Raw genomic sequence first — 128,996 nt, 5'->3', positions numbered from 1 at the left:
GTGCTAGGATTACAGGCGTGAGCCACCTCGCCCGGCCATCAGTTTACTCTTATGTCAACCATAGAAATGAGTTTCCATTGAAAATAGTTTCAAAAATATTAAATTTTCATAATAAAATTTAATTTAAAATGTAGAATCCATATAGAGAAAAAGTATATACACACACATAGGAGATATATATATAACATACACACACACACACACACACACACACTTTTCTGGATGGGAGGTTGGGGAAATAATAAAAAATAAAGTTTTTTTGCCAATCCATAAAATTCTCCCCACAGATAGAGAAAAGAACAAAACCGTTTTATTATTGAATAAACATTAAACCAGACTGTGAGGAACATCACAGGCAATCCACTAATGAGATTGCAAAGATAGAAAGAAATAGCACATTTTTATATAGCCAGGCAGGTACAACTCATAGCATTTTCTCAAGATAAAAGATAACTTGTCCTCAAGTAATTGTGCTACACATAATTCATCCTAAATTGACCTGGTAATTGGGATAAACATCTATGTTAGTTAATTTCCTTTAACCAAATGAAAAGTAAAGCTTCTTGTATCTCTATGACAAGCAGATAGTTACACATGTAGCCAGGAACCTGGGAGTTTACCACAAAGACAGAGAGAATGGGGTGCAATCTTCCTTGATGTTCACCTTTCAAAGACATAGCTCAAGGCCATTAGGAAAGACTTTCCTGGGTTATAAAACTATCAATAAGCTTACTTACTGTTTAGAAAGATTTGCTAACTCTCAAAGGGTCAGAGGAAGGATTTACACTTGCAAGTATTCTCAAAGAAATGCTCTAAGAAAAGAGAAAGAGAAAAGATCTTTTTCCCTTTTTGTAAGAGGGAAAATACAGTCTTTTATTTTTATATTTACTCTTACATAAAACTCTATAAAATTTAACACAATTTCAAGGAAAATCTCAATAAAAATTTTTGATGTAGAGTTTGGTTTTGTTTTACTTGACAAAACAATTTTTACCCTCCTCAGGAAATAACTTTGGAAAATAGCCAGGAACATTTTTGAAACTGTGAGTTATAAAAGTAATTTAAAAGCTTGGTGATTGCCGGGCACGGTGGCTCACGCCTGTAATCCTAGCACTCTGGGAGGCCCAGGCGGGCAGATTGCTTGAGCTCAGGAGTTCGAGACCAGCCTGAGCAAGAGCGAGACCCCTGTCTCTACTAAAAATAGAAAGAAATTATATGGGCAGCTAAAATATATATATAGAAAAAAATTAGCTGGGCATGGTGGCACATGCCTGTAGTCCCAGCTACTCGGGAGGATGGCTTGAGCCCAGGAGTTTGAGGTTGCTGTGAGCTAGGCTGACGCCATGGCACTCACTCTAGCCTGGGCAACAGAGTGAGACTCTGTCTCAAAAAAAAAAAAAAAAAGCTTGGTGCTTGTTTCAAAAAAGTACAGAAACAAATCCAAATATGTGATACATGAGAATTTAGTGTATGTTAAAATTGTCATTTCAAACAATGGAGATAGTGTGGATATTGCATTTTTTTTTTTCTTTCTAATTTGGTCTTGGGTTCTCCCTCCTGAGGGTGGTTATGAATTCTAGCCCTGCCCTGACAGGGCTCCAGGGACTTTGTCATGGATGTTGACAGTGTGCCCTTCGCGGGATACTCTTTATTCTGGTGGACACCTTACTGCCTAAGTGTCTGAAATGTGACCAGGTGTACATCTCACGGAAGACCTTTTTATATGGCAAATACCCTGTGGCTCTTGTCTGACTTAGGTCCAGTTTTTACCTACCCAGATAGCCACTCTCTAGAAGAGCCATGACTGGAAAGAGAGTTAGGTTCAGGTGTGTCAGTCAGGTGAGACACAAAGGAGGCAGCACAACAAAATGCATGAAATAACAGAAGCAGTTTTTATTACTTACAGATCCCAGAGAGAAGAAGGTAGCACACCTCAACGGCCAACGGGAAGGAGAGAGCCATTTGGGACATGCACACTGAATCAGCAGGTGGGGAACAAGAGAGAGAGGGCACAAGAGACCTGGGGCCAAAGCCTTTATTGGGGTCTAGGTCATTACTCAAGCAGGTTTCCACAGGGGGACCTAATTTGTGGGCTTAAAATAAACAGGCCTGGGTTTCAGGGTTTCACACTGTGACTGAGAGGTGGTCACTATGGCATATCTGCACAGTCCATGCCAAGTGTAGAGGTCGGGGGGGAGTCAAATAAGTTGTATCCAGTTGTCCCATAGGAAGGTGGTCACCAGGAGGTGGTTGCATAAGGTAGGTGTCTGAATTGATCATTTTGAGGAACTGGGAGAGGCAGAGAACTAGAAACTGTGTCAATGGGACTATATGGATTCTGAGGCAACATAAAATTATACAGTGAAGTATATCAGTTTACAATAGTGAAGTGTAATATGTAGTAAATGGTGTTGATAAAATAATATTAGATTGTTATCTCACACGTGAAAACAAATACATATATTCAATATTTAAAAATTTCAAAAAGTAAACCATTACTTACTTATAGTATAAATAAAATATTTTAAAGAACACATAGTTTGAGATAACATGAAATAAAAAGAAGAAACCACAAAGGATATAAACATTTTCTATGAAATATTTAAAAGTCCAATTTCAAAAGAACACAAAGTTAAAAATTTATTTAACACTTATGAGACACAGTATTCACACTCTTGATAAATGGCTCTTACAAATCAATTAAAACATCCAACATGCAATGAAAATAAAATATCAATAGCCTATTCTTTTCATCCAGTCAAGGATGCCATGGATTGCCAGATACCCCATTATTTTTACTACTGCAAATGAAAATATTTGGTCAAACTGTGACATGCCATTGACTTTAAGATGTTTTACAAGATGCAATTTCAGAGGTATTAAAATAAAATATGAAAAATGCATGTGTCAGAAATATTGAAATGCAGTTACAAAGAAGAAAGCACAATTAACCTCTAAATATATAAAAATATGTACTGTCACTAAAAATCAAAGAAATGCTAAAACAAACATGAAGTGTGATTTTATTTCAAATTTTTATTCCCTTCCAAATGTACTGCCTTAGCTGAAACACCAAATAGAATGTTGCCCAAATTCATTTTCTTCACACAATTTAGCCTAGTAATTTCTATATGAGTGATCCTGGGAAATGACAGTAGGATAAATTTGTAGACTAATGCTATTCATATGGCCATTTTATTGTCCGGGATTTTTTTGGAGTCAGGTCAGAGCATTTGAGGATGACTGCATTTCTCCAGTTTCTAGATTCGCCTGAACTATATTTTCTGCCTGTCCAGAGGGACTGGTTGAAATTTACTGAAAGTCCAGCCTTAGTTTCTAGGCGTCCATAAGTTCCAGAAGAAGTGGCAATTTGGGGTCATTTTAAAAGTCCTCACATAAAGTGAATTTTTTCTTTGGGCTCCTCCACAGAACAGGAATAAAACTATTCTTTTGAAATAAGGAGGAGGGCCAGCAAGAAGCATATGACCCTGACCTGAGGGCTGTCACCAGAGATTTAGGAAAGAAATCACAGAAGGAAAGTGATCCTAGAGCTGTTATATCTGAATCAATTCTTTCTTTAACTTTTAAAATGTTTTTTACTGAAGCATTAAAAAAATACTAAAGTGCACATAGCGTAAGCGTATCATTGTATATTTGACACATGAATTACAAAAAGAGGTGAACACAACCATATAAATACTGAGAATTCAAACAGAACATTACTAATGTCGGAAGTTCTGAAGTCCCCCTTAAGGATCTTTTCTCTATTATTACTTTTCTTCTCAAAAGTAGACACATCCTGACTTCTAACACTAAAAACTAATTTTGTAATTTATTACTGTAATTTCTTTTACCCATTTATTTTGTAATAATCTTTAACTTATAAAAAAAGTTGCAAAATAGGATAAAGAACTCTTATATATCCTTCACCAAGATTCTTCAGTCATTAATTTTGCTATATTTGCTTCACAATTTGTGTGTATAGTATGTATTTACTTTTCTTTTCCTTCCTTCCTTCTTTCCTTCCCTTTCTTTCTTTTCTTTCTTTTTCTTTCTTTCTGTCTTCTTTCTTTCGACAGACAACAGAGTTTCTTCTGTTGTGGTGTGATCATGGCTCACAGCGACCCCAAACTCCTGGGCTCAAGCAATTCTCCTGCCTCAGCCTCCCAAGTAGGTGAGACTACAGGCACATGCCATCATGGCTAATTTTTTCTATTTTTGGTAGAGACAGGGGTCTCGCTCTTGTTCAGGCTGGTCTCGAACTCCTGAGCTCAAGCAATCCTCAAGCTCAAATTAATGACTTAAGAATCTTGGTGAAGGATATATGAGAGTTCTAATTACAGTAATAAATTACAAATTAGTTGTAGTCCCAGAGTGCTAGGATTATAGTTGTGAGTCACTGTGTCCAGCTGGTATTTATTTTCCTTAATCATTTGAGAGTCAGTTGTAGGAATAATTCCCCTTTACTTCTAAATTCTTAACTGTCTATTTCTTATAAGCAAGGATGAAATTCTTACATAAGCATAATAAAGTGCTCAAAATCAGAAAAATTTAACAGAGACGTAATACTATTATATAATCGACAGTCCATGTTCAAATTTCACTAGTTGTCTCAACTAAGACTTTAAAAGACAATTTTTTCTGATCCAAGATCTAATTCACAGACTCTCTGTTTCTGGCCAAGGTAGAGTAACAGGGACTAGATTTACCCTCTTGCTTGAAACAACCAAAGAAACCAGATAAAATATATGAAACAGTGGTTAGGCTACTTTCCACTGCCTAACATACATGCAGTTGAAGTACACAAGGGAAAGCAGGGGAGATAGAAAAATTATTTGAAAGATTAATAGCCAGAAATTTTATGAAAGCCATAGTTGAGAAAACCAAGAAGCTCAATGAACTACAAACATAAGAAATATTTTCTAAAAACCTGTGCTTAAATGTCATAATCAAATTTCTCAATACCAGTAATAAAGAGAAAATCTTAAAAGACGCCAGAGTAAAAAGGCACATTATGTAGAGAGAAACAAAAGTAAAGATGACTCTGTTTCTCTTCAGAAAAAATGCAAGCAAGATAGTGCAGAAACATGTTTAAATACTCAAAAATTATCAACCTAGAATATATTACAGAGCAAAAATACCTTTCAAAAGTATCTTTTTTTGGGCATACAAAACTGAAACTAATTACTAGGAGATACAAATTCTAAAAAATGTTAAAGGAAGTCGTTCAGTAGAAGAAAAATGGTACCAGATGAAAACATGGATCTACGTAAAGAAATGAAGAACATCAGAATGATAAATACATAAGTAAGTATAGAAGTATTTTTCTTATTATTTAAATCTCTTTAAAAGGTAATTGCTTAAAAATAGTAACAATGTATTATGGGGTTTATGACATATGTAAAAAATAAAATGTATGATATTAGCATAAAGGTCAGCAGGGGAGAAATAAAACCAGACCACTGGCAGGGTCTTATATTATATTATATTTAAATGTTATAATATCATTTGAAGGTAGCCTGTGATAAGTTAAAGATGTACATTACGAATGCTAAAGCACTCAGAATAACAAAACAAAGAATTATAGCTAATAAGCCAACAAAGGAGATAAGCAAAAATCTTAAAAAATACTCTATTCCAATTAAATTAGAAAAAGATTTTTAAAAGGGAACCAAAAACAGATGAGACAAATAGAATAGGAATAGCAAGATGATAGATTTAATCTTAATTATATCAATTATCACATTAAATGTAAGTTGACTAAAGGCCCTGATATAAAAGTATAGATTATAAGATTGAATTTAAAAAATAAGAATCAACTATATGTTGCTGATAAATATAAAGACAAAAATAGGTTAAAAGTAGAAGAATGAAAAAATATACCATGCTTAAACTAGTTGAAAGAAAGCAAAAATAGTTATGTTAATATTAGACAAAGTGGATTTCAGTGGAAAAAAATACAATAAAGTAAAAAGAATATTATATCATAATAGATAAAGGGGTCATTTTATCAAGAGGGCATACAATCCTAAATGTTTATGCACCCAATGAGAGAGCTGAAAAAATACATAGGAGAAGTTATGCATAATTACAGTTTGAGATCTCATACCCCTGTCTTATTTTTAGACATACAAAATGTTATATTTGGTAGAATAAATAGAAAATCAGCAAGGATATATTAATAAAAGACTTAAAAACATTAAACAACCTAATATCTATAAAACACTCTATGCTTCAACAGCAAAATATATGGAATATTTACAAAAAGAGGCTATTTTGTGGGCCACAAAAGAGGTCTCATAAATTTAAAAGAATTCAAGTCATTCAAAATACATTCTCTGACCATAGTGGAGTTAAATTATAAATTAATACCTGAATATATCCAGAAAATAATCAAATATTTGGAAACTAAATAACATGCTTCTAAATAGCCCATGAGTCACAGTGGAAATCAAAAGAGAAAATTAGAAGGTGATTTGAACTGGATGAAAGTAAAAACACATGAAATTTCTGAGACACCGCTAAAACTGCACTTGGCACTAAACAAGTTTTTTTTTTTTTTGAGACAGAGTGTCGCTTTGTTGCCCTGGCTAGAGTGAGTGCCGTGGCGTCAGCCTAGCTCACAGCAACCTCAAACTCCTGGGCTTAAGCGATCCTCCTGCCTCAGCCTCCCGAGTAGCTGGGACTACAGGCATGCGCCACCATGCCCGGCTAATTTTTTCTGCATATATATTTTTAGCTGTCCATATAATTTCTTTCTATTTTTTTAGTAGAGACGGGGTCTCGCTCTTGCTCAGGCTGGTCTCGAACTCCTGACCTCGACCTATCCACCCGCCTCGGCCTCCCAGAGTGCTAGGATTACAGGCGTGAGCCACCGCGCCCGGCCACTAAACACGTTTTTTTTAAAAAAGGATAAGTCTCTAAGGAAAGACCTCAGATTTGACCTTCAGAAACTAAAAACCTAAGAGCAAATGTAACTAAAAGTAAGCAGAGGAAAGGAAATAATAGACATCAGAGTGGAAATCAATGTAATAGAAAAAAAAGAGAAAATCAATGGACTCAAAAGCTTGTTCTTTGAGAAGATAAATGAAATTGATAAACCTCTAGCCAGAGTGGTTAAGAAAAGAGAGGGAACAAATGACCCATATCAGGAATGAGAGAGGTTACATCACTAAAGATTCAATAGACATTAAAATGAAAATAAGAGAATATTGTGAACAACAATTTGACAATAAATTTGACAATGTAGATGAAATAAATAGATTCCTTGAAAACACATATTACCTAGTATCATTTATGAAAAAAATTATCCAAACAACCCTATATTTATTAAAGAAATCGAATATATTTTAAATCTTCCCACAAAGAAAACTTCAGTTCCAGATGGCTTAACTAGTAGAATAATAATATTGATTGTAGGCAAAATCTTTCAGAAAATCAAAGAGGACAGAAGACTTCCCAATTTATTTCATGAGACCAACATTAGTGCGGCATGAAAGCAGACAAAGACACTGTAAGAAGATAAAACTATGGGCCAATATTCCTGAAAACATACATGCAAAATTTCAAAACTAAATTTTAAGCAAATTGAATCCAACAATAGTTTTAAAAGAATAATATGTCATAGCCAAGTGGGTTTCTACAAGGAATGAAAGGTGGTTTTGACATTTAAAAATCAGTTTGTTGTAATTCATTATATTAACAAACCAAAAAAAGAAAAACTATATAATCATCTCCATAGATTCAGGAAAAGAATTTGACAAAATTCAACAACCATGGTAAAAAATCTGAGCAAACAGGAATATAAGATAATTTTTCAGTTCACAAATAACATTGTTGAAAATCTCACAGCTAACATTATGCTTAATGGTGAAACACTGAATGCTTTCCCCCAAGATTGGGAACACGGCAAGGATTCCACTCACACCACTTCTATTCTACATTGTTTCAGAGGGTCTACTAGTAGAAAAAGAAATAAAGTAGTTGACTTCTGGAATGACAAGATGAGGATTTCCATGGACCTTCTCTCTAGTGTAACAAGCTTAATTAGTGAAAATGTTAAAAAAAACCACACAGCCATTTAAAGTTTCTGGAAGTTGTTTTAAGGGTATACAGAAAATGAAGAAAAGGTTACTCAAGAAAATCTACTAAATCTCAATAAGCATAGCAAGAGTCTTTGACATTGGAACCATGAACTGTTTCCTCCCGTCCACTCAGCTCAGCATATTGGGAGCTCCAGTTATGGGCAGGTGCAGCAAAGAACACAGAGCTCCCACTCTGCTCACCTTCCTATGTCTCTCTGGAAAGAACAAGCCACTAGAATTTCTCACCACTCTTCCAGAGGATATATTCCAGGTAAATGCACTGAGGGTTCAGAAGCTCCTTTAACTACCTAGCCCCTACTCATAGAGCACAGGCTCTATTCCAGCCATAGCAGACTGAAAATATGAGGACTCTGATTGCTCTTGCCACAGTATACCTGTAGGGTGAAGGTTTCATGCCAGGTGAGGCAAGCCAAGAATACCAAAGATCATTGTCCTCATCCAGTGGCTTGCCTGCAAAGCAGTGGTGTTACTCAGAGAATTGGACCACTGTTCCTGCCCCAAGCTCCAGAGCAGTGGCACAGAGGTTTTTGCACAGACGGAGAAACAGGCCCTAAGAACAGAAAGCTTTGACGCTGTCTCTGTGAGAACTGACTGTATTTGGGACAGAGTGTAGGAAAGTTAAAGCTTAGGAAACTGTTGAAAACAATGGAGATTTTGGGATGTTGGCAATTAAGGAGGTGAATAGCTCCATGAAAGCAACAAGCTAAACCACAAACCAACTAGAAGTTTACCAGACAAAACCAGGCAAAAGATAGCTATGAAGAATGCTCCTGGAATCAAACTGAATCTGAAAGCCTGACCTCAAAGACTACACCTGCAAAGGGGCCTGAATTTAATTGGAGCAACTTATGCTGTAGGGCATTGTGAAAAACAATAGCTCTATCAGCTGGAAATTAGTAATGACTAGCCAACTGAGGCAGAGAGCTTAATAAAGAGATCAGGGAAAGAGACAGTCTAAAAGAACCTTGCTAGAAACATTGCTATTCTAAGGTAACTGTACATTTGCCCAGGACTGAACTTTCTAAGGAACAGCATCAGAGGCTGTATGCTGCAAGGGAAATGGACTTCATTATAATAGCCCATACAAGTCACTAAACACAACAATATACCCTGGGTGGCGGGCTCAAACTGGATATTTTTCCAGCTGTTGATAGCTACACTTTATGCAGTATATTATGAAAAATATCCAGTTTTCAACAAAAAAATTATGAAATGCAAAGAAACAGGAAAGCATAACCATGTGCTAGCAAAAGTGCAGGCAACAGAAACTGCCTTTGAGAACCCAGGTATCAGATTTAGCTAAGACTTAAAAGCAGCTGTAATAAGTATGTTCAAAAAACTAAAGGAAACTATAACGAAGGTCAAGCTGATTACCACTTGCTGCTGGACAGCCAATAAGTCAAGAGGCAAAGTGATGGGGTAAGGGAAGTGACTTTTTATTCGGAGAGCCAGAAAACTGGGAAGACGGAGGACTAATGTCCTAAAGAACCACCATAAGTGAGTATGAACTTTAGGCATCTTTTTCTTTTAAGACAAGGGGAAACACAGGAAGTTTGGGTTGCAAGAGGTAACCAAGGACTGTAGACATCTGGGAGTCAGCAAGGGTCTGAGGAGATTGTAAAACTTCTCTGTTCTTGGTCTGTTAACTTTGAAGGATGAAAGTCAGAATGTTTCTACAAATCTTCAGTATAGCATTGTTACTCATATGTATGTTTTCCTCATTTTCCCAGGAGTTGGTTTTTAAAAAGAGGTTGTTGTCACCTTTCTTCTAGCCTACTGCCAAGCTAAGTAGAAGTTTTTAACCTAAAGGATATTACCACAGGGCATCAGAAACAAAATGGAGCTAGTTACGTTAAGCCTCCCTTCTACTGTTACAGCGTTTAAGGAAATAAAGGTATAAAGACAATAATATCTCCTCAAATGGAGAATATTAATAAAGAGAGAGAAAATATTATTAAAAAGAACTAAATAGAAATTCTGGAGTCCAAAATACAGTTACTAGAGTGAAAAATTCAATAAAGGGGCTTACCAGTAGATTGATCTGACAAAAGAACCAGGGAACTTCAAGATAGCTTGATATATTAATAGATTAGGCAGTCCTAGCAACAGAAAGAAAAAAAAAGAATAAAAAATGAACAGAGCCATAGTGAAATGTGGGAAACTACATCAACATATCTTTAACAGAAGAAGAGAGGGAAAAAGAAATAATGGCTGAAAACTTCCTAAATTGGAGGGAAAACATTAACCTGTACATCTAAGATACTCAATAAATCCCAGGTAGGCTAAACATAAGAGATACACCTAAACACATGAGAATTAAAATGTCAAAAGATAAAGATAAAATCTTAACAGTGGCAAGAAGAAAATGAGTTGTCACATCGAACGGAATCATCATAAATTTAATGAAGACTTCTTATCAGAGACAACAGGGACCAGAAGGCTGGGGATATGACCTCCAAACTGTTTAAATGGAAAAAAAAAAAAAATACCAGGCAATTATTTAAAAAATGAACGTACAATAAAGAAATTCCAAGATAAACAAAAAACTGAGAGAATTTGTTGCTAGCAAACCCATCTTATAAGAAATAATGAAGGAAGTTCTTTAGGCTGAAATCAAGAGATACCAGACAGTAATTTGAACTCAATGAAGAAACCAAGGGCACTGGTATAAATAAATATATAAGTATAAAACTATACTGTTATACGAATGCATATTTATTTTCCTAAAAATCAGTTGTATGAAACAATCTGTATATAATTGTATTTTTTCTTATAACATATAGAAAAGTTATGTATTTAAATGCACACTTTTATTAACAGCACAAAAGAGGAGGTGAAAGCAAAGTTATATCAGACTCAGGAAATCACACCAGATGATGACTCAAATCCACAGGAGCAAAGGAGAATGAGAAATGGTAAATAAGAAAGTTAATATAACAAACACTATAAATGTATACCTGCTCCCCTTCTCTCAGCTTCTTTAGAAGACAAAAAATTATATATAAAGTACTACCAATAGCAATGTATTGTTGGGTTTATAACTTATATATGTGTAACATGTATAAAATAATAGCACAACAAAGGGAAGAGAAAATAGAGATTCATGAGAGTGATGTTTCTGTGTCTCCCTGGAATTTAGTAAAAGTCTAAAGTAGATTCTGATAAGATGTATATGATAAAACCTACAGCAAGCATAAAGAAATTAACTTTAAAAACCTGAAAAAATCATTAAAAAATTTAAATTGCTGAATTAGAAAATATTTACTTAATGTAAAAGAAAGCAGTAAAGGGGGAATAGAGGAAGAAAAAAGATATGAGACATATAGAAAACAACATGTAAAATGGCAGTTGTAAATCCAATTATATCAATAAGAATTAATGTGAATGGATTCCCCAATTTAATCAAAAGTCAGAGATTGTCAGGCTGAACTAAAAAAAAGTATATGCTATCTATATAAAGTTTGTATTACAGCACTTGAAGAGTCCTAAGCAGACAGAAGGGGTAGGACCCTCCTCCACATCTGCCAGACCACTTTCCGAGAAGTCCCATAAAGCTAGCCTAACAGAGAAAAAACAAACACAACTGCCTCCTATTATCATTTTGCAACAATAACTACTCTATCCTTTATCTCAATAAAAGCCCAAGCCACTCATCCTCATGGCCAGTATTCCTTCTTTCTTTTGTGCCATGACATCTCCTCTCTTGGAAAGTAAAATAAACTTTTGCTTTAAAACCTATTCTAATCTTTTTTTTAAATTCTTTTTCAGCATATTGTGGGGGTACAAAAGTTTAGGTTACATATATTGTCCTTGCCCTCCCTCCCCGCCGAGTCAGAGCTTCAAACATGTCCATCCCCTAGATGGTGCACATCACACTCATTATGTATGTATACACCCATCCCCTCCCCCCCCACATCTGCCCGACACCCGATTAATGTTATTCCTAAATGTGCTCTTAGGTGATGATCAGTGAAACCAATTTGATGGTGAGTACATGTGGTGCTTATTTTTCCATTCTTGGGATACTTCACTTAGTAGAATGGGTTCCAGCTCTATCCAGGAAAATACAAGAGATGCTATATCACCATTGTTTCTTATAGCTGAGTAGTACTCCATGGTATACATATACCAAATTTTATTTTATTTATTTATTTATTTTTATTTATTTATTTTTTTTTTTGAGACAGAGTCTCACTTTGTTGCCCAGGCTAGAGTGAGTGCCGTGGCGTCAGCCTAGCTCACAGCAACCTCAAACTCCTGGGCTCAAGCGATCCTCATGCCTCAGCCTCCCGAGTAGCTGGGACTACAGGCATGCGCCACCATGCCCGGCTAATTTTTCTATATATATATTTTTAGTTGTCCATATAATTTCTTTCTATTTTTAGTAGAGACGGGGTCTCGCTCTTGCTCAGGCTGGTCTCGGACTCCTGACCTTGAGCGATCCACCCACCTCGGCCTCCCAGAGTGCTAGGATTACAGGCGTGAGCCACCGCGCCCGGCCACCAAATTTTATTAATCCACGCATGTATTGATGGGCACTTGGGTTGTTTCCACATCTTTGCAATTGTGAATTGTGCTGCTATAAACATTTGAGTGCAGATGTCTTTTTTATAGAATGTCTTTTGTTCTTTTGGGTAGATGCCCAATAATGGGATTGCTGGATCAAATGTTAGGTCTACTTGTATCTGTTTAAGGTATCTCTATATTGCTTTCCACAGAGGTCGCACTAGTTTGCAGTCCCACCAGCAGTGTATGAGTGTTAAAACCTATCCTAATCTTTGAGTCAAGAATTATCTCTCAGCCCGTATTATGAGCTCCTACCCTAACCAACATCTATATGGCACTTCACCCCAAAACAGTAGAATATAGATTCTTATCACATGCACACAGAACATTTTCTGAGGTAGACCATATGATAATACATAAAACAAATCTCTTAAATTTAAAAGGATTTAAATTGTACAAAATATATTCTCCAACCACGTGGAATGTTTTAGAAATCAATAACAAAAGAGAGATTTCAGAAGTTAAACAGCATATTCCTAAATTGCCAATGGGTTATAGAAAAAAATACAAGGAAAATTAGAAACTTTGATATGAATGAAAATAAAAGCACAATGAATCAAAACAATGAGATTTAGCTAAGGCAGTGTTTTGATGGAAATTTATAACTTAACACCAATATTAAAAAGAAGAAAGAATCTAATCATCTCAATAGATGCAGAAAAAGCATTTGATAAAATCCAGCACCTCATCATGTTAAAAACCCTCAACAAACTAGGCGTAGAAGGAACATACCTCAAAATAATAAAAGCCATATAGGATAAACCCACAACCAACATCATACTGAATGGGGACAAGTTGAAAACATTACCTCTTATAACTGGAACAAGAAAAGGATGCCCACACTGTCAGCACTTCTTCAGCATAGTACTGTAAGTCCTAGCCAGAGCAATCAAGCAAGAGAAAGAAAGAGAGGGCATCCAAATCAGGAAAGAGGGGAACAACTATCCCTGTTTGTCAATTATATGATCTTATATCTAGAAAACCCTGAAGACTCCACCAAAAGAACTGTAGAATTGATAAATGAATTCAGTAAAGTCTCAGGTTACACAAATCAGTGGTATTTCTATATACTAATAACAGTTGAGGTGAGAGTCAAATCAAGAACTTAATACCTTTAAAATAGCTGCACAGAAAATAAAATACCTAGACATATACTTAACCAAGGAGGTGAAAGATCTCTATGTAAGGAGGACTACAAAACACTGATGAAAGAAGTCACAGAAGACACGAACAAATGGAAAAACATCCTGTGCTCAGGTATTGGAAAAACCAACATTGTTAAAATGTCCATACTGCCCAAAGTGATTTACAGATTCAACACAATTCCCATCAAAATACCAATGTCATTTTTCACAGATTAGATAAAACAATCCTAAACTTCATGGAACCAAAAAAGAGCCTGAATAGCCAAAGTCATCTTAAGTGTGAAAAGAACAGATCTGTAGGCATCACATTACCTGACTTCAAATTATACTACAAGGCTATAGTAAGCAAAACAGCACAGTACTGGTATCAAGGTAGACATATAGATCAATGAATGGAACAGAATGGAGAACACAGAAATAAATCCATATAGCTACAACCACTGATTTTTGACAAAGAAGACAAAAAACATATACTACAGAAAGGACACCCTTATTCAATAAATGGTGCTGGGAAAACTGAATAGCCACATGCAGAAGAATGAAACTGGATTCCTATTTTGCACTATATACGAAAATTGACTCAAGATGGATTACAGACTTAAATATAAGACCCGAAACCATAAAAATCCTAGAAGAAAAGATAGGAAAAACTCTTCTGGACATTCGCCTAGGCAAAGAATTTATGAATAAGACTCCAAAAGCAAATACAGAAACAACAAATATAAATAAATGGGACTTGGCCGGGCGTGGTGGCTCACACCTGTAATCCTAGCACTCTGGGAGGCTGAGGCGGGTGGGTCGCTCAAGGTCAGGAGTTCGAGACCAGCCTGAGCAACAGCGAGACCCCGTCTCTACTAAAAACAGAAAGAAATTATCTGGCCAACTAAAATATATATAGAAAAAATAGCCGGGCATGGTGGCGCATGCCTGTAGTCCCAGCTACTCGGGAGGCTGAGGCGGTAGGATCGCTTAAGCCCAGGAGTTTGAGGTTGCTGTGAGCTAAGCTGATGCCACGGCACTCACTCTAGCCCAGGCAACAAAGCGAGACTCTGTCTCAAAAAATAAATAAATAAATAAATAAATGGGACTTAATTAAACTAGAACATTTCTGCACAGCAAAGGAAATAATCAACATAATAGACAACCTACAGAATGGAAGAAAATATTACAAGCTATACCTCCAACAAAGGACTAATATCCAGAATCTACAAAGAACTCAATCAACAAGAAAAAATAGTAACCCCATTAAAAAGTAGATAAAAGATATGAACAGATTTTTTCCAAAAGAAGTTAGACAAATGAATCATAAACACATGAAAAAATGCTTAACATCACTAATCATCAGTGAAATGCAAATTAAAACCACAATAAGGCCGGGTGTGGTGGCTCACGCCTGTAATACTAGCACTCTGGGAGGCCGAGGCAGGTGGATCCTCAAGGTCAGGAGTTTGAGCCCAGCCTAAGCAAGAGCAAGACCACGTCTCTACTAAAAATAGAAAGAAATTATCTGGACAACTTAAAATATATATACAAAAAATTAGCCGGGCATGGTGGCACATGCCTGTAGCCCCAGCTACTTGGGAGGCTGAGGCAGAAGGATTTCTTGAGCCCGGGAGTTTGAGGTTGCTGTGAGCTAGGCTAATGCCACAGCACTCTAGCCCAGGCAACAGAGTGAGATTCTGTCTCAAAAAAAAAAAAAAAAAAAAAAAAAAAAACCCACCACAATGAGATACCACCTTACCCTTGTCAGACTGGCCATTATTAAAAAGTCAAAAAACAATGGATGTTGATGTGAATGTGGTAAAAAGGGAAGGGTTATTTACCCTTGGTGGAAATGTAGACCTACCACTTGATAGGTCTATCCTATTACTGGGTGTCAATCCTATTACTGGGTGTCTCCCAAAGGAAAAGAAGTCATTTTATAAAAAAGACACTTGAATCCAAATGTTTATCACAGCACAATTCACAATTGCAAAGATGTGGAATCAACTTAAGTGCCCGTCAACTGATGAGTGGGTAAAGAAAAAAAATACATATCTATATCATGGAATACTAGTCAGCCATAAAAAGGAATGAATAATGTCTTTTGTAGCAACTCAGAGGAACTGGAGACCATCACCCTAAGGAAGTATCTAAGGAATGGAACAACAAATACCACATGTTCTCACTTATAAGTTGGAGCTAAATGAGGGATATATGTAGTCATAAAGTGGTGTAATGGCCATTAAAAACTAAGGGGAGAACATGAGAAGGATAGAAATCTATTTATTGGGGTATACTGTGCACTATTTTGGTGATGAGTACACTGAAAGCCCTGACTTCAGCATTATATAACCATCCATGTAACAAAAATCACCTAAAGCTATTGAAATAAAAAAAGACAGAATCTAGAAGATATTTTTTAAAAAGTCTTACAACTCAGTAATAAAAAGATAAATAACCCAATTAAAAAATAGACAAATGATTTGATTAGACATTTCTCTGGAGAAGATATACAAGTGGCCAAAAGCACATGAAAAGATGTTTGACATCAGTAGTCATTAAGGACGTGAAATCAAACCTTGAGATAACCACTTTTAACCTAATAGGATGGCTAGCATCAGAAGGTCAGATAACAAGTGTTGATAAGGAACTGGAGAAATCAGAACTCTCATACACTGCTGGTGGGAATGTATTAATAAAAAGGTGTGGTCACTTTGGAAGACAGTTTGGCAATTCCCCAAATAATTAAACATAGAATTTCCATATAACTCAGAGATTCTACTTCTAGAGAAATGAAAACGTACATCCACACCAAAAACTTGTACATGAATGTTTATAGCAGCCCTTATAATAGTGGTCAAAGACAGAAACAACCTAAATATCCATCAACAAATGAGCAGATTAACAAAAATGTGGTATATTCATACAATGGAATATTATTCAGTTATAAAAAGAAATGAAGTACTGATACATGCTATTAATATAATATCAATGGAACTTACAAGCATTATGCTCAATGAAAATAAAAGCTGGTCACAGAAAGATACATACTATATTATTTCATCGCATATGAAAGTTCAGAATAGGGAAATCTGTGGAGACAGAAAGTACATGTATTGGTCATGATTCTCCAGAGAACTAGAACTAACAGAATGTATAGGTTCATATAACCATCACACATATTTAAAAAATACATTCAAGGCCAGATGCAGTGACTCATGCCTGTAATCCCAGAACTTTGGGAGGCCACGGTGTGATGATCACTTGAGGCCACAAGTTCAAGACCAGCTTGGACAACATAGTGAGACTCCATTTGTACAAAAAAATAAGAAGAAAATTAGCCGGATGTGGTGGTGTGCACCTGTAGCCCCAGCTACTCAGGAGAATGAAGCAGGAGGATTACTTGAGCACAGAAGTTGGAGGCTGCAGTGAGCTATGACCATGCCACTGCACTCCAGCCTGGGTGACAGAGCAAGACCCTGTCGATGAATACATAAATAGCACATCTAGACTGGTGTTTATAAAAACAACTGTGCACCATAGCCTAGTCATGTTGACACATAACATTAACCATTACAATCTACTTTTTATCAATTTGGCACTCATACATATTTCCTTATGTGTGGTCATAACTCCATCTAACATGATACAACTATCTTGTGTAAAACAAAAATGCACTAATTCTTCCTCAGAAGAGAATATAAAGCCCTTGAGTGATGTTGACTGCACTTGATATCCAGTAACTTAAATATTATGATATTAAGGTTTTATATATATATATATATGTATATATATATATATATATATAATATGATAATAGGACAAAAGAGGAAAGAAAACAAAGAATTATATATATCTACACACATGCATACATATACATGTGCATATAAGCAATATATATATACAATTTGATACACAAAATAATGAAGAAATACTCTTAACAATTAGAGTCCTTATAACAATTACAGTCCCTAACTATCCAGCCAAACCATGGGCCACACCCCATGTATGGGTGTACAAATGCACTTCTGGCCGTTTTTCCTTTCAAGCAAAGTGAAAAACTAGGCACACTGCTGCAAGTTCTGCCTGCTGGGAGGATTTCCCTTCACCTTTGCCCATCAAAGATGTCCCAGAGAGGGGCTGCAGAGTGGCAGTTCTCCACTTTTGGGTGGTACCTACATATCACACAGAACCATCTGTCAACCAGGCCTGAGTTTGCTTTCTTTTCCTCTGTCAATCAATCACAGAGAACTCTCCATGAGGCCATAGGTGTAGGCTGGGAGAGAGAAGGTAATATAGCAGGCACGGGGACCATTGTCATTTGGGTCACATCCTCATGTAAGTTATTTGTATGTGCAGGGCCCACTCCAGCCCAATCTCATATCAACCACTTTCATCTGATGATGGAGTATGGCTGTGCATACTTGCTTGACCTTACAGCTTGGTGACTCAGATAATACTTAGTTTACAATGGGTAGCTTGGGTCACACGGTAACTTGTTGGCCCTTGCATTCATAGAAACTAATGCCTAAGCATTTAGTTTCTACTAGGCCCAGAAGCTGGCCAAACTGCTTCTCAAAAGGAGAGTAGTTACCTGTGGATGATGGCACGGCCTTGCTCTGAGATCCTAAAGGCCTGCACTGTGAATCACCTATAGGGGCCTGCCAAAGGCTCCAAACAGCATCCCTGTCTAACACTGACACTTTAAGCACCATTGGATTAATTGGCTCATGTGACCCAAGTGGCAGAACAGCTTGCACAGCAGCCTGGGCCTGTTGCAGAGCCGTCTCTTGTTCTGGGTCTCACTCAAAAGTAGCAGCTCTTTGGGTCACTCAGCAAATGGGCCAGAGTAGCACACCCAATTGAGGGATATGTTGCTCCCAAATCCCAAAAAGCCTGCAAGGTATTGTGCCTCTCTTTGGGTGGTAAAAGGGGCCAGATGCAACAAATTATTCTTTACCTTCAAAAGGGTATCTCAACATGCCCACACCACTGGACTCCTAGAAATTTCACTGAGTTTGAAGGCCCCTGAATTTTTGTCAGATTTATTTCCTAACCCCCAACACAAAAATGACACACCAGTATAACTAGAGTAGTTGCTACTTCTTGCTTACTCGATCCAATCAGCAGAATGTCATCAATGTAATAAATCAGAGTGATGTCTTGTGGAAGGGAAGGGTGATTGAGATCCTTATGAACTAACTTATGATAGTGCTGGAGGATTGATTTATCCCTGAAGTAGAGTAGTGAAGGTGAATTGCTGAAAGTAAGCTGCTTCTGCTGGACTGTACTAACAGATATGGAGAAAAATGTATTTGCCAGATCAATTGCCGCACAGCAGGCTCAAGCAATAAAACCACATCTGGTACAGCAAGTGTAATTGGAGTCACTATCTGGTGATTCAAAGTCTACTGATTTAAATATTAATTATATCTCTAAAAATACCTTCATAGCAACATCTAGACTGGTGTTTGATCAAACATCTGGGCATTATAGCCTAGCCAAGTTGACATATAATATTAATTATCACACCAGACAAATCTATAATGAACTTGTGATGGCTACAGGTGGGTAGATGTGACTGATTAGAATTCCAAAGATCACCAGTTAGAGTGTAAGTATGCACTCACCTGCCAACTCATTCCCATAGGGCCTTTTCCAACTGCTTAGGCAGTATACCAAAAGCCAAAAGTGGGAACACAATTCCCACTGAGGAGTGCTCCCCCAAGTAAGGTAGAAGATTGTGGGAGGTGAGCTAAGAAAAATCTACTCCAGAAACTCCTGGAATTTAGATATCAAAGGTGGGAGTGTGGCAAAATAACTGAAGGAAATCTCTGAGTATTCTGAGCCTTCATAGTCTATAAAGCAGCCACTCTCAAAAGGCTGGTGCAAATCAGCAGAAAGTTGTCCTAATGCACAGAAAGCCAGGAAGACTCAGTGACCCAAACATCTGACAATCGGGTTGTAAAACAGAGAGAGCTCTTCTGTCATTTTGATAGCTGGAGTTGTGACTGAAAACAAAAATAGATCTTTGGAATATTGCAGTGCTCTGATCCCAAACCCTACGTAAGGGAAATTCTGATCACTACTCTCAAAATATTTCAAACCAAAGTTGTTATGGACTAAATGTTTGTGTCTCCCCCAAATTCATATGTTGAAACACCCGCAATGTGATGGTATTTGGACATGAGGCCTTTAGGAATTAATAAGGGTTAGACTGGGTCATGAAGGTGGGGCCCTTATCATGGGACTAGAGGCCATGTAAGAAGAGGACACAGAGTTATCTCTTTCTTTCTTGCCACATGCACACACCAAGGAAAGGACATGTGAAGACACAACAAGGAGGTGGCTGTCTTCAAGCCAGGAAGAGAGAAACCAGAAACTAAATCGACCAGCACCTTGATCTTGGGACTTCCCACTCTCCAGAACTGTAAGAAATAAATTTCTGTTGTTTAAGCTACCCAGTTTATAGTATTTTGTTATGACAGTCTGAGCTGACTAAAAGAAATGGTGAACTAAGTCAAACTTAAGTTGCAACAGATCCCAGACCCAGTTTAAGGGTAGATCAGATTTACTCAGCCTCTCACTCTGTCAGTCAGATGCAAGGAGTGTGAACTTTTCTGAAGGGAAATACTGTTTGCTTACATCTCCATTCTTTTTTTAAATCAGATTTTCAGAATACAGTTGACCCTTAAAAATGCAAGGGTTGGGGACACCAAGCCCCTGTGCAGTTGTCTATCTGCATATATCTTCCGATTCCCTGAAAATTTAACTATTAATACAATAGCCTACTGTTGACAAGAAGCCTTACAGGTACCATAAACAGTCAATTAACACATATTTTATATGTTACATGCATTATATACTGTTTTATTATGACAAAGTAAGCTAGAGAAAAGCAAATGTTAAAAAAATCATGAGAAAGAGAAAATATATTTACTATTCTTTAAGTGGAAGTAGATCATCACAAAGGTCTTCATCCTCATTGTCTTCACATTGAGTAGGTTGAGGAGGAGGAAGAAGAGAGGTTGGTCTTGATGTCTCAGAGTGGCAGAGGTGGAAGAGAATTCACATACAAGTGAACCCATGCATTTCAAACCTGTGTTGTTTGAGAGGCAACTTTATAATAAAAAAATGACTGCATGTAGAAAACAATAAAATGTAACCCATGATAAGAGGAAGTAGTTAATACAAGTAAACCCAGAGATGGCCCAGAGGGTAAAATTATCAGATAGAAACCTTAAAATAATGATGAAAAAAAAAACTCAAAGAAAATTTCAAGTGTTTACCCAAGATAGTTGTGCCCTCCTATAGCTGGGCATGAGAGTTCCAATTGTTGTACATCTCTGCCAATATTTGATGTTGTCGGTCTTTTTGTTATTAGCCATTCTTTTGAATGTGAAGTAGTATCTTACTGTGGTTTTAATTTAAGCTCTTTGTCATGTACTTACGCATATATGTATTTATTCTAAATTTGTATATTTTCAGCAAAATGTCTCAGTATTTCACCCATTGTTTACTAGGTTGTCTTTTAACTATTGATTTGAAGGCATTCTTTATATATTTTGTGTATTTTCTTTTTCAGATATTAAGTAATGTAATGTGAATTTTTAAAAAATATGTGGCTTGCAACATTTTAAAAATTTATTTAAGAAAAGTTGCAAGCACACCACAAAATGCCTGTGTTCTTGACTCAGATTCACCAAGTGGCAACAAGCCAAGGAACATCTCTTTTATCACACCCTTATATATATATATGAACACATGGAGTCTTTAACTGTTTGAGAGCAAGCTGTAGACATGATAACCTAAACATTTTAGTGTACATTGCCTCAAAACAAAAGCATACTCCTACATAAGCACCATATTGCCCCCCAAATCAAGAAGTTGATATTAATTCACTACTATTTAATCCAGACACTATTCAAATCTCACCAACTATCACAAAAATGTCATTTTTTCTGTCTGTTGTAAGTTCTGTCCAGGAACACTTTTTCAATCACTTTTCAGGTCTCCTTAACATCCTTCAACCCAGAATGATAACTAAGCCCTTCTTTGTCCCCTTTGTCCAGTGGAAATATAATACAAGCTGCATAGATAATTCCAAATATTCTAGTAGTCACAGTAAAGACAAAATAAAAAGGAAAAAAGATAACAATGATAAATTTAACTTTGTCACAATATTACCATTTTAATATGTAATCAATATCAAAATTATTTAATATTAACGAGATATTTTGTATTCTTTTTTTCCATACTAAGGCTTTGCAATCTGGTGTGTTTATACTTAAAGTACATCTCTGTTTACAGTCGTCACATTTCAAGTATTCAGTAGTCACGAATGGCTACTGCCCATATTGGGCAGTGGAGTCTGAGACAATTTTAAACAACAGTTCAGGCCTATCGTTCTGTAGCCTGATTCTAAATCTGGATCTGGATGTATTTCCTCATGACGAGTGTCCAGTTATGCATTCCTGGCAGAAATATCACTAAAGTGATGCATTGCCCTGCTGAACTCATTGAGTCAGGATGTTGACATGTCCCACCATTGGTGACATTAACGCTAATAAACTGATCATGTTATTGCTCAAGGTCAGGAGTTCGAGACCAGCCTGAGCGAGACCCCGTCTCTACTAAAAATAGAAAGACATTATATGGACAACTAAAAATCTATATAGAAAAAATTAGCCGGGCATAGTGGCGCATGCCTGTAGTCCCAGCTACTCGGGAGGCTGAGGCAGTAGGATCGCTTAAGCCGAGGAGTCTGAGGTTGCTGTGAGCTAAGCTGACGCCACGGCACTCACTCTAGCCTGGGCAACAAAGTGAGACTCTGTCTCAACAAAAAAAAAAAAAAAAAAATAAACTGATCATGTTAGTGCCTGGCAGGCTTAGTTAGTGCTATGGTTTGAACGTTTTTGTCCCTTCCAAAACTCATGTAGAAACTTAATCCCCAATGCAACAGTGTTGGGAGGTGGGGCCTGATGGGAGGTTTTTAGATCACAGGGGCTCTGCCCTCATGAATGGATTAATGCCATTATAAATAAAAGGATGAGTTGGGGCCCCATTTGCCTCTTTGCCCTTCAGTCTTCCACCATGTGAGAACATAGTGTTGGTCTCCTCCAGAGGATGCAGTAAAAAAGCCCTCTCACCCAGATGCTGGTGCTTTAATCTTGAACTTCTCAGCCTCCAGAACTGTGGGAAAATAAATTTTTGTTCTTTATAAATTACCTAGTCTCAAGTATTCTGTAACAACAGCACAAACTAAGAAAGTTAGTGTGGAAAAAAAAATTAACCCTGATCTTGGCTTCAAATCATCTAGAAAAATTAATTCCCAGACTACATCAACACCTATTCCTCATCAAATCCCCTGCCTGATTCCATCACTATTGATGATGGCCAAATGTTGATTTTTTATTTCCAATATTCTTTATATATTCTTGCATTGCTTGTGATCTTTGCAAGAAAGCATCTAGTTTCTCATCATTAAGTATTATGGAGTAGTAGATTTTTTTTTTTTACAGATGTTGTTTATCAAGTTGTGGAAGTTCCCCTCGATTTCTAGTTTGCTGAGAGTTCTTGTCATGAATGGATGTTGGATTTTGTCAAATGCTTTTTCTTTGTCTATTGATATGATTGTGATTTTTCTTCCTTAGCCTATTGATGTGATGGATAACATAAGCTGATTTTCAAATTTTGAACCATCCTTGAATATTTGAAATAAATCCCACTTGGTCCTGGTATATAATTGTTTTTATATATTAGTAGATTCAATTTGTTAATATTATGTTGAGGATTTTTGCATCAGAGAGATACTGGTTTGTAGCTTTTTTCTTGTAATGTCTGTTTGCTTTTGGTATTAGGTTTCATGGAATGAGTTAGAGAGTCCTTTGCTTCTATCTTATAGAAGACAATATTGAAAATTGGCATCATTTCTTCCTTAAATGTTTGATAGAATTTGCCAGTGAATCTATGTGGCCTAGTGCTGTTTTTTATGGAAGGTTATTAATTATTGATTCAATTTTTTAATGCATATATAGTCCTATTCAAATTATTTCTTTCTCCTTTTGTGAGTTTCGGTGGATGTCTCTCAAGGAATTGGTCAATTACATTTAAGTTATCAAATTTGTGGGTATAAAGTTGTCTGTCCATAATATTACTTAATATCCTTATAATGTCCATGAGACCATTAGAGATGATTCTTCCTTAATTTATGATATTAATACTTTATTTATTTATTTATTTATTTATTTTTTTGAGACAGAGTCTCACTTTGTTGCCCAGGCTAGAGTGAGTGCCGTGGCGTCAGCTTAGCTCACAGCAACCTCAGACTCCTCGGCTTAAGCGATCCTACTGCCTCAGCCTCCCGAGTAGCTGGGACTACAGGCATGCGCCACTATGCCCGGCTAATTTTTCTATATATATTTTTAGTTGTCCATATAATTTCTTTCTATTTTTAGTAGAGACGGGGTCTCGCTGTTGCTCAGGCTGGTCTCGAACTCCTGATCTCGAGTGATCCACCCACCTCGGCCTCCCAGAGTGCTAGGATTACAGGCGTGAGCCACCGCGCCCGGCCAGATATTAATACTTTATATCTTCTCTTTTTTCTGAATTAGCCTGGGTAGGAGCTTATTGATTTTTTTTTTTTGATCTTTTCAAAGAATTAGCTTTTGGTTTTGTTTATTTTTTCTATTGATTTCCTATTTTCAATTTCATCAATTTCTGTTTTAATTTTTATTTCTTTTCTTTTGCTTACTTTAGATTTAATTTGCTCTTTTTCCAGTTTCTTAAGATAGAAGTTTAGATGATTGATTTTAGATCTTTCTTTTTTTCTACCATATGCATTCAATGCTATAAATTTCCCTCTGAGCACTGTTTTTGCTGAATCCCACAAATTTTGATAAGGTGTATTTTCATTTTAATTTTATTCAAATTTTTTAATTTCTTTTGAAATTTCTTCTTTGATCTATGCTATAGACTAAATGCTTATGTTCCTCCCAAATTTATGTGGTGAAACCTAATCCCCAGTGTGATGGTATTTGGGAAATAATTAGGTCTTGAGAGCTCCCTTGTGAATGGAATTAGCACCCTTCTAAAATAGAGCCCAGAGAGCTCCCTGCCCCTTCTACCATGTGAGGACACAGCAAGAAAATGGTTCAACTCTGTGAACCAGGAAGCAAGCCCTCACTAGACACCAAATCTGCTGGTGCCTTGATCTTCTGGTGCCTTGATCTGAACTTCCCAGCTTCCAGAACCATGAGAAATAAATTTATGTTGTTTATAAGCCACCCTGTCTGTGGTATTCTGTTGTAACAGCCAGAATGGACTAAAACAAGCCATGTGTTATTTATAAGTGTGTTGTTTAATCTCCAAGTGTTTAGAGATTTTTCAGCTATCTTTCTCTTATTGATTTCTAGTTTAATTACATTGTGGTCTGAGAGCATACACTGTATGATTTCTATTCTTTCAAATTTGTTAAGGTGTGTTTTATGGCCCAAACTATAGTCTACTTTGGTGAATTTTCCACGTGAGCTTGAGAAGAATTAGTAATCTGGTGGCTGGATGAAGTAGTCTATAGATATCAATTATAACCAGTTGATTGATGGTGCTGTTGAACTCAACCATTTCCTTACTTAGTTTTGCCTGGTGGATCTGTCCATTTCTGATAGAGGGGTGTTGAAGTCTCCAACTATCATAGTGGATTCACCTATTTCTCCTTGCATACACGTTAAGGATTATTATGTCATCTTGGAGAATTGACCTCTTTATCATTATGCAATGCTTCTCTTTATCCCTGATAACTTTCCTTGCTCTGACATTTGCTGTCTTTACTTAAGATAGCTACTCCTGCTTTCTTTTAATTAGTGTTATATGCTATATCTTTCCCCAACCCTTTACTTTGTGCACTCCTGGCCTCAAGCAATCCTCCTGTCTCAGCCTCTCAAAATGTTACGATTACAGGTATGAGTCACCGCACCTGGTTGCCCTTTACTTTTAATCTATATGGGTTTCTGGTAGCCAGCATATAGTTGGGTCTTGTTTTTTGATCCACTTTGACAATCTCTGTATTTTAATTGGTCTATTTAGACCACGGATGTTTAAAGTGATTACTGATAAAGATAGATTATTACTGTTTTCTATTTGTTGACCTTATTCTTTATTCCTATTTTTGCCTTCCACCATTTTTATTCCTTTTTTGTTTTTAATTGAGCATTTTGTAGAATCCATTTTTGTCCCCTTTCTTAGCATATCAATTATAATTCCTTTTTAAAAATGTTTTTAGTGGTTGCCCTAGAGTTTGCAATATACATTACAACTAATTCAAGTTCACCTTCAAATAACACTACCCACTTTATGTGTAGTGCAAGTACCTTATAATAACAAAATATTCCTAATTCCTCTCTCCCTTCTCTTTTATCATTACTGCCATTCATTTCACTTATTCATAAGCTATAATTATTCAATGCAATGTTGCTATTATTTTGAATAAACTTATCTATTAGGTAAATTATAAATAATAAAAATAAAAGCTTTTATTTTATCTTCACTTATTCCTTCCCTAACGCCCTCCTTTCTTTACATGGATCTGAGTTTCTGACCTATATCATTGTTTTTTCCCTCTGGAGAACTTCTTTTAATATTTCTTGTTAGGTAGATTTACTGGCAATAAATTTCCTCATTTTTGATTACTGATATAAGTAATTTTACTTACAGGACTTAAAGGACATTGGTCCTTTCTAGTTATAGGGTTTTTCAGATTTTCTCATTTTTCATGACTAAGTCTTGGTAAGTGTTGTGTTTCTAGGAATTTTCCCATTTCATCTAGTTTATCCAATTTGTTGGTGTGCAATTGTTCCTACTACTATATTATAATCCTTTTTATTTATATAAAATTGGCATTAATGTCCCCTCTTTAATTTTTGATTTTAGTTATTGGAGTCTCTTCTATTTTTTATTTAGTTAATCTAGCTACAATTTTGTTGATCTTTTCTAAGAACCAATTCTTAGCTGATTTTCTCTATTGTTTTGCTATTCTCTATTTTATTTACTTATGCTCTAATCTTTATTATTTCTCTCTTCTCCTAGTTTTGGGTTTAGTTTGTTCTTTTTCTGGTTTCTTAAGGAGTGAAGTTAGGTTGTTAATTTGAGATCTTTCTTCTTTTTTAATGCAAGTGTTTATACTTTATATTACCATTTCACTCCTACCTTAGTGACACCCACTTCTACCAGTCTTTGCAGATTGCTGTGGAACACGTGCACTAATTACTGAAGTATGTCCTGAGCCTGGAGGTTAGTCCAGGAAGGAGGCTTAGGTCTACTAAGGTCTTTTGTGGGCATGTGCCATGCCTGGGCCTTTATGTATATGTTGGGGTTTTTTTATTATTATTTTTATTTTTTCTTCTTTTACAAATTTTTTTCACTCATATATATGGCTACTTTTAAATGTCCCAATTTCTCAAAGAGTTTTCCTCCAGCTTATTCTTGGGGCCTTAGATGTTCTATTGCATTTCTTTACCTATAATCTCTTGCCCCAAGCATCCACAGATCTGCAATCCTCCCGCAGCATTACTGTGTTACAGCTCCTGCCACTGTTTACCCTGGCCTTTTAAAGTCTGATATCTGAGCTCTGCTGCCTTTTCTTGTATGAGCTCTGAGTCAGGCAAAACAGAAAACAGTCTCTTGGGCAGCCTACAGACAGCTTCGAAGATTGCAAATAAGTTTTGTTCTGCTCTGCCTGTGATGGTTAATTTTATATGTCAACTTCATTGGGCTGTGGGATGCCCTGATAGCTGTTTAAATATTATTTCTGGGTATGTCTCTGAGGGCTCTTCTGGAAGAGATTACCATTTGAATTGGTGGATAACTAAAACAAATGGCCCTACCCAATGTGGGTGGGCATTATCCAACTGTTGAGGGCCTGAATAGAATTAAAAGGTAGAGGGAGGTTGAATTCACTCTCTGCCTTACTGCTTGATTTTCTGCTGCCTTTCGCACTCATGGTTCTCAAGCCTTCAGACCCAGACTGGATCTCCACCATGGACTCTCCAGCTCTCAGGCCTTCAAACTACAGCACTGGCTTTTCTGGGTCTCCAGCTTGCAGACTACAGATTGTAGAACTTCTTAGCCTTCGTAGTCAAGTAATACAATACCTGATTATTTAGCTCTCTCTGTCTAATCTATTGGTTCTGTTTCTGTGCAGGACCCTGACTAATACACTACCTAATAGAACCAACAACAGGGCTTATTGTTCCCCATTACACTGTTCTAGGGAGGGGGTGGGACAAGGGTGAGCAAAAATGCCACAGAATTTCCTACCATTTTGAATGTGGGTTTTTTGTTTTTTTTGTTTGTTTTTTTTTTTTTTTTTTTGAGATAGGGTTTTGCTGTCTAGTGCAGTGGTGTGATCATAGCTCACTGCAGCCTTGAACTCCTCAGCTCAAGCGATCCACCTGCCTTAGCCTTCCAAGTAGCTGGCACTACAGGTATGTGCCACCATACTTGGCTAATTTTTTAATGTTTTGTAGAGATGGGATCTCGCCATGTTGTCCAGGCTGGTCTCGAACTCCTGGCCTCAAGCAATCCTCCTGCTTTGATCTCCCAAAGTGCTAGGATGAACTACTGTGCTCAGCCAAAATGTGTTTTTTGTTTTTTACTGGACATTCACTTGGTTGCTGTAGATCTTTGACTGATTTTCAGAGCTCCTATAAAGTTATTTTGGCCAGTGTCTAGTTGTTTACTGACTGTTTCTGTGGGGGAAAAAGAGCGTGGAGCTTCCTAATCTGCTACTTGCTGACATCACTCTTCACCTTCATTTTTTTTTTTTTTTTTTTTTTGAGACAGAGTCTTGCTCTGTTGCCCGGGCTAGAGTGAGTGCCATGGCGTCAGCCTAGCTTACAGCAACCTCAAACTCCTGGGCTTAAGCAATCCTACTGCCTCAGCCTCCCGAGTAGCTGGGACTACAGGCATGCGCCACCATGCCCAGGTAATTTTTTCTATATATATTTTTAGTTGGCCAGATAATTTCTTTCTATTTTTAGTAGAGACGGGGTCTCGCTCTTGCTCAGGCTGGTCTCGAACTCCTGACCTCGAGTGATCCACCCACCTCGCCCTCCCAGAGTGCTAGGATTACAGGCGTGAGCCACTGCGTCCGGCCCACCTTCATTTTTGAAGTAGTTTTTTGGATATATGATTATTGGCTGAGGTTTTTGTCTTTTAGTACTTAGAATATCTCATCCCATTGCTTTCTGATCTCAATTTTTTCTGATGAAAAATTGGTACATCATCTCATTGTGATTTCTTATGCATTATAAATCTATTTTATGTCGCTGCTTTCAGGATTTTCTCCTTGTCTTTCATACTCTTTGACTAAGATATATCTCTGTGTGGCACTATATGTTTATCCTACTTGGAGTCCATCAGCTTTCTTGGGTGTAGACATTAGTGTTTTTCATCAAACGTGAAAATTTCAGCTATTATCTCTTTGAATACATTTTCTGCTCCTTTCTCTTCTCTCCTTTTGGTACTTGTGTTATGCATATATTAATGTGCTTACTGGTGTCCCACAAATCCCTGAGACGCTGCATTTTTCTTTATTCTTTTTTTTCTGTTCCAGAGATTGTGAAATTTCAATTATTATACTTTATTTCAATTATTACAGTTTATTTTTATTTCAATTGTTATACTTTATTTCAATTATTATACTTTTGAATACCATAATTTCTATATGGTTCTTTTAAAATTTTTCTTTATTTATATTTTCTACCTGTAAGTCGTTATTATCATACCTTCCTTTAGTTCTTTAACCTTGGTTTCCTTTAATTTGAACACATTTATAATACCTGCTTTTAAGTATTTGCTGCATCCAATATCTGGGCCCCCTCAAAGGCAGTTTCTATTACCTCCTTTTGTTGTGTGTGTGTATGGGTCAACTTTCCTATTTATTTCCAGGTCTTGTAAATTTTTTTGTTGAAAACTGGATCTTTTAGATAATGTGTTGTATAAATCGGGATTCTTTCCCTCCCAGCCATTGGTCTTACTGTTGTTTCTGTTGTTTGTCTTTTCATTTGTTTAGTGACAGGTGAAATTTATTTCTCATGCAGTATGCAGCTTCTGATGTCCTCAGATGCTTTTTTCTTATTTTTTGTTTGTTTTGTTTTTGTCTTTGTTTTTAACCTGGCATCCTAGGAGTCAGTGCTAGGTCAGCATAGCTTAGTGGTCAGCACCTAATTGGTCATTCTTTGAGCTGTAAGTTCTATAGGTTTTGTTGAATGGATACTGTCATATATAAAAATAATGACCTACTATATTTACCCTTATTTTTTTACTCATTCTAATGGTCTCTTCTTTCTGAAGTTCTGTGGCTTGTAGTCAATTCGTTTTATTTTAGATAACTTCTTTTAATCATTAGTTAAGGGTAGGTTTGCTAGCTATAAAAATCTCAGTTTCTCTTCATCTGATAATGTCTTTTTCCCCTTTTATTCATGGAGGATAGTTTCATCACATAGAGAATACTCGGTTGACAATCCTTTATTTAGCACTTTGTGTGATTTCTTCCTGGCCTTTACATTTAAGATAAATCTGCTGCCATTTGAATTAGTGTTCCCCTATAAGTAATGTGTCATTCTGCCCTGGCTGCTTTCAAGATTTTTTTCTCTGTCTTTAGTTTTTAGATGGAGGTCCTTGTTATATTTTTAGGACTCCTGTAAGCTAGTTGTTAAATATGGCCATTTTTAAAAATTAAATTACACAAACATACAATTCAATAAATTTCATGAAGAACTTATGTGACAAATATTCAATATTCATCACTTCTAGTTAATTTCCTTCATTGTACTCATATCTGTACTCTTGAGGCTATTTATATATCTACTTTATTTGTATGGTGGTAGAAATACTATATAATGGTACATCTGTTTTACATCTCTTTTCAGTTTTTTTTCAGTGACATCATGTTGGTAGTTTGAAATTGGCCATAGTAGGAATATTTATGCCATGGACATTAGCAGATACAAGCCATGGCTTCTTGGGTTGGGGAAAATAGCCTATCATTAAATATTTATTCACACACTGCTGGTGCTACCTGTACATGGTCACTCCTCTTCTTCACAGGAACCAGTGGGACATTGTCCCATTTACCCAACCAGTTGCAGAGCTATTTTAGGCAGGAGCTTCATGGGAGGCCAAATCTCTCATGACCCGTTTCTCTTTCCTTGTTTCCCAAATGTATCTTCACAGTTCTCTATGCTTTTTTGAGAAGATCAGAAAGTGAATAAATACCAGGTGAGTTGTTTTTTATTTTCCACTTTGTTTTATATTGGATTTTATGAGATATATAAGGTAAAACCACTATAATGTAAATGTAGAAATAGATAAATGTCAACTTTGGGGGATACACAGAGTGGCAGGTTAGTAGCAGGGCAAAGGTAGTATGTCAATGATCTCAAAGTCCTTAATGGTAAAGTCATCAATGCTGAGCTGTATGTTTGTCTCTGATAGCAACAGCAGACATTATCTATTATAGGAAGAGCACAAAAACTAAGAACAAACCAAATTGATTGTCAGCCCACCCTCGGTCTTCATCAACTTGCTACCAATTCCAGCTGGATTCTTCTTATGTCAGGTTGAGTCCTACTCAGGTAGGCAAGAACATATCATGTCCTCACCCCCTGCAGGCACTCCCTCCTCCTAGATTTGGGGTGGCGGGTGTACTTGTCTGCTCTGTGACCTTAGCTCTCCAATAGATTTTGAAGTTAGCCCAACTCATTTTGACTGCAGAAATGTGAGTAATTCTTCTTGATCTCTCTATCCTGGGGCAGAAGTTGAAGTCAACCCATTTGTTTCTAATGCCTCAATGCCTTTGTTTATGCTGTATTGCCCCATAATCATAAAGAACATGCATCTATCGTGTATAAGGCCTTAAAGCTTTTCCTCCATAATTAAGCACAACCTATTGACACAAACTAGTTAATTTTCCTTTTCTTTCTTGACTCCAGGATACTTTTACATGTTAACATACCACAGTAAATCTTATTTTAGGAGCTTTTGAATGTATTGTGTTTGTGTAACATTTATACTTCTGGAGAACAGGAATAGTGTTTTGTTCTTCATAATATTCACAACAGTCAGGGTATTTTAAGGAATAGAACAATAATAAATTAAAACAAAAGCAAGGTGTTCTTTTTTTATTTTTCTTTCTTCCATGAAATCTAATACAAAATAATGTATATAGTGGGCATGTTATATAACACATAAACTCTCAACCATGAACCTATGAATTAGTTTCTGTACCTCTTTTCTGTGCCACCCAATTTTGACCACTTCATGCGGAGCAGAGCTGTGCTTTTCCGGGGCCCCTTGTCATTTGGGGATGTGGCCGTGGGCTTCTCCCAGCAGGAGTGGCAGCAGCTGAGCCCTGTTAAGAGGACCCTGTACAGAGATGTGATGTTAGAGAACTACCACAACCTTGTCACAGTGGGTGAGCAAAGTTTTCCATATCAAGCTGTGAAAAGCATGCATTTTATTTCTTATATGACAAAAAGCATGCCTCTTTTGTGGTTAATGTTGTTGAGGCTTTTGATTTAGGAATGTCTGTCTATTTTCTGTTGCTTATAACAGAATACCTGAAATTGGGTAATTTATAAAGAAAAGGAATTTATTTCTTACAGGTATGGAGGCTGTGGTGTTCAAGGTTGAGGGACCACATCTGGTGAGAGCCTTCTTGCTGCTAGAGACTCTGCAGAGTCCTGTGGCAGCACAGGACATCACATGGTGAGGGGCTGAGCTTGCTGGCTCAGGTCTGTCTTCCTCTTCTTATAAAGCCACAAGTTCTCCCCCCATGATAACCATTAACCCATTAATCCATGAATGAATTCATTCATGAGGGCAGAGCCATCATGACTTCGTCACCTCATAAAGACCTCATCTCTCGATACGGACACATTGGGTACTAAATTTCAACATAAGTTTTGGAGGTGACAAATGTTCATACCATAGCAAGGAGCCTGAGATTGTTAATCTCTTTTGAGCATCAGGAAGAATGTTTGTATCCTCATATCCCATGAAAGGTTTAAATGAGCCTCATGTTGGTGTAGCTCCAGAGCTTCCACCTTTTTCCTTCTTTCTTGCTGTAGCCTGTGCAACCTGGCCCAAGTCTTATGACATCTTTTCTTGCACAGGGTATTTCATTACCAAGACAGAGGTCATCTTCAAGTTGGAACAAGGAGTGGAGCCATGGATATTGGAAGAAGAATTCCCACACCAGAACTACCCAGGTGAGTTAGCGAGTACCAAGCCAAAGGAAGCCAGGGGAAGTTCTATTCTACATGGGCAGTTTAGGGGTTGGACACTTAAAATGTTTTTTAAGAATCTCTTCTTAGTGGTACTTAGTTTGGGAGTACAGAAAAAATACATATATAATAAAATTGGAAGAAGAAAAGGTAATAGACAAGAAGAAATGTAAGCTTGCATTCTGATTGTTAAAAGCTAGGGGTTTAAGTTTAATCATTTATGTGGACAAGCATAAAGCTTCAACAGCACAAAGATAAAAACCAATAAAGGTAATAAAATACATTGAAATTTGGTTTGTAAGGGAAGAAGAGAGGAAACACTGATTTCACCATTGTACGTAGTAGAGTATTTCTTAATACTACTTAAATAAATAGACAATGAATGGAATCACAAGTTCACACTTTTATGATTGGTTACTATAACAAAATTATAGCCTTCCTAATTTTAGAAGCCTAAAAACAATGAAAAAATCTTTAGTGTGCCTAAGGCTTATTTGCAAAGTAGTGAAGTATATCATACTAAAAGGAAACCCTCAATAAAAGCTACAAAGTAAAAATAGGACATTCCCTAGTGACAGTCTGATAAAACCAGGAATTGATAACCAAACTGTTAACCACACAAGGCAAACCAATTCTTTTATTTAATTTTTGCATTCTTGATTACAAATTTCTAATATTTCTCATATTATCACTTTCCACTGACATCAGTAAGAACTGTACTCTCGCATACTTTTTTTTCCTTCCAATCCCTAATTGGAATTGGTGAGGGCTTTTGTTGTTGTCGTTATTGTTGTTGTTGTCAGTGGTGGTGGTGATGGTAGTGCTTTGGTTTTGCCTAGGACATCTGTTTTGTCAGTAGCCTGATGAGATAAATCTTTGTTCCCCCTATTATTTATTTCATGACATTTAGATTTCTTACCTTTCACTGACTGCCATAGTGTGGCCTGATTTGGCTGCTCCAGTTTTATTTTTCTGTTGCCCATGCTTACGCAGAACACCATTTGAAACCCCAGGCGCCACTTAGGCATGCAGTATTCTCTCCTGTTACACTAGTTTTCATTGTGTGCTTTGCCTAATGAGACACTAAAGCAATGAATGAAAAGTGCTCAAAACAGTGCTTTGTATATAATAAGAGATTATTTTTATTATTACATTGCACATCTTTAAAGTGCAGGTTAAGTTTGTCCTCTTTTAAGAAACAGCCTTTGAATGTTTGAGCCAACATAATTTCTTCCTTCTCTTAACCCCAGCAGGTAGAGGATCTTTCACAAGACACTAAGCCAGGCCTGGTGATCTGTTACCTAGCAATATCTAGCTTTCCCCCCACCTATTTATGATCTAATGAAGAAAAGGGCCACTGTATTACTCTTTCTTATTTTGGTATGTAATCAGAAAGAGACATTTGATAAACACATATTGATTGGAATCAGATAGAGAAAAGGCTTCATATTCTGAAAGCATCTGAGGAAATGCCTTCTGAATACATGTTCCGGTTACAGCCCTGTCATTTTGTTTCACAGGTGCAACATGGCATAGGGTCCACGCCTTTGTATTTAGAAAAGCTCTCCAAGGAATGCTGATACACATAGCTTTTTAAGGTCTATTGATCTAAAATCACTCAAGTTTAAAGGAAGTCAGAGAGATGACAACATCTTCCATTGATTATAGTTAGATCAGGGGTTGGTGAACTATGGCTAGCCACATGTTTTTGTGAATAAAATATTTTTGTGACACAACCATGCTCATTTTTTTACATATGGTCCATGGTGGTTTTCATGCCATAATAGTGGAGTTCAATATAGTGATAGACTGTATGGCCTGCAAAGCTTAAAATACATACTGTTTTGCCCTTCAAGGAAAAGTTTGCTGACCCCTGGGTTAAAGAATGAGAATAAAGTTGCATGAAGCATTTTAAATTCAGCATTAAATTAAGAAATATTCCATATTGTCATGTTGCATAAAATCTAAGAAGCCATAAGTTGTAACTTGACCATTACTTTATGAACTAATAAGAAAATAATTCTGCCTATTACGCTGTGACTTGCCATCGATTATAAGTTGTATCCTGATTTTAGAATATTAAAACTATGTGTGTTACAGTAGATGAAGTACAGTATGCTACAAAGCCATGCTATCTAAGATTGTGTTAAAATAGTTGGTCCAGATAGGAACTACTTTTATATTTAGAATAAATATAACTTTTGAAAGTAGGAAGATTTGAAAAGATACTCTTGAAGGTTTGGAATAATAGCATCATCATGCCATTTTTCTAGATTTTAAACTGAGTGAAGACTGGAATTCATGTTGTTAAGAAAGAACAATTGAATAGGACAAAGAGCTGACCATACTGGGACAGAATATACTGCTTGTGGAGTTGTTGATTGGTAGCTTGAAAATCTGATGTGCATTTAGTTAGGGTAAAGTTTTGTTTGCTAGAATGATCACTTCTTTTTTGTGCAGTGTTTGGCTCAGGTCAGTGATAGGTTTTTTTTTTAGCTTGGGAAAGACTTTGTTATACTGGGTAACAAATGTGGACAAGATTTTTTTAATGGTATATAAAGACAAGTGTTATTCATTTTCTGGGATTTCTGGGTTGAAGATATGATCTTTAAGTTCTAATAGTAAATATAAACATGAAATTGTGGAAACATGAAATGTAAAGCAAAATTAAATATTAGTATTGTGGCACGGGCAAGAGACTGTTTTAAGGAAAAATGAGTGACTATATTAATAAATGTGATCATCACAGCAGATTCACCCGCTGAACAACTATGAGAGTCATATTAGGGTATCATAGCCCAAACAGAGCAATAAATCAGATTGAGTGCCTCAGGATCTCTTATTCTGTTGTTTTGTACTTTCTTCTGGATGTTGGCATTCCTGTGAATTAAAGCTAGAAGGGGAATGAGAGTGCAAGCTAATGACTTCCCTTTAAACATAAGGCAATTGGTGAATTTGGAAATTCACTTTGTCATTAATGTATAGAACAGAAATAAGGGAAATTCAACTGGAAGCATGAAAGCTAGTAAAGATGTTACTAAAACAATATAGGTTTGAGGATATTAGACCTACATTATAGTCCATCTCCTCAATTTCTGATACTTTCCCCTTGAACACCTTTGTCTACTGGTTTTCTTTGTCATTCCAATGACTGTTTATTAGCTTAATTTGCAACCATCCATTCCCTATGTGAATATATGCCACTCCTATAAAATCTTCCATCCTCCATGCACTGTTCCTTGAGTTTATATCTTCATGCCTATCCATTTTGAAAATTATATTTGTAAAATGATGAATAATTACGTCTGCTCATTAACAGTTTTTTTTCTCTTTTTCCACATTTGTTTTCCCAAACAAACTAGATAGGAGGAAAAGGAACTTTGATCCTGGGAGACTACTGAAACCAAAAAGCTAAATATATAATAGGACTCTTTTATCTTAGTCCAATTCCATTAGAAATGTGTTAAAATTCTTATAGTGTGTTTAATTTTTTTTTTAACTTCTGAAAGACTGCATGACTTGACAAAAAGAATCCAGGAAAACTAAGACAAATATTTGCAGCAAGTTTTAAACAACAACAAAATACTGACTTCAGAGAAAGCTGATGCTTTAGGAAAATCATTGAATATGGGCATAGACCTTGTTTCTTCAAGAGAAATGCCCTATAAACATAACTTATATGGAATGAGTTTGAAAAATATTTCAATATCAATTGGTAGTCACAGAAAATCTTCAAGAAAGAACCCTGATGTGTTAAATGTATATGAGAAATTACTTGGTATTAAGCAAGAAAAATCTCATACTCAAGATAATTCTAATGAGAATAATCAAAATGAGAAAGTCTTTGGCCATAATAATGATATTATTCAGCACATAAATAGTCAAACTTTAGAGCAAACTTTTGAATATAATAAAGGTGGAAAAGCCTTTGAAAAAAGGATCATAATAATTTCACATAATGAAATGTACACAGAAGAGAAACTCTGCAAATATAATAGATGTGGGAAAACTTTTTGTGTGAAGTCATCTCCCTTGAAATGTCATGGAGTCATGGGAATGAAACAATATGAAAACAATCAAATTGAGAATAATTTCAGGCTGGGTGCAGTGGCTCATGCCTGTAATCCTAGCATTCTGGGAGGCCGAGGCAGGTGGATCGTTTGAGCTCAGGAGTTCAAGACCAGCCTGAGCAAGAGCGAGACCCCATCTCTACTAAAAATAGAAAGAAAATTAGCTGGACAACTAAAAATATATATAGAAAAAATTAGCCAGGCATGGTGGCACATGCCTGTAGTCCCAGCTACTCAGGAAGCTGAGGCAGTAGGATCGCTTGAGCCCAGGAGTTTGAGGTTTCTGTGAGCTAAGCTGATGCCACAGCACTCACTCTAGTCCAGGCAACAGAGCGAGACTCTGTCTCAAAAAAAAAAAAAAAAAAAGAGAATAATTTCAGCAGGATGTCATACTTTATTCAATTTCAGAAAAATAAAAGTAAAGAGAGTCTGTTTCAATGTAATGAATATGGGAAATAGTTCAACTACAAGTCAAACCTCATAGTGCATCAGAGAACACACACGGGAGAAACCTTATGAATATAATACATGTGGAAAAGCCTTCTGCCACAAGTCAGCCCTAACTGTTCATCAAAGAACAAATACAGGGGTGAAACCCTTTATATGTAATGAATGTGTAAAATCTTTCTAATGGAAGTCAACCAACGTGGTCCATCAGAAAATTCACACAGGAGAGAAACCCTGTGAATGTAATTTATGTGGGAAAGCCTTCAGTCACAAATCGGCCCTCACAGAACATCAGAGAACACATACAGGAGAGAAACCTTACAAACGTAGTGAATGTGGGAAGTCCTTTTACCGGAAGTCATCCCTCACTCAACATGAGAGAACCCATACAGGGGAAAAACCCTATGAATGTAATGAATGTGGGAAAAACCTTTTGCCAGAAGTCAGTTCTCACTCAGCATCAGAGAACTCACACAGGGGAGAGGACTTTTCAATGTAATGAATGTGGTAAAGCTTTCTGACCGAAGTCAGCCATTGATACACACCAAAGAGATCACACGGGGGAGAAACCTTTTCAGTGTAATGAATGTGGGAAATTTTTTCACATGAAGTCAATCCTTACAAAACATCAGAAAATTCACACAGGGGAAAAACCCTATGGATGTAATGAATGTGGGAGGAATTTCCATCAGAAATCTATCCTCACTAATCACCTGAGAACTCATACGGGAGAAACCATATAAGTGTAGTGAATGTGGGAAAACTTTCTGCCAGAAATCAACCCTTACTAATCATCGGGGAACTCATATAGGACAGAAACCCTACGTAGAAGAAACTGGCTATATTTCCCCCAATGCCCCTTCTTTTATTTTGTGTGGGTACAACAGTTAAGATTTGGCAGCCTTCCTTTCCCCCACATGGGGTTATATAACCAAGCTCTGGCTCATAGAATGGGGACACAGTGATAGACATCACTCCCAAGGTTGTTAAAGACCTCATTTGGCATCTTCCCCACTTCCCACTTTTCTGTGAAAGGGGTATAGAGATCCTCCCAAGCAGAACTTGGGAACTAAGCATTACTGATCGCAGCTCACATGTTGGAAGAAACAAGGGTCTTGAATGACTTCCTGAGCAGAGTACTCCCTTTTCTACCATCTCCTTTAGTCTTTTCATGAACAGGAAATAAACTTGTATTACATTGAGCCAGCACATGTTGAGGTGTGTGTGTTGCCCTGGCACATCCTCTTATGTCATATACCCTAGGAATCTAATGCAGGTGTGAGGAAGCATGATATGTCAGAGAATCCAACAGGCAGAAAGCCCTGTCAGCATCTTGCATTTTAATAAGCCTTTGCCAACATGTCAAACTTTTTGCAAATCAGAGATTCACAAGGGGAAAACCCAAAATGTAAAATGAATGTAGGAAATTTTTCATAAAGAAACAACTTATTGAACACCAGATAAGAGTAGAATAAAACCGTATAATCTTGAAAAATATTTCAAATTTTATATTCAGAGACTATTTTATGGGAGAAAATTGTCAGCTTAGGAAATGTGGAGAGAGTACCTCCTTATAGTCACGCTCACCATGGAATATGTAGCATTATAAAAGGTGCAAGTGCATCGACTCATCAGAGTAGGAGGAATAAATGATTATGTGCATAGCCTTTGAGCTATGTAGGCTTGTTTATGACAGTATGCTCTTTAACAGATATTTTGCGTATGATTGATTTTTATTTTGGACCCCAGAAAAATTATACTGGGCACATTTATCTAAATAACTTTTGTGACATATACAGATGGTCTGCTACTTATGATGGTTCCACACAATTCTTTGACTTCATGATAGGTTTATTTGGACATAATCCTATCATAAGTCAAGGAGCATCCATACTAAAACTTCCTACACTAAATTCCACTGTTGTCTCTTCATATATTTATGTCAAAATCTGTACTTTAAAAGAAACATTTGAACGTACAAACTGCCACATGTCATGTGTTCTCTACTCTTTCCTAATATATATCAATGTATATGTACATTGTTACCAAACTATCCTTTCAGTAAATAAGCCAACCAATGTTTAATAAAAATAAAATTTACTTGAATATGCAAATATTGGACACACAATTGTTTATAACACATATCTGAGTTAATTTTCAGAAGTGGCCTTGAACATTAGTACTTATTACACTGTACAGATTAAAAGCATGTTTTTTGAATAAATTAATCCTACTTTGTATTTGTGATGTGTTTAAATGATGTGCATACATAGATTTGAGCATAAAGCCCAGATATGTAAACCAAGAACATTCTGCATTTGTGTTTAGTGTCATAGAATGCCATAATTCTCTTGCTAAGAATATGCAGCAAAGCATAGTTTTCTCAGATGAGCTGTTCTATGTCTGCTGCTTACTATTTGGGTGACCTATGTAGTGATTACAATGATCTCACCTGCAAAATGGAGATAATATTGCCTACCTCATATATATTGAACACTTTGACATGGAGTTTTCTGTTGTCAGAACTAAAAGGTATTTAAGTTTAGAATTTAAACATTAGAGATAAAATTGTCATTCCATTGTATGAAAAAAGTTTCTGCTTCTTGAGCTGATAGGAGATTCTTTTTAGAACTTTGCATTTTCTCAAATTTTCCTTCTCTTTAAAACATATGAAACAAATGTGTTTAAGCTAAATAGAATACTCTCTTGACCCCTCTCTTTTGTTATTTAATTAAATATAAAATGAAGTAAAGAGCCAACTTTGTTTTCTTCCAAATGAATAGCTAGTTGATCTTTTGCTATTTGATTCACTTACTATTATTTCAGATTTGAAATCCCTTTTTTATGTATTATATATAAAATTATCCTTTGGAGTGGCTGTTGCATTTGTAGGCTCTACTTTCCTATCCACATTATTCTACTGCTGGTGCATGACCCAGATGGGCCAATCATAGGACCTTGCCCTCCTAGTCCCACATTGAAGATTTGACCTAAGTTGAGCCACTGAGTGCATCTCCTAGGATTTTCATAATTAGAGGTGTTTATTTTGCAGTTACTTGATGACTGTAGAACAGCTCTATCAGAAAAATGCATTTGCAGTAAGAGGAAAATAATAATATGTATGGAAATGTAGAAAAGTGAACAGAAGCTCGATGATGAACAGGCTCAAGCAGTGTTTCAACTCCTGATTCTAAACAGTGCAAAGACCCACACTGTATTTCTCCTGTGGTTTCATCACGAAGCCAATAAATGTGAATATCTTTCAGGTACCACTGTAGGTGAGCAATAGTGAACCCCTTTTGTGGATTCGTTAACACCATCATCTCTTCTGTGTTTTGTTTCACTCAATTATTTTTTTACACTGTGCTAAACATGATATTTTAATTACTGTGACCTTAAATATTTTATAATATATTACACAGTGTATTAGAATTCTTAGTTAGAATCTATTGGACAGCCACCCCTTCTTGCAGCAATGGAATTTTTAGGATTCTCATTCAATTTTCATTTAATTTAGTTTCAAGTTCCCACCAGGGTAGAACCAGCATTTCAGCTGCTGGAGCCATTCCAGCGAGGAGACCGGGAGACAAAGCCCAGGGGCTCCAGGCTCAGGGTACAATCCTCTCTCCCACCATTCACTTCTCATACCACATTGTCTACTGAAGACAGCTCTCTGGGCTATGGTAATAAATGCCATCTTTCCCTGATCGGGGTCTTCTTCCTCCTTCTTATCAAGTCTCCATATTTTATTCAGCAAACAGAAGTCTCATTTGGACTCCTGGGAGGAGTCAGACTTTCTGTCCACTCTAAAAACATCTTCTTCAGTATGTTGTGGGAAGTTGTATTAGTTTGCTAGGGCTGCCATTACAAAGTACCACACAGACTGGGTGGGTAAACAACAGAAATTTATTGTGTACAGTCTGGAGGCTGGAGGTCCAAGATCAAGGAGCAGGGCTGGTTTCTCCTGAGGCCTCTCAGTTTGTAGATGCTGTCTTCTCCTTGTGTCTGTCACATGGTTTTCTCTCTGTATGTCCTAATTTTATGGAAACACTAGTCATATTGGATTAGGATCTTATTTTAACTTAATTATATCTTTAAAGGCCCTATCTCCATCACATTCTGACAGAGGACTTCAACATATAAATTTTAAGGGGACACAACTCAGCTGATGGCAGAGGGAGAGGGATCTGTTTGTAGAGGGCTACTACACCGTTGTGTGTGGAAAACTTTTGCTTGATGATTTGGTATTTGCCAAATCCCACCTGCTTGCCTTACTCGCTGGCTGACTGAATGAATAATATTCTAACCAAATGCCTGCCCGGCTCTGACCAACTAACCTTTAAAAACTAGACTACTTAACAGACTTCACTGAATATCTGCATAAAAACATGACTAAATCGCTACCATTAATCCTCTCTCTGGCTTCTGGACCAGAATGGCAGGCAGCTGGCTGTATGTAGCTGCTTCAGATGGAGGGGAATGTGGCTGCGGTGACTCTACTTTATCAAGCCCAGGCTGCTCTGTAGTGCGTATGCTCCAGGCCCTCTACCTCCTTTGAAGAACAGTCACAGATTCCACAAGCAGGTACCCAGGAAACTGACATCTTTGTCTCTAGGACAGTTGCTAAGCTGGTGCCCACTAATGAGATTCACGAGCTTCATGAACTTCACTGAATGTCTAAGCAGAATATGTCAATAGTGTTAGGGTAGGAACTCACAGCATGGGATGAGAAAGAATTGTTTTTTTTTTTTTTTTTTTTTGGAGAGAATCTCGCTCTGTTGCCCAGGCTAGAGTGAGTGCCGTGGCGTCAGCCTAGCTCACATCAACCTCAAACTCCTGAGCTCAAGAGATCCTACTGCCTCAGCCTCCCCAGTAGCTGGGACTACAGGCATGTGCCACCATGCCTGGTCAATTTTATATATATTATATATATATTTAGTTGCCCAGCTAATTTCTTTGTATTTTTTTAGTAGAGATGGGGGTCTTGCTCTTGCTCAGGCTGGTCTCAAACTCCTGAGCTCAAATGATCCACCTGCCTCAGCCTCCCAGAGCACTAGGATTACAGGCATGAGCCACCGTGCCCGGCCGAGAAAGAATTGTTGACACAAAGATTAGGACAGGTTTAGAGAAAAAAAATTATTTTACTTTCCAAGAAGAAAGGGCATGACACAAAAGAAAGAAGTGCCAGTGTTGAGGATAACAGGTTTGAGGTTTTTATTTATTTATTTATTTTTTTTTTTTTGAGACAGAGTCTCACTCTGTTGCCCAGGCTAGAGTGAGTGTCATGGCGTTAGCCTAGCTCACAGCAACCTCAAACTCCTGAGCTCAAGCGATCCTACTGCCTCAGCCTCCCGAGTAGCTGGGACTACAGGCATGCACCACCATGCCCGGCTAATTTTTTCTATATATATTTTTAGCTGTCCATATAATTTCTTTCTATTTTTAGTAGAGATGGGGTCTCACTCTTGCTCAGGCTGGTCTCCAACTCCTGAGCTCAAACGATCCACCCACCTCGGCCTCCCAGAGTGCTAGGATTACAGGCGTGAGCCACCGCGCCCAGCCAGGTTTTTATTGAGATAAAGGATAGAATGATTATTATTGCAAACTAATTATAGGAGAAAGCTGTTTTTTTTTTTTTTTTTCCTCTGCCAGGCTGGCTTTATCAGTCTCTTTGGAATGTAGTCTGGTGGGAACTGGGGGAGGGTTATGCTCCTTCTATCTGCTCAGTTCTTTTCAAGTGCTGTAAAAACAAACTCTTAAAGACTACAAGTTAAGGCACAGGTGGTTAACCAAAGGGGCAGTTGTGTGCTGTGATCTTTGTCTCTTTTTCCTATTGGATAGTTTATTTTTCTGTTAGTTTATTAGCAATGCCATACTTTCAAATAGTTAAGAAGTTTCATGTTTCTGAAGAGACATTCACAGCATACATCAGATTCTCATTCTTTGTCCCTGTCTCCACAAAAAAGAGCCACTTATCAGAGGAGATTTGAATTCTAACCTATCCACAAACCTCATTCTTTAATTTGGAAAGTGACAAGATAGATTTGCCCTCCAAGCTGCATTCGGAGTCTGTGCTCCATGTACCCTAAGGGTGTCATCAGTGCCCATAGCTGTGTGGCAGGCTTCCAGAGAGAGGTCCCAGGGGACCTGCCTTCTTGCCTGGAGGGCTCCCTCAGTACAGGACAGCAGAGCCTTTTCTCCCAGCTCAGGGCAGGGGCACTGGACTGAGAAATAAGTCTCAAGGGTTCTGGAGAGAGAGCAAGAGATCACAGAAAGATAACTTACATTTGGCAAGTTTCAGTCCCATACCCATCCCAGAACTTCTTGGGGAGCTTGGAAGTGCTGAGTGAGCTGAGAGCTGGAAAGAAGAGAATGGTGAAGGAGAGAGAGAAGTATATTAGAAAAAGAAGAGGTTCCCTTGAATTCTTTTGGCTAGTTCTTTCCCAGACCTTGGGCAGTTTCTTCACATATGTGCTTATCATCTCTGGAGCTTCCTCCCTGTCCAGCTTCCTCCTCTCCAGTACTTGGTCTCCCCTAATCCCAGCTCCCTTTCCTTTACTCAGGGGCAGTGCCAGGTTCTGCCTGGGGCTCCCCTCCCTATTCCATGGCCTAGAAAGTCTCAGGCAGTGAGCTGGGGCAACTGTGGGCTCACCTCACTTGATTCTCATCTCTCCTGGAACACTGTCCTTCAACATCCTGATGTCCATGGTCTGGTGAGCCATCATTTCCTGTATTTTGTCTGCTATTAGTTCTTCCAGAGAGGAGGATAAATTTAGTTTTTATTATTCCATCTTGGCTAAAAGCAGAAGTCCCATTGCTATTCATACATGCCAGAAAACAATAGAAGTAAAGGCATGTAGCCTGATCATTGAATTTTGCTTGATTGTACTACCATCCACCTTGACCCTGTTGCTCCTGCCCCTGGCACTTTCAGGAGCTGGTCTTTGTGGCCTTTCTGGGGCCACCACAGTCCCTCATGCTCTCTAGTCCCTCTTCCAAGCCTGCAAGTCCTCTGAGGCTCCACCGCCGTGATCATGGGAATGAAGTTGATGGCAGCATCCAGTGTGCCTCTTTCACCTGGGGGTGGGGGAATAGGTCAGTAAGGTGTGACCAGAATCCTGGTCAGAGGGGCTGGTCCTGCTGGAAGTGCAGATCGCCTTGCCAGGGATATGAGGCCTGCAGTTTCCTCACTTAAGGGAGTTGGGAGGCGATGGCTGTTACCCACTTTTCAGACCCCGGACCTGTCATTAATAACTTTGTTCTTACTTTCCACTTGTCATAGTTATCCCTCGCCCTGCAGGAAGGGTTCTAATCACAAGCACATTCTGCAACTCCATAGCTAAGTCATCCTCTTCCTCCTACAGGGAGTCCAAGACCTCCAAGCAGGGGAGAGGAGGGAGCTTCCAAGTGCATACTCAGGTTGCTCTAGCTCAAGACACTGATACAGATATGGTTGGCACCTGAGTGGGCCTAGGACACATTCCATGAGACAGAAAAGATGGTTCATGAATCAGGGATCCCAAGTGGAGTCACAGGTGGGAGTATAGCCAGGGTTCATGGGATTTAAATTCTAGGTCTCTTCATGGCTGCTTGGATCAGCCTTTATATCCCAAAAGTTGTCCCTGTGAAGCAATGAATAGGGCCTCAATTAGGGCCTGGGGTGCCAGTCCCGGTTTACCAATGAGTGCTCTGTGATCTCACTTTGCCTTTCTGGACTCAGATTTCTCTTATGTACAACAATGTGAGTTAATATTTGCGATGTTAATTTTTTGTGTTAGCTTGCTCACAGAGTGCCCAGATATTTGGTCAGACATTCTGAATGATAAATGTTTGAGGTGAGGGGTATAGTAATTACGCTGATTTGATGATCACACATTTTATACACATATCAAAATATCAGTATGTATCCCATAAATATGTGTAATTATTACGTGTCAACTAAAAATAAAAGGGAAAAAGTATATTAAAAAAAGAAATGAGAGGGAAAAAAATGAGCCTCCAAAGAGGGCAAATGTCCACTCATATTGTGCATTAAAGTCACAATAAAAGTGAACAGGTGTGATGGCTAATTTTATGTGCAAACTTGACTGGGCCAGAAGTGTGCAGGATATTATCCCTGGGTATGTCTGTGAGGGTCTTTCTAGATAAGGTTAGCCTTTGAATCAGTGAACTCATAAAGTAGAACGTGGATGGATGGATGTCATTCAATCCATTGAGGGCCTGGATAGAACACAGGGCAGAGGAAGGAGTTATCCACCCACGTTTTCTGCCTCACTGTTGAGTTGGGACATCTCATCTCATCTTCTCCTGCCCTCATACTGGAATTTACACCATTGGCTCCCCTGGTTCTCAGGCCTTTGGACTCACACAGAATTATACCACTGGCTTTCCTCCATCTCCAGCTTACAGATGGTAGACTTTGGGACTTTTCAGCCTCCATACTCATATGAACCAATTCCTCATAATAAATCAGCCTCTCTCTTTCTCTCTCTCCCCCTCCCTCCCTCCTTCCCTGCTATTGGTTCTACTTCTCTGAAGAACTCTGAATAATACAGTAGGAATAAACATTTTCACAAGCCCATACCATAAGTGTATATTATCCTTCTTTTTAGTCTTTTCAAATCTTAAATTTTAAAATATTTTATTTATTTATAATTCCCACAACTGTAAACAACGTGTATGTCCCTAGACTGGGGAATGGATAAGCAATCTGTGGTAAGCCCATACCATGGATTAGAACTCACCAATAAAAACAAACAGGGGTATTGATACACAAAACAACATGGAAGAATTTCAATTGCATTGTGTTAAATAAAAGATATCAGATTCAAAGACTATACACCGCATGACTCAATTTATATGACATTCTACAAAAAGCAAACCTATAGGCAAGAAGAATAGTGGTTGCAAGAGGTTAAGAGTGGTGAGAGAATTTGACTTTAAAAGGGCAGCATGAAAGAATTTTTTTTTTTGCAGTGATGAAACAGTTCTGCATTTTGACTACGGTGGTGGTGGTTACACAAATCTATGCATTCGTCAAAGTTCATAAAGCTGTGCACTAAAGTTATGTTTTTCTGTACATAAGTTTATGTATCAATAAATGCTATTTTACATGTTTTTACTTAAATATTTGCATTTCTTTCAAGTTCCATAGTGGATTTTTAAAACTTTACTGGAATGAAGCTGCTTATTTTTTCTATCATAAAATGTATCAGATATTAAATTTATGGCTTGTCTTTGGCGTGACATCTCAATTTTTAAAATTTATATTAGCTTTAGTTGTTTAAACGTTTTAAATCTTGAATTCATGTGACGTTTTATCATGTGTGATCTACATAGATAACCATCTCTATATTTCAGATTGTTTGGAACATGCTATTGGGAATACTCCATGCTTTCCCTCATTGTTTTGAAACGCTACATTTTTTATTCATTAAAAAAACACTCTTAATTATTACTCTTACTTTCAAGAAACAGGTGTCAAACTAATTTGAAAAACAGAGCAAGATTTAAAAAACGGGCCTGGCGCGGTGGCTCACGCCTGTAATCCTAGCACTCTGGGAGGCCGAGGTGGGCGGATAGTTTGAGCTCAGGAGTTGGAGACCAGCCTGAGCAAGAGCGAGACCCCATCTCTACTAAAAATAGAAAGAAATTATATGGACAGCTAAAAATATATATAGAAAAAATTAGCCGGGCATGGTGGTGCATGCCTGTAGTCCCAGCTACTCGGGAGGCTGAGGCAGTAGGATCGCTTGAGCTCAGGAGTTTGAGGTTGCTGTGAGCTAGGCTGACGCCATGGCACTCACTCTAGCCTGGGCAACAGAGTTAGACTCTGTCTCAACAAAAAAAAAAAAAAAAAAAAAAAGATTTAAAAAACGTATGTTGGCTATTAATTTAGGTTTTTATTTATTCCATATGAAGAATGCTTTTTTAAAAAAGTGCACAATACACTAAAAACAAAAGAAAAAAATACATGCAAAAATTTATTGAGATTTTCTTTGGAATTTTGTCAAAGAACAGTCTTCCTGTTAGAAAGGAAGACTGTATCTCCATTTATTCAAGTAATTTTAATGTCACAGAGGAAAGAATATATAATATTTACTTCTTCTGCATTGTGTCTAATTTCTGATCGATCTACAGTTTACGTTTATTGCTTTAGTGATTTTGATGAACTAGCTTTCTCCCCTCTCCTTTTTTTTCCTGAGAGAATCGCTGATGGTGTCAAATAATAAGTCTTTTACTGTAACGATGGGATCTATATCCCAGTATTTAAAAAGATAAATTGACACGCAGCTCTCCTTCCCTTGATGCATCTCCGTCTAAACTGCACCCTGGCGGCACACAGGACTCCCCTATAGCCATCAGGTTTGCCGGGTGCAGATCTGCGCCGCCCGCGCACTACCCGGGCCCCCAACGCGGCCCACGTGCCCTCAGGGCCACAGCCGCCAGTCCGGAAAGGCCGGCAGCGCAGATTCATGGGAAAGGTAGTTCTGCGGCGCCCGGGTTCTGCGCATGCCTCGCTCGTCCGCTACCTCTGCGCTTCCGCTTTTTCTAATGTTTTCCACAGGCCTGGCGTGGGAGGCGGTCCCGGGTCGCCGTGTCTACGCTCTCTTCTAGGGCCAGTGCAACAACATGGGGGAGCAGCGGGTGAGTCCCCGGAGGGCTGGGGGACGACCGATGAGACCCTGGGCAGCTTGTGGGGCGGGCGGTACCCGGCGGTGGGGAGGAGGCTCGCGGACCCGCGTCGGGTCCGCGGATGGTGAAAGGGCGGCGTCCCCGTCAGGACATGAGGCGGGTTCCGCACAAGGCCAGCCGGGGCGCTGAGCGGGGCGCGGTCGGTGCAGCCCTGTTTGTGGGGCCCTGGAAGGAAGGCATGTGCCAGCCCCGCGGGAGGGGCGGTGCTGCGGGGAGCGCTTGTGCAGGTGCGTGGCGGGTTCCTGTGGGGCGTGGCCTGGGGATTGGAGCTCCCCAGACCTGGCCTTCCTGGACACTGGGGATTGGGGCTCCCCAGACCTGGCCTTCCTGGACAGACAGGGGTCTGTTCTGTGGTTCTCCATTCATCCTTTCTAGGTTCTGAACTGTCTCCCGTCATGGCCATCACTGCATCCTGATATATGCTGTTATTCTGTCCTGACTTGCACTAGCATTCGGGAAGGATCTTAAGAGTTAATAATATCTAATTTTTGTCTTGTTTGATGAAGAAGAGTTCCCCCCCCGCCCCCCCCCCGAAAGATAGTAACTTGTTCAGGATCATGGTTTGTTAGTGGGGAAGACAAAGTCTTATCTCCTGACTCCCAAGCCAGTACTGGCTACTTTTCCACAGAAGTCAAAACAAGTTTGTTATGAAACATCCTTTTGAGAAATAGCAACAAAGTTAGGTAAAGAAATTAAAACAGATTTTTTTTTTTCCTTGAAGCACTGCTTATTACGGCTTTCTGTGGAATCCCTAACCAGAGGTAGGAAGATTGATAGCTTAGCTACTGCACTTTTAGTGAAGAGTTAGTGTTTCTTTATTCTTAACTGTTTTAACCAATACTGTTATTTTAAATTTTTTGTGAATACCAAGGGAGATTTAAGCTGTTGAAATCCTTGGGAAGCAAATATTTACATTCACGCTTTGAAAAATTTTGTGCTCAAGAGCTCTATGATTATATTAGAGTTATGTTAGGGGGTTGTTCACCATTCTTCCTGCCCATTCTGAGGAGTCAGAAGGCCATTGCCATTCTCCCCCAGGGAGTATTTTATCCAGTGGGTGTGTATAGCTTTTTAGGGCAGAATAATTCAGGCGATAGCAGACAGCCCAGATCTTTCATGACCCCATTCCTCTTTTTTGTAACCTAGCTGTCTATATCTTCACAGTTGTCTACAACATCTTCCCAAGAAGGACACAGAATGAACAAGGTAAGATGTATGTTTATTTATTCCCCACTTTATGTCACAGTGGACTTTGTTAGATTTGTAAGTGTCAATGTATTAAGAGGTGGAGTAAGTAATAGGTAAAAGTTGAACTTCCCAGAAAATATAAAATAACAAATAATAGCAGGGACAAGTTGGCATTTTGATACATACTGATCATACGATCTCAGACTCACTAAGTTGAGCTGCAAATATGTCTCTGATCTTTCCGAGAACCATGGCACAAAGGAAGACACTGTTCTTTGGGACAGACTGATTCCTTTGAAGACACAAAGACTTCCTGGGAGATATCTTTAGTGGTCATGAAATAGGGACACATAGTGTATAACCTTCCGTATATAGCTGTGAAATGAATGCAGCCTATTGCCTCAGTCTGTTCCTCACTAGGAGTTGAAGAGTTTGGGACATGGTTCAAGTAGTAAATTTTCTGATGGTTTTCTATGTGTTTGGAGGAATAAATGGCCTGCATACCTGTAACAAAAACTCACCATAACTATTTTATCTTATCCAGGCTGTGTGCAGCCTGCAATTTAAATTCTATGGTAAACGTTTCTGAGCTTCTCAGTCTCATCTCATTCTCACAGCATACAGTCTTGGTTCTTCCCTTGGAAGAACTTCTTGAAATCTATCTGGGTAAAGGTTACTGTCAATGGAAAAGAAGCCAAACTGTGTAAAGTAATTTTAAAGAGATTTATTCTGAACCAAATTTGAGGACCATGACCTGGAGCCACACTCAGGAAGCCTTGAGCAAGTGGACACTCAGTGGTTGGGTTACAGTTTGGTTTTATCCATTTCAGGGACTCAGGGATTCCAGATAAAGTTATAAATCAGTACATGGGAGGCATACATTGGTTTGGCCTGGAGGTGGGGGTGCTTACAGGTTATAGGTGGATTTAAAGACTCTTTGACTTGTAATTGGTTAAAGACATGAAGCTTTGTCTAAAGGCTTGGAATGTTTTAAGATAAGGAGGTCTGTTAATCAGAGACAAGCTAGCAGACACATTTGTTGTATAAATTGAGGACCTGCAGGTTTGTCTTGCTTAGCCCTAGGCCCGTCAATGAGTTACAAAGGATGTCTCCAAGAAGGGAGGGAGCATGATGAGGCATGTCTGACCTCCCTCCTCCTGGCAGCCAGTTTAGTTTTAGGGTATCTGCTTGGCCAGGAGGGGGTCCATTTAGTCAGCTGGTTGGCGGGGGAGCCTTAAGATTTTATTTTAGTTCACATTACCAATGACTAAATTGTAGTTGCATCCCTTGAATAACTGCTGCATTATCCTACTGACTTTTCTCTCCTTGAAAAGTCTTTGTCATTTTCTGATACCACTCTTCTCATGGCTCTTTCTGGGTGTCTTCCTCATTGTGTCCCATAGTTCAGTGCCAAGGTTTCATCTTTGGTCTACTAGTCTTCTCATTTTACCTGTATATGTACATTGAAAAAAAATGCATAGAAAGTTGAAAATATTGTTTATTGTTTTTGGTGCTTTTAAAAATGTGTAAATTTTCTTAATGTGTGTAATACACAATTTTTTCCCTAGTTCACCAATAATTTCAGATCTATCCATATGTATTTTATTTCTTTTAATGCTATATAGTTTTCTATTGTGTGGCTATACTATATTCTAATTACTATATTTTGTTTATTGACATTTATGTAATTTCCATTTTTCAGTAATATGAATAATGCTATGAACATCTTTATCATTCTCTGTGCACAAAGGCAGATTATCTCTAGACTAGAGCAGTGTTTCTCAAAGTGAGATGCTTTGAACACTAGCATCAGCATCCCTTTGAAGTTATCTGATGTGCAGATTCTCAGGCCCAACCTCAAGCCTCCCAGAACGGAAACTCTTGAGAGTGAGGCCCACCAGTCTGCGTTTTACCAAGTGTCCACATTATGCTGATATCCATTAAGTTCATGAATCAGTGCTCTGGGGTGTATACCTATGATTAATATTTTTAAGATATAGGAGGATTTCTAATTTATTAAGTACATTATTATTCATTACAAGATTACTTTCTCTCCCTCCTCTTGAGTTACAAAAATTATTTTCATGTTAATGGGTGAAAGACCTCACTGTTTTAATTTTCATGAGTCTGATTATTAATGAGGTTGTGTAGCTTCCATAAATTTATGTATTTTCAGGTGGTTTTCTTCTCAGTTTTGTAAGAATTCTCTATGTATTTTAAATTGTAATCCTCTGAACTGTTGCTAATTATCTGCTCTCAGTACAGCAGTCCCCCTTTATCCAGGGGATATGTTCTAAGACTCCCAGTGGATGCCTGAAACTATGGATAGTACTGAACCCTATAGAAACTATGTTTTTTCCTATACACACATACCTGTAATAAAGTATAATTTATAAACTAGGCACAATAAGAGATTAAGAACTAACAATAAAGTAGAAGAGTTATAACAATACACTATAATAACAGTTATATGTATGTGGCCTCTCTCACACACACAGACACACAAAATATCCCACAAAATATATTTTTGGACAGCAGTTTACTGCTAATAGCTGAAACTACGGAAAGCAAAACTGTGGATAAAGGGGGATTACCGTATGCCCATTGTCTTTTAACCTACTAGTATCCTTTAAAGAAATAAGTTTTATATTATGATACAGTCTTTTTACATCTTCTCTGTTTTAGTCCTGTTTTAAAAATCTTTCCCTACTCCAGGGACCAAATTAAATTTTTCTGTATTCTGTCTAAAAATATTAAACTTTAAAAATATGTTTAATTATTTAATCCATCTGGAAATTATTTTTAAGTATAATGTGATAAAGGGATCTAATTGTATGTTTTTCCATCTTTAAAAAAACCCAGCACAATAGAAGGCTAACACTTCCTTACCAACGATTAACAAGATCTAGTTGAGAATGCGTGCCAAATTTCTTCAGTATGATGCTGGCTTTGATAACCCTTTGTTATGTTCACAAAGTCTCCATTGAGTCTTATTTTATTAAAAATGAGAGTTTCATTTTTCTGAGTGCCTTCATAATATGCTATGGGAATGGTGATGTATTTTGGACCTATTGAATTATATTTCTACATTTCTTAATTACTAATCCTTGGGTTCCAGAACAAGCCCCACTTGTTCAAAAAGTGTTATTTGTTTAATTTTCTGCATACTGTCATCAGTATTTTTCCATTACCTTGCCCATAATAATCTTTATCATGTTTTATTTCTAACAGTATTTTTGTTTTTGCCCTTTTTATGGACTAATTTTATCACAGGTATTTTAGTAGTCTTTCAAGGGACCAACTTTTGGTTTCATTGAACTTATGTTTTGTTAACTTAGACTTTTATTCCTTCCCTAATTTTTTCTTGTGGAAGATGAGTTAATTTTAAAGCATTTTTAGTATATGCATTTAAAGTACCATTTGAGCTGTAAAATTCCAGTATTAATATGTAGTGTTTTTGGTTTTATTTTGGTTCTATACAAGTTCTAGTTTCCCTTTTGATATAGCTTTTGATCAACAAATTAAAATGTATTTTAATTTTTAATCTTATTTCTATATGTGTGGCAGATGTATAGAAAAACCCACAAATCTTAAGTATAGAACTCAATGAATCATCAATATTACAAATGTAAGGCCCACAGAACTAATACACAGGTCAAAATAAATATTACCAGCACTCCTGAAGCTTCCCTGTGCTCCTCTCACAATCCTAATATCTCCCTGCTCATTCATTTGCTTACATATAGTCTCTGGCTTCACGGGCAGAGTTGAGTAGTTGTGACAGAAACCTCCTGGCCTACAAAGCCCAACTTATGTAATGTCTGGTTCTTAACCAGAAGAGTTTGCTAATCCCTGGATTAGTTCATTAAATTTATTTGTTAGTGTTGTGTCCTGTTTTAGATTGATGATTGATTTTCCTACTCTAAACTAATGAAGGTAATCCCCTTTGTTATCTTTTAAAATATTTATTGTTTTGGTTTTCACATTTCTTCCTGTTTAATTGGAATTGATGTTTTACTTTTGTATGAGGTAGATGTCAGATTACTTTTTTCCCCCATACGGTTTACCTAGAGTTATTTTTGAAAAGACTGTCTTCTCCCCACTGTTTTGTAGTGTGATGTGTGTCATAAATTATGTATACATATATGTCTGGGTATTTTTTGGACCTTTTTTTTTTTTTCTGAGATGGAGTGCTTTGTCGCCCGGGGCTAGAGTGCTGTGGCGTCAGCCTACCTCACAGGAACCTCAGACTCCTGGGCTCAAGCCATTCTTCTGCCTCAGCCTCCTGAGGAACTGGGACTACAGGTGTATGCCACCATGCTTGGCTAATTTTTTTCTATTTTTAGTAGAGACGGGGTTTCATTCTTGCTCATGCTGGTCTTGAACCTCTGGCTTCAAGCTATCCTCCTACCTTGACCTCCTAGAGTGCTAGGATAGCAGGCCTGAGCCACCCACCGCACCCGGCTAATTTTTTTTGGCTCTATTATGTTCCGTGGGTTTTTCCCTTCTGTGCCAGTGCCGCACTTGGTGAAATGTCTTGATATCTAGTAGTTTAACTCCCAACACAGTTTTTCTTCTTAAGCAAGATCCTGGTTCATCCTGGCCTTTTGCATTTCCGTATAGATATTGTTAATATTCATAAAATAACCTGCTGGGACTTTTCATTGTGGTTGAATTGAATCTGTAAACATATTTGGGAAGAATTGCTTATTTTTTTAATATTGAATCTTCTAATCTATGAACAATTGTATATATCCTACATTTATGACTTGAGTAATTTTTTAAAGTTTTTTGTGTAGAGTTCTTGTATACCTATTGTGAGAGTTATTTCTATGCTTGTTAATATATGTATATCTTTTATTGCATTTCCTAATTGCTTGTTGCTAATATGTAGAATTTTTAAAATATTATATATTAATGTTGTAACCAACAATTTTTCTACACTCATTTGTTATATCAGATAATTTAATTTTGCACTAGCTTGGATTTTCTATGTATGTAAATATACTGGGAATAATGATACTTATATTTTCCAATTATTATGCCTTTTTTTTCTTTATTGCACTGCTAGGTCCTCTAATATATAATATTAAGTAGAAGTAAGAGTGGGCTTCCTTGTCTCAATTCTGTTCTCAAAGAAAAAACTTTCCTTTCAATATGTGATTTTTATATTTTTTGGTATTTCTTACCACATCAAGGATGTCCCATTCTGTTCTTAGTTATATAAAGTTTTCTTTTAATCATGAATACCTGTTAAATTTTATCAAATGATTTTCTCCATCTATTGAGGCCATCAGATGATTTTTCTCCTTTACTAATTGGTAAATTACATTAATTGATTTTCAGATGTAACACTAACTTGGTATTTCTGAAATAAACCCAACTTGGTTATAATATGTTATACTTTTGGCTGGGCACGGTGGCTCATGCCTGTAATCCTAGCACTCTGGGAGGCCGAGGCGAGTGGATTGTTTGAGCTCAGGAGTTCAAGACCAGCCTGGGCAAGAGCGAGACCCCGTCTCCACTGAAAATAGAAAGAAATTATATGGACGGCTAAAAATATAAATAGAAAAATTAGCCGGGCATGGTGGTGCATGCCTGTAGTCCCAGCTACTCAGGAGGCTGAGACAGGAGGATTGCTTGAGCCCAGGAGTTTGAGGTTGCTGTGAGCTAGGCTGACGCCACGTCACTCTAGCTCGGGCAATAGAGTGAGACTCTGTGTCAAAAAAAAATAAAAATAAAAAAAAAATGTTATACTTTTATATACTGCTGGGTTTAGTTTGTCAATACTTGATTTAGGATTTTTGTGTCTATGTCCCTCAGAGAGATTGACCTATAATTTTTTTTGATATGTTCTTGTTAGATTTCATCATCCAGGTTATACTGACTTTATAACATGAATTCGTGTGTATTTTGTCTTGCTTTTCTCTATAAGATTTTGTTTTAATTTTGGTAGTGTTTCTTTCCTAGGTGTTCATTCACCTGTGAAGCCATCTATGCCTGGAATTTTCTTCATAGGAAGATTTTAAATTATAGATTCAATTTCCTTAATTGACATGAGACATTAGATTCTTTTTTTTTTTTGTTAAATAAGTCTTGGTAAGTTGTGTTTTCTTTATTAATGTGAATTTTCATAAATTTTCAAACTTATTGGCATCATTGTTCATAATTTCTTCTTCATTATATTTTCATTGAGTGTGGGACCTATAGGGATTTTTTTTCCTTCATGTAAGATATTGGTGAATGGGCATTCCTCTGTAGCTCTTGATCAGTCATGCAAGAACATTGTCAGGTATATTAGACTTTTCAAAAACAGACTTGGCTTTGTCTTTTTTCTCTCTATTTTGTGTGTGTATATATTTAATTCATTGATGTCTGATCTGTAATATGTCCTTCCATGTCTTTCCTTTGGGTGCACTTTGTTCTTTTTCTAAAAAAGAAGTTAAATGCTTACTGATTTTTTTATTTTTTAGCTCTTTTCTAACATGTTATTAAGGATTCATTTCTTTCTAAGCATGGCTTTAGCTATATCTCACATGTTTTGATATGTTGTATTTTTGATAATTCATTTAAAAATATTCTCTAATTTCCAATTAGATATGTATCTCAATTTCTAAACATTGAGGAATTTTCTAGTTGATCTTTTTGTTACTGATTGCTATCATAATTCTCCTGTGTGAAAAGAACGTACTTTAGGATTTCAGATCTTTGAAATTTGTTGAAATCTGCTTTGTGGCCCAGACTGTGGTCTGTTTTGGTACAAAAGGTTCATGTGAATTGGAATAGTATGTATATTCTGCAATTTTGGTGTTCATTTTTGCCTTTGAAGGTAATGTATCATTTATCTTTGGCTGCTTTTAGGTGATTTTCCACTTGTGTTAGTCTTTCATAGTTTTCAGTTTTCTGTTGAAATTTTCTATTTGCCATCTTTTTTCCTTAATGATTTTAATGACAGTTCTGTTAAAGTCTGTGTTGTGTAATCCAATATTTCGAGCTCTCAAGGGTCTGAACTTACGGTTGAATTTTTCAAAAAATCATTAGGTCATTCTGCAAATATTTTTGAACACCTACCATGGATTAAGTGTTTGGAACACATATTGTGAACAAGATAATCTGCTATTCTGTGGCCTGTGTCTCATTGTTCATGCTGAATTATTCTTAATAGATTGTAATGGATTGAGTTTGTTAATGTTTTATTTAGAATATTTGCATCAAAATTAAATATGAACTGTTCTTAACCAATATCTTGTTTTGGTATTAAGTTTATGATAGTTAATAAATATTTTCCTAGGGTGTGTGTCTTAGTCCGTTATGTTTTGGTAGAAAGGAATGCCAGAGAGTGGGTAATTTATAAAGAAAAGAGGCTTATTTGGCTCACAATTCTGATGTCTGGAAAAGTTCAAGATTGGGCATCTGGTGAGGACCTCTGGTAGAAGGGGAAGGGAGGCCAGCTGTACAGAGATCACATGGTGAGAGAGGGTGCAAGAAAGGGAGGGGGTAGTTGTTAGGCTCTTTATAGCAGTTAGCTCTTTTGGGAACTAATAGAATGAGAACTTACTCCACCTCTTTCCCTAGGGAGGGCATTAGTCTATTCAGGAGGGATCTGCCCCTATGACTCAAATACCTTCCATTAGGCCCCACCTCCAACACTGGGATAAAATTTCAACATGAAGTTTGGGGGACAAACATCCAAGTCATAGCAGTATGGAATGTTTAAATTACATGAGTTGTTTTACTTAATGGTGGCTATAATTTAATTCTAAAAACATCTGAACTTAGTGATTTTTCTATGGTAGATCTTTAAGATCCTCAATTGATTACTCAATCATATTTCTGGTTATTGGTCTTTAGACCAATTTTCTATTGCTTTCTAAATCAATTTTGGTAGTTTTTAAAGTTTATAAAGAAAAGATCTATTTCCTATGGTCTTTCATATAATATTCTCTTTTGTTTTCCTACCTCATGTATTTTCCTCAATATGTGTGTTTTAATCAAAGTATCCTGGTACTTATAGTAATTTTTTCCATATGAGTTTGGCTTCTTGGTCATTTTGTGCCAAAAAAGATACGTATGAATGGTTTCTCCTTGAAGAATTGCCTTTGTCATTTAATTTGTTTGTTCCTCAGTGTTACTTTATCTGAGGTAAATATATCTAATCTTGCTTATATTTTCTGCTGCATATGTGATATTTGTCACTTTATTTTCAGATTTTCTTGATCTTTTCTTGTAAGGAACGTCTAGCTGGTTTTGTTTTAAAATCAATTATTTCTGTCATTGTTAAGAAACTTAGCACATTCATATATGACCCCTTATATCTTAGTGTTGTTTTTTTTTTACAGTTTAGTTTACTATATATCTTAGTATAACATCATTGACACGATATATGTTTTACTTTATGTTACAGTTTTTATTATACTTTCTCTGTTTCTTTTGTGCTGCTGGTGAAATTTCTTTTTTTTTTTAATTGGTAGATTACTGGTTTTCAGTTCTGATGTAATATGTTACTAATTGTTATAATTAGTAGATTTCCTTATTAACATATCTATGTTAAATAATATTTTTTTATTAAGATCTTTTGATTTTCCATTCTTCCTCTTTCATCCCACCTAGAAAAAAACTTCAATTCTTTTGTCATCTGTTATTGAAACTTAAATGGAGAGAATCGGTGATGCAGTCACTTTTGCTTCAGGCTTCTTAATTTCGGTATATGTTAGATCCATCTGCATTGCTGTGTGTACCAGTAGTTCATTCCTTGTACTGCTACATGGTATTCCATTGCATGAAAATAATATAATTTACCCATTTTTTTGGTAAATTGACAGGTGTTTGGTTATTTTTCAAGTCTAGTAGTTTTTTAGTTTACTATTTTGTATTTTTGTAGTATTCACTCTGGATATTACAATATCATACTTAACTTATTTTTGTCTACCTTAAATTAGTACTTTACCACTTCACAGACGATGCAAGAATCTTAAAAGTTTAATTTTATTAATCTCAAACTGTGCTTTCTGCTAGTGTTGTGATATACTTTCCTTTTATGTGTGCTGTAGATTCCAGAAGACATTACTATAGGTACATTAAATTTCCTTTTCATTTTTCTTCATTCTATCCTGTTTTGGGATTTTATCGAGTATCATTTTCCTTCAGCTTGAAGAACTACGGTATTTCTTGTTGTCTATCTGTACTGTTGTCAGTTTTTTCAGCCTTTATTTGGAAAATATATTTATTTTAAAAGAGTATCTTTGTAGGATTTAGAATTTTTTAGTGGCATTTTTTAGCTGTTTTTCATTGAAATTGCCTATTCAAATTTTTGCCCAGTCTTCTGACTTCCATAGTTTTTATTGAAATGTTTGCTCTCAGTTTTGCAATTGAGATGGCCTGCCTTTTTTTTTCTTATTAATTTTAGAATTTTTTTCTATGCTAGGGATAAATGGGATAATTTCTTTCTGTGTTAGGGATACATTTCTTTCTCTGGTAGGGATCTGAGTTCTTTGATATATGTATTCTAAATATCTTCTCCCAATCTGTGGGTTATACATTTATTCTTTTCTTGTCTTTTGATAAAGACAGGTTATTAATTTTAATAGAGTATGGTTAATATATTTTGTGTCCTGTTTAAGAAATCTTTGCCTGTCTTGGAGTCATGAAGAAAAATTTCTTACAGCATTTTCTAAAAATTTACTTTGCAAATTTAGATGTATACACTGTATAAGCAGGGTTTCTGCTTACACTTAAGATAGCAATAAATGCTCATTAAACTATCACCATTTATTGAAGTGATTGTTCTTGTCACCCTTGTTATGAATCAAGTGGCCATATAGGTGTGGGTCTGTTTATGGGCTCTCTCTTCTGTTTATACATTTGAAAATCTTTATGCCTGTATCACACTACCTTAATTATTATAGAAATACCTAAGATTTGCTTTATTGAACTTGCAACCAGTTTCTAAAACTGTACTTTTATTGAATTTTCCGTGTACATAATGGTTTTACCTTATTACTGTAAGAACTTTAGAAAATGTTGAATAAAGTTGGAAACAGCAGGTATCCTTATCTTAGTCCTGTTTTTTAAGTTGAACATTTTCCATATTTCACCACTAAACATGACATTTGCTGTAGGTATATGTAGACATCTTTTGTCACATTGAGGAAATTCGTTTCTATTCCTAATTTGCCAAGAATTTTTATCAAGCTTTTCTGCATCTACTGCTATGATCATATAGTCATTTCTTAGTTTTTACAACTATTCATTATTATTTTTATTTTCACCTTTCCAAAAATTCCTTCATGGTCTTCATGGGCTATTGTTTCTGTGCAAATCAGTTAAAACATGATTTTCCCTCAGGTTCTATTCTTGATTATTTTCTAAGTTCTCTGACACCTTCTGATTTACCACTGATAAGCTTCTAACATCACCAGGTTATTAGTGTTTCTCAAATCTTTATTTTCATTTTTGACCTCCAGTATTATGCTTCAAAATTAGTGTATGTAAGACCTGTCTTCCTGAAATACTGTGTCCAATCTCTTTTGCCCTAATTTCCCTGGCTGGCTTTGTGACCCTGGTATCTGTGCAGCTGTTCCTGTGGATAGCCTGAGGAAACATTTCCTTTCTGCCCAGTGACTCGGTGACTGTGTTTTGTTGCTTTGTCTCTTATTGTGAGTGCCCTGTTTGCACCCCACTTTCTTCTGTAGTACTTGATGTAAGTGGTGGTGGTTTGTCCTTTAGCTGTCCCTTCCCTTTCTCAAGAGAATTAGTCCTATAAATAAATATTTGGTTGCATAATTTCAGTATATGCTCATGTCTCTTCCTTGGCTCTCCTTTTGCATAGCAGTGGTCCCTAAAAGAGGCATGCACCTAGAAGATGTCCAAAATGATCCAATTGGATATCTTCAGTACACTCCAAATCTTTCCATTTTGTATATATCTTTATTATTGTCCCTGAATTGAAGGTTAGAACCTAGAATATGTATTGAAATAAAATATTGGGCTGACTTTCTACAGTTTTAAATCTAAGTGAGAATTAATTTAAAATTCATAGTAAATGTATTGACAATTTATGATTTATAAATATACACTGTAATGTTTAATAATATTCTTGAAAATGGCAAATGATCAAATACTTTGGAGACTGTTAGCCTTAGATTACTCTGTAACCCATTCCCTAAATGACAGCACTAGGCCATATTCTCATCTTCTGTGCTGTTTGCCCTTTTGCTGATTTCTTGAGTGTGTTAAAGGTCACCCCCTGCCTTTGCTTGTGTGGTGTGCTGTGCTTAGGAAGAACACAGTATAGTAAAAATTCAACCAACAGCTGTATTTCCTCAGTGAAGCTCAAAATAGAACGAATTTTGCTCCTTCTTTATTATATTAGTCTAGTGTGTACTTTCACCTTAGTACTTGTAACATATTACTGCATGTATTTTCTTACCAGATTGTATGTTCCTTGATTTTTATTAATCATAGTATTTCCAACAAGTATAATTGTTCCAGGTACATTGTGGAGACTTGATAATTTTTTTTCATGAATCAATAGCTTAATGCAATGGCAGAATATTTGTTATGATTTCTCTTTTTTCCCAAAGTATTAGTATAAATCAATACAAATATTTTGTAAACCATTTTGGTAATCTGTGAACAATAATCACGGTAAGGATTAGTCCCATATGTCTCTTTCCATGTCACCTAATTCTGAATATTTCAGATTGAACAGAAATTCCAGGGATCACTGTCATTTAAGGATGTGACTGTGGGCTTCACCCAGGAGGAGTGGGAGCACCTGGACCCTAGTCAGAGGTCTCTGTATAGGGACGTGATGCTGGAGAACTACAGCAACTTGGTCTCAGTAGGTAAGGCCTGTTTACTATGTAATTCTAAATAGTGTTTTTCATTCTTTTGCTTATGAAGCCCATGGGCACTCTGTAGTTTAATGATATTTAAGATTAAGAAAATGAGTGTGGATGGATCACTTTTGACCACCAGAAGATCCTTATGTTCCACCTCTCCAGTGAAATGTTCTAGTGGTATCATCACTGAGCAGCTCCAGAAGCTTCTCCCTCCTTCAGTGTCCATGAAGTCTAGGCTGCCTTGTTTAAGTCCTAAATTATTTCTATTAACAGGGTATTGTGTTACCAAACCAGAGGTGATCTTCAGGCTGGAGCAAGGAGAGGAACCATGGATACTCAGGGAAGAGTCCTCAAGCCAGAGCTACCCAGGTGAGTTAATGTGAACTGTACAGATTAACATCAGGGGATTTATTATTTCCCTGTAGTTTATTCAGGGGTTGTCACCTGTGAGACGTTTTTCAAGAGTATCTCTTTAGAGGTCCTAAACCTTGAAAGTAACTGAGAATATTGATTTCTAAATCAAACCTCCAATTACCACTCTCACAAAAAAGTTCTCCTTTTTGATTTTTTTTTTAATATTTACCATTCTTATACTTGCCTATAGTGCAATCTTTGCCCGCCACATCTTTACTATTGTTTTTCTTGGTTACTCTCTGTTTTTCAAAGCAATTGAGTTGCCTACCTTATCTCCATTATCCTGCATTTCTTTTGTTGTCAGATATTCTTTTATATACTCAGTTTTTGACTCAATAAGTGAATTTTAAGTATTTGCTATATGCCAGTCATTTTCTAAGAGCTGAGGAGATAGTAGTAAAAAAAAAAAAAAGAAAGAAAGAAAGAAAAAAAACCTTAAATGAGTTTATACAAGTAGCCCTAAGCACATAAATTCATATTTATATTTGTGTGTATTAAATGTTCTATGGTGTTAAAGACTATCAAAGAAATTCAACAACGTTAGATCCATAATAGAGTGTGCTACTTTAAGAACAGGGGAAATCTGAATGAGTTCAACATTAGGGCAGAAATTTGAATGAAATGACTGTGAGCTGTGAGGATTCTGCCTCTTTTCAGCAGGGGTAACAGAGGCTGGTAGCCCTGGGTAGGAATATGCCCAACGGTTTTGAGGAATAACAAAAAAGTCACAGTGGCTGAAGGGGAGTGGTTGACAGGAGGAGGGGAAAAGGGTGATGTAAGGGAGGTAGCTAGAGTCCAAAGGCAAGAGTATCATAAGCCTTATTAAATAAGTTCATCTTATTATTGATTTAGTGGTAGATTTTCAGCAAATGAGCAATGTCTGATTTATGTTTGTATGAGATTGTTCTCATCTCTATAGGGAAAATATTGGAAAGGGCATGAGGGCATAGAGACTCATTAAAGGACTGTAGTAGTTTTCCTGATGAGTGATTATGGTGGCTCAGAGTTGGAAGGTGTGGAGGTAATGAGATGAGGTTTGATTCTCTCAATATTTAGAAAGTGGGGCAATCAAAAAAGAACCAGAAGGGGAGGAGACAGGTATTTAAAGTATTTGAAAAAATAATGGCTGAAAAGGTCCCACATTCAGCAAAAGATAAAACTATACATTCAAGAATCTGAGCTAACATCAAATAAGAGAAATCCAGAGAAATCCATGCTGAAGGCACAACACAATGAAATTTCTGAAAACTAAAGATCTTCAGAGTAGCGAGAGGGAAACTGTGCAAGGAAGGACAATGGAATTCTCATCTGAAGCTGTGGGAGCCAAAGGAAGTAGTCCATTTTTTCAGGTACTGAAATAAAAGTATCAAGTAAAAATTCTGTATCTTGTGAAAACATATTCATGAAAGGAGAACTAAAGGCATTATTAGAAAGGAAAACTAAGAGAAAATGTTGCCGGCAAACCTACCTTTAATAAATGGCTAGAAGAAGTTCTCTAAATAGAAAGGAGATAACACAAGAGTGCTTGGAATGCAGAAAAGAAAAAACATTGGAAGTTGATAAAAATAGGGATAAATATATAGAGTATTTTTCTCATGAGTTTCTGAAATCATATTTGATGGTTAGAGCAAAAGTTACATGATTTGATTTTCTCTCTATGTAGAGGAATACTTAAGAAAATTATATTTAAAAAGTTGGGAGGGTTAAGGGACCTAAATGGAGTTAAGCTTTATACATTTATACATTTCACTTGAAGTGGTAAAATGTTGATGCTTATCACAGTGGTAACTGTGATAAGTTACATATGTATATTTTAATACCTAGAACAACTACTAAGAAAACTATGAAAAGTGGTATACTTAGAAACACTATAAGTAAACCAAGATGGACTCTAAAAAAATATTCAGGTAACCAGTAGGAAAGTAAGAAAAGAGGAACAGATGAATGAGAAACTGAGAAAACAAATAGCAGCCTAACAGAGCAATATTTACCTTAAATGTGAATGATCAAAATACACTAATTAAAATACAAATTGGCAGTGTTGGTAAAGCAAAAAACATGATTTCAAAATGTTATCTATAGGAAACTCATAACATAGTTAACAACGTAGGTTGATAAAAAACAGAAAGATACACCATATGAATATTAATCAAAACAAAGTAAGAATGGCCCTATTAATAGCAGATTAAGTAGACTCCAGAATAAAAAAAATTATTAGACAAAAAGAAGAACATTATATAATTATAAAAGGATCAATCCAGCAAAAATGCAATGATCCTAAATGTGTCCCCACCAAACAAGAACCTCAAAGTACACGAAACATCAAGCAAAAGGATTGAAGCAAAATTTATAGTACAGTGCCCAATAACAATAGAATACACTTTTTTCTCAAGTGCCCATGGAACATTCCAAAAGATAGACCATATCCTGGGCCATAAACAAACATCAACAGATTATTTATTTATTTTTAAAAATTCAGTTTTGAAAAAATTTAATAGATTTATTTAGTGGGTACAAGTATTTTTTATTACGTGGATGAATTGTATTATGCTGAAGTTAGGGCTTTCAGTGTACCTGTCACCAGAGTGGTATAGATTGTACCCGATAGGTAGTGTTTTATCCTTCAGCCTCTGCTCTCCCTCCCACCTTTTTAGTTTCCAGTGTCTGTTACATCACTTTATAATCGTATCTGCTGATTGTTTACTTCCTGGTTATAAGTGAGAACATGGTATTTGTTTTTCCATTCTTGAGATACTTCACTTAGGATAATGGTCTCCAGTTCCATCCAAGTTGTGGCAGAAGACATTATTTCATTCCTCTTTATGCCTGAGTAGTACTCCATGGGTGTGTGTGTGTGTGTGTGTGTGTACGTACACACACACACACACACACACACACCACATTTTCTTTATCAGTTTATCAGTTGTTGGGCACTTACGTTGATTCCTTATCTTTGCAGTTGTGAATTGTGATGCAGTAAACATTCAGGTGCAGATGTCTCTTTGATATAATGACTTCTTTTCCTTTAGGTAGAAATCCTGGTGGGACTGTGGGATCGAATGGTAGGTACACTTTTAGTTCTTTGAGGAATCTCCATACTGTTTTCCATAGAGGTTGTTACTGGCTTACATTCCCACCAACAGTGTGTAAGCATTCTCTTTTCATCTCATCCACACCAATATCTGTCATTTGTTGACTTTCTAATAATGTCCATTTTGACAGGGATAAGGTGATATCTCATTGTGGTTTTAATTTGCATTTCCCTGATGATTCATGATGTTTAACGTTTTTTTCATATGTTCATTGGCCATTTGTATATATCTTCTTTTGAAAGCAGTCTGTTCCTGTCTTTTACCCACTTTTGCATGGGGCTATTTGTTTTTTTCTTGTGATTTGTTTGAATTCTTTTTAGACTCTGTATATTAGTCCTTTGTTGGATGTATAGTTTGTGAATATTTTCTCAAATTCTGTAGGTTGCCTATTCAGCTGATTTTTTTCCTTTGCTGTGCAGAAACTTTTTAGTTTAATTAAGTCTCATTTATTTATTTTTGTTGTTTCTGTATTTGCTTTTGGAGTCTTATTCATAAATTCTTTGCCTAGGCCAATGTCCAGAAGAGTTTTTTCCTACCTTTTCTTCTAGGATTTTTATGGTTTCAGGTCTTATATTTAAGTCTTTAATCCATCTTGTTAATTTTTGTAAATGGTGAGAGCTAAGGATCTAGTTTCATTCTTCTACATGTGGCTCTCCAATATTCCCAGCATCATTTGTTGAATCAGGGGCATCCTTTCCCCAGTGTACGTTTTTGTCTGCTTTGTCGAAAATCAGTTGGTTGTAGCTATATGGTTTTATTTCAGGGCTCTCTATTCTGTTCCATTGGTCTATTTGTCTACCTTTATGCCAATATCATGCTGTTTTGGTTACCATAGCCTTGTGTTATAATTTGAAGTCTGGTAATGTGATGCCTACAGATTTGTTCTTTTTGCTGAGGATTACTTTGGCTATTTGGGCTCTTTTTTGATTCCATATGAAATTTGGAATTGTTTTTTTCTAGTTCTGTGAAAAATGATGTTGGTATTGCAATGGGAATTGCATTGAATCTGTAAACACTTTGGACAGTATGTACATTTTAATAATATTGATTCTTCCAAACCACGAGCATGGGAAGTTTTTCCATGTGTGTCATCTGTGATTTCTTTCATTAGTGTTTTGTAATTCTCCTTGTAGAGATCTTTCACCTCTTTGGTTAAGTATATTCCTAGATATTTTCTTTGCAGCTATTGTAAATGGTATTGGGTTCTTGATTTGACTCTCAGCTTCTGAGTCTGTACAGTGACTCTGTACACTTCTATTAGTGTACAGAAATGCTACCGATTTGTATACATTAATTTTGTAACCTGAGACTTCACTGCATTTCTTTATCAATTCCAGGACTGGTCTTTTGGAGGAGTCTTTAGGATTTTCAGCAGTTTTAAAAGAACTGAAATCATACCGAGTATGTTTTCTGGCCATAATAAAATCAAATTATAATTCAGTAATAGAAAGATGATAGGAAAATATCCACTCATCTGAAAATTAAACAACAAACTTCTAAATAGTGAGTGCATGGATCAAAGAAGTGCATCAAAAGAAATTTTAAAAATGCATAGAACTGAGTGAAAATAAGGACACACCTTATTAGTGTATGTGAAAGATAGCTAATTTTCCGATAGGGAAATTTATAGCCCTAAATGCTAACATTAGAAAAGATGAAAGGTGTCAACCTGTAATTAACTTTCTATTTTAAGAAACTAGAAAAGAGCAAAATAAAATTTCCGCAAGCAGAAGGAAGAAAATAAAGGTAAGAGGAGAAATCATTGAAAATGAAAATAGGCGAACAGTAGAGAAAACTAATGAAACATATGGTTCTTTGAAAAAAAATCAGTAAAATTGATAAACCTAGCAATATTGACAAAAATGTGAAAAAGACATCACCAATATCAGGAGAGAAACAGGGAATATCACACCAGCATCCATTAAGAGGATAATAAGGCAATATTGTCAGTAACTTTATGCTCATAAATTTCACAACATAGAAGAAATGTACCAATTCTTCAGGAGCCTCACTATCAAAAGTCAGTCAGGGTGATACGGATAATCTGAATGGTCCATAGGTTGTCATAAAGGCTGACATAGATAACTTGAATCAAAGAAATTAAATTTTAAATTAAAAGCTCTAAACAAAGCAATCTTCTAGCTCAAGAGAATTGTAGTTTTCACTAGAGTATTCTACCAAACATTTAAACAAGAATTGATGATTTTACACAACACGTTCAGACAATAGAGGAGGAAGACACAAACGTGACAAAATTCAGTATCTGTCTGTGATAATAACTCTGCAAACTAGAAATAAAGAGGAACTTCCCTAACTTGATAAGAGAACATCTACAAAAAAATCTACAGCAAATATCATATTTACTGAATGCATTCCCTGTAGATCTGGGGACAAGTGAAAGATGTTTGCTCTCACCATTCTTACTGAGTATAGTACTGTAACTTCTAACAAACACAATAAGGCAAGAAAAAAAAAATAGAATGTGTACAGACTGAGAGAGGAGAAAAAACTATCCATATTTCCACATGATGAAGTAATTCCATGTGTAGAAAATGCCAAGGAATCTTATTTTAGAAAGCCTCCCAGAACTAGTGAATGATTTCCACAAAGTTTCAAGATATAAAATGAATACACATATAATCAATCCGTTTCTCTCCACTTACAAAGAACAGATGGAAACACCACTTATTCCGTACTAATTATTACGTATAAAGTAAAATACTTTGGTATATAAATTTAAGAAAATATTAAAATATGGATAGGACCTTTATGCTGAAAATGGCAAAATGCTCATGAAAGAAATAAAAGAAGTAAAATTTACCTAAGTAAATGAAGACACATGGGCACTTTGTGGATTGAAAGAATCAACATAGTAAATATGTCAGTTCTCTCCAAATTGATCTATAGGCCTAATGGTATTCCTGTCAAAATCCCAATAAGGTTTTTTAGACCTAAATAACTTTATTCCAAAATTTGTATAAATAGGCATAGGAACTAGATATATCTGAAACTATTTTGAAAAAGAGAGTAGTGAAGTAGGAGGATTATGGTAGTCCCCCCTTATCTATGGTTTTGCTTTCTGCAGTTTCAGTTATCCAAGGTCACTGCGGTTCAAAAGCATTAAAAAGGATATTCCAGATATAAACAATAAGTTTTAAATTGCACACTGTTCTGAGTAGCATGATGAGATTTTGCACCATCCAGCCCCTTTCCATCTGGGATGTTAATCGACCCAGATTGTGAATCTTCCCTGTCCAGTATATCCAAGCCGTATATGTTACCTGCTTATCAGTCACTTGGTTATCAGATCAACTGTCAAGGTATCACAGTGCTAGTGTTCAGGTAACCCCTATTTTACTTAATGGCCCTAAAGTACAAGAGTAGTGATGCTGGCATATTGTTATAATTGTTCTATTTTGTTATTAGTTGTTGTTAATCTCTTAGTGTGCCCAATTTATAAATTTAACTTTATCATAGGTATATATAGAGGAAAAAACATAGTATTGTAGGGCTGGTACTATCTACGGTTTCCCGTGGTTTCACGCATCTGCTGGGGGTTGTAGTAGAATGGATCCCCCCAGATAAGAGGGTACTACTGTATATAGATACATTAATCAAGGGAACATGGTATTGGTGGAATATACACATTAATGCAGTGTTCACATGGAACAATGGAAAAGAATAGAAAACCGAGAAATTATAGACTGAATGTGTGTCCTAAAACTAAGTTGGAGCCCTCACCTCCAATGTGATAATATTTGGAGATAGAGATTTTGGGAGGAATGAGAGTTAGATTAGGTCATGCGAGTGGGGCTCTTATGTTGGGATTAGTGGCCTTATAGGAAGAGGAAGAGAGGGAGATTGCTCTGTGTCCATGTCCTCATGAGAACACAATGGCTGTCTGCAACCCAGAAAGAGGGCCTTCACCAGGACCTAACTGTGCTGGTATCTTGATCTCAGACTTCTGGCCTCCAAAACAGTAAGAAAATAAATTTGTTGTTTAAGGCACTCAGTCTGTGGTATTTTGTCCTGGCAGCCTGAACTAAGACATATGCCAAACTGATTTTTGACAAAAATGCAAAAGAAATTCAGTGCAGGAATTCAACAAATGATGCTGGGGCATTTTGACAGTATCCTTTTTTTATTATGACAATTATACATAACATGAAATTTGCCATTTTTACCATTTATTTATTTATTTTTATTTTTTGGAGACAGAGTCTCTGTTACCCTGGCTAGTGGTATCATTGTAGCTCACTGCCACCTTAAACTCCGGGACTCAAGTGATCCTCCTGCCTCAGCCTCCCGAGTAGCTGGGACTATAGGCGTGTGCCATTACGCCTGGCTAATTTTTCTACTATTTGTAGAGATGGGATCTCACTGTTGCTTAGGCTGGTCTCAAACTCCTGTGCTCAAATGACCCTCCCACCTCAGCCTCCCAGAGTGGTAGGATTACAGGTGTGAGCCACCATGCCTGGCCCTATTTTAACATTTTAAAATGGTTGTGCAGTCATCACTATTTCCAAAACATTTTCATCACTCCAGTCAGAAACTCTATAACCTTTAAGCAGTAACTACTCATTCCTTCCTCCTACCTTCCCATAGTAACTGCTAATCTACTTTCTGTCTATATAAATTTGATTATAAATATTTCATATCAGTGGAATTATAGCAGTATTTGTCCTTTTGTGTCTACTTTATCTTAGCACAATATTTTCAAGGTTCATCTGTATTATAACAAGTATAGGAACTTTTTTCTTTCCTGGCAGAATAATATTCCATTGTTTGTGTGTATTGCATTTTGTTTATTCCTTCATCTGTTGATGTACACTTGGGTTGTACACCTTTTAGCTATCGTGAATAATGCTGCGTTGAACATTGGCAAATAATTATCTGTTAAAGTCCGTGTTTTCAGTTCTTTTGGTTATATACCCAGGAGTGGCATTTTAGCTTTTTGAGGAACTCCTGCACTATTTTTAATTTACCTATTTTTTCTTTTGTTGCTCTTGCATTTCATGTCATATCTAAGAATCCATTGTGAAGTCCAAGGTTTTCCTTATGGTTTCTTCTAATCATTTTATTGTTTTAACTGTTAAATTTAGGTTGTTGATCCATATTAATTTTATTTTATTTATTTTTTATTTTTTTATTTTTTTATTTTTTTGAGACAGAGTCTCACTCTGTTGCCCAGGCTAGAGTGAGTGCCGTGGCGTCAGCCTAGCTCACAGCAACCTCAAACTCCTGGGCTCAAGCGATCCTACTGCCTCAGCCTCCCGAGCAGCTGGGACTACAGGCATGTGCCACCATGCCCGGCTAATTTTTTCTATGTATATTTTTAGCTGTCCATATAATTTCTTTCTATTTTTAGTAGAGATGGGGTCTCGCTCTTGCTCAGGCTGGTCTCGAACTCCTGAGCTCAAACGATCCACCCACCTCGGCCTCCCAGAGTGCTAGGATTACAGGCATGAGCCACCGCGCCTGGCCTGATCCATATTAATTTTTGATGTGGTTTAAAGTAGGGTTATAACTTCATTCTTTTCTTGTGGAAATCCAGTTGACACAGCATCATTTGTTGAAGAGACTTTTCTTTCCTCCAGTTTATAGTGTTGGCATCATTGTCCAAAGTCAATCGACCATAGATGGTGTATTTTTTGACTCTCAGTTATATTTCATTTGTCTATGTCTGTGTGTATGCATGACCACACTGTTTTGAGTGCTGTAGCTTTCTAGTAAGTTTTGAAATTGGAAATTGTGAGTTCTCTCTGTTCTTTTTTAAAATTGTTTGGGCTATTTAATAGGTCCTTTATAATTCCATGTGATTTTGAGGATCCGCTTTTCATTTCTGTAAAAATTCTGACTGAATTTTGATAGGGATTGTGTTGAACTGTATCATTTTGGATGACATTGCCATTGTAACAATCTGAAATCTTTCAAACTGTGAACATCAGATTGTTTCATTTGTTTATGCCTTCTTTAATATCTGTTAGCAGTGTTTTGTAGTTTTCAGTGTACAAGTCTTGTACCTTCTTAGTTAAATTTATTTCTAGATATTTTATTCTTTCAGACACTACTATAAATAGAATTGATTTCTTTATTTCCTCTTCATATTGTTCTTTGCAGGTGTGTAGAAACATAGCTGACCTTTGTGTGTTGATCTTGCACACTACAACTTTGCTGAATTTGTTTATTAGCTGTGGTGTCTTTCTTGTAGATTCTTCATGATCTTTATTTAAGATTACGTTATGTGTGAGTAGATGTAGTTTTACTTCTTCCTTTCCTGTTGATGGCTTTATTTCTTGTTTAATTGCTTGAACTTATACTATTAATACAATGTTGAATAGTACTGGTGAAAGTTGGTATCCATGTCTTGTTCCTGATGTTAGGAGAAAAGCTTTCACCGACGAGTATGATGTAAGCTGTGAATTTTCCATATCTTTATGGTGTTGAGAAGGTTCTATTCTTTGTTTTCTGAGTATGCTTATCTCATGAAAGGTGGTTGGGGTTTTGCCTTTTTTGCATCAATTGAGATGATTTATTTTATTAATGTAGTGTATTATGTTGATTTTCTTATGTTTAAACCGCACTAGCATTTTGTAAGTTCCACTTGGTCATGGTGTATAATCCTTTCAACATACTGTTCATAAATTTTGGTGGTATTTGTGTGTGTGTGTGGGTGTGCACACATGTGCATGTGCACATGCATATACGCACCTGCGTGTGTGTAGTTTTGCATCCATATTGGCCTGTAATTATTTTTTTTTTTTGTCATGTCTTCATCTGGCTGTTATATCAGGGTAATAATGCTGGCCTCTTAGACTTAAATAGCAAGTCTTCGCTCCCCTTCTATTTTTGGAAGAGGTTGAGAAGGATTGGTATTAATTTTTTTTTTAATATTTGGTAGAATTATGGAATTATCTCCTCCTTGAGTTTTTCTGGTGGGCAGTTTTCTATGATTGGTTCAATGTCTCATTATAGATATTTTGGGATTTTTTATTTTTTCCTGAGTCAGTTTAGGGAATTTCTGTGTGTCTAGAAATTAGCACATTTCATCTAGTTTATCTAATTTTTTAACCTATGGTTGTTCATGGTATTCTCTTCTAATCTTTTTTATTTCTTTAAGGTTGCTAAATCATGTCTGCATTTCTATTTCTCATTTTAGTTATTTATGTCATTTCTCCTTTTTTGTTTATTGGTCTAGCTAAAGATTTGTCTGATCTAAAGATTTTGCTGATCTTTTCAATGAATCATCTTTTGGTTTTGTTTAGTTCTATTTTTCTGTTCTCTATTTTAGTCTTCATTATTTTCTTTCTATCTCTAGTTCTAATCTTTATCATTTCATTTCTTCTGCTAGCTTTGGGCTTAGTTTTCTCTTTTTCTAGTTATGCAAGGTGTAAAGTTAGGTTATTGATTTGAGTTCTTCTGTTTTAGTGTAGGCATTTACAGCTATAAATTTTCCTCTGAGCCCTGCTATCACTGCATCCCATAAGTTTTGGCATATTGTGTTTCCCTTTTTAATCATCCCTAAGTATTTTCTAATTTCTTTTATGTTTATTCTTTGACCTGTTGGTTGTTTAATTTCTACGGTGTTTGTGAATGTTCTAGTTCTCCTTATTGATTTCTAACTTTGTTCCATCATGGTTTGAAAAGATATTTTTGTACAGTTTCAGTGGTTTCAAATTTATTGAAACTTGTGGTTTATCCTGGAGAATGTTTTATGTGCATATTAGAGGAAGGTATATTGTTTTGTTGGGTAGAGTGTACTATATATGTCTGTTGGGTACAATTGATTTATGGTGTTATTCAAGCTCTCTCTTTCTTTGTAGATCTTCTGTCTAGATATTCTGTCCATTATTTTAAGTGGTGTACTGCAGTCAAAAACTAAAACTGTACAACTGTTTCTTCCTTGAATTCTGTCAGTGTTTGCCTTACATATCTTGGGGCTCTGGTCCATATGTATTTATAATTTTTATATCTTATTGATAAATCGATCCCTTTATCCATATATAAGTCCTTCTTTTTCTCTTGTGACAGTTCATGACCTAATCTGTTTTGTGTGAGATTAGTATAGTACCTCAGCTCTCTTTTGTTTAATATTTGCATGGAATATTTTTTATCAACCTTTCAGTTTTAGCTTATTTGTATTTTTTGATCTAAAGTAAAGCTGTTGTAGACAACATGTAGTTGGGTAATGTTTTTATATCCATTCTTCCAGCCTCTATCTTCTGATTGGAGAGTTCAGTCCATTCACATTTAAAGTAATTGCTGATAAGGAAGCACTTCGGCCATATTATTTGTTTTCTGTATGTCTTATACCTTTTTTTTGGTCCCATATTTCCTTTATTACTGCCTTTTTTGGTGTTCAGTTGATTTTTGTAGTGAGTCATTTTGATTGTCTTCTCACTTCCTTTTGTGTATACTTTTTAGATATTGTCTTTGGGGATTACATTTTTAGCATCCTGAATTTGGAACAATCTAGTTCAAATTGATTCCACCTTAACTTCAATAGCATATGAAAACTCTTACTTCTACACAGCATCCCTCTCCCCTTTATGTTGTCATTATCACAAATTACATCTCTATACATTGTGTGCCCAGTAATGTCAATTTATATTTAGTTTTTATCCATTTGTTTTTTGAGTTATATTATGCAGTTAACATTATTGGAGATCTTTATTTATTCATCTGGATTTGAGTCTAGTGTTCGTTGATTTCATTCTGAAGGATACCTGTTACCGTTTCTTACATGGCAGGTCTAGTAGTAACAAATTCACTTAGCATTTGTTAATCTGGGAATGTCTTCATTTTTCTTCCATTTTAAGGACAGTTTTACCAGGGACAGAATTCTCTGATGATGATTGTTTTCTTTCAGCAATTTAAATATGCTACCCCACTGTCTCCTGGCCTTCATTTGATTTCTGATGAGAAATCAGTTGTTAATCTTTTTTTTTTTTTTTTGAGACAGAGTCTCACTCTGTTGCCCAGGCTAGAGTGAGTGCCGTGGCGTCAGCCTAGCTCACAGCAACCTCAAACTCCTGGGCTCAAGCGATCCTGCTGCCTCAGCCTCCCAAGTAGCTGGGACTACAGGCATGCACCACTATGCCCGGCTAATTTTTTCTATATATATTTTTAGCTGTCCATATAATTTCTTTCTATTTTTAGTAGAGATGGGGTCTCGCTCTTGCTCAGGCTGGTCTCCAACTCCTGAGCTCAAACGATCCGCCCACCTCGGCCTCCCAGAGTGCTAGGATTACAGGCGTGAGCCACAGCGCCCGGCCTCAGCTGTTAATCTTATCCAGGATCCCTTGTATAAGTAAAAATGACAGAAAACTTTCGTACCATCTTGAAGTTGTCTTTTTCTTGATTTAGCATTCACTTGGTTACTGACAATTTTTGATTATTTTCCAGAGTACTAAGTTGGTTTTTATAGTTTCTCTTCGTTTTTTGATGTTTCTGTGGGGAGTTAAGTTTGGAATCACCTACTCCACCACTTGGTGATGTCACTCAACAATGTTAACTGAGTGGACCTGTTGTCCATTGTTCCACAGCAAAGATAATTTTGAGATGGGCAAGGAAACAGGACAGTAGCATGGCATTAGTAACTGCCTGTGCATGGACTCAGAAGTTGGATTTAGTACATCTCAAAAGCAACTGCTATAGACATTTTTAAAGTACTAAAGGAAGTGATGTTTAAAAGATTAAAGGAAGCTATAATAATAATTAATAAAATAGAAATTTTAGTAAAGATGTAGAAAATGTAAAAAAGAATCAAATGGAAATACTGCAGTAGAAAAGTACAGTAACCAAAATGAAACATTTAATTAAGATGAATAGTAAATTTGAGTTGGCAGGATAATCAGTAATCAGGTGCAGATCAATGTAGATTGTGCAGTTTGAAGAAGAGCCAGTAAAGTAATGAAGAAAAATGAACAAAACCTTAGAGAAATACAAAGTGTCATTAGGTACACCAGCATAGGCACAGTGGGTGTACAAGATTGAGGAAGACAAAGGGAAAGAAAAACTATTTGAAGAAATCTCTTGAAACATCTAAAATTTGTTGAACACCAATCTACCCATCCAGGAAGCTCAGCAAACTCATAGGAGGATAAATGTAAAGAGACTTACACCCAGACACATCATAATGAAAATATTTTCATCATGCACTTACTTGTATTATCAAAATAAGAGTAACACTGAGTTCTCACTGATGACAATGGAGATCAGAATTCATACAGCTGAATGAAAACTTTACCAAGAATCTTATGTCCAGCAAAATTGTCTTTCAATAAGTACAACAAAATAAATATACAGAGAATTCGTTGCTAGCAGACATGCCTTATAAATGTGATAATACGTGATAAACATGATAGTACAAGTGCTGGTGAGGATGTGGAGAAAGTGGATTGTTCGTACATTTTTGATGGCATTATAAAATAGTACAGTCATTCTGGAAAATGGTTTGTCAATTCCTTTTTGTGTGTGTGTGTGTGTGTGTTAATTCCTTTTAAAACTAAATACAAACTTAGCATATGACCCACTAGTTGTACTGTTAGGCATTTATTTATGCTTGAGAAATGAAAATTTATTTAAAGAAATAAAGGAAATTTATATTTCATCAAAAACAGGTACATGAATTTCATAGTGGTGTTGTGTTTGGGTTTTGTTTTGTTTTGTTTTGTTTTTGAAACAGAGTCTCACTCTGTTGCCGGGGCTAGAGTGCCGTGGCGTCAGCCTCGCTCACAGCAACCTCAAACTCCTGGGTTCAAGCGATCCTTCTGCTTCAGCCTCCCAAGTAGCTGGGACTACAGGCATGCGCCACCATGCCTGGCTAATTTTTTCTATATATATTTTTAGTTGTCCAGCTAATTTCTTTCTATTTCTAGTAGAGACGGGGTCTCGTTCTTGCTCAGGCTGGTCTCGAACTCCTGAGCTCAAATGATCCACCTGCCTCGGCCTCCCAGAGTGCTAGGATTACAGGTGTGAGCCACCGTGCCTGGCCTTCATAGTGGTTTTATAGTTAATAGCCCAAAGCTGAAACAATTCAGATGTTCTTGAATGAGCAAGTAGTTAAACTGATATATCCATATCATGAAATGTTACTTATAATGGAATGAACTGTCAATACGTGCAGCAACTTGGATGAATCTCAAGAGATTAAGCTGAATTAAAAAAAATATATATATAAAAATTTACATATTTCTTTTGGTCTCCTCAAGAGCTGGGATTGACTCCTTCCCCCCCAAATTTGGTTTAGCTGTGGATACTGATAATGATCGACATGTGTCTAGAGTATAAAAAGCATTTATTCCTAGGTACAGGCAGAGAAGGATCCCAAGCAGGTCTGAAAATGGTTTGAGAAAGAAGGCAGAAAAATGGCTTGCTTTTTTGGTCATTAGGGGTTTGGGCTGGGGTGAGTCCACACAAGAAGCATGGAATTTGTGTGGTTTGATTTTCCTTCTAGCACCAAGGGAGAGGAAGCACCTAGGCATTATTATTGGTTTGCCTAAATGTTGGGTAGGAGTGGAGATAGAGGGGTGGGATTTGAACTCTATTAGCAGCCAAATATCAAAAATGGAGTTAAGCTATTTATTATAATACTTTATGGTTTTATTTGTATAACATTCTTGAAATGACAACATAGAGATGGAGAACAAATTAGTGGTCACCAGTGTCAGGAAGGCAGGGAAGGTGGGAGATGGCTCTGGTTAGGAAAGGGGAGCTTGTGGGATCCTTGTGATGGGACTATTCTTATCTCCACTGTTGTGGTTTTCATGCAAATCTGTACATATGGTAAATCCACACAACTAATGCATGTAAAACTTGTGAAATCAGTATAAGATTGATTGAGTCTGTGTCAGTTCTTGGCTGATACTGAACTGTAGTTATGCAGGATGTTACCATTGGGTAAAACTGGGGAGATATTCAGGATCTTTGCATGTCAATCAAAAAATTATCTCCAAATAAAATGTTTTGTGAATTGTTTACCAAGCCAGAAATAGTGCTACTTCTTAATCTTTAATAAGGGTCAAAAGCATGGGGAAAACATATCATTCAGTATTTGTTGAAAAATTAGAGCATATCTTCCAAATGAGAGAGATAGTTCTTCAGTATTGCCAATCTTAATAAATATCATAGAGGTTAGTCTGTCCATTACACAGACAAGAAAAAATAATAAAACATAAAGATTGTGAAGCCAAATTGTGATTTTTTTAAAGACGATTTGTGATCTATACAAACAAAAGTAAATAATCTACACAGAAGTGATTTAAATTAATGTTAGTTTAGCCAGGTGGTTGGCTGTAAGAACAATGCTTAATATGAGTTGTAGGTCATTTACTATACCCCATCGAACAGGTATATGGTAAACAATTTTCACGACAGTTTTATGGAGAGAGAATTCACATACTGTACATTTCACAAATTTAACATGTATAATTTAATCATTATTAGTGTGTTGCAGAATTGTACAACCATCACTACAGTGTTTTTTTAAGAACATTTTCACCCCTAAAACAAACCCAGTATCCATTAACAGTTACTTTCAATTTTCCTTTCCCCATAATCCTTGGCAACCACTGATCAATTTTCTGTCTGTATGGAATTGCCTAATCTGGATGATTCATATAAATAGAATCATGTGACCTTTTCTGCTGGCTTCTTTCACTTAGCGTAATGTTTTCAAGGTTCATCCGTGTTGTATCAATATTTCACTTGTTTTTATGGCCATATAAATTATGTTCTATGGAAATACCACATTTTATTTGTCCCATTTGTCAGTTGGTGGACATTTGCATTTTTCCCCACTTTTTGGTGACTATGAATAATTCTGCTATGATTGTTTGTGTACAAGTTTTCTCATGGACATGTATTTTCAGTTATTTTGATATATACCTAGAAGTAGATTGCTGGGTTATGGGGTGCCTCTGTTTAACCTTCTGGGGAACTGCCAGATTCTTTTCTGTAGCAGCTGGAGTAAGTGGGTACATTCCCACCAGCAATGCATGAGTTTTCTAATTTCTCCAAGTCTTTGCCAATACTTTTTATTATCTGTCTTTTTGATTATACAAATCCAGTAGTTGTAAAGTGATACATCATTGTGGTTTTTACTTGCATTTCCCTAATGGTTAATGATGCTGAACATCTTTTTATGTGCTCATTGGGTACTTATATATCTTCTTTGCTTATTTAAAAAGTTCACTTTATTTCATGACTTACAGAAAAATAGAGAAGATAGTAGAAAGAATTACCATGTACCCTACACTGTTTCTCCCATTATTAACATTTTAGTATGGTACATTTTTGACAGTTATTGAACCAGTATTGATACATTATTGTTGACTTAAATCCATAGTTTTATTTAGATTTTGTTAATTTTCACCTAAATATCCTTCTTTGTTCCAGGGTACCATATTACATTTAGTTGTCATGTCTCTTTAGGCTCCTCTTGGCTATGGTAGTTTCCCAGACATTCCTTGTTTTGGATGAAGTTGGCAGTTTGGAGGAGTCCTGGTGAGAGTATATATAAATTCCACTTACTGGAATTTGTCTGATGTTTTTCTCAAGATAAGACTAGGATTATGGGTTTTTGGGAGGAAGGCCACAGTGACACCATAGGGTGTCTGTCCTCTCAATTGACAGAGCAGGAAAATACACATGTGTATACTAACCCCTGTAAATACATGTAAGTTTTTCTGTATGTAACCATCTGTATCTGTATTAAGCTACACATGCATTTATACTTATGTCTTCAACTCTAGTTCATTACCACATGGATCATTCTAGCTTCCTTCCTTTCCTTGCTCATCTGTAAATGACCACACCCATTAGTAAGAAATCTGGCTCCAACCATCCATCATCCATTTACTTTAATTGTTCTTTCTCTGTATACGTGTATAGCACTGTCAGAATTATTAATCATACCCATGTGGGAAATTTTATAATTTTATCAACTAAAGTACAGTACTTGTCTGCACATTTGCCTTTTGTCTCACAATCGCTATTTTCAATGTTATTTAGATAAGCACTTCCTCGTACATTGAATGGTGTCCTTCAATGATGTCATTGTGTGCCTTTGTAATATAGGTAGCTTCTTTTGGTACAGTCTGTGTTCATTCCTGGTTTTCCCCACCCCTAACTTAGGTGAAATGGGTAATTCCTTGAAATATGCAGACTACTAAGATTTAACACAGGAGAAATAGATTATTCAAATAGGGAAATATCTGTAAAAGAAATTGAATCATTAAAGCTTTCAAAAAAAAAATTATCAGGCTTTCTTGGTTTCACTGGTGTTTCCTACTCAACATTTAAGGAGGAAATAAACCGGTTCTCTACAATGTCTTTCACAAAAGAGATGCAGAGGAAACCTTTCTAACTCTTTAAGGCCATTATTTCTCTCATCCCAAAAGCAGATGAAGACCTTACAAGAAAAAAAAACAAAAACCCACAGACAAATATATCTCATGATCATAGACGCAAAAATCCAAATAGAATCCAACAATGTATAAAAAAGAATTAGACATTATGACCGACTGGCATTTATTTCAGGTATGCAAGACTGGTTCAACATTTGAAAATCAATTAATTAATCCACCACATCAAATAGCTTAAAGAAGAAAAATCATATATTAGCTGATGCAGAAGAAGCATCTAACAAAATCTAATACTGATTCATGATAAAAAATGAGCAAACTAGGAATAGAGGGGAACTTCTTCAATGTAATTTTTAAAAAAAACCTACAAAAAACCTGCTACAAACATACTTTATGGTGAGAAACTGCATGCTCTTTCCCTAAGATAAGGAATAAGGCTAGGATGTACAGTCTTACCACTCTTATTCAGCATCTTACTGGAAATCATAGGTAACACAATAAAACAACCTAATAAAAGGTATACAGATGGAAAAGGAAGAAATAAAACCCATTGTTCTCAGAGACATGATTGTTGAAGGAGAAAATCCTAAAGAATTGACAAACTCCCAAAATGAATATATCATTATAGCATAGTTGCAGGATACAAGCTTAATATGAAAAAAGTCAATTGCTTTTTTCATTATTCATTGTGTTATTTGTCCTTTTATTGTTGAGTTGCATGAGTTCTTTACATATTCTGTGTACCAGTCCCTATAGGTATTTTATTTGCCATATTTTTTTCCCCATTTGTGGATTGTGATTTTATTGCCTTGACTTTGAGTTCTGTAGCAAAAGAGTTTTTCATTTCATGAAGTCCAATTTATTTTTTATTTTGTTGCTTGTATGTTTGGTACTGTATCTAAAGAAGGCTTTGTCAATCCTAAGGGACAAAGATTCACTAGTATATTTTCTTCAAATAAATAGCTTCTTTTTTTTTTCTTTTTTAAGAAATAAGCTCTTGCTCTGTCACCCAGGCTGCAGTGAAGTTGGTATACACAGCTCACTGCAGTCTTGAACTCCTAGGCTGAAGTGTTCCTCCCACCTCAGCCTCCCAAGTAGCTGGGACTACAGTTATGTGCCACGACATCCTACTAGTTTTTCTTATTTTTTATAGAAATGGAGTCTCGCTATGTTGTCAGGCTGGTCACAAACTCCTGGCCTCAAGCTATCCTCTTTCCTCTGCCTCCCAAGGTTCTGAGATTACAGGTGTGAGCCACCACACCTGGCCAAGTAAATAGCTTTTAAATTTAGATCTGTGATCCATTTTCAATTATTTTTGTGTATGGTATGAGGAAAGGAATCATTTTCATTGTTTCACATGTAAATACACAGTTACCTCAGCATCATTATTTGAAAACACTGTTCTTTAACCATTGAATTGTCTTGGCATCCTTGTTGGAAATCAGCTGAACATATCATATGTGTTTATTTATGAACCCTTCAGTTTCATTCCATATGTTCATCCATATGCCATTACCATACTGTCTTGATTATTGTAGTTTTGTAGCTAACTTTGAAATTGGGAATTTTCTACTTTTACAGGATTGTTTTGATTATTTTCAGTTCCTTAAATTTCCACATGAATTTTTAGATTGGTTTGTTAGTTTTTACAAAAAGACAGTTGGGATTTTGGTAGGGGTTGTATTGAATTTAGATATTAGTTTGGCAGTTATTGCCATCTTAATGATATGAACTTTATGTGATGCCATTCCATTTATTGAGGCTATCTTTAATTTCTTTTTAGCATTGTTTTTTGGTTTTTAGATGGTAAGCTCTGTACCTTTGTGATTAAAGTTATTTGTAAGTATTTTATTCTTTTTGATGCTATTGTGAATGGAATTATCTTCCTAATTTCATTTGTGGCTTGTTCATTGTAAGTGAACTTGTAGCCTACAATGTTGTTGAACTCTATTAGTTTTAATGATGTTTTGGTGGATTTTTAAGACTTTCTATATTTTAGACCAGGCAACTGCAAATACAGATAGTTTTACTTCTTTTTCTCCAATCTGGATGCTTCTCTCTCCATGCCCCACCTCACTTTTCTTGGTTAGAATGTCCTGTGTAAGTGGCAAGAGTACATTTCTTATGTTTTTTTTTTTTTTTGAACTTACAGGAAAATCATTCCACTTTTCATCATTTAGTATGATGTTATCTGTGGACTTTTTGCAGATGCCTTTTATCAGGTTGGAGAAGTTTACCTCTATTTCTAATTTGCTGATTTTATCAAGAAAAAAGAGTGTTTGTGTCAAATGCTTTTTCTGTGTATATTGAGATGATCATGTGGTTGTCTTTTTTCTACTATATAGGGTATTATATTAATTGATTTTCAAATGATAAATCAACTTTCCATTACCAGGATAGATCCCACTTGGTCATGGCATATAATCCTTTTTATGTTACTGGACAAAATTTGCTAGTATTTTGTTGAGGATTCATAGGTCTGTGTTCATGTCACATTGGTCTATAGCAGGGGTGAAGAACCTGTGGCTTTCTAGGTCCTTAAGTATGGTTTTTTGAATGAATCCAAATTATACAGAACAAATTCTTTTATTGTTATGAATACATTTTTATTTGTCTTTTATATTTTTATTTTTAAAATGAACATATTTAGAATACCAAAGAATAAGTTTTAACGAAATAATCCTCCCAGATTGACTGGCACAATTAGAACATTAGTAAGCCATAAGGGCTAAATTGACAGCTGCTACACTCATGATTTAGTTCTAACTTCCTCTGCCTGACTGGCACACTTATCGCATGAGGCTGGTTGGTGAAAGTTTATGGAGGTCAAGTATGCCAGTCTGTTACCAGGTTTTGACAGTGGTGCCCTGTGTTTTTGTCTGAAGTGGAATAGTTGCACAGCTCGACAGTATTTTTAAAATACTGGACTGTCTGCTTAACAGCCCATCATGTCAAAGAAGACCAAGAGAACGCTGAAGAAAACATTTTTTAATAAGGATTGGGAATTGCAATATTATCTTGTTTCTGCTAATGATAAGATGATTTGCTTACTTTGTGATACTGCAATATCAACATTAAAGAAATTCAGTGCTCATCAGCATTATGACACTCATAAGGACCACAAATATTTTAAATTAGAGGGAGAGGCATGAAAGGTTGTATTGCAGAAATTAAAAGATGAAAAGCAAAAACAAAGACAGTTCTTTGAAGCAGCAATAAGACCTGGGAATAATGCCACTGAAGAAACTTATAAAGTTGCTTATATACTTTAGGAAAAAAGGGAAGCCATTCAGTGATGTAGAAATTGTGAAAGAATGTATTGTTGAAGTTGTGGGATCCTTAGACCCTGATAATGTTTTAAAGTACAAAGACTGCCTCTTTCAAGGAGAACCGTAACTGATCAGCAGCATGAATTAGCCTTCAACTGAACAGAACAACTTCATGCAATACTTCAAAAGGAAAATATATATTATTCAATGGCTTTGGATGAATCAACTGATAATACTGATTCGGTGCAGATTTTATACTTCATTTGGGTCATAACAAAAGATTTTCTTTGCTACAAAGAGTTACTGTCTTTGGGCAACTCTTTTGTCCGTCCGTCCGTCCTTCCTTCCTTCCTTCCCTTTTCTTTCTTTCTTTCTTTCTTTCTTTCTTTCTTTCTTTCTTTCTTTCTTTCTTTCTTTCTTTCCTTCCTTCCTTCCTTTTTCTTTCTTTCCTTTCCTTTCTTTCTTTGTTTTTCTTTTCGTTCATCCCTCTCTCCCTCCCTCCCTTTTTTTGAGTAATTGATATATTTTTAAATGTTTGGGAAAATTCACCAGTGAAGCCATCTAGACCTTAGCGTGCTTTTTTTTTTTTTTTTTATGAGAAGTTTTAAAACTACTAATTCAGTCTTTTTACTTGTTATAAGACTTTTTAGATTTTTGTTTTTTCTTGAGTTGGTTTCATTAGTTTTTGTTACCATAGGGATTTTTCCATTTCATTGAAGTTGTATAATTTGTTGGCATATATAGTTCATAGTATTCTCTTATAATTCTTTTTATTTCTGTGCAAATACTAGTGATATCTTTTATCCCTAATTTTAGTAATTTGAATCTTTTGTTTCCCAAAATCAGTTCAGCTAGAGGTTTGTCAATTTTGTTGATTTTCTTCCCCCAAGAAACAGCTATAGTTTTTCCATTCTCTCTTCCATTAATTTTTAATTTTTCTTGTTTCCTTTCCTTCTGCTTGTTTTGGGTTTGTATTGCTTTTCTTATCTAGTGTTTGAAGGTTAGTTTATTGATTTGAGATCTTTTTTAATGTGGTTATTTACAGCTGAAAATTTTTCTCTATGCTTTACCCGTGTCCCATAAGTTTTGGTATGTTACATCTTCATTTTTACTTATCTCGGTATTTTTCTAATTTTCCTTGTTGCTTCTTTGACTTTTTTTTTTTTTTTTTTACTTAGGAATAAGTTATTTAATTTGTGCCTGTTTGTGAATTTTCAGAAATCCTTTGTGTTATTGATTTGTGATTTCTTTCTGCTGTGGTCAGGGAATCCTTTTAAATCTATCCTGAGGAAGGGAGTATTTCATGTGCACTTTTGAAGAATGTCTTTCCATTTTAAAGTGAGATGTTCTGTCTGTCTGTTAGATCTGGTTGCTTATGTTATCATTCATATCGTCTGTTTCCTTATTTATATTTTGATCATTTTATCTGTTACTGAAAGTGGGGTGTTAAAGTCTCCAATTGTTGTTGACTTGTGTATTTTTCCTTTCAATTCTGTCAGTTTTTGCTTCATGTACTTTGAAGCTCTGTTTTTAGTGACACATATGCTTAGAATTGTTATGTCTTTTTATTGATTGCCTTTTTATCATTATAAAATGTCCTTCTTTACCTTTAGTAACAGTTTTTCTATTAAGGTGTATTTTGTATGATATTAGGATAGCTACTCCAGCCTAACGAATTCCATATGCTGGATAAATCTTATTCTGTTTTTTAATTTTCAGTGTATTTGTATCTTTGAATCTAAAGTAGATCTCTTGCATACGTGTGTTTGGATTTTCACATTTTGTACAATCTGAGAATTGCTGCCTTTCTATTGGACTTTTAAATACATTTCTATTTTTCTGTTATAATCGATAGACAGTCCTTGACTTACAACAGTGAGTTTATTAGGATGTAATCCCACTGGAAGTTGAGGAGCATCTGGACTTACAATGGGCTCAACTTATGATTTTTTCGACTTTATAGTGTATTTATTAGGCTGTAGCCCCCTTTTATGTGGAAAAAGCATCTGGACTTACGATGATTTGACTTAGAATATTTCAACTTTACAATGGGTTTATTGGGGGTATTAAATTCATTTTAACTTATGGTATTTTCAACTTGCGATGAGTGTGTGATGGGTAAGTTGAGAAACATCTGTAGTTGGATTTAAATATGACATTTTAGTTTTTGTTTTTTTCATGTTTTTTTGATTTTCTATATTGTTTTCTGCTTTTTTCATGACATGGATATATTATAGTATAACATTTAAATTCCTTTAATGATTGTTCGCATTTTAAAAAATTATTTAACTAGTGGTTGCCTTAGAACTTACCTAGTAAATCATACCTTATCAGAATCTACTTCAGATTTATAGTACCTTAACTCCAGTGAGATACAGAACCGTTACTTGTATAACTCTAGTTCTTCTCCATTTATGATACAAAATACATATAACAACTATATATGTTTAAATCCCAATAATGCATTGTTAGACAGGTTGCATACCCCAAATCTGAAAATCTGAAATGCTCTAAAATCCAAAATTGTTTGAGTCCAACATGATGCTGTAAGGAAATGCTCTTTGGAGCATTTCAGATTTTGGATTTCCAGCCCTGGGACACTTAACTATTAAGTATAATGCAGATGTTCCAAAATTTGAAAAAAATCTAAAAATCTGAAACAAATTATACGAAGTAATAATTACAAGTTGATTTTTTTTTTTTTTTGGTTGAGACAGAGTCTCACTCTGTTGCTCGGGCCAGAGTGCCATGGCATCAGCCTACCTCACAGCAACCTCAAACTCCTGGGCTCAAGCAATCCTTCTGCCTCAGCCTCCCGAGTAGCTGGGACTACAGGCATGCGCCACCATGCCCGGCTAATTTTTTCTATATATTTTTAGTTGTTTGGCTAATGTCTTTCTATTTTTAGTAGAGACGGGGTCTTGCTCTTGCTCAGACTGGTCTCGAACTCCTGAGCTCAAATGATCTTCCTGCCTCGGCCTCCCAGAGTGCTAGGATTACAGGCGTGAGCCACCACACCTGGCCTCAGGTTGATTATTTCTTTTTGAGTTTCTCCTTTCCTGATTGCTATGTTAGCCTGTCTACCTGCTATCACCCTCTGCTATTAGCCTCTATTAATTGCTGACTTATTTCTTTATTGTTTTTAACAGTGCCCTGGGCTGTATTTTGCTCACAATTTGTTTCAGTTAAATTTGGGCCCATTTCAGAGTGTAGTCTTGGAGGCTAGTGTTTGAAGTCACTTTTCATGCCAGTATTCTAGAAGTCATCTCCTAAAAAATATGTTTCAAAATCATTATTGTAGAAAATCTGTATGTTTATGTATTTGTATGAATGTTTGTGTTAGAGAGGAGCAAATCTGATTGCCCTGGATGCCTTTTCTTACCTGTTTCTTTCCCTTTGTTCTCTTTGGTAAACTTTTAGTTGGTTTGTGGTTTAGCTTGTTTTCATGGAACTAACACCCTCTTAATTGGTTATCATTGAATTTCCATTGTTTTCAAGGTTGACCTTAGGCTTGAACTTACCTACACTTTTTTCTATACAAATCAATTTTCTAGAGAAGAGTTTTAGAGCTCATTATTACTATGGCTTGCCTGTGTTCATGGGTAAAAGCTATGTGCCAGTATTTTGGATCTCAGGGGCTGGAACAGTGTCCTGTTTTTCTCCAAGTGACACTGTGCTTTATGATCAGGGATCTGGGTGGGGAGCAGTTGTCTCTGGTTTTCTTGGTTTCCTTTGGAATCTCTTTCCAATCAGTTAGCTGTGCCAAGCATTTTGGTGCTCCAGTATTCTCAGACTGGCATGGCTGGGATGGATCTTTCAAGTGGGGTTGATGGAGGAAGCCAGCTCAAGACCTATCAGCCATACTTTCCTAGAACATGGTGCTGTAGGGGGTTGAGAAGTGCTAGTGGCCTGCAGGAGACACCTGCACTGAAAGAGACGTCTGGAGATCTGTAAAAGGGCCTCCTTGAGTATTCAGTGAAGTACTAATCAGCTTGTGTGTGAGGAAATTAATGAAAGAACTTTTTTTTTCTTAATCTTCTAAACTGTATTTGGAACTGATAAAATGCTTAGAAATGACAAAATCTTCCTAGAGACAAGGCCCTGAGCACAAAATCTGTCTCCACCATGAAAGTTTTACATACATTGTACAGAACAAAATCAGCAACAAGTGATCTTTGGCACTACAACAGGTAATTCCTTAGATGTTCATGCAATATTCAGACTGCACACCATATTACATCAGATTGCCAGATAACGGTTGAATTTTACATTTAAATTATCTTAAAAAATTGGAAGTCCTAGCTTTTTCATATCAATATGCTAACCTTATCATAGCACTTAGTGCCTGAGGTAGAGACTGCTGTAAGAGATTTAAAAAAACACTATTGAGAGTACAATAAAGAAAACCATTTTCAATCTTAGAAGCATATAGCCAAATGTCTTCACCTGGTTCAACAAGCCAACTCTGAAATGCAGAATTCTTTTTCTCTCTGTAGAGATTTTACACTGGAGTAGTTCTTTTATTTGGACTCCCAGACTTTGCAACACTATGGATTGCTTCTTTAAAAAGTATGATTGTTAACATGGAATGTGTGTAAACCAAACCCACTTTAATATCATTATTAATGAAAGAACTTTTGAAAAGAATTAGAGGGAACAGTATGCAACACTCACACAAAGACTGGAAAAGACTGTTCCCACCAGCCAGAGTGGAAAAACTCAATTCACAGAGTACTGGGTAGAGTGGTCAGAAAGGTCTTGTTTCAGTAGTGAGGAGTTTATATGCCCCAGAATTTCCTAACAAATTATAAAAGACCTGACCGTATCAGATTGTTTCCATATGACTTAAGGGCATCCTGGAACAAAGCACAAAAATACTTATAGGAATCCAAAAGTACTCAGCATCCAACAAAGTAAAATTGGCAATATCTTCCATCCATCTTCCTTCCATCTTGAAGAGATCAGACATACAAACATATGGGAAAACATGGGCCTTTTTGAAGAGACTAATCAGTACATTGAATTGGACTCAGAATTAGGCAACAAGTTCATTGAAACAGTATTACACCTGAGTTCTGCATTTTCTAAAACTTTAGAGGTATGGAAGATCAACATTCAGTATAACAGAAAAGATGGAAATAAAATTTCTATAAAGGAAAACTATAATGTTTGAAATGAAAAATGCATAAGGCAAGAATTAATGCCAGATTAGACATTGCAGAAGAAGAGATTAGTGAACTTAAACACAGTGATAGAAACCAAAACGGAACAGAAAAATATTTGAAAAAAAAAATAGCTCCTATGAGCTATAGGAGAACGTCAAGTAGTCTAATGTACCTGGAATTGGAGTCCTTTAAGGAAAGGGGGCAGGGAACAGAAAATAATACTTTGAGGATGATAAAAAAAATCTCCAAATGTGATGGGAGCCCTCCAATCTAAGTAGCTCTTCAAACTCCAAGCACGATAAGCATAAAGAAAACCACACCAAGGCACATGAATCACAATCACAACGCTCTAAGCCAATGTTAAAGGAAATCTTTAAAAGCAGGTAGAGAGGAAAGACATGTTTTGTGGAGGTACAACGATAAGGATGATAGCAGATTTCTCCTTAAATGAGTCAAGAGAGAAGATAGTGGAACATTACCTGTAGAGTTCTAAAAGCAAAAGACTGTCAATGTAGAATTGTATTCTCAGCAATAGTAACTGTCAGAAACAATGAGGAAATTAGGTCGTTTCACATATTCAAAGCTGATAGATTTCATCACCAGCAGACCTGTACTATAAGAAATATTTTGATATCTGATGGAAATCTGGATTTACTCAAAGAGTTGAAGAACAGGAAATGACTGAGGATATGTACATAAGAGATTTTTCTCTATTTAAATCTCAAAAAACAATAAATAAAAATAACAAAAATGATTATGGGTTTATAACATGTATGTAAAATATATGGCAATTATAGCCTAAAGGCTAACAGGAGAGAAGATAAAGGATACTGTTGTTAAGAGTCATATTTGTATAATCATGTAATATTACTTAAAAGTACACTGATTAAAGATAATACCATATTGATAATCACAGAAAATGTAAATGATCTAAAACACCCGATTTAAAAGGGAGAGATTTCAACAGGAGACAAATACAGTAAGATCCAATTATATACTGCCTATAAAAGAAACATGTTAGATTAAAAGACAAATAGATTAAATAGAAAAGGATGGGAAAAGTTATGCAATGATAAAATTATCGAAAAGGCTGTAGTGCTGTGTCAATCAGATGAAGTTGATTTCAGAGAAAAGAATACCAGTGATTAAGATTTTTTTCATATTGATGGAGATCAATTTATCAAGAGGATTTAATAATCTTAAACTTAGGCTAGTAAGAGTTTTTCAAAATATTTGTAGAAAAATCTGATAGAACTGGTAGGAGAAATAGATCCAGATACAGTCAGATGTCAACATCTTCTAATAATTAATAAAACAGGAAGTAGAAAAGGAGCAAAGATACAGACTTGAATAACACGAAATACCTTAATTGACATTTGTAAACTATTCCTCTGGTCTTTCTCACACAAAATATTAATGGAACAGTGGAATATACATTCTTTTCAAGGGCAGATGAATATTTTCCAAGGTAAATCACATTCTTGGTTATAAAACAAGTCTTAATAAATTTTAAAGGATTCAAATCATATAAAATATTTTATCGCACCACAAGAGATTTAAATTTAGTTAAAAGTCAATAACAGAAAGATCTATAAAATCCATAAATTTGGATTGGAAACTAAATACACTTCTACATAATTCAATTCAAAGAAGAACTCAAAGAGGGAAATTAGAAAGAACTGAGTATTAATGAAAACAGAATGTATGGGATATTTAAATATAGGAAATTCAGATATAGGAAACATAAGGTGTACATAATAGACACTGACCTCATTATTTTCCATTTTGATCTTTATTCCTTTCTTCTGCTTGCTTTTGAGTTGCATTTGCTCTTTTCTTGTATTTTTAAGGTGAAAGCGTCTGATGTCATTGATTTGAGATCTTTCTTATGCAACACAAGTTTCTGCTACTAATGCTTACTCCAAAAGAAACAAATAACCTTTTATAAAGAAAACTCCAGGTCCTCAGATGGCTTCATTAGTGAATTCTAGCAAACAATTAAGTACTAATTCTACCCAAACTTTTTCAGAAAATTCGAGAGGAAGGAATACTTCCTAAATCGTTCTTTAAGGCCAGCATTGCCCTAATACCGAAACTGGACAGAGACATTACAAGAAAAGAGAGCTACAGACCAGTGTTTCCATTTATGCATTTATGAACATAAATGCAATAACTCTAAACAAAAATTTAGCAATTGGAAACAATATATAAAGGCTAATACCTCATAACCAAGTGTGGTTAATCCCAGGCATGCTTTTTTCAACGTTTGAAAAACTATAATTCCGTTTCCAGGCCAACTTCATGTCCACGTGACCTGTGTAGTCACACACTGCTGCACCCTCCGAAGGGGTTCTGTCCTTGGCTTTATGTCCTGTTGTTACCATCTTGAAATTCTTCACAGTTTTACATTTGAACTTGTGATTTATATGTAAAGTCTAATGGGACAGTGGAGCATGTGTGCAAGCAGACAGGATACTTTAGAGGCAGTGTGCTCACTAAGCCATTGGTCTGGCTGTTCAATGCAGGCCAGAGTGTCCTGGAGTTGTGAGTGGGTGACCAAGCCAGGACCCTTTTCCGCACTGATGGCAGCAGTAGCAAACCCAGCAACTGTAGCCTAGTTGTTGCAGCCCCCAGGGAGTACCCACAGTGAAAGGCGGACTTGCCTGTCTCTTCTCTGAGTCTATTCCTCTGGCACCTGCATGAAATATTTTCTGGCCTGAATACTAGGACAATAACCTCCACCATTTATGTAATAATCATTGTTAGTAAAATATTATGGAACAAAAGCATACTTGTGGCTATACGGTTAAGGCATATCAGGCAGTTACTAGAATTCTTTAGAGTATAGACTGTCTGGTCTTGAGAACTGCTGCAGTATTGCAAAGAAAATATCCAAAGGCTTAGAAATAGAATTTGATGGAAAACATTATTTTCATACAGAATTTTAGATGAGGCAACTATTAACAAGGAAGTTAATTTTTTAAATATTTTTTCCTTGCATTTGAAATTATAGCAATAGACTGCATAAACAGGTGTTTTGAGTTGTATACAAATCCTGAAGCTATTTTTGGTTTCTTGTACAGTTGTAGAAAATATCAGAGAAATCATTAAAATGCCATTGTATGGTATAAATTTACATTTAAAATTAAATTCGGAGTTACACAAAACTAATATTTATGAAGAATTAGTTTTAGAAAAATGCTCCTCCTGAATGTTTTTCTCTATATATGCTAAAACTTATATTTTGAAATAATTTATCAGAACTCAGAAATTTAGACCATGTTATCCCAACCCATAAAGTCCTGTTAACAGCTACTATAACAATTGCACCAGTTGAAAGAACCTTCTCAGAATTAAAATCAGTGAAAATTATTTGGCTTGCATTTGCCAAGAATAGCTAGTGTTACTTTTAATTATATTAATAAATGAATTTGCAGACAGGGATGTGAAAAATCTTACGATAAATCAACACATCATATTAACAAACTATTAGTAATTAATGTATTATATAGTTACTGTACCAAAAATATTTTGTAATTTGTAAGTTTGTTGTTACTCATCTATTTCTATTATACATATTAATACCTAATAAAATATTTTTAAAGGAAAAGACGTAATTTATTTTATCTCTTACTACGTTTCTCTTTATGCTTTTTGAGTAACTGGCCCCACATTTTCCTTTTGTACTGGCATTTTGAATTATGTAGTCAGTTCCTCCCTGCTGTGTATTTTAAAAAAAGAAAAACAAGTCAAATCCATATGTTTATCTCAGTAGATTCAGAGAAAGCATTTGACAAAATTGAGCACCCATTTCTGATTAAAACTCTCCAATGAAGAATAGACAGTACCTTCTTTAATCTGATAAAGGGCATCTACATGAAACCGGCAACTGACATTGTATGTAATTGTGAAAAACTGAATGGTTTCTTTCCAATATCAGGAACGTGACGAGGATGTTCAGTCACACTCCATAGTGTGATACAATGCAACTAGTGTAATCAGGGAAGAAAAAGAAAGAAAAAGAGACCAGAGTGGAAAAGAAGTAAAACTGTCTTTATTCATGAAAGACATGATTATGTAGAAAATCCAATAGAGTCTACAAAAAAAAAAAAAGACTAAAACTATTAAGTGAATATAGCTAGGCTACAGGAGAGAAATACACAAAAATCAATTTTCTATATGCTAGCAGTAGTTAATTGAAAATTCAAATTTTAGAATATTCTATTTAAAATAGCATCAAAAATATATATTTTTTTTTTTACAGATATGTGGCAAAAAATGTGAAAAACCTCACTGGAAACTATAAGCCATTGCAGAGAGAAAATAAAGACTTAAGTAAATGTAGTTCCCTGCTTATATGTCAGAAAGCTCAATATTGTTAATATGTTCTTTTCCTTAAATTTCTGTCATTTAAGTCAACCAGTCTGTGGCATTTTATTATAGCAGCCTGAGCAGTCTCCTTGAATAGATAGATTCAAAACAATTCCAGTCTAATTCCGTGAAGTAATTAGCAGGCTTTCTTATGGTAATTGACCAGATAATTCTAAACTTTCTGTGAAAGTACAAAGGAGCTAAAATAACTGAAACTTTGAAAAATGAAAGCTGAGTTTTAGAAACAATACTAGTTGGTTTCAAGAGTCATTATAAAGTTACAGTAAAGTTTGTTAAGACTTGGTCTTTTTTGTCTAGGGGACTTTTTCTTCAATTTTAAGTTCTTTTAGTTTTATTAAGTTATGTCTTAGGACTGTTCCAGGTCAGTTTTCCTAGGTTCATGGTGGTTCCTTTGAATATGTGTCTCAGCATCAGGTCTTCTTTTATTTCTGGACAGTTATCTTAGATTATAGTGGGGTTTTCTTGTTCATTGGGGGGTTTTTTTAGTAAAAGAAATAAGATAGGGTCTCGCTGTTTAACTTAGGCTGGAATACTGGAGTGCAGTCATAACTCACTGCAGTCTCAAACTCCTGGGCTCAAGTGAGCGTCCTGCCTCAGCCTCCTGAGTAGCTGGGACTACAGGTATGTGCCACCATTCCCGGCTAATTCTTTGTATATATATTTTTAGTTGGCCAGATAATTTATTTCTATTTTTAGTAGAGACAGGGTCTCACTCTTCCTCAGGCTGGTCTCAAACTCCTGACCTCCAGCGATCCACCTGCCTCGGCCTCCCAGAGTGCAAAGATTACAGGCATGAGCCACTGCGCCCAGCCCAGATTATAGTTTTAATATTAGATTTATTCTGTTGTTTCTTTTTTCTTCTTCAGAGACTGTAATAATTTATATATAATACATGATATTTTTATTCATTTAGTTAGTATCCAGAACTTTCTGACCCAGTTTTCTTCTTCTTTTAGTCCTCTTTGATTGTTGCTGCTCCTTTTCCTTTTCATGCCCCTTTTTGATGCTATTTATTAAAATTTTATTCAAGTCTAATTTACCCTTGGGCTCTGTATTAAACTGGCTGCTATAATAAAATGCCACAGACTGGGTGACTGAAATGACAGAAATTTATTTTCTGACAATTCTGGAGGCCAGAAGTCCAAGGTCAAGGTGCCACAAGGGTTGGGTTTCTGGTGAGGTCTCCTTCTTTGGCTTGCAGATGGTGCCTACTTGTTGTGTACTCACATGGTCTTTTCTTTGTGCCTGTGCACTGTGGTTGGGGGAATGGGGAAAGAGAGCAGAAGTGCACTTTGAAATCTTTCTGTCAGATTAAGGCCTTATCCATATAAGCCCATTTAATCTTAATTATCTCCTGAAAGACCCTATTTTTTGAGGTAAGGCTTCAACATATAAATTTTGGGGAGGATGCAGTTTAATCCTTAACAAGATCCTTATAATTTGCATCCTATTTTCATTCCTGAGTTTGGTCAGCCTTTGCCTCTTTAGTTCCCATATACTCCAAGTCCCTTCTGCTGGATTTTCCAGTAGCCTGAGCTTTGATGACATTTCAGTATTTTCCCTCTCAGAATGGAAATTTCCCCTTCTGGGGATAACTTTGTGTCTCATCACCTCTGAGCCTTCTGTCTCCCCTATTCCATGTGATTGCCACAGTCTCCAGTTGAATCTCTTTATAGGTGTGCGCTGTCTTTTTTTTTTTTTTTTTTTTTAATGTTTCTTAGTGGCAATTTGAAGTTAGTAGTATTCTTTGTCTTCTACTTATGCTACAGTCATGAGTTATTACAGATAATCTTATTTATTTTCCTTATGTTAATCCTGATAGTTTTTTGGGGGATGCATGGAGAAATTTAGATTTAAGCAGTTGCTGTTATCTTTTATACATTGGAAATCAAATGTATATGTTTGAATAGCTAAATTCCTCTTCTCTTTTCCACTATACCAAGCCTTTTGTTTTTGATTTTTGTTCTTATTTTTTCACCTCAAGCCTGTGAAATAGAAAAAAATATGCACTTACAATTATTTTCTTTCCTGGAAATTGGACAAAACAATCAGAGTCAGCTGTGATAGGGTATTTGTGTAGAGGTCTCATTTCATAAGAAATGTGTTAGTATTTATATGGTAAGATTAATTTTTCTTATTTCTAGACATTTGGAAAGCTGATCATCTGAAAGAGAGGAACCAAGAAAACAAACCTACACATTTGTGGGAAGTTGTAGTCATGAATAACAAAATGCTGACTAAGGTACAAGGTAACGTAGTAGGAAAACCATTTAATTTGGACATAAATTATTTTCCTTCCAGAAAAATATTCTGTCATTGTAATTCATGTGGAATGAGTTTCAACAATATTTCAGAATTGGTTGTCAGTAAGAACAACTATTTAGGAAAAAATTCTAATGAATTTAATGCCTGTGGAAAATTTCTACTCAGTATTAAGCAGGAAAAAACTCATGCTAGAGAGAAAAGTGAATGTTTTAACATTAGGAAAACCTTCAGTCATCCTGAGGACCCTATGCAGCATGAGAAGATTCAAACTTTAGAACAAAATTTTGAATATAATACATGTCAGGAAACCTTCCTTGAAAAGTCAACATTTAAGATACACAAGAGAGAGAACACAGAGGAGAATTGCTGTGAATATAATGAATACAGCAGAACTTTCTATGATGACTCATCCCTCTTGTTCCATCAGATACCTCCCTCAAAGGAGAATCACTATGAATTTAGTGATTGTGAGAAATTGTTACATGAGAAGTCCACCTTTTTGAAACATCATGGGGTACATGTGAAATACAATGAATATAATGAAAGTGGGAATAATTTCAGGAAGAAATTATATTTGTCACAATTTCAGAAAGCTGATAAAGGAGAGAAACACTTTAAATGTAATGAATGTGGGAAAGCTTTCTGGGAGAAATCACATCTCACTCGTCATCAGAGGGTACACACAGGAGAGAAACGTTTCCAATGTAATGAATGTAGGAAAACATTCTGGGAGAAGTCAAACTTTACTAAACATCAGAGATTACATACAGGGGAGAAACCTTATGAATGCAACGAATGTGGGAAATCCTTTAGTCACAAGTCAGCCCTCACATTACACCGGAGAACACATACAGGGGAGAAACCGTATCAGTGTAATGCATGTGGGAAAACTTTTTACCAGAAGTCAGACCTCACTAAACATCAGAGAACACACACAGGGCTGAAACCCTATGAATGTTTTGAATGTGGGAAATCCTTCTGTATGAATTCACACCTTATAATACATCAGAGAACTCACACAGGTGAGAAGCCCTTTGAGTGTTCTGAGTGTGGGAAATCTTTTTGTCAAAAGTCACATCTTACACAGCATCAGAGAACTCACATAGGGGATAAACCCTATGAATGTAATGCATGTGGGAAAACTTTTTACCACAAATCAGTACTCACCAGGCATCAGATAATTCATACAGGGTTGAAGCCTTATGAATGTTATGAATGTGGGAAAACATTCTGCTTGAAGTCAGACCTCATGGTACATCAGAGAACTCACACAGGAGAGAAACCTTTTGCATGTCCTGAATGTGGGAAATTCTTCAGCCATAAGTCAACCCTCTCTCAACATTATAGAACACATACAGGGGAGAAACCCTATGAATGTCGTGAATGTGGAAAAATATTTTACAATAAATCCTACCTAACCAAACATAATAGAACACATACAGGAGAGAAACCCTATGAATGCAATGAATGTGGGAAAACTTTCTGCCAAAAGTCACAACTCACTCAGCATCAGAGAATTCACATAGGGGAGAAACCTTATGAATGTCATGAATGTGGAAAAGCTTTCTGCCATAAGTCAGCCCTAATCGTACATCAGAGAACCCATACGGAAGAAAAGCCCTATAAATGTGATGATTGTGGAAAATCTTTCTGTGTGAAGTCAGGACTTACTTTACATCAGAGAAAACACACAGGGGAGAAACCCTATGAATGTAATGAATGTGGGAAATCCTTCAGTCACAAATCATCCCTCACAGTTCATCACAGGGCTCACACAGGAGAGAAATCTTGTCAATGTAATGAATGTGGGAAAATTTTTTACCGTAAATCAGACCTTGCTAAACATCAGAGATCACATACAGGAGAAAAGCCCTATGAATGTAACACTTGTGGAAAAACCTTCTCTCAAAAGTCAAATCTCATTGTACATCAGAGAACACACACAGGAGGAAAACCTTTTGAATGAAATGAATTATTAGAAATGTTCAGCTACAAGTCAGCCTCCATGACACTGTAAGAATATTAACACTGTGGAGGAAACTCTGTTGACATCCTAAATGTTCAGTAACCTTCATCTACAAACTGGCTTTATTTTACTCCAAAGTAATGATAGGGATAAATCCATAGACTACAATAATTATTTGTTAAGAAGTGATATTCCATTGAATGTCAGGTGGTTAATACTCATATAAAACCATACAGATTTTGTGAATTTGTGAAAGCTTTTAGCAAAAATACAATCAGGATTGTGTCACAGGAGAAATTTGCCAATTTAAGAAATATAAATTGAAAATTTTGCTTAGAAATAATATATTAGAAGTTATGTTTTGGGTTTGATGTCACAGGAGTCTTTAGGAAACATAACAAACAATATATGTATATGTGTGTGTGTATATATATGTATATATACATATGCATGCACACACATAGTGGAATGTAAAGCTTTAAAACTTTAAAAAAAATTTTAAAAAGTTTTTATTAACATTTAACAAACAAAAAACATAGACTTACAAGAAGTTGTAATGAGTACAGAGAATTGTTATATGCCCTTCACCAAGATTCCTCTAATTGTAATATCTTACATGTTCATAGCATATGCTCATATAGAAGAAATTTTGGTAATACTATGCTACTAAGATACAGACATCATTCAGATTTCATCAGCATTTACATACACCCTTTGTGTGTGTGTAGTTATATTAACATAAAATTTTATCAGTTTTAGAATTGAGTAACCATCAACAAAACTAGGCTATAGAACTAAAAAAGAACCTGGGATCTGTATTGCATCAAGATTCACAAAGGAAATCAGGATTAACTGCAGGAAGTTCCCTTGTATTAATAACCACACCCTTTCTGCAACCCTACACCGAGCAACCATTTTAAAATGAAACTTTCTAAAAGTATAGATAAATGGAATAATCAGGGCAATAATATTAAACACATGTTAATTGGCCCTGAAGTGTATAGGACTTATGTATGTGGTAATGGTTCTTAATACTGTGTATTTATTTCATACACATGGTGGAACTTAATATAATTGTGAATAGGAAGTAGGTATCTTTGGGTTAGTAGTTCTTATATCAGGCCTATCCCCGTTGTTTCTAAGGCCCTGGAGCAACAATTTAAAAGGAGACCCACAGAGATAATGTCTAACCATTTAAAAGTTATAAATCAAAATGTTAAAAAAAAAAAAGGCATTCTGTTCACGTGAAGATTTAGGCTCTTCTCCACATTACTCCCTTTCTCTTATTATCCACGGTTTATCACTTGCCTTGAAGTGCCTTGTACATGAGTGAACACTCTAGCCTCAGCCTGAGTGATTGTCCAAACCTTCTGTAAGCAGCTGCCCTCTAAGATAGGGCCTAGGAAGGAGAAACACACACACAGACTAGGTGCACTAGGTGCTGCTTAGGGCTGCGGGACTGTGAGTTCCGGGTCCTGTGTTCTTAAACGGGGATTTGGGACCTCAGAGACTTGACAATATAAGTAGGAGGGTTGAGGCTGAAACAGGGTCAGAATCAAGCTGGAGTGGGGTTTGGATTGACAGTGTAAAGGTCATATGCTATGTCACATAGTCAGATTGTACAAGCAATTTAAGATTACACAATCTAATGATTTTTGATTACACAAATAACCTAAGTTTCCAACTTAGAAAACTAGAAAAAAAAGAGCAAGTTAAATTCAAAGTAAGCTGAAAAAAAAAATTAGAGTAAAAATCAGTGGGATTGAAAAGAGAAAATCAATATAACCAAAACCTAGTTCTTTGAAAAAGTCAATAAAATTGACAGATCTCTAGCCAGGTTAACTAAGAACAAAGAGAAGACACACAAATTGCTAATATCAAAAAAGAAAGCGGGGCTATCACTGCTGATCCCATGGATGTTAAAAGGATTGAGAGAAATGTAACGGACAACCCTGCCCATACATTTGATACCCTAGCTGAAATAGACCAATTCCTTGAAAGATGCATTTTATGAAAACTCACACAAGATAAACCTGAATAGGAATATATCCATTAAAAAATTGAATCATTAATTAATAACCTAACTCAAAGTAGTAGGACCAGATGTATTCACTGGTTTGAATTCCACCAAATGTTTAAGGTAGAAATGACACCAGTTCTTTCCAGTATCTTCCAGAAGGTAAAAGCAGAGGTAATACTTCTTAACTCATTCCATGAGGCCAATTTACCCTAATACTAAAACCAGGCAAGACACTACAAGAAAGGAAAACTACAGAGAAATATTTCAAATGAACATAGATACAGAAATTGTCAACAAAATATTAGCAAATTATATCCAACAAGGTATAAGAAGAATTACGTACCATGACCAAGGGGGATTTATTGCACGTATGCAAGTCTGGTTCAATATTAAAAAAATCAGTGTAATTCATCACATTAACAGGTTAAAGATGAAAAATGCTCATTTACATAGATTCAGAAAAAACATTTGACGAAATTCAATTCCCATTCGTGATAAGACTTTTCAATAAAGTAAAAATACAGTGTGACTTCCTCAATTTGCTAAAGAACTTTTACAAAAATCCTACAGCTAACATCATACTTAGTGTCTAGAAAAAGGATGCTTTCTTGCTAAGATCAGGAACAAGACAAGGACATCCCTTCTCAGTATTGGTTTTCAGCATCATTCTGGAAGTCCTAGCTCATGTAATGAGACCAGGAAATAAAGGGTATACAGATTGGGAAGGAAGAAATAAAGTTTATTGTCTTTTTAGAAACAGCAAAAATTTCATGACACTAATAATTATAGCAGATTTGCAAGAGATGGTGCTCAGATAGATGATAGAAATGAGGCATCAAGCCATAAAAAGACATGGAGGAACCCTAAATGCATATTACTAAGTGAAAGAAAGCTAATGTGAAATGACTTTATACTGTGTGTTTGTGGGTATATGACCTTCTGGAAAAGGCACAACTGTGGAGACAGTAAAAAGATTGAGGGTTGCCGGGGGTTTGGGGAAGGTAAGGATGGATAGGTGGTTTTTAGAGCAGTGAAAAATGTGGGTTCTATGATGGTGCATATGTGTATTATACATTTGTCAAATGCCATAGAATGTAACACACAGTGAATCCTAATGTAAACCGTGGATTTCAGCTAATAATATGTATCAGTATTGGCTCATCAGTTGTGACAAATGTACCACACTAATGTACGATGTTAATAATTGGGGAAACTGGAGGAGGGAGGGTGAAGGGTTATGGTAATTTCTTGTACTTTCTGCTCAGCTTTTCTGTTACCTTAAAACTACTCTAATATATGAAGTGTATTAAGGAAATAAATAAATAAACAAGCCCTGCCTACATTCAGCAATATAGATGAGTGAAAACATCATTCATTATCAGTTTTCCCGTGCCGGAAGTGGAGGTGGGGAATGTAGTCTCAGCATTTTTATGTTGACAACAACTAAGCATATTTTCAATTATAGCTTCTTCCTTTTTTAAGCATTATTTTTTAGAATTATCCTAAGTTCCTTATTACCCTATATGATATCTTGTTTTTGTACTGTTTTTGTCAGTGGTATATCTGTGTACTGAAACTACAGTCACCATTAATGAACATTTGAATTGTTTTTATGTGTTCTCAAATATATTTTTAATTATATTAATAGTAACTGTGGCCTGAAATTAAGGCCCAATATTCTTGGTGCTCTTGATATTCAAGGCCAAGAAGGGCTCAAATGCCCTAACCAGAAGTTTCCCTCCCTACTCTGCTCCCATAGATGAGGTCCCCTACCCTTACACTCCTTATCGAGGGACCAGGCACAGTTCCTGCTTATCACTGAGCAGCAACATTCTTCCCCTGCGCCAGCCCTGGGAAGTATTCAGACTAGCCAATCACACCCTCCCTCAGCAAACAGGGGTCACTGCCCCCCTCAATACTGCAGAGCTGCTCCTCACAGCTCCTGATCTTGCACTCTGCTCCCAACCATGCTGCCTATGTGGCCCTGTATGCCCTGAAGTGTCTTCCTCACCTGGTCTGAGAGGAAGCCTGACTGACAAACTCATGTAGAGCTCCTCTTTGAGTGCCAGGTGTCCTGGGTTTGATCATTCTGTAACCCAGGGTAGGAATCCCTCCTTTCACCAGTGGAATGAATAGGAAGCAGGTGAAACAGTTGGCCTCATAAACAGGATGGTCTGTCTAAGACCAAGGTCAAATTTTAACTATAACTGCTCTTGGCTAAGAGGTTCCATGATATGGCCAAAGCTACTTGACAGAATCACCAATTGCAAGACTTGTGCTTTGGCCTGGGCCTGGGATGAACTTGATTTTTTGAGGGAGCGGGGCTCGTACCTGTTGCCACCCGAAAATGCTATTTTCCACCAGACAAAAATTGTTCATTGGCTCTATTCCTTTGTGACTTGTCATTGAGTTCAGCCTGTCTGGCTGGTGGTCTCTCAGGCTCCCACCTGTAAAGACGGTGACAACACAGCACCTTCACTGATGAGCACTGGAGACCACTTTCTAAGGGTCTGGCTCCAGCTCTCTGGTTACCGTGTACAGCCTGGTGATGATCACAGGCTGAGTGGAGTACCACACAGACCACTGTGTGTTCTGTAGACACATACCCCTGGATTGTTCATGCAGATGTCTGTTTGTGAAATTTGTGGAAAGATAGGAGACCACTGGGGGAGGTAAGTATGGCACCCAGTTGCCTAACAAGAGGGCTTGTTCAGTTAAGGGGATGCACTTGCCTCTGTTCTGTGCTACTCCTTCCCTTACAGACAAGGCTGTTGCAGAGGATGGTTTCAACCCATCAACTTTGGGTTATGGCCCAGCATGCTTTTCCTGCTTCATGCCTCTGATGCAATAAATACCCTAATCCTCACTGTGAGGGGGAAAAAACACCCACTTTGTCGCACAGTGAAAGAGTTCATTCAAATGCAGCATAATCCCAGGATCCGTAAACCATGTGAAACAATCATTGTTGAGGAGGCACCTAATCCTGATGATACCAATTTGAGGCTCTCTGGAGAAAGATATCAGATTTCTTTTCATAAATTGGAGAAACAAGATGACATTTGCTGTGGTTTGAATGTTTGTTTTCCCTCCAAAATTCATGTTGAAACCTAATCCCCAGTGCCACAGCGTATAAAGGTGTGGCCTTTGGGAGGTGATTAGGTCATGAGGGCATGAATGGATTAGTGATCTTTTGAAAGAGCTGGAGAGGACCAACTAGGTTCCTTTTTCCCCATTCTGCCTTCTGCCATATGAGGGCACACTGCTGCTCCCCTCAGGAGGACACAGCATGGGGGGGTTGTCTTGGAAGCAGAGAACCAGCCCTCACCCCTGCTGGCTCCTTGTTCTTTGACTTCCCAGCCTCCAGAGTAGTTGTAAGAAGTCAATTTCTGTTGTTTTAGAACTACCCAGTCTCATGTCATTTGTTATAGTAGCACAAACAAACTCAAAAAATCTCTTGGAAATATGGGCACTTGATGAGCAATACTACAGTCTCTCATTTGAGTGTACATAAAGAGTATGTTGAGTCACTATTGTAACATAAAAACCCAACGCTGCCAAATACATTTTTCAGATTGTTTTCAGAGGAAATTTGAGTGTACTGTGAGAATGTATGGGTGCACTATGTCTGTATGTGATAGAGGGAGTTTTAATCCCCTGCTTCATGTAATCAACAATCCCTGGAAAAGTATCCTGTGCTGAGTCATCTGGCAGTAAACAGCTAGTGTGGAATGTACACACCCTAGGGAACCCTTAAGCATAATGCAAGTCACCTGAAGGACGGTACAGATTTACCGTCTCTGTGTGGTAATTCCAGACTGGCATCTCTGTAAACACAAACTGTGAACTAGAGCTGGGCGTCCCGGCTACAGTTCCACATGTTCACATGGGGAGAAAGTGCTGACGAATGAGGGAACTGCAGGAAAGATGGGGCGGCAGGCACCTTGGTACACTGATCTTATAGAAAGAAATCACATTTGGATTTCAAAGATATTTTTAATGCACCAGTGGAAACTGGCAGACAGCTTGATAATCCATGGTGTAATCTGGAAGGTGCCACTTGAAGGGAGGTGACGCAGAGGAAGGAAGACAACCAACTTGACATAATTGCACTTATAACAAAAAGGGCAGCTTCATGGGTAAAAATGCATGTAAATACATACAAAAATGGCAACAATGTGGAAAGATTGTCATCCTTTGATCAATGACTTCATGGAGTTGCTGTTTTGCCTTTCTTTGTCATGTTGTCTACATTTGTATGTTTAGTGTTATGCATCTAAGCCTGTGTAATCAATCACTGACAGGGATAGTGAGGTAACTTTCATTTCCAGTTGTCAGAGCTATGATACTAACTTCTGATCATGAACTCACATGATGAGGAAATATAGCATTTCCCTATTTTCTCCAAATCCACCTGCCTTCAGGTTTGCCTTGTGAACTTGCCAGGAGCGAAGGAAGTACAGAAATGCCACCTTATACCTATTCTCTCCTTGGTTTAGTTCTAGTTCCCGCATTGTCCTGATTACCCAGGAGACGGTGATCATAGGGAGGAGGTCGTCCTTGTCATGAAAATGCTTTGATTCATCAGGATTTCAGGGAAGAGTTCACTGCCTCTTGCCTTGAGGGATAGTATGGAGCCTGGAAACAATCACTAAGGCTGTGAAGTGAGGTCAGAATTTAGGCAGTGCCCACGAGACAGGGAAAAGAGGCTCTTTTAGGGTTCCAAGTGGTTGCTGCTTCTTGCGTAAGTCTTGTTCTGGAACATGTTGTGGTCTTTGTTTATTCTCCTTTGCATCACGCTGATTCCGCAGCCAAGGGATGGAGGCCTGGATCCAGATGGGGGAAAGGACACCTTCCTCCTAACGCTGAAGTGCTAGTGAGCTCTGTAGCACATTGAGTATGGCCTGAAAATCGGCCTTGGTGAGGGGTGGTTCAGGTGGTTGAGGGTTCTTCTGTGGATCCCGATTCAGAAGAAGTTGTGATTCTGCCTGAATCTCTGTGGTTGAAAGAAATTCCTCTAAAAGGCTTGAGGTTTGTACAGATTCCTGGCGCAGCTGCTCAGGAGGATGAGATGTCTCTTTAGTTGGCTGTGCCCAAGGCCGCTATAGCTGTGTCTCCTTGTGAGTAGGCTGCCCAGGGGCCCCTTCTCCAGGTTGCCATTTGACTACCATGCCCTGGGGCCCCTCATTCCACAGTTGCCTCCAGCAGGGTGTGTCTTGCTCACCTTACCCCTGCAACTGTTGCTTACGTTTATCAGGTTGAGGCCAAGCCGAGTCTCTGAAGGGCAGAACTTCCAGGCCAGCATGCTTGCTGTCCTTGTCATCCTAGCATTTTCCGTGGTACTGTAGCCAGAAAGGAGACTGTGTGGGAGCCCCCCTCCAAGAGTCACATCTGCTGACCCATGGCTCATAAGTGTCAGAGGATATTGAGAGATCTCTCTTTCTGTAACATCTTGGGTGGGCAGAGCATTGTGTGACCCTTTGTGCCTGGCTCTCACAGGCCCCAGAGGGATCCCAAGGACCAAATGTCATGTGGGGTGGAGGAAGGACCAATATAAATGACCCGAAGCTATGAAAGAATTAGAGGGAGGCCCTTGATCAGAGCTACTTGGGGCAGCGCCCAGGTTGCTTTTCTCCAGCTGACCAGCCAGGTGAGATCTGCCACTGAGGCCTGCTGCCAGGGAATTCATGCATCCACTTCTGCCCTGGCCTCAGTGCCAAAGTCTTTGGCTCTTAAGCCATATCTAAGACAGGCAGAGGGGAAAAAAGGGTATCAGGAGATGTAGGAGGTTCCAGTTTTATTTTTTCTCCTGATCTATTAGGCAGAGGGTTATGTCTCTTTGAGTTAATCTCAGGGTGATTTTTATCTATAATGCTATTTAGTATTTGAAAATATGGGGAAATTAAGGTCAATTATTTTACCAGGCTAGGAATAGATCCACATTGATTTTCTAGAATTCCAGAGTTTTCCCACAACAGAGAGGTCCAATAGCTCTCTTCACTGCTGAGGACCCTAGATAATTAGGTTATGGCAACTGAAGTATGGGAGGGGGCAGGGTCTCTGCTGAGGTTTGGTGCCCAGAGGCCTGGGATGGAAATAAACACCCCAGCACACAAGACAGCACCCTCATGACAACTCTCTGGGCCAAGATGACAGCTCCCATTTCTTCACTAACATCTCGGCAAACAATAGCACTTCCAAAATTGCTGGACAGATTGCACCACAGACCTTACCTGAAATCTGAATTCTGGAATTCCTGTTTGTTTACCCAGTTATTCCCTGGTGGCAGTTCCAGGGATTCTATTCTTCTCAAAGACTTGAAAAGGATACTGGTCTGTGATGTAGTGGTGGATATCTGCTCTTGTTTGCCTGCTTTGTATAAGCATTCTGAAGGAGATCACAGGAAAAAGTGAGGAGTTTTAGGCCATCTTCACATCCAACCCCAAAACAGAAATTTTAAATTATCATTCTCACCACCTCTTCTCCCTCTGAGACCCCCAGAGGTACTCCTCCACCCATCCTGGCCCTTGGATTAAATCTCTGAGGTGACAGAAGAAGAGGACTCCTCACTACACAGCAGTATCAGGACCAGAAGACACAGGGCCTTCCCTGCTACTAAACTGCCTTTCCACCAAATGGGGATGGTGTCATTTCCATCACTAGTGTGTCAGGAAAAAGAGGTCAGTGGTTCCCGTGGTGAGCATTCTTTGCCACACACGTGGAAACAACATGCAGAGACGTTTCCACTTTAGGATATCTGCTGAGGAAATTCTCAGGGACTGCTGGGTACTCACCTGGAGTCCAAGGCTGAGGCTGGTCATGAGGAGCTTCGAGATGCCAGTCAGCTCTGCTTCAGGTGTCATCTTCTCTGGTTTTGAATCCAAAGCTAAGTGGTTCTGTTTTCATCCAATTTACATAATTCCAAATATCTATTCCAGTGATTGAAAATAATTACCACTTGGATATGACTGTCTACCCTAAGAATAAATATCTATCAACATAGACTGTATTATGCAAAGAATAGTGCTCTCTCTCAAAATATTAATGTGAAATTTTAAACAGCACACTCATCTGAGCTCAACACAAATAATCCTTTCCTTCTCTGTCATCTTGTGGCATCTAAAGAAAATTACCCTGATTTAGGAGATACTGGTTGGTATTTCCAAGATAGAACTGGCTGTCTGGTGTGAGCCTACTCTTCCTTAACCTCTTTCCTTCCTCTCTGCCACACCTGTTTCTGTCTTATTCCCACTTGTTCTCTTTGCCTCCCTCTCAAGTTCTCTGTGGTCTCACGAAGGTTTTGGTCAATGACTCACTGACTTTCCTTAGCCCTTTGTCATCTCCCATAGTCAAGGGAATTTCATGGCACACAATTCATGTGGAAGTGACCTCTGATAAGAATTCATTTAAAGGGAGGTCAGTAACTACCACTACATTCTGATGAGCCTGTGCTTATTCATATTCACCTCTTTATTTATTCCAGAGTCAACTATACAAAAGGGGACTCATGAACCAAATACCTAACTCCGCATAGACTGTCACTCTCGTAATCAGTGGAACACTGGCTGTTTCCTCCTTAGTGGAGGAATTATTCCTAAGTATGTGATGTGGGGAATTTGGTAACTCACAACAATGCTTCTATACTAAAAGATGAGAATAATCTATTGTCTTGCTTTTATGTCCCAGGCAATTTGCAAAACTATTATCTGTTCTCTCAATAAGTCATTTCAAATATCAGGAACAAATTCTTAAAAACAACTGAAAACATGGAAGTGAGAACAAATTGGTGAGCACCATGGAAGAATCAGGGTTTAGTTTTATTTTTCTGAATGTGCATATCCACTTTTCCTTACACTGTTCTTGAAGAGACTCTCTTTTCCCTAGTGTATATTCTTCACACCTTTGTAAAAAATCAGTTGGCTATAAATGCATGGATTTTTTTTTCTGAGTTCTCTATTTTGTTCCACTGGTGTATGTATCTATTTTTTTTTTTGCCAGTATTATGCTATTTTAGCTACTATGGCTTTATAGCATATTTTGAAGTGAGGTAGTTTGATGCCTCCAGTGTTGTTCTTTTTGCTCAAGACTGTTTTGGCTATTTAGGATCTTTTGTGGTGCCATACAAATTTTAGAAGTGATTTTTCTATGCCTGCAAGGAATGCTATTGGTATTTTAGTAGGGATTGTATTGAACTTATAGATTGTTTGATGTGGTATGGAGATTTTAATAATATTCTTTTAATCCATGAACACAGGATATTTTTCCATTTATTTTTGTCTTTTTCAGTTTCGTAAGTGTCTTAACATTTTTATTATAGAGATGTTTCACCTCTGTGGTTAAGTTTATTTCTAGGTATTGTTTGCTTTTTATTTTCAACTTCAAATTGTTCATTGCTCTTATACTGAAAGGCAATTAACTTGTGTATATTCACCTTCAATTCTGCAGTTCGGCTACAATAGTTTGTTACTTCCAGGTGTGTTTGTCTATTCTTAGGGCATATTCTACACATACAATAATATCATCTTCAAACAAATGGAATTTTCTGCCTTTTTAATCTGTATTTATTTCATATACTTTCTTGTCTTATTGCATTAATGAGGTCTTTCTTTTTTTTTTTTATTTATGTATTTTTTTTTCAATTTAATTTTACAGAATCAAAGAGTCTAACAGTATATCTTGTTAGATACAATATGTCCTCATAATGTATACATTGTTTCTTGTACAATGATATGAAATAATATGGGAAATATTCATGATAAATTATTAAGTGAACAGTGCAAGTTAAAAACAATAGTTTCATATTTTTTCCCCACCCCCCGTTTCCCGAGTCAGCACCTTCAAGTGTTACCACTCCCCAAACGGTGTGCAATGCACTCATTGTGTAGGCATACCCCCATCCCCTCCCCCACCCCCCACCTCAGTCTGATGTCCAATTGGTGTCGTTCCCAGATTTGTATTTAGGTGATGATCAGGGAAACCAATTTTCTGGTGAGTACATGTGATGCTTGTTTTTCCATTCTTGGGATACTTCACTTAATATAATGGGTTCCAACTCTCTCCAGGAGAACCATAGAGATGTCGTATCTTCATCATTCCTTATAGCTGAGTAATATTCCATGGTATACATATACCACAGTTTACTAATCCAATCATGTATTGATGGGCATTTGGGTTGTTTCCACATCTTTGCTATTGTGAATTGTGCTGCTATAAACATTTGGGTACATGGGCCTTTGTTACAGAATGACCTTTTTTCCTTTGGGTATATGCCCAGTAATGGGATTGCTGGGTCAAATGGCAGGTCTACTTGAATCTGTTTAAGATACCTCCATAATGCTTTCCACAGGGGTTGCACTAGTTTGCAGTCCCACCAGCAGTGTATTAGTGTTCCTGTCTCTCCACACCCACGCCAACATGTGTTGTTTTGGGTTTTTTTGATAAAGGCCATTCTCACTGGGGTTAAGTGATATCTCATTGTGGTTTTGATTTGCATTTCCCTGATGATTAGAGATGTTGAACACTTTTTCATATGTTTGTTAGCCATTTTTATATCTTCTTTTGAAAAATTTCTATTCATGTCCTTTGCCCACTTTTTGATAGGGTTGCTTGATTTTTTCTTGCTGATTTTCCTGAGTTCTAAATAGATTCTTGTTATCAGTCCTTTATCTGATGTGTAGTATGCAAAAATTTTTTCCCATTCTGTAGGTGGTCTGTTTATTCTCGTGACTGTTTCTTTGGCTGTGCAGAAGCTTTTTAGTTTAATCATGTCCCATTCATTTATTTTTGTTGCTGCTGTGATTGCCTTGGGGGTCTTCTTCATAAATTCTTTGCCTAGGCCAATGTCTGTAAGAGTCTTTCCTACATTTTCTTCTAGAATTCTGATTGTATCACGCCTAAGGTTTAAGTCTGTTATCCACCGTGATTTGATTTTTGTGAGAGGTGAAAGCTGTGGGTCCTGTTTCAGTCTTCTACAAGTGGCTAACCAATTCTCCCAGCACCATTTGTTGAATAGGGATTCTTGTCCCCAGGGTATATTCTTTCCCGCTTTGTCAAAAATTAGGTGACTATATGAGGATGGTTCTATATTTGGATTTTCTGTTGTGTTCCACTGGTCTGTGTCCCTGCATTTGTGCCAATACCAGGCTGTTTTAAGAACCACGGCCTTGTAGTATTGTTTGAGGTCTGGCAAATTAATACCTCCCATTTTGTTTTTGTTGCTTAAAATTGCTTTTGCTATACGGGGTCTTCTTTGATTCCATACAAAGTGTATAATTATTTTCTCTATGTCTGTAAAGAATGATGTTGGTAATTTAATAGGGATTGCATTGAATCTGTAGATCACTTTGGGTAGTATAGACATTTTAACAATGTTGATTCTTCCGATCCACGAGCATGGTATATTTTTCCATCTATTTGCAAGTTCTGCTATTTCTTTTCTCAGTGTTTCATAGTTTTCCTTATAGAGGTCCTTTACCTCTTTAGTTAGATATATACCTAGATATTTTATTTTCTTTGTTGCTATTTTGAAGGGTATTGAGTCTTTAATTTGGTTTTCCGATTGACTGTTATTGGCATATATAAATGCCTCTGATTTGTGTATATTAATTTTGTAGCCTGAGACTTTGCTGTATTCGTTAATCAATTCCAGGAGTCTCTTGGTTGAATCCTGGGGGTTTTCCAGATATAACATCATATCATCAGCAAAAAGTGAGAGTTTGATCTCTTCCTTCCCTATTTGGACTCCCTTGATTCTGCTCTCTTGCCTGATAGCTCTCGCAAGGACTTCCAATACTATGTTGAAAAGTAATGGAGACAATGGGCAGCCCTGTCTGGTTCCAGTTCTAAGTGGGAGTGCTTTCAGTTTTTCCCCATTCAGTATGATGTTGGCTGTGGGTTTGTCATATATGGCTTGTATCATTTTTAGGTAAGTTCCATCAATGCCTATTTTGTTAAGCGTTTTTATCATAAAAGGGTGTTGAATTTTGTCAAATGCTTTTTCTGCATCTAATGAGAGTATCATATGGTTTTTGTTTTTGCTTCTATTTATGTGGTGAATTACATTTATAGATTTACGTATGTTGAACCACCCCTGCATCTCGGGGATGAAGCCCACTTGGTCGTGGTGGATTACTTTTTTGATAAGCACTTGGATTCGATTTGCTAGTATTTTATTGAAAATTTTTGCATCTATATTCATGAGGGAAATTGGTCTGTAGTTCTCTATTTTTGTTGTGTCCTTTCCAGGTTTTGGTATTAATGTTATATTGGCTTGGTAGAACGTGTTGGGGAGAACTCCATCCTTCTCAATATTGGAGAATAGTTTATGTAGGATGGGCACCAGTTCTTCTTTGTATGTATGGTAAAATTCAGGTGTGAACCCATCTGGACCAGGGCTTTTCTTTTTGGGAAGGTTTTTTATTGCTGTTTCGATTTCAGTTCTTGATATTGGTCTGTTCAGGTACTCTATTTCTTCCTGGTTGAGCCTGGGAAGACTATGTGTTTCTAAAAATTTGTCCATTTCCTCCACGTTCTCCAGTTTGTGTGCATAAAGATTTTTGTAGAATTCATAGATGATATCTTGTATCTCTGTAGCATCGGTTGTGATTTCTCCTTTCATGTTCCTAATGGAGGTTATTAGAGATTTTACTTTTGTGCTCTTGGTTAGTCTAGCCAGAGGTGTGTCTATTTTGTTTATCTTTTCAAAGAACCAACTTTTTGTTTTATTAATTTCCCTTATAGTTTCTTTGTTGTCCTTTTCATTTAGTTCTGATTTGATCTTAGTAATTTCTCGCCTTCTGCTGGGTTTGGGATCGTTCTGTTCTTCTTTCTCCAGTTCTTTGAGTCTATTCGTTAGGTTGTCTATTTGCATGTTTTCTGTCTTTTTGATATAGGCATTTATGGATATGAATTTTCCTCTCAGGACTGCTTTAGCTGTATCCCATAGATTTTGATAAGTTGTATCTCCATTGTCATTTAATTCAAAGAAATTTTTGATTTCCATCTTGATTTCTTCTTTTATAAAATAATTATTCAGGAGAAGGTTATTTAGCTTCCATGACTTTGAGTAAGAGTGAGGGTTTCTGTTTGTGATCATTGTTACTTTTATTCCGCTGTGATCTGAGAAGATGCATGGTATAATTTCTATTTTTTTGAATTTTTTAAGACATGATTTATGTCCTAGGACATGGTCAATCTTAGAGAATGTCCCGTGAGCTGATGAGAATGTATATTCTGTGGACTTTGGGTAGAATGTCCTATAGATGTCAGCCATGCCCATTTGTTCTAGCATTCTATTTAGGTCCATTATGTCTTTGTTTATTTTCTGTTTAGAGGATCTGTCCTGTACTGTCAGTGGGGTGTTAAAGTCTCCAGCTATTACAGTATTGTTATCTATCATTTGGTTGAGATCTAGTAGGGTTTGCTTTATGAATCTAGGTGCACCTAGGTTGGGTGCATATATATTGAGTATAGTCATGGCTTCTTGATGAATTGTGCCTTTAATCAGTATGTAGTAGCCATCTTTGTCTTTTATTATTTTTGTTGGTTTGAAAGCTAAGTTATTGGAAATTAAGATTGCCACACCAGCTTTCTTTTGGTTACCATTTGCTTGAAATATCGATTTCCATCCTTTTATTTTCAGTCTAAATGCATCTTTGCAGGTTAGGTGAGTTTCTTGAAGACAGCAGATACTTGGATTGTATTTTTTTATCCATTGGGCCAGTCTATGTCTCTTGAGTGGGGAGTTCAAGCCATTCACATTTATTGAGAAAACTGATAAGTGAGACAGTTTTTTGTTCAGCTTGTTGGGTAGAACTTCATTGTGATGTTTTCTCTCCTGGGCCATTGTGGTATCTGGAATTTGATCTTTAGCTCTTGAGTAGTTTTACATTCGTGGATCTTTCTTGTGCTGATCCGTGTGTAATTCTCTTTTGAGTACTTCTTGGAGGGCTGGTCTTGTCTTGGTGAATTCCCTCAATCTTTGTTTATCTGAGAATGTCTTGATTTCTCCTTCGTATAGAAAACTTAGCTTAGCTGGGTACAAGATTCTAGGCTGGGCATTATTCTGTTTCAGAAGCGTGAAAATGGGGCCCCAACCTCTTCTGGCTTGTAAGGTTTCAGCTGAGAAATCTGGCGTAATTCTTATGGATTTTCCTTTGTAAGTTACTTGTTTCTTTCTCCTTACAGCTCGGAGAAGTGACTCTTTAGTGGATATTTTGGTCAGCCTGATGACTACGTGGCGTGGTGTTTTCCTATTTGCTATGAATCTCCCAGGGGTCCTTTGAGCTTCTTGAATCTGTATGTCTAGAGTATTGGCAAGGCCTGGAAAATTTTCCTCGATTATGTCTTCAAATAGCTTGTCCGACCCTTGCTTATTATCTTCTTCACCCTCAGGAATGCCAATAACTCTCAAGTTAGGTTTCTTCACATAATCCCACATTTTTTGAAGACTCAGATCATTTCTCTTACTTTTTCGATCTATCTCTGTGACTGACTTATTTAGTTGGAAGGAGTTATCTTCAATTTCTGAGATTCTTTCCTCTGTTTGATCTACCCTGCTCTTGAGACTTTCCACAGTGTTTTGTAGTTCTCTGAGTGAATTCTTCACTTCTAGGAGTTCAGTTTGGTTTTTCTTCAATATTTCAATTTCTTTAGTGAATTTTTCCTCCAAATCCTGTATTTTTTTTGTGTTTTCCTTGTGTTGTTTATCCATTGATTCTTGTATATTATTCAGCTTGTTTATAATCCATAATTGGAATTCTTCCTGTGACATGTTGGTGTTTTGAGTCTGGTTTGTGTCAAATGGTTGGGAGCTGGTATTTCTCTTTGGGGATGAGCTTTCCATTTCATTCTTTGTGCTCTCCGTGTTTTTTCGCTGGGCCCTTCCCATCTAGATTTATCGTTGGATCTTTACTTATAGATTTAGTCTGGTTAACAGGACTCTTTGTGCTCTATTCTTAGGCTGTGAAACAGTCTAGGTATGTTGCTTCTTTTGGCAAGAGGGGGAGACTGTTGTGTATTGTTTAGAGATTTTTCTGTTTCCGTTGGGGGACTGCTTCCGATGGGTCCAATCCTAGAGGATTGGAGTGATCCAAGACCGCTTTGGCGAGTTAGAACACTGTGTTGTGGTCTTTCAGAAGGCAGGTAGGGTCCACAGTAATAGTAGACCGAAATTCTCTTTGTTTGTTTCCCTTTGGTTCTTCCTCTAAAGGGGAGGTTTCTGACTCTATCTGCAGGCAAGATACTAGCTATGGGGAGAGGACGGTGACCTCGCTTGCTCAGCGCCCCAGTTGCTGTAGCTCCCACGGGCAAAGTCTATCTTGGCCCAATGTCCCCAGGGATCAGGTTCCACACTCTCGCTTCTGGAGAAGTTTTCAGTGTTTACACTTCGGCAGGGATCCTATATAAGGTCCGTGGACCAGGGGAGAGGGCCGTCCAGGGAGCCTCTTGGTACCCTATTGCTCCGCAGTGACTTGGCTGTGGGCCCTAGAATGGCGATTGCGTGCCCGCAGATCTCCGGCCCTGGGGGTGACTGCTCAGGATCCGGTATGTACCAGAGCCAGGGACCTGGCCCGTTCCGAAGCTCACCGTGGGTCCCCAGTTAGAAGGCGAAAAGAGAGGAGAAAGAGAAGAAAAAAAAAAAAAAAGAAAAAGAAAAAAGAAAAGGAAAGAAAGAGGAGAAAACGAAAGAGAAAAGAAACAAAAAGAAGAAAAAGAAAGAAAAAGAGAAAAAAAAAAAAGAAAGAAAAAAAAAAGAAAAACGCAAAAAGCCAAACCAAAAAACACCAAAAACGCCAACAAAAATGAACAAAAACAAACTACATAGCACCTCACCACACCGCAAGGCAGAAAGATACACAAATCTGAAGTATATAATTCAGCGACTCAATGTTTTTTTGTTTGTTTGTTTGTTTTACGCCTTAGCACAGCTCCGCCCCTTCACTTCCGCTTGGCTGGGTCCGGAGCGGCCATTAGATGTTTTTGTTTTTACGCCTTAGCGCAGCTCCGCCCCTTCACGCCCGCCCGGCTGGGTCCCGGGCGGTTTCGCAGTGGATTTCAAGATGGCGTCTGCGCGCCCGCACAGCTCCGAGGGTGGTGGGGATCTAACCTCTGCGCTCAAAAAGGCCCGGCAGCCAGAGGCCCAGAGGGCAAAGGTGCCCGCCGGGGCTGTCCGGCTCGTGAGCCGCCGGAAAAAAAAAAGAAAAGAAAAGGAAAAAAAAAAAAAAAAAAACCAAAAAAAACAAAAACAAACACAAACACAAACAAACACAAACAAACAAAACCCAGAAGAAATTTACCAAGAATAAAATATACAGTTCGGCGAGCCTAATCTTCTTGTTCGTGGTTTTTTTTTTTGCCTTAGCGCAGCTCTGCCCCTTCACCCCGAGCGCGGCCCCAGCATATCCCGCACTCCTGGCGTTGGTTCAGAGACCAGCGGAGGGCGCCGGGCAGAGAGAGCCGCTCGGCACTTTATGGCTCCCGAGCGGTTTCGCCCTCGCTTTCAAGATGGCGCCTGCAGAGCTCCGGGGCTGGAGGAGACCGGCTCCCCAGCAGGCAGAGACCGCCACTGCCCGGGGGCTGGCGAGCAAGGACGCGCACTGGGGGTCACCAGCTGGAGAACCGCCGAAAAAGGCAGCACGGGCAGAAAGAGCCGCTGGGCACTTTTTGGCTCCTGAGCAGTTTCGCCCTCGCTTTCAAGATGGCGCCTGCCGAGCTCCGGGGCTGGAGGGGACCGGCTCCCCAGCAGGCAGAGACCGCCACTGCCCGGGGGCTGGCGAGCAAGGGCGCGCACCGGGGGGTCACCGGCTGGAACCGCCGAAAAAGGCAGCACGGGCAGAAAGAGCCGCTCGGCACTTTTTGGCTCCCGAGCCGTTTCGCCCTCGCTTTCAAGGTGGCGCCTGCCGAGCTCCGGGGCTGGAGGGGACCGGCTCCCCGGCAGGCAGAGACCACCACTGCCCGGGGGCTGGCGAGCAAGGACACGCACCAGGGGTGACCGGCTGGAGAACTGCCAAAAAAAGGCAGCACGGGCAGAAAGAGCCGCTGGGCACTTTTTGGCTCCAGAGCCATTTCGCTCTCGCTTTCAAGATGGCGCCTGCCGAGCTCCGGGGCTGGAGGGGACCGGCTCCCCGGCAGGCAGAGACCGCCACTGCCCAGGGGCTGGCCAGCAAGGACACGCACCGGGGGTGACCGGCTGGAGAACTGCCGAAAAAGGCAGCACGGGGTACGACGCTATTTGCTGTCCGGGAGTCTTTTGTGTTTTTCCGCCCTGGGGCAGATCCGTCCCTCCTCGCCAAGCGCTGTCTCAGCTGAGATCCCCCAGGTTCTAAGGTAATTTCGCAAAAAAGCCTCCTGTCTGCAATGCGCCACGTATCCCTCAGTGATTCTGCGCTGGCCTGGGTCAGGGCTCTATTCAATTGGGAGCGGAGGGCAAGCCGCTTTCCCGAGAGGCTGCACCCACCCCGGCTGGGGGCAGGTGTATCCGACCCGCGCTCCGCTGGCTAGTGTCTGTCCCGCGTTCCTAATATTCGTTCACCTCAGACCTCACTCGCTCTGTTTGTCCCACGCTGATTCTCCGTGGATTCACACCGCTGTTCCTGTGTGGGAGCGGTCTTCTAGCGTTGTGGCAGGTCCGGATCGATGCCTTCCTTCCCGGGAGCGCAGATTCAGGCCGTCAGCACCACTCCGCCATCTTTGATCTCTAATGAGGTCTTTCAATGCAATGTTGAATAGGCTTGGTGAGAGGGGACATCTTGCTTTGTTTCTATTTTTAGGAAGTAAGTAGTTTCTTACCCTTAAATATGATGTCAGTTGTGTGGTTTGGGGTAGTATCAGATTGAGGGAGTTTTTCTGTATTCCTAGTTTAAGAGTTTTTATCGTGAATAGATGTTGGATTTTGTCATATTTTTTTCTATAATAATCATAGTGACATGATTTTTCTTTTATATCCTGGTAGGAAAAATTATGTTGATAATTCTTTGAATATTGGACCAGCCTTACAACCTGGAGTAAATTTCATTTGGCCATGGTGTCTAATTCTTCTTATACTTTGTTGAATTCAATTTACTGTATTTTGTTGAGGATTTTGCATCTACATTATGAGAAATGGTGGTCAGTATAGTCAGTCCTCACTTAATGTCCTGGATAGATTCTTGGAAACTCCAACATTAAGCAAAATGACTTCCAACAGGTCCTTGAATAATGTCATTTCATTCAAAATTCTTTCCCTATAATGTCGGTGAGAAAAAAGTGGGTTTCATTGTATGGTTTTGCTTACAGTTGCATTCTACAAGAACTTAATGTTAAGTGATGATTTGCTGTACTTTTACTTTCTTGTTATGTGTTTATCTGCTTTTGATATTATGGTAATGCTGGCATTATAGAATGAGTTAGAAAGTGTTCCCTCTGCTTTTATTTTCTGAAAGACATTGTAAAATGCTGGTATTATATCTTCTTTAAATATTAGGCAAAATCACCACTGAAACGATCAAGGCCTAATGCTTTCTTCATAAAAAGTTAAGTATCTTAATCCAGTATCTTTAAGAAATACAGTCTCATTTTAATTATTTCTCCTTGTAAGTTTAGTAGTTTGTGTCTTTCTTCAGAGTTGCAGTAGTTTCTGTTGATACAGCTGTCTTCTACAACCTAACTTCTCCCTCAGGATAATGTCTCTTTTATTTCAGTTGGTGGGTGATGCCCAGGAACAGTGTTCAGGACAGATTGCGGGGGTAGAGGATTTTCAGTAAAGTGAGGCACAGCAGGGCTGAAGTGCCCTGGGTTGGGTGGTGGCATTTGATGCGTGGGTACTTAGGTTTCATCAGGGCAGGAAGGGCCGAGAGGACATGGGTTGGGATGTGCTGAAAGCCAAATGAGACGTCGAGGGCCAGGAAAAAGAGACTTCCGAAGCACTCTGACCTCACCTGTCAGAGCAAGCCTGCTCTTTACTACTACTATCTTATGGAAGATAGAGAGCAATGTGGGTACCAGCTTCTAAACCGATAGTCAGATGCAAGACACCTGGGACCTCTAGGTGCCAAGAGCCACCACTCCCCATTCGGGTAGCAGGGCAGGACAGGGCAGGCTGTGGCTTAAAGTCCTCTTCCAGCCTCCACCACCAGGGCCTGGGGAGGGAAGAGAGACCTGAGGCCCAGCTCAGGGCACCCTAAATCTCAAGTTGACAGTCAGGTGTGTGGCACCCAGCTGTGGTTCAAGCAGCTTGGAAGGCATGGGGCTGACCCGGGCTGGGCTCGGGGAGCCAACTGCCCATGAGCCTGCTGGGAGGTGGTCAGATGCCTGGAGGCCCTGGGAACTGAGTCCAGTTGTGGGCAGATAGTGGGACAGGGCCAAATTGCCCCTGCTAGCATCCACAGATGACCCCAGTCACACTCTTGCAGTCTCCCTTGTGCTCTAGAGCTAAGGGGGTTGGGGCCTGGCTAGGACTTGGAAGGGAGACCACCTGAGAACACTGGGTTCTGCAGATCCTATCACCCCACCTCCACACCCAGCTAGCCAGCTCCAGCTCTCTCGAAACACCACCTCCCCCTAAGGCCCTGCCCACCACAGTCACGTTGCCCTCAGGCACCCAGCACCTCTTAGGGCACATGTAGACAGGGTCCAGCCTTGCGACTCACAGGCCCATTCACACCATCTTGACAAAAGACACTTTCTCCTCAGCCACTACCAGCATCAGGGAGGGCCTGGGAATTGCGAGGGGCACACCAACCCCCGGGCCGCCACAGCCCAGTATCAGTCCAGGCCTGTCAGGAAAATGGGGCCTCGCATCACCGCCTGAGCTCCGCACCCCCCCACTGCCTCCCATCCGTGGAAACCCACTGCTCTAAAGCACAGGCTGCTGCCCTGCCCTATGGCCCAGTAAACATTTCCTCTGTCAGACAGGAGCTGCCCTCCTGGGGAAGGAAATGGCCTCCTACTACAGAGAGGGCCCAAGAAACCACAGTCCTTACTCCCGTACTCCATCCTACAGACTTGGGGTGCACAATGGTCCTGAAAACACATGAGGAAGTAGAAATTTAAGTGGATGTACAGTCTGCATCTATCCTAATACTTTTCGGATGTGGCTGTCATTCCATACTCCTTAATTTTGACATGTCAAAACATTTTGGTCTCTACTATGTCCAGGTATTCTTGTTTCTTCATTATTGTGGATGGCTGTATTCTTAAAAACACGGAGAGCTTCACCTCACTTGTGCACTTTGCACCCTTTGCCCAGCTTCTCCTGGAACATGTAATTTCATCATCAAGTCAACTGGTTGTTGCCAATGGCTGTTCAACTAGAGGTTTGAATCCTTGAGCTCATCCTCTTCTTTCTCTCCTTTGTCTAGTGATATTAAGGCTAACAAGGGCAATCTCATTATACTTTTAACTGGACAAACATGTCTTAAGTTTTCATATATGAGGTCACCCAGTAACTTGCTTCTTCAATTAGGAATATCCAATGGTGATGTGGTATTTGCATATTTCTATTGTCACATCACCTACAGACTGTAAGGTTTCTGGATGGTTGGCGCCAGAGAAAGAAAGACGAGCAGAGTAGAAAGGGTCAGCAATGAGTCTTTATTTAAGTGCTCCCGGGTGAGGGTAATGGGTCCCAAGGGAGGGGCCTGGGCAAGGTTTCCGGGTCTCGGGAGAAACCAGGGACTTGAGAAGTCACACCATCTGGGACTGAGGCAAGAGTACTTATATGTGGTGAGGGGCATAAGCGGAGGGGGCTTACTTTTTAGGTGCTTGTTTAAGTGGATTAAGTTCTCAGTAAGCAGGATGTCTCCAGGGTCGGGTAGACAGTGTGGGGACTGGGTGTGCTGCCCGTCACAGGATGTGGCTGGGGCTTGGTGGGGAAAAGTGGAGCTGACTCACTGCTTAGGGAAGCGGGGTTTGTAGCAGGGGAGGGGGGTACACGGCCCCCCACCAACCTTACACAGACTATCACATCTCTTTACTACTGGAAATAAAATCATTGATGTCTTTAAACATCATGAGATTAAAAAGAACCAATACCAGAAACCTGAGAAACAATTCATAAAACTCATCCTCATATTCTTCCTTCTACAAACTCTCAGTACCAAAATCTGAATTATTCAGCATTTTCTAGAGAAACAGAACAAATAAGATGTGTGTGGATATGTGTGTGTGAGAGAGAGAAAGAGAGAATATATACTTAGAGATTTTAGAAATTTGTCCATGTGATTATAAAGGCTTGGCATGTCCAAAATTTGCCGGGTAGGCTGGCAGGGTGCGGATCCAGGAATGAGTTGTGGTTCAAGTTCAAAGGTATTCTTCTGGCAGGATTCTTTCTTCTTAGGGGGTTAGTTTTTTTCCATTAAGGCCTTCAACTGACCGGATGTGGCTCATGGACATTATATTAATATTTACTCAATGGCTAAATTTAAATGTTAATTAAAATTTAAATGTCAGTCTCATTTAATGCCATCACAGAAACATCTAAAATAATGTTATGGTACCATGGCCCAGCCAAGCTGACAGCACCCAGAGGGTGTACATCATGGGGGATGGACAGAGACAAAACCAAAATATGCAACTTTAGGAGGCTAGAAGTCCAAGATATTTGGAGGGAATTTGTACAGAGTGAAAAAAGAGACATGAAAACCTGTGGGACAAAAAGGGAAAGGCTGCAGCAAGGGATGGTTTCAATCCAACAATTTCTGGGTTATGGGCCCAGTGTGCTTGTGCTACAGCACACCTCTGATTCGGTAAGTACCATCCTCATGCTCACCATCAGAAGGAAAACACCCACGTGTCATGGCAAAGAAGTTAATTCAAACACAGGCAGGCCCAGGATCCTTAAGCCATATGAAATCACCATTGTGGAGAAGGGATCTCTAACGCTGAGGATAGAGACTTCGGGCTCTCTGGAGAAAGAAATGTATCCATATGATGACAGTAAAGAGAACCCACCTGCTCAAAGTCTATCTGGTGAGAAAAAAAGAAATGGAAAGGAAGGGGGGAGGCAGGGAACTAGACACAGGGAGAGGAAAAGACAAAGTAACTGAAACAAATGTTTCAAAGTGTTTCTCTGAGCTCTTGCATTTCTCCACTTACTCTGAAAAGAGCAGTCAAGAGCAGGCTGGTGGGGGACCACTCAGAGTGTGTTTTCCCTTCCTTCAGGCATCAAGGTGAACGTTGCATTTCCTGCCTCCCCGAGTCTGCCAGCTGACATTGCTTTGCTGCACTTTGTGTCCTGCATGAGCTGGGCTGCCGTCTGCCGAGGATGTAGAGGTGTTTGCTGTCACCCACCACGTGACCCCCAAGAATAATTTGCCCATATAACTTTTTATCATCATATCATTACACTGAAAACAGCAAATTGATGTGATGACGTTACACAATGTGTTCTCGGAGGAGCTGAGCAGTGGGGCAAAGTGTGTAAGTGAGGAGAGGCTCTCTGTGTTTTCAATAATGTGTCTGTGCACAACAATGAGAAAACAAGAGTACATGGCCATGACAGAGAACAAAATGTTCCGATTTGTCAAAACTAGGGAGTATGGAAAGAAAGCTCATTTGAAAAGCGTTATAGGTACAAACTGCCTGGCAGCATCTGTATTCCACGTAAAATTCAACTTCCGCTGGCCTCATTGGATTCCTTCAAAGTTTTATATTTTTAATGAAGGGCTATCCCAAAGTTCCAAGTTTTGTATTTCTTCGTTTACTTAGACTTAAAGACCCACCCATCCCTGCCAGGATCATATACCTGGGTCATGACTCTGAAAAGGAGGTGGCCGGCTGCTTGGTGGGAGAGGACACCAAGGGCCAAGGCCAACAGAGCCAGGCTTTGGGGGTAGTCTTCCCTTAAAGCCTTCTCCTGCTTCTATAAACTTAGTGTGGGAGTACACAGGGGATAAGGCCTGGCTGGTGAGTTGGGGCTCTGTGCACATTAGGACATGCTGGCCTGCCTCCCAGGAGACCAGGGCCCACATCAGGCGTTGTTGCAGGTTCAGTCCCTAACCCAGGGCCCTGTGCTTTTCCAGACGAGGCATGCCTGCTTGGCTCCAATACCCCAGCCTCGGTGAGCCCAGCAACCTAGCCCCACACAATAGGGCCAGAAATGGTGGCCCTTGGGATACTGCCATGGATGTGTGGTCCACCTTCCTTTGACTCACACTCGTAGCAGGGGCTGGAAGGGGGCATGTAGGCCCCCATGTAGGCCCACCCTTCATTGGTGCCCTAGCTGATACCCAGGTCTCACAAGTGTCTCCTACCTGGTGACATAGTGGAATGCCCCTCTCTGCCCCTGGAGCTCCTGGGAGATGGAGTTGGCTCTGAATAGGGGGGCTGAACACTTCTGGGGATGATTCCTTTGCCCTGGGAGCCCCACTTGGCCCCAGCCCAGCCCAACCCATGCCCTCCCTGTCCCTCTCGCCCATCCAATCTTACATGCCCACCCACTGAAAGTCTGCAGCTATCCCAAAGGGCTGCCTTCTTGCCAGCCTCCCTTCTGGGCAATTCCCCACTCCCCACGTCCCCCCAGGACACTGGAGGCCAGTGTCCACCCACGGATTAGAGGAGGTGGTGGATTGCTGTGGTTGGGAGGGGAGGACAGGTGGCCAAAGGCAACAGAACCAGGTTTTCTCAGTTGTTCTCCCACTAAAGACTTACCTAAGCCCCTTAACCCTCAGCTTAGGAACGAGGGGAGAAAGCGTGTGTGTGTATATTTGTATTTGTGAACATCAGCAGGTGCAGGCTGGCTCACCCAGAAACAACCCGTGTCCTGCTCCACTGCTGGCTCAGACCCAAACTTACAGCTCTAGGCTCCTGTGGAACTGCTGTCTCCCCAGCAAGCCCATGTGCAGGGGATCCCCGATTCTAGCCTTCGTGAGCCTTGTACCTCCCCTGCTGGTTGGTAGGAAGTCTGTCCCCAAAATGGGGCTATGGTCCCTCTGGCCACTGGGATACCACATGGGTGTGTAGTTCATGCTCCTTTGTTCCCCACACTCAAACCCATGCGCCTTAGTCTTCTGTCCTACACGCTTGGGGCATGACCTGGGAATGACAGGACCCCTGCTTGGGCTTCTGGTCCTTCTACCTTCGAGACAGGGAACCAGCAGGTTTTGCTCTGTAAGGAGTCGCAAGACCCAAACCATGGTCTCTGACAAAAACAGGATGTAGTGAAGAAACCAGGTAAGATCAGTGAGAACCAAAATGGTGACAAAAATGACCTCTGCTGGCCCTTGTTGCTCAGCACACGCTGCTTATAACGTATTAGCATGCTATAAGAAACTCCCACCAGCACCATGACATTTTATAATGACCATGAGAAACCCTGAAAGTTACCTTATATGGTATGAAAACAGGAGGAACTCCCCATTGGGGGAGTTCTGCCCCTATCCCAGAAAACCATGAATAATCCATCCCTTACTTAGCATATAATCAAGAGACAGCCATAAACAGAGTTCACCAGCAACACACAGGTACTGCTTTGCCTATGGAGTAGCCTGCTTGCTTCTTGTTTAATCAGTTTTGCTTTTCTTTCCAACTTAAGGCTTGTACTTGAATTTTTTTCTGCATGAAGCCAAGGACCTTGGCATTCAGGCCAGACCCGTTTGGGGATCCACTTTCCTATGTCACCTTTGCCAGACACCCATGGCAGTGGCAGGAAGGTATCCTCCAGCTGGACCCACACTTCCCTACTCCCTTGATGGAGACTGGCGACCTCTGCACACAGGTCTCCCAGGTTTCTCCTACGTGATGACCCAGTGTCCCTCTCCACCTGCTTGGGGGTGGGGGGGGCACCGAGAGAGGGCTTGCTCTGAGCAGCGAGGCTGGATGACTCTGGGGCTGATCCCTTGCCCCTGGGAGGCCCCCACCAGTCGTCAGTGCATCCCAGCTCGTCCCCTCAGTGTACCCTGAGAATCTCATCTTCCTACCGACACATCAAAAGTCACAGCTAACATAGCATGCCCTGCCTCTCACTCAGACCAACTGCCCCACTGTCCGCCTCCCCACAGGAAACTGTCCTCTGGACCCTCCCCTCACAGATTTACAAAGAGGAGACAGTTGGCTGGCTAAGGGTGGGGAGGGGCCTGTTCTCTCAGATGCTCCTGCACACTCCCATCCTGATCCCACATCGCCTAGCTTTGGAGCGCAGGGACAAATGTGCTGTGGATTTGTCTGTGGGCATCAGTTGAGGTGGGCGGGCTTCCCAGAGGCCTGGCTGGCACCCTGCTCTGCTGCAGGCTCAGATTCATCCCTCAGGCCCTGGGCCTGCTGTGACCTCTTTGCCTTCCTGCTTGGGAGCAGGCTCTCCAATCTCCACCTTGGTTAGCCCTGAAATTTTCCTGCCACGTGGGGGGATCTCCACGCCACACACTTTGGCCAGGACTCTGCAGCTAGTAGGACACCTTGATGGGCATCTGGTCCGTAGTCTCCCTTTGTCAAGCTCTCATGGCAGTGTCTGGAGGGGCGTCCAGTACCACAACACACTGCTCTGCCCGGCACCCAGGGATCTCCCATCTGAGCCCCCAGTGAAACTCCCCTGCCTGCCCTGGGGGCTCCTGGGAGACAGATTGACCTGAACAGTGAAGCTAGACACTTCGGGGGATGACTCCTTGGACCCAGGGGTGCCATCCCTCCCTCGGCGCCCTCCGGCCCATGTGCCTACCACCCCCATCCCACATAGGACATTGCCTTCAGGCACCTTCACCACACAAAACAAAAGAGAACTTACCCAGATGGGGAGGGTCAGGTGTTGAGGCCAGCTCTCGCATCCCAGGGTGTACCCACCTGGTGGACTAGGACCCAACATCCCTGCCTTCAGGCTTGCTGTCAGACAAGGTGCTCAAGACGGTGGCAGCCTCAGGCTCCTGGGGTGTTTGCTGTTTTCCTCACTGGAGGTCCCTGGTGAGGGAGAACTCAATGGCCACTGGCATCTGGGCTTCTTTTTTTGTCTGTCTGTTTTGGTGTGTGTATGGGATGACACCCTCAGATATGCAGAAAGGACCTCGGTGTTTCCTGAAATCAGGGAAAACCAGCAGGTTCCAGGGGCCTGAGACCTCAGGTTTGCCTGGGACTACTTGTGCACCTGCAGACTGAGCCTAGAGTCCACCCCTGGTAAAAGCAGTCAAGAACAGGTGAGCCCAACCACTTGTCATCTGTATTCCTTTTCTCAAAGCATAAAAGGGTGTCTCATGTTTTGTCAGCTAATGTAGCTTTCCCATACTCTACAGTTGCTCACTGTCCAGAAATCAGTGTTCTTTGGTATCACCCATAGTTTGACCCCTCAGACTGACTCATCCATATACTTCTCCTTATCGTGTCATTACATTGACAACAACTAATTAATATGATGATAAAATGACGTGTTCCAGGAGAAGCTGGGCAAAGGGTGCAAAGTGCACAAGTGAGGAGAGGCTCTCCGTGTTTTTAAGAATATGGCCATCCAGAAGGATTGCTTAAGCCCAGGAGTTTGAGGTTGCTGTGAGCTAGGCTGATGCCACGGCACTCACTCTAGCCTGGGCAAAAGAGCGAGACTCTGTCTCCAATAAATTAAAAAAAAAAAAAGAATACGGCCATCCACAATAATGAAGAAACAAGAATACCTGGACATAGTAGAGACCAAAATGTTTTGAAATGTTAAAATTGGGGAGTATGGAATGACAGCCACATCTGAAAAGTATTAGGATAGATGCAGACTGTACATCCACTTAAATTTCTACTTCCTCATGTGTTTTCAGGACCATTGTGCACCCCAAGTCTGTAGGATGGAGTACGGGAGTAAGGACTGCGGTTTCTTGGGCCCTCCCTGTAGCAGGAGGCCATTTCCTTCCCCAGGAGGGCAGCTCCTGTCTGACAGAGGAAATGTTTACTGGGCCATAGGGCAGGGCAGCAGCCTGTGCTTTAGAGCAGTGGGTTTCCACGGATGGGGGGCAGTTGGGGGGGGTGCGGAGCTCAGGCGGTGATGCGAGGCCCCCATTTTCCTGACAGGCCTGGACCGATACTGGGCTGTGGCCCGGGGGTTGGGGTGGCCCGGGGGTTGGTGTGCCCCTCGCAATTCCCAGGCCCTCCCTGGTGCTGGTAGTGGCTGAGGAGAAAGCGTCTTTTGTCAAGATGATGTGAATGGGCCTGTGAGTCGCAAGGCTGGACCCTGTCTACATGTGCCCTAAGAGGTGCTGGGTGCCTGAGGGCAACGTGACTGTGGTGGGCAGGGCCTTAGGGGGAGGTGGTGTTTCAAGAGAGCTGGAGCTGGCTGGCTGGGTGTGGAGGTGGGGTGATAGGATCTGCAGAACCCAGTGTTCTCAGGTGGTCTCCCTTCCAAGTCCTAGCCAGGCCCCAACCCCCTTAGCTCTAGAGCACAAGGGAGAATGCAAGAGTGTGACTGGGGTCATCTGTGGATGCTAGCAGGGGCAATTTGGCCCTGCCCCACTACCTGCCCACAACTGGACTCAGTTCCCAGGGCCTCCAGGCATCTGACCACCTCCCAGCAGGCTCATGGGCAGTTGGCTCCCCAAGCCCAGCCTGGGTCAGCCCCATGCCTTCCAAGCTGCTTGAACCACAGCTGGGTGCCACACACCTGGTTGTCAACTTGAGATTTAGGGCACCCTGAGCTGGGCCTCGGGTCTCTCTTCCCTCCCCAGGCCCTGGTGGTGGAGGCTGGAAGAGGACTTTGAGCCACAGTCTGCTTAAAGGAGGTCAGGTAGGATGCTGGTGTGACTGCAGTTCTTTTTATTTGGAGACGATGTTGGTATAAGTATACTTTTTTCTTTTCTCCCCATACCACCTCAACTTTCTTTTTTCTACCTGATACTGTGGTCCCAGGACTGGGGCTGCAACTATAATTGCCATAAGCAGGGCTGATTCCTGAGCAAGAATCTATGACTATACTTTTAACCTTTATGTCAGAATTCCTAAGGGCATGATTAGGCAGCTCAGTCTTTTACTCCATCTGGCAAAAATGGGGTCAGTGGTGAATGTGGCTATGTAGCCTAGTGGTAGGAATAGCTCATCTGTTCTGTACAAATGTAGAAAAGGAGAAATAATAGCTGAGGGTAAAAGAATGAATGAGTCACACAATAAGAGAAATCCAATATTTTTCAAAAGAGGCTCAGCACAAGAGATGGTATGTCTCTTAGTTCAATTATACCAGATTCTAGAAAAAGTTAGGGTGTATGTTCCTGAGGCTGATCCCACTTTTGGAACCTGACAGCCTTGAATGGAAGCCTTCAATCTTGAGAGCCTTCTCCTGGGAGACATTGTGGCCGTGTAATATGATGATGATGAACTGGACTGATTTTTAGTGACTGAAGGGAAGTCTAGTAACACACCAGCACTTTTTGACTTTTATTTTCCGGGTTACATCTACTATATTGTAATAAGGTCTAATACTGGCATTGTTATATCTTGTTGGTGAGATTATAATACCGATATGGATAGTCAAATGTATTGGGAAATTGAGTTAAAAACCTGGTATTCGTACCCAACACTGGCTCCTCCAAATGCTGCATATGTTCATGCTGTAATACTGCTTTATCTGCTATACAAGTGTCACTGTAAATTCAGATGCTCGGACAGGTATGATCAGTTTGCTGTAAGGTAACTGGTCAAAGCCTGGGGTGGCCTGTGGTATAAAGAATATATCCAGTCTTTGTCCCCAGTTTATGGCACAGTGTTTCAGAAAGCCTTGGAAGGTCCTGAGTGAGAAAGGTGCCTTTGTTGTATCAGTGAGGTGACTCGTGGTAGGCTGCGAGAGAGTTTTAAGATGAGCCATTCACCAGAAGACCAGGCACGTCATTAGAGGATTGGAACTTTGTGCTGGCCCCATCTCCAGGGAGGAGAGAGAGGAGAGATGTTGACTTCAGTCATGTGGCCCTGTAGTCCCCAACCCCCTTGGGTGTGGACTGGCACTGGTCCATAGCCCACCAGGAAGTGGGCCGCACAGCAGGAGGTGAGTGGCAGGTGAGCAAGCAAAGCCCCAACTGCACCCACAGCCATTCTCCATGGCTTGCATCACCCAGACCCCATCAGATCAGTGGCTGCATCAGACCCTTCCCACTGCACACTGCACACACGAGGGATCCAGGTTGTGCACTCCCCATGAGAATCCAATGCCTGATGATCTGAGGTGGAGCCAAGGTGGCAATGTCAACTCCCACCCCATCTGTGGAAAAACTGTCTTCCACAAAACTCGTCCCTGGTGTCAAAAACGTTGGGAACCACCGATGTGGCCAATGCTTCAATCAACCACCTCTTCATAATATAATAAGCGCCCCCCCCCAAAAAAAACCTCTGGACACCAAAGGTCAGAGAAACTTCCTAGTTGGTGAGTGCATGGGTGTGCTGGGAGGTTGACATCCTCTGACTCCTCAGGGAGAGGACCTGGCAGCCACGCATGCAGCTCGCCCACCCTCGCCCTATGTGTATCTTTCAGATGGTAAGGATGGCACTTTCCTGAGTTCTGTGAGTCATTTTTAGTGAGTCGAACCTGAGAGGGTCATGGTAATTCTCAGATTAATAGCTAGTCAGAAGTTCAGGTGTTCTTGGGGACCCCCAACGTGTGGCTGGTGTCTGCAGATAGGGCAGTTTCGTGCAGGACATTGTCATGGATGTGTGGGATCTGGCTCTGCCTCTGGGTGGTGAGTATTGAGATCGTATCGTAGTCCAGCCAGCTTGAACACATGTGTGCCCAGTGGAGCAGTGGGAGTGCGGAAGCTGAGGAAGTGTTGAGGAAGCTGACTCTTGTGGTTTTGATGTATAATGGAAGTGTAACTCTAGGGGAAACACACGCATAACCACACCACACCACACAGATTCACGTATGAACACATCCCACGGTCCAAGCACCTAAACTCACACTGTTTATCTAAAGAGAATACAACTACTGTGGAAATATGGCCATATTTCTTCACCTAGAAAATAATTTTTGTCATCGCACCACTAATCCTCATGCCCACCAGACAGCTGGAATCAGGGTGGCTCTCTAGACTTAAGACAGCAAAGAAGACCCTCCTTTATCATCTGGATTTTTCCCCAGCAAGTGACCCAGAATATATGTGACTTTTTTTTTTTTTTTTTCTCTCTTGAGGCCACTTGCCCTACAGAAAAGAAAACACTGTGAGAATTGGGCCATGCAGTGTACTCTTTGCACAGGCCTTGCATTCTCTGGATGACTTTACAAAGGAATATGGGAAATGCTGGTCAAGAAGATCTAAACCCAAGAATAGAGAAAACCTATTTAATCCAAAAGGCACAAGCTTTCCTGGAGGATGTGTCTGTCATGTCTGTTTTGGTTGGCATTTGTAAAATTCTCAATCCAAGGAGATATAATTGCTACTAAGGAAAAGGCCCCTATCAACAGTTTGTAACCTGATGCTCCCAGAGCTGAGTGCCCTCTTCATTAAGCATCAGTGGGTAAGAGACTTCCTTTCTGTCCTCTGAAAGAAAAAACTGACACTAATTTCTGTAATGTCCATCATCAATTTTTTGTATTATATCTTAACTCAAAATGATAAAAAAACAAAACAGCACTTCTATGACAGATGAAGGCATTAGATGGGGCCCCTCATCTGCCCTGACACTAGGAAGTTCCTCTAACCAGTCCTGTAGGGGAGCAAGGACATAGGGTGCTGCCAGCACAATGAGGTGCTGCTCATGAATGACTCTAACCCAGCTATACGGGAGAGTGGCAAAAACAGTGTTGGACACAAGCTAATAACCAGCTGGTACTATGAGTTCATTCATTTGTGTCACCATGCCTAGGTGTGCAGCTCCCAGGATTTGAGCATTTCTAGGGCGTGTGGTGATAATGCTATCTATCACATACCACTAACATATCTCTTCAATTCCTAGTTTTGAGTCAGAGGCTGAGAAATAACCCTAGCACTGACAAAGGTTGACCAAATTGTCCTTGTTGCCTCCAAACTGTTAGAATCTTTGAGCTTCCCAGAAGCATCTGGGCTTTCTATTTGCTTTTTACACATCCACTAGCATGACTAAAATGAAAAAGTCAGAACATGTTAATTTTTGGTATGGCTGGAGAGCAGACTTCTCTAACTGACATAAGCATTGGGGGTGCATTGCATTTGGAAAATTCTTGGTCAGTATCCAGCAAAGGTGGACAAAAGCATCTGCTCTGTCCCGGTGATTGCTCTGGTGGAGAGTATCCAACAGAAACTCTTGCATGTGCTCCCCCCAAAAAAGTCACAAGAAAGTGCATAGCAACATTTTTGTCATTTCCCAAAACTGTAACTACACAAACCCTCATTAACAGTGGAATATGTGAACAAATTCCAGTACATTTCAACAGCTGTAAGCTGTATCCCCATAGGAAAAAGTGATCCTTAAACGTAGATAATATTGGTGAATTTCACAGAATGCAGAGTAACAGGAGCCAGACACACAAGGAGTCCTGGTTTCCTTTGCATCCAAGGGGCAGTGGTTACCCTGGGAGGTGAGGCTGGTGGCTGGAAGGAGGCCTGAGCAGGCTTCTTGGGTGTTGGGTTCCAGTAATAGGTTTTGTTTTTGTGTTCGTTTCAATCTAGGTGATGATTACACAGTTTGTGAAAATCCACTGAGCTGTATGGTTATGTTATAAAATACTTTATAGTGTGTATACCATATCTCAATTAAAGTAAAAAAAAGAAGAAACAGTATGTTTCAAGTATGTTATGCAAATCTCAGAAGGTACGTAGGTGCAGACAGAGTAGTTGACAGATTTATGACAAACCCAAAGTCACACAACTATACGCAAGTTCAGTAATTACCTCA

At 38.4% G+C, this 128,996-nt stretch overlaps 1 protein-coding gene across 1 annotated transcript; it reads left to right on the top strand.

The window, feature by feature from the left end:
* Positions 1–48,160: 48,160 nt before the first annotated feature.
* On the top strand, positions 48,161–96,298 carry LOC138376518 (zinc finger protein 33B). The gene is made up of 5 exons (XM_069460907.1): positions 48,161–48,245; positions 49,458–49,499; positions 61,183–61,327; positions 61,598–61,693; positions 94,167–96,298. The coding sequence occupies exons 1-5, from the start codon at positions 48,231–48,233 to the stop codon at positions 96,251–96,253; spliced, it is 2,385 nt and encodes a 794-aa protein (XP_069317008.1). The 5' UTR covers positions 48,161–48,230; the 3' UTR covers positions 96,254–96,298.
* Positions 96,299–128,996: the final 32,698 nt, after the last annotated feature.

This window comes from Eulemur rufifrons, chromosome 28 (assembly GCF_041146395.1).
Source record: "Eulemur rufifrons isolate Redbay chromosome 28, OSU_ERuf_1, whole genome shotgun sequence".
NCBI classification, from domain to species: domain Eukaryota; kingdom Metazoa; phylum Chordata; class Mammalia; order Primates; family Lemuridae; genus Eulemur; species Eulemur rufifrons.
The sequence above is the reverse complement of the archived record's forward strand: the minus strand, read 5'-3'. Positions and strand labels throughout refer to the sequence as shown.

Coding starts and splice junctions, on each gene's coding strand:
- LOC138376518 (XM_069460907.1), top strand. Junction 49,500..61,182: donor AAGGACACAGAATGAACAAG/GTAAGATGTATG, acceptor TGAATATTTCAG/ATTGAACAGAAATTCCAGGG. Junction 61,328..61,597: donor CAGCAACTTGGTCTCAGTAG/GTAAGGCCTGTT, acceptor TTCTATTAACAG/GGTATTGTGTTACCAAACCA.